Here is a 144,179-nt window from a genome sequence, read left to right on the forward strand (position 1 = left end):
TGCTAGATAGGCATCAAGTTTTCACCCCACTTTAATGCTCTATTCAAAAAATGCAAATGCACGCTATCTCTCTTACATATCAAAACCAGTACCCATCAAAGTACCCAGACTAGCTGACTTTAATCCAGTTAAGACACACCCACAGACTAAACCTCTATTTTAACAAAAATATGTTCCAAAATATATACATTAATATCTTCATGACAATGCACTAGGTCACCCAGATCCCTTTGCACCTCAGAGCTCTGCAATCTCTCACCATTTAGATAATATGCTTCTCTTTTATTCTTCCAGCCAAAATGGACAATTTCGCATTTTCCTACATTAAACTCCATCTGCCAGATCTTTGTCCACTCATTTAATCTATCTATATCTGTTTGCAGCCTCCTTATGTCCTCTTCACAACTTACTTTCCTACCTATCTTTGTGTCATCAGAAAATTTGGCAACCATCCCTTCAATCCCTTCATCCAAGCCATTCATATAAATTATAAATAGTTGAGGTCCCAACACTGATCCCTGTGACTTGCCACTCGTTACATCTTGCCAACCCGAAAAAGACCCATTTATGTCTCCTTTCAGCTTCCTGTTTGCTAGCCAATCTTCTATCCCTGCCACTATGTTACCCCCTATACCATGAGCTTTTATTTTTTGCAATAACCTTTGATGTGACATCTTATCAAATGCCTTCTGGAAATCTAAGTACAGTGCATCCACCGGTTCCCGTTTACCAACAGCACAAGTCACTTCCTCAAAGAACTCCAATAAGTTGGTTAAACATGATTAGTGCTGGGACCTCCAACTGTTTAGAATTTATATAAATGATTTGAATGAAGGGATGGCTGCCAAATTTGCTGATGACACAAAGATAGGTAAGAAAAGAAGTTGTGAAGATGACAAAAGAAGGTGACAAAAAGATATAGATAGGTTAAGTGAGTGGGCAAAGATCTGGCAAATTAGTATAACGTGGGAAAATGTGAAATTGTCCATTTTGGCAGGAAGAATAAAAGAGAAGCATATTATCTAAATGCATTTCAGAGCCTTGCAATCTCTCTCCAGAGGGATCTGGATATCTTGGTGCATAAATCACAAAAGGCTAGTATGCAGGTTGTTACGATCCCCAGCTTGATTGTCACTGAACAAGCCTGATCCCAGGGTGCAACCCAGCTGATAGGATTTGTTTATTTAGATACATGGAGCATAGCTACTGAACAGAGTCACAGGAGTCAGCTGATGAACTTTTAACAAAAGAGTAAAACGTTTATTCAACGACAAAAGATGAACTATATTACAACACTCCTTCACCCACAGCTATCCCCTTACAGATATATACAGATTTGTAAGGATAACACAGGTTACAAAAGCAATCTTATACTCTAATATCCACAATAAGTACACAGTCCATGTACCAATAGGCACCGTGGTTAGATACACCACGCTGAAGGTTACAGACCTTCAGCCGTCTCTTTGGACCTTCTTGCCTCTTGCAAGCTTTCTTGCTTTAAATCTGCTTTCTGCAGCTTTTGTCTCTTTAAATCTGAAGCATGGAGCCGTTCTCTCTGCCCCTCATTCTTAACTTCATTAAAAGGGTCTTTTCCAGGTTCCTGTCCTTCCTTTGACTAGAAGGCGGTCTTGGGACTTTCCCCTGTTCCACTCCCCTGGACTTTTGGGTCTTTTCTTTATCTTGGGACTGGTTATCTGTCCCCTTTGCTCCAGTCTCTCTCTGGCAGCGACTTTCAACCAATTTTAGCTTTAGCTTGGAGCTGGCTATCTGCCCCTTCTAGGCGGCTTCTGTTTGGCAGCTGTCTTCCAAACCAGCTGAACTCCAACAGCTTGCCAAAAGAAAACTGCTGTGTTTCTTCTTGTGTGTGTTGCCTGTGGGAGGGACCTGCCTCTCTGGACCCCTGTTGCTAGGCAACAGCCCAATTCTTCCACTCTTGTATGTTTACCTTAGCTTAAGTCATAAAACTCCCATTAGAAATGCAAGCATCTTTTTAAAATGAAACTAAAACTCAATTTCACCTTTTCTTAATATAACAGATATACAAGTACAAATGAAACTTAAACTTTAAAGCTAAAACTCATTCCTAACATCCTCAAATACAAATATAACTAACTCAAACTATCTCTATTTCCTAACAAGGTACAGCAAGTAATTTGGACGGTTAATAGAATGTTATCATTTATTGTGAGGGGAATTGAATGTATAAAATAGGGAGATAAAAGCAAAATACTATGGATGCTGGAAATCTGAAACAAAAACAGAAAACACTGGAAAAAACTCAGCAGGTCGAACAGCATCTGTGGAGAGAGAAACACAGTTAACGTTTCGAGTCCGTATGACTTCTTCGGAGCTGAAAAGCGAAATCCTTTTAGCTCTGAAGAAGAGTCATACGGACTCTCAACATTAACTGTTTCTCTTTCCACAAAAATAGGGAAGTTATGCTTCAGTTATACAGAGCACTAGTGAGACCGCATCTGGAGTACTGTGTACGGTATTGGTCACCTTATTTAAGGGAAAATGTAAATGTGTTGGAAATAGTTCAGGGAAGGTTTACCAGACTAATACCTGGAATGGGCGGGTCGTCTTATGATGAAACGTTGGACTGGTTAGGCTTGTATCCACTTGAGGTTAGAAGAGTAACAGGCGATTTGATTGAGACATATAAGATCCTGACAGGTTTTGACATGGTGGATGTGGAGAGGGTGTTTCCTGTTGTGGGAGAATCTAGAACTAGGAGTCACTGTTTAAAAATAAGGTGTCGTCCATTTAAAATGGAGATGAGGCGAAATCTTTTCACTCAGAAGGTCGTGAGCCTTTGGAAATCTCTTCTTGAAAAGGTGATGGAAGCAGAGCCTTTGAATATTTAGAATGCAGAGGTGGATAAATCCTTTGTAAGCAAGGGAGTGATAGGTAATCGGGGGTAGGCAGGATGCAGATTTGAGACTTCTATCAGATCAGCCATGATCTTATTAACTGGGGAGCAGGCTCAAAGGGCTGAATGGCCTACTCATGCTCCTTGTTTGTGTGTTTTGTATGAATGTGGCACCTTGTATCACAGAGTACAAATCAATAACTGAGACTTGAGCCAGGATTTTCCGCTCCTGTTTGCAGCAGGCATCATGACGGGCTGGGGGGGATAATTCGGTGGGAGGGACAGAAATTGGTTTCACGCTAGTGTGAAATGACAGGAGTTTCCCATGGTTTCTGCCCTGACAAGTCGCAAATCCCGCTGGATGGCGGCGTGAAATCGATTTGCATCCTGCTAATGGGATGTGAAGTACGGCCCAACCGGAATCATCCCCCCACGCCCAATTTACAGTTACACCGGCAGGAAAACACACCAGCCCAGAACATGCCTGGACAAGTGTAACACGCAAAAGTCGGCACTTACCTTTGGGGCCTTGCTCAGATCACGGACATCCAAGGAGATGATGATGATGCTGGAGGCCTACAGGTACTGGATCCTGGAGGAACATGTGCATCGCATGCTGGATGGATGCTGACGCACGTGACTCCAGTGCAAAGCAGCTCTCGGATGGTGGGAGGTCGCCACGCAGTAGCTTTGATTTCGTTGAGGCTTTGGACCTGGGAGTGCACTCAGTGGGTGGGTGGAGATGGAGGTCAGCTCAGATTGACAACTGAAAGAGAAACCCAGCAGGCAGCATTGAAAATGCTTGGGACAGTGAGATGTGATAAATGACAGCTCCACGTGCTTGGGAGTCTGCTTGCACAAGGATCCGAATGGCTCTGCCCCACCCGCATGCTTCTCCCTCTAGATTCACTCCTGATCCGGCTGCACGGCGGGGGCAATGCAGGGGGAGGACTTGCGAAGCCTGTAAATGAAGCTGAAAGACAACATTACACATTATTCAGTGAAAATGAATATATTTTCAGATTATAAAGTGACAAAATGTGTTCACCATGCAACCACTTGTGATCAGTAGTTCTTTACTTTTCTAGGTCTACCATTTCTTCTTGGTGCTGCCCTGACATTTGCAGCAGGGGTGGAGACAGCCTGTGCAGTGGCTGACCCTGTTGCCTCAGGCCCTGGCTTGCTTTGGCTGTCCTCCTTTGGGCCAGCTGCTCCCTCTGGGGTGACAGGATGAGCTTTAGGGGAATTGGAGGGAGCGGACAGCCTCCTGAGATTCCTGAGTGGATGACCCAGGTGTGTCCAGCTGCCGCTCCTGGAAACATAGAAAATAGGAGCAGGAGTAGGTCATTCAGCCCTTCGAGCCTGCTCTGCCATTCAATGTGAACATGGCTGATCCTCTATCTCAATGCCATACTCCTGCACTCTCCCCATACCCTTTGTCGCCTTTAGCATCCAGAAATCTATTTCCTCCTTAAATATATTTAGTGATTTGGCCTCCACAGCCCTCTGTGGAGGAGAATTCCATAGGTCCACCACACCCTGAGTGAAGAGGTTTCTCCTCATCTCAGTCCTAAATGGTCTACCCCGTAATTTGAGACTGTGACATTGTGTTCTAGACCCCCGCCCCCACCCCAGCCAGAGGAAACATCATCCCTGCATCCAGTCTGTCCATCTGTGTCAGGATTTTATGTTTCAATGAGATCTCCTCTCATTCTTCTAAACTCCAGTGAATACAGGCCTGGCCAGCCCAATTTCTCCACATACAACAATCCTGCCATCCCAGGAATCAGCCTGGTGAACCTTCGTTGCACTCCCTCTATGGCAAGTATATCCTTTCTTGGATAAGGAGACCAAAACTGCATTCAATGCTCCAGGTGTGGTCTCACCAAGGCCCTGTACAGTAAGCTGCAGTAAGATATCCTTGCCCCTGTACTCAAGTCGACTCGCAGCTAAGGCCAACATACCCTTTGGGTGCCCGAGGACCTCAGCCTGACTCCTTGAGGGGAAGGAGCACCTGGAGGGACATTGAGATGCCCCGTTGCTATTGTAGGAACTCGCCCATGGCGACCACGATGGAAAGCAGGTCTGCGCGCACCTGTGTTCTGCCGGACCAGGGTCTCCATGGCGTCTGCCATCCTTCCCATGAAGACCTCCATGCGTGCACATGTGGGCAGCACTTCATCAGAGAGTAGGCAGATGCACTCCTCTGACTCGTGCTACTCTGCTGAAGGCTTCCAACAGCTCTGCGTGATGTTCCCTCTGCTTTCTGCTGACTCCCCATGATGAGCCGAATCCAGAGGCTCATCATTTGACACAGACCTCACAGACCTCTCTGTCCTCGCAGTCCTCTGAGTGCCAGGGAGCTTGGCTGAACCTGCCTTCTGCTGTGGACATGTGCCCGTGTGGTGACCACCAGATTGTGAACCCGAGCCTGCTTTACATCTAGGTCTCACCGAGGTGTGTGTCTGCGCTGGTGGAAGGTGTGGGTAAACACTGTGACAGGTCTTCCAGGCTGCTTATTTCCAGCTCTTCAATGGAGGAAGTGTCCTCTTCGCTGGAGGTAAGGACCTGGATGAAGCTGAGGGACTGACTGGCTGAGGGCGTCGGTCATTTGGCAGAACTCCCTGTGAATCAAAGTAGAGATCATTAGTTTATGGCAGCCGAGTCCAAAACGGGAGAGCACTCACAGTTGCGTTGAGAGATGGTTGATCTGGTGCAGGATCCTCATGTGGGTGTTCGCTGCCGACCTCACCATCGCTGTAGGAATGGTCCATGTCCTCATCAGCCAGCGTGATGGTATGCTCCTCTGAGTGAGTGAGGGGCCTAATATTGGCCACTCCGTCTTTGGACTGGAGCCTCTCAGTCCTGTTGTGAGCCAGCTTCTCCTGCATGGAAACAGAGAGTGTGAGCAGGATGCATGTCACGGCAAATGATAAGGACGCGTGGAATGTTTGTGCGATGAGTGGAGCCATGGTCCGGACGAGGACGTGAACTCCAGAGGATGTGAGCCTGATGGAGATGTCAGCGTGTGTGAGAGAGTTAGTGATGTCCCTTGAGGTGCGAGATCCCTGTGGATGTGTGATGGGTTTGTGAATGTGAGAGTTGAGTGATGAGGTGGTTGACTTACCCTGGCGGAACGGATGAGATCATTCACTCTCTTCCTGCACTGGATGGCTGACCACCTCTGTGCTCCAGTGGCACTGACCCTCAATACCTCCGCTTCCCAGACTGGATTAGTGACTCTGGTGGACTTTCTGTGGCCAGAGCGGGGTTATAGGACATCGCGGTGGGCTTCCATGGCGCCCAAAAGGCGCTCCAGTGAGGCATCACTACATTTGGGAGCTGCAGCCTTCCTTGGTTTCAGGGCCATCTGTCGCCTGGAGCAGTCCTAGCCTGTAGACATGAAGTAGGCTGTGCTCCGGTGTGCTTTTAAATAAGGTGCCCGGAGTGCAGAAGCGCTAAGGTGACGACGTAGCGGGCAAATTCAAGGCCGCCGCAGCGATCCAACGTGTTTCCCGTGCATGCATTATTAATGAGGTTGGACATGCTGAGAGTGGATGATACGGCACAAAAATCTGCCATTGCAGCCGGCGGGAAAAGCTTTGTTTGGAGAGGGATAAATGCAAAATTTATTTACAGTGAATGAACACTCGTACCACCATGTGCATTCAAAATTTCTTAATTTTCCTAAAGGAAAATTCCTAGGTGTGGAAGCAACCTGCTGACTGCTATGCACTGTTGCCTGAGATGACTTTGATGGGTATCATCTGGTGGCCAAAGGTCTGAATCGCCCTGGCTTGCTAAGAATCTTCAGTTCTGGGCCAGGTGCACCCTCCTCAGCCTGATATGCTGGAGTTGATGGGGGGGGTCACAGGCAGAGGGGATTTTGAGTGGCAGAACAACCTTGGAGAGTCCTGGATGGCTGCCCCCAGAGTGTCTGGCTGGCACTTCTCCTCCCTTGGTGTGCCCTAGGGCCGCTTCCTGAGGAGAAAGGACAACTGGAGGGAGTCGAGGTGCCCCATCCCCTCTTGCCTAGCCACTGCTGAAATGCACCCATGGCTAGAGCAATGGGGTGCAGGTCCGAGCGCAAATCCAGCAGAAACTACTGGACCTGGGTCTCCAAAGCGGCCACCTCTCTTCCACGGAGACTTTGATGCACTTGCATGCCAGAGCCACGACATCACACAGAACATGCACGGACTCCTCCATCTTTTGTTCTATTCTGGTGACAGCCTCTAACAACTCTGCCTGATGTTCCCCTGCCTTCTCTGCATCTCCAACATTTCTCTTGGGGTCGATTGTAGAGGCTCGTCATCAGACTCGTGCTCTGCAGGGGCCTGTTCTCCTCAGTCCTCTTGAGCGTCAGACCTCGGCTGTCACTGCCTCCACCTGCTGTGGATGCGTGTCCGTGAGGTGATCACCAGATAATGACCCCGAGGCTACTCTAGAACTAGGACCCACTGGGGTGCATGTATCTGCGCTGGTGGAGGGTGCAGGTGAACGCGGTGATTGGCCTTCATCCGATGGTTCCTCAGCAGCCTCATTGGAGGTGCTCTGGGGGCTGGGGCTTAGGTGCTTGCTCATCGTCTTCATCCGTCTTTCCTTGCTGGTGGCTGGAATAGAGAAAAGAGATAATTAGTGATTGATTAGGTAGGCTCCCACAGTCGTTTACCACATGCAGCTGATGTATACTGCATGATACCTCACAGGCTTGTTCATTAAAGCCGATCTTGAGTTCCGCGCAGGAACAACCTCTGTCCTCACCAGCCAGCGCTGCAGCCTTCTCCTCATGGGACGTGAGTGTCCTCAGCTCTGGGGTCCCCCACTCCGATCTTGGTCCTGTCATGCCGATTATAGGCAAGCTTTTCCAGCATAAAGACAGATGGATTGACTGTGAGCACTGTAGATGAAAGGGCAGTTCACAAGCATGCATGCCTGCTGTGTGTGCTCAGCCCTCTCAGTAAAGGGTTAAGACCCTGTTTGTGCAGGATCTAACATAAGATGGGGATCATAAAGTGGCAGGCAGACATGCAACGGTGATATCCCGTCTGCTGCTGGTGTGTGATGTCCCTGTGGACTCTAATCCTTTAGACCCCCTGATGCCCTTATGAGATTGAGAGTTTGGAGTGAGTAAAAGGTTCACTTACCCTGGCAGAGCACATCAGATCATTCATCCTTTCCTGTACTGCAGGGCGGACCTTTTTTGTTGGGCATTGGCGCTGACCTCCCTGGTGACCTCCTCCCAGGCTGACGTGGTCAAGAGCGTGACCGTCCTGCTCCCGTCTCTCGGAAAGAGAATCTGCCATCCTCCTGTACAGCCTGGAGGAAAATCCCTAGGGATGGTTTGCTGAACCGTGGTGCAAGTAGTTTGTTTCTTTTCGGGGACATTGCTTTACTCGCTGCAACAACACCTGACCTGCAGTAAGTGAATGTATGTGGCATTTAAATATGGCGCCAGGACCTTTGACTCCATGAGGTAATGAAGGGGCAGATGAATCACTGCCTGTCTGCCATGAGATTCGACAAGCTCCTTGCTGATGCATAATTAATGAGCTGAAAAGTGGAAGATCTGGTGCAAAAATCTGCCCTGCTCCCCAGTGGGAATCACACCATCTTTCCTGTCCGCTGCCACACTTTGTCTCCAGAATGGAAAATTCCACCCCACATTTGGAGTACTGTGTACAGTTTTGGTTTCCTTTTTTAAGAAAGGATATAATTGCATTAGAGGCAGTTCAGAATCACAGAATCTCACAGTGCAGAAGAGGCTCTTCGGCCCATCGAGCCTGCACCGACACGTGAGAAACACCTGACCTACCTACCTAACCTCAATTACCAGCACTTGGTCCATAGCCTTGAATGTTTTGACGTGCCAAGTGTCATCCAGGTACTTTTTTAAAGGATGTGAGGCAACCTGCCTCCATCACCCTCCCAGGCAGTGCATTCCAGACCGTCACCACCATCTGGGTAAAAAGGTTTTTCCTCATGTCCCTCTAAACCTCCTGCCCCTCACCTTGAACTTATGTGCCCTTGTGACTGACTCTTCAATTAAGGGGAACAGCTGCTCCCTATCCACCCTGTCCATGCCCCTCATAATCTTTTACACCTCGATCAGGTCGCCCCTAAGTCTTCTCTACTCCAACGAAAACAACCCAAGTCTATCCAACCTCTCTTCATATCTTAAATGTTTCATCCCAGGCAACATCCTGGTGAATCTCCTCTGTACTCCCTCCAGTACCCCCTTCAGAGAAGGTACACCTGACTAATTCCTGGGATGAAGGGGTTGTCTTACGAGGAAAGGTTGGACCTGTATCCATTGGAATTTGGAAGAATAAAAAGGTGATCTTATTGAACTATATAAGATCCTGAAGGGACTTGACAGAGTGGATGCTGAAAGAATGTTTCTCCTTATGGGAGGGACTAGAACTAGGGGACACAGTTTAAAGATAAGATGCCTCCCATTTAAGACAGAAATGAGAATTTTTTTCTGAGGGTCGTGAGCCTGTGGAATTCTCTTCCCCAGAGATCAGTGGAGGCAGGGTCATTCAATATTGTTAAGACTGACTTAGATTCTTGATTTTAGCAATAGAGTAAAAGGGTATAGGGGGTACTTGGGAAAGTAGAGTTGAAACCACAATCAGATCAGCCATGATTTTATCAAATGGCAGAGCAGGCTTGAGGGGCCAAATGGCCTAATACTGCTCCTAAATCATATGCTCGTATGTACCTTGATCGATTTGATGGAGTCCTTCAGCATGTCCCAGTGAGAGTCTTGTGTATTGTAGTGGTCTGCTGTGCACTGCACAACCTGGCGCTGCAGAGAAAAGCATTGAGCAAGAGCTTCATGTGGATTGTGATGCTTCCTTCGGTAATGAGGACATGGAGGAAGCTCCTGACCAGGCAAAGCAAGATGAGGGACCCCAGTGATCACCAGGCAAGGCACAATGAGATATGCACAAAGGGGGCTCTGGAGTTGCTAATACATAGATGTTTCATATGACCCTTACAAGCTGTTGGATCCATACCAGTAAATTCTTACCTTCATGTAGATCTGCTGTTGCTGCCTTCATTTCCATTCCATCAACCAGAACCCAGGTGCACATCATACAGCAGCAAGGGTGAAGTGTTGACTGCATGTGGCTTCAACTCTTGTGACCAGCCCCTTGAGGGAGCTAGGATGATGGTGAAGTCCCATAGGGCAGCAAGAATTGGGAGGAGATGTAGTGCGGCATACATTAATCCTTTATTAAGCAGTACAACAAACAAGAGGTGTAATATTTAGATACTCTTCAGTTAACCCCAAGTGCAGCTAGGTGATCTTCTTAAATTTCTTTTTTTATTCATTCATGGGATGTGGGGTTACTGGCTAGACCAGCATTTATTACCCATCCCTAATTGCCCTCTTTCTTACCGTGCTGCTATGTGGTGCTCCCCCTGTGCTTGCAGCTGAATTGGAGGCAGGATGCTGACCTTGCCTCCCTGTTGCTTGGGATGATTTATCCTTCATCCTCTGGTTGCCTGAGGCCTCTAGGGCCCCAGCATGCTGAGGAACTCCTACAGAGTGTAGGGTCCTTCTCTGTTGTTGTGACAACTTGAGGCACTGGTGTCAATGGCAGATGGGGCTGAGGAGCCACTGGCCACATCAGGAGGGCCGGGAGAGGAGTCCCCAGATGCAGAAGGCAGCTGCTGCTTCTCTCATCCAAGTCATACTTCTACCTCCCTGATGAAATGAAGTGAGAGAACATGGCAGAGACTCTAGGCACCTTGTCACACTCCCTTGCCACTTGCTGCATAGTACTCATGGTCAAGGCAAGCGTAAACAGGTCTGACTGCATCACTGGCATCCACTAAGTGTTATGCTGGTTCATGCTCTCCATGAGGGTTGCCAGACTCCCAATGGAGGAAGCCAGTGCACATTGCCAGAGACATGGCAGCACTCATGGCCTGGATGGACTCCTCCATTGTCTGTGCTTAGGTGTGCATAGCCTTTGGAAACTCTGCTAGATGTTCCCTTGCCTCACTCTGCTGCTGCAGCACTTGTCATGTTGCTGACTCCTCCCTCTTCAGAGGTGGCTGGCTGTTCCCTGGTCTCTCCAGCTCTCTGCTCTTCGGCTTAACCCTGAACTGCGTGAGAGAATAGATAGAATGAAGGGTTATGGGCTTCCCATTGTGTAATTCTAACTACCTCTACTGCGGACCTCCATGTGTCCAGTGGTGGACATATGAACACCATGCTTTGTGTATGCCAAATGCACCCTTGTGCCCCTGTAATTGTCCACTCTCTCTCCTGGGTGGGCACTCCTGTGCTGCAATCAGTAATGGGCGGCTGCTGTGCTGTCCTGCAACTTCTAACGCCTCCTTCATGAAGGTCAGGATGGACAGAAATGATACGACTTTGATAGGTCTGCCTTGGATCGTACGGGCTGTCTTATCCTGCAAGCTCAAAGATTAGCACTGTTAGGCTCCCCATGGAGACGAGCACAATGCCTATGCTGTTGGCAATGTTCCATGATGGGGGGAGGGGGGTGCACATGAATGCCTCCTTGTGGCCACACTTGAGGGATCTTGTGGGCATCAACAGTGACAGAGGAGTGTCACCCACCAAAATGCAGCTATGCCTCTGGCATATGCTGCTGCCTGATTCTTTTACCACTGACTGGGTGGTCACTCCCTCTCCTCCAAACACATCCTCTTTTACTGGCACATGCATGGCCCAAAGAGAAATTAGGTGTGGCGTACTCACTTTGGCAGATCGACTGGTCATTGATGCACTTGTGGCATTGTGTCCAGGTGGTGAAGTCATGGCTGCTGACCTCTTCTGCAATCTCCGCCTGTGCTTGCTTGGTTAGGCAGGCAGATCTCCTCCTCCCATTCCTAGGGGACAAGACTTCCTGCCATGTCCTTGCAGCCTGGAGGTGAGCCTGCAGAGAGGTATTGCTGAACCGTGGGGCCACCCAAGGTCTTCCTTCTGCCATTCTAGCTGTAGGTTTCCTTATGTTTCTCAGCTTTCCAGGTAAGCAGATGGCCCCTGTTAAATGCAGTGCTGGCAGTCCTTTTAATATCTGCCATGTTTCTGCCACCTCGCAAGCTGCTTTTGCACTCAACGGTCAGTGCCAACCCCTCCCCACTGTGAATTGGCTGGCAGTCAGAAGATTGCCTGCGGCTGGCCGATCCCTGTCGAAACAGAAGTGGCACCCCCTTCCACTCCCAACGTAGGGACCTGTGGCCTAGCTGTTAGCATTATAATTGTTTCCAAATATAGAAATTAGCTAGTTGATTCAATTTTTATTTAAAGTTTTGCAATAATTACTTAAGATTTATGTAAAGTTTTAATTTTTAAAATCTTGCCTGCTCTTTTTTTGTGCTTTTCCAGGGAGGGGGTGGCAATATCTTGCAAGTTTCATCATTGCCCATATGCATGAGCCACCAGCTATCCTCCAGCTTTTTTCCTGAATTACATGTTTCATATTTCACTTTGATATCAGGACAGAAACAAAATGCCAAAGTATTACTTATACTTATTTTCACTTGAGCATGCCAACACATTTTTTTTGTGCAACTAAAATTAAATCTAAAATAGATTACAGAAGATATGCCATTTGACTGTGAGGAAGAAGGTCTAGGTCACTTATCCAAGTCCTACCAGATGAATAAGCTATTCTATAGCTTTGGACTGTTGCTGTATTTGGGATGTCATTTGCTATCAGTACTGCTAATATACTTTCTCTGATTCTAGGTCAGTGCGTATGGCATGTTTTATTAGAACTAATATCGTAGCAATGTGGCTGTACCTACCTCACACGGACTGCAGCAGTTCAAGAAAGCAGCTCACCACCACCTTCTCAGGAGCAATTAGGGACCGGCAACAAATGCTGGTCTTGTGATGCTAGCATCCCATGATCGAATAAAAAATAGTTTTCAAATGAGCTAGTAATAAGTGGTGTAAGACAACTTATTTGTCATGTGAAGATATGCTTTGCTATAACTATTGTTCCTGTTTTTAGATATTAAAGACAAAGGTCAGATTTAATGTTGTTAAATGTGACTTGTCTCTAAGAAATATAGAACTGGTCATTGCCTGTTTTGAGTAACATATTTTTCATGAAAAACCTAAGCATTTATATGTTGAACATATTCAGGCTAATTTTGACATCCTATTGGGTCATTGTTTCCAATTGCTACAACAGCCTTTAGTTCAGTTATTACTACTGATACCTCTAACCTTCATAAATATGCACCTTAAAAAGATATACCTATCTTCAAATAGTGTAGCATTGATACTTTGTTTGAGATTTAGTTGCACTGAACAAGCTACAGTACAAACTTTTATTGAATGCCAGTGAAAATGCTGTGTTAACTTTTGCCTGAGATTTTGAATTCACGTTGACAATTTACAATTTTATTCAAAATGACCAGGGACAATCTTTTAAAATTATCATTCATGATATACATGTACCTATACTATTATGAAACATTGGGATCTTTTACATCCACCTAAACCTGATGCAGTTTCATTTCAATGTCTGTCCTGAAGATGACACCTCTATACTCCCATCAAGGACAGCCTAGATTATGTGCCGAAGTCCTTGAAGTAGGGCTTGAAACCTCAACCACATGACTCTAGGGCAAGTGCCCTGGTTCTGTTTTATGTTCTCCGTTTGCTTTTTCCATGTTATTCTTATACCACTCCCCCACACCCCACCCCGTTCTCCCAAAGACATTTGTTTCAGCAAAAATGAAAGTAAAAGACAAGTTGCAGATCTGAAACCGACAGATGGAAACTGAAGAATAGATAGATGATGTAAAGTAGGAGGCTTATATGGCGCATAAACACTGGCATAGGCCAGTTGGGCTTAAATACCTGGTTTGGTGCTGTAAATTCTACATAGTTCTATATAGCCTTGCTCCTGGTGTGTGTTTTTTCTTCTCTGGTCTGTTTTGTTCACTTCCCTCTCTTCATTAATTTAAATATTCTCCTACGGCCCTCTTCTATAGCCTTATTTAACATGACAAGACTTGAAAAGCAGAGCAAGAGGGGAGAGACTGGCGAGAGTTGAAAAGAGGTGCAATAGGGGAAGAGACCAGTGAGAGCTGAAAAGATGCTGGGTCAAGCCTGAGAACCGACCATGTTCTGAAAAGAAAATCAAAGTCTGATGTCACAGGGAAACAGGTAAGTGATTGGTTTGTGAGTATTTTGCTTGGTTTTCTTTGAAAACTCACGTAATTTAGTGATTGTAAGATTTCATTAGCACTAGCCCTAACCCTAAGGCTTGCTAGCAGTAGTAAAGCTTATTGGGAGTAGTCGGGTCTATTAATTATAAATTAATTTTAAAAATAACTAATTAACACATAATAAAGATAGCAGGGCAGGTGGTGAGTTGCGATTGAAGAATATGGGAGCTCCTGGACACCAGTCTAATCCAGGGCAGACACATCTGTGGTAAATGTCAGAGTCATTGAGCTAGAGGTTGAGCTGCAGACACTGCATTGCATCAGGGAGGGAGAACGTTACCTGGACACTTTGTACCAGGCAGCGCTCATGCTCTTTAGGATAGTGTCTTCTGATTTGGTCAGTGTTAAGGAACAGGAGGGTGTGACTGTGAGTGAGGCAGGTATGGGGACCCAAAAAGCAGAAATCGAGGAACCTCAACCCTTGCAATTTCCAAAGGTTCATGGCTCTTGCAGTCTGTATGGATGAAAACAAGAGCTACAAGGCGGATGAGCGAACTGACCATGGCACCGTGGTATAGGAAGCTATTCAAGTCAGGGGAGGCGGAGTTAATAGCAGTAGTAGGGGACATTATGGCCAGAAGGGTTAACACAGTTCTCTACAGATGAGAGCGAGAGTCCAGACAGCCGTGTTGCCTACCAGGTGACAGGATTCAGGATATCTGCTTGGGATTGGAGAGGAACTTGCAATGGGAGGGGGAAGATCCAGCTGTTGTGGTCCATGTGGGCAACAAAGGCATAGATAGGACTGGGAAAGAGTTTCTGCTTGGATATTGTGAGCAGATAGGGGCTAAATTAAGAAGCAGAACCTCAAAGGTAATAATATCCTGGGTTATTACCTGAGCCGTGAGCAAATTGGGGTAGGGTAAATAAGACTAGAGAGATGAATGCTCGGCGCAAAAACTGGTGTGGGAGAAATGGGTTTTGATTCATGATGCACTGGCACCAGTATTGGGGAATGTGGGAGCTGTGCCATTGGAATGGTCTTCACCTGAACCGTGCTGGCATCAGTGTTCTGGCAAGTCGTATAACTAGGGTGATAGAGAGGGCTTTAAGTAAATAGTAGGGGGAATAGATCATACGAGAGGAGATGTAGTAAATTGAAGGGAAGCAACAAGGTAATAGAGCGCGGTGGCGATATGGGTAATGATAACCAGAGTGTGGCAGGAAGGGGCAGAGTACAAACTTAAGAGTGCACGAGCAATATGGCCAGAGATTGCAGAAGTACTAAAAGACAGAGTTAAAGGCTCTGTATCTGAATGCACACAACATTCATAACAACATAACAGATAGAAAATATAAATGAAATGATAGTCATTACAGAGACATGCTGTATCTACATTGTTCCTTGCCAATTACACAGACTGTTCAACCTCCCTTGAAGACTCTTTGCATCCATCCCACATTCCCTCTTGTCAGGGCAACAGCAGCAGGGGATGCAATGACTTTGCTGCATACTCTGTGTAGCCATCATTCTCAGAGGTCAGATCCTGGTGAGCTGCAAGTAATGGATTGCGTGATGCGTGCTCAACCTGAACTCTCAAATGCTGGCCAATGCTTAAGCATCCTCATGTTGGAATATTCAGTGATCATAATGCTGATAATATGAGAGAAGTGGCTCTATAGGAGGGCATTAATGGACTCTAATGTGGGAGCAAATTCCACACCCTTAAATGCTAATAACCATTGAAGCAACTAAGCAGCAAGATGAGAATCCAGGAAACTTCCAACAGTGCAAGTGAACATATATTTACAAGTGCCAAAAGTCTGTACAATAGTTGGAGACCTGTGCCACCTATGTCCCTTCGTTTCCTATTACTAAGCCTATGTGCAGCCCCAATAACCACAACTGAGGTAGAGGCAGCCGGCTGACTGTTATGCTCTATTGATTGTGATGACTTTGGGCATCCTCTGGTGACCCGAGCCCTAGAGGGGCCCCGGCCTGCTAAAGCTTTCCTGGACAGCTGCAGGTGCACCTGCCTTTGCCTGACCTTGGGGCGATGGGGTCACTGGCAGAGGGGTGGTTGAGTGGCAGGGTAACCTTGGAGTGTCTTGGGATGAAGCCCCCAGGGTGATTTTGTGGTGCTCCGCCTCCTCCCTGTGGGTGCCTGATGGTGCCTCCCTGACTCCTTGAGGGGAAAGGGCACCTGGAGGGGGGTTCGAGGTACCCTGTCCCCCTCTCGCCTAGCCACTGCTGGCACTGCGCCCATGGCTAGATCGACGGTGTACAGGTCCAAGCGCATATCCAGCAGCCACTGTGTGTTCTGCTGGATATTGGTCTCCAAGGCAGCCGTCACCCTTTCCATGGAGGCGGCTAAGCAGTCGCATGCCGGAGCCATGACAACAGACAATATTCAGCCTTCAGCCCAGTCTGCTCATGGCCTCTGCCTGATGTTCCCCTGCCAATCTCTGCATCCCTAACATTTCTCATATGGTCGAGCCCAGAGTCTCATCATCTGCATGGGGCTGAGTAGGGGCCTGGTCTCCAGCGGTCCTCCGAATGTCAGAGGCCTCAGCTGTCTCTGTCAGATGTGAATCTGTCTGTGATGTGCTTACCAGATTGTGACCCTGATCATACTTTAGAATGTGTACCCACTGAGGTAACTGTATCTGTGCTATTGGAGTGTGCAGGTGAACAGCGTGATAGTGTATCCCTGAGGATTCTGAATCACCATCCACTCAGGTGGTGACGGAGGCTGAGCTGCAGCTGGGGTTGGACTGCTTTCTTTTCCTCTCCTTTGTTTTCTTGCTGGTACCTGGAGTGAAGAAGAGAAATATTTACTGGATGCTTAAGTAGGCTACCATGTCTCTCTCCCGACGCATCTGACAACTGCAGACTGGTGGCATCCATTGGCTTTCTGAGAGAGTCCTGTCTTGCCTTCGATGCAGGCATGGCCCTGCTCCTTCCCGGCTAGTTATGCGGCCTCCTCCATTTAGGTGGTGAGGACTCAAATTTCCGGCCGCACGCAGCCTTCCTGCTCCCTACTGTTGTGAGCATTTTTGTTCTGCAGACAGAGAAGGATTGAGTGTCATCCAAACGCATGCATGAGCAGTTCAGGAATCCTCCCTAATAATGATTAACAAGTACAATGTCTTGCAACTGATAGAACGTTGACAGCATGAAGTGACCGTCACGTATTCAGTGCACATGTTCCATCTGCTGCTGAGCCCTGCAACCAAAACTCCTGCCTGATACCCCTCTGCACTCACATACGTACATTGCCTGATGCCCTTATGAGTGTCACTTTGCAATGAATAGACAGTGCCACTTACTGAGGGAGCACAGCAGATCGTTCATCCTTTTCCTGCTCTGCAGACCGTATCTGGAGAGGGCCCATGAGTGCTAACCTCCACCAGATCACATGGGAGGGACTTCTGCTGCCACCTCTGGGAAACAGGACACCCTGCCTTTCCTGGACGGCCTGGAGGAGAAACTGCAGGGAGACGTCCTTGAACCATGGTGTCAATGTCTGCTATGTGACATTCTGCTATCTGCAACAGGTCGTCTCTGCTGGAACAACAGCCAGACTGATTGTCCTGGCTTGCAATGAGCGGTTGAAAGCTCAATGGCTGTCTGGGTGCCCATTAAATATGGCGCCAGGACCCTCGACCCAATGAGGTAAGAGCGGGGATGGTAACTTCTGCCCACCGCCACCACAAGATTTTCCGTGCTCCTTGCGCATGTGTATGTAATGAGCTGACCAGCGCGAGATCACAGGGGTCCAGTTGTCCCGCCCCCAAGCGGAAATCACTCTTATTTCCGCCCAAGACCCAATATGTACTCCAGAATGGAAAATTCACAGAATGTAATTATAATGAGAATTTCCCTTTGACTGTCAATTTACAAAGCAACTGAGAAACTTAATAAGTTTGTAATTAATACAGCTGGAGAAAAACAGAACTTAGTTACATTATCATTTTTTGACTAACAACTGTGGAGTAAAGGGTTAACTCTAATGATAGCTACTCAGCATGTGCATAAGGAGCTGTGTCAGGGTGATGTCACTCGCTGAGAGCAGATGAGTATGAAGCACCTTAGAGAGTTGCTCCTTATTGATGCACCTTGTGATCCATGTGTAAAAGTTGAATCTGATTGTACTTTTGTGATGGTGATTTTGAAATGTTTTGGAATGTTCTTCCAGATATTTTAGGAATAAAGTATATTTTTCAAAAAAAAAAACCTTAGGGAGTTGCTCCAGCTATGTCTTAGCCTTTCTTATTCTTTGTAAATAGTTAGCATGTAAATAAATGTATTTTCAACAAAAGTCATTGTCTCAAGCAAGATTTCCTCTTCTAGAGTAAGAAGCTAACGATTCCTACGGTAAAACCACAATTACAGCAGGTGACATCAGTACACTCACAGAGAAACAGTAGGAAACGGTTGGAAAAACCTCATGTGAAACCTGGCACAGTGCAGTTTAGTGGGTGAAAGACTTCAAGACGAACCCAGCAATCACACCACAGATGACAAAATAATGATGGATGCTCTGGCAAGACAAGTGCAGGAAAAGACAACAACAAATCAGGGTGAGAAATGGCTACTACTTTTCCCCTACTAGAATCATTTCAAAATATGGAGGGCCCCAGACAGGCTGAGCAACAGCAAAATTGGTGAAGAAATTTTAACCTGTATCGCAAAACCTCAGGTCTTGCCAAAAAAGCGAACAAAGCTTAAGTTAACACTTTGCTATATGTTGTTGGGAACATAGCAGATGATGTGCTGGCCAGACAAGAGGCGCACGAAGAGACAGCCACCTACGAGGATGTCATTGGAGCCTTTGACTCGTACTTCAGTCTTTGTAAAAATATTGTCATTGAGAGGGTGAAATTTAAATCGGTGCAGTCAAAAACAGGGTGAAGGGATTGACTCATTCATCAATGACTTGTACTGCCTAGGTGAAAATTGAGAGTATGGAACACCTAAAAGCTGACCTGATCAGAGATAGAATAGTCGTTAATTTTTTGGATGACTTCTTACAATCTCGGGAAGATTTAAATTTAAGCAAAGCTGAACAACTGGCCTGACAGACCAAACAGTGGAGGCAGAATAAAACTTTTATCAGAGATATGAGGGAAATTTCCCAAAAGTCATTCAATTTGTGGGTTGTTAAACCAAGAATATCGCAAGGCAGTAACCAGGGCAATGCCCTGAAAAGGTGCCAGCCACCATTTTCCAATGTCCCTGCTGTGATGGGAAGGTCCACAGGTGGGAAGAATGCCGTGCTTGAATTGTGCAGTGCCATGGCTATGGCAAGTTAGGCCACTTTAAAGTGGTGTGCTGTTCCAAGAAATCTGTGTTTATAAGACTGAAAGAGAATTCTGCTAAAGGACCCTCCATTCCAGAAATGCAAGACTTTGACAGCCAAGAAATCATCTTCCTAGAAGAAATAACAGAAAATAAAAACTAGTTTTGGAGTGCTGACATTTATGAATTTGAGCTGGACATGGGAGCTGGTGTCTCATGTTATCTGACGGAGTTTCATGGCTGAATAAATTGACACTGCAACCATCCTCAATTCAACTCCCAAGAACCACAGGACGATATTGTAGATATTTAACTTCTCTTTGGGGACAGACTAGAAGAAGCAGTAACAGGATGCACCAAGAATGACGATAACCACCCGCAAGATGACATTCTAGACCCTAATTTGCTCTTTCAGGAAAGAGTGCAAGAGAATGAAGCTGCAGAGGCAGATGGTCTGTAGGAAGAAGAGGTCCTGGACCTTACTACACCCTTTGATTCCACTGCCAATGATCACGTAGTCTTTTACTCTTTTGAGGAGAATTACCCTTTTGTTGAAAAGGTAAAGAGGTGAATTTGTCTGAGCCCACCGACATGTAACAACAATTGCAAGCAGCCAGCAAAAAGCTATCCAGGAAGGATTAGACACTTAACATTCACCATGGGTGTGATCCAATTTGGAGCTAAGGGGTTATTAATCCGTACAAATGTAAGTTAGCACTTGGATCTCATCAGCAAGCCATGGTAACACTCAAGCTTCTTTTCAGTAAAGAAGCAGCTTGTACAGCTGATGAGTACCTTAGAAAAATTTAAAGTTGAGCTTGAAAATATTAAAATTAAGTACGAGTTGGAGAAATCTAACTGCGTAAAAGAGAAAGCTGAACTAAAACCCCAGCTTTTAGCAGTCACACAGCACTACCAAGCCACAGAGAGGGATTTACAAATTAGGAATGCTGTAACAAAAGGAAGTGAACATATTGCAGTATAGGAGTGTATAAATGCTATACTCCATCTAAGGTAATAGCCACAGAATCAGACGAAAGAGTCGGCTGCAGAGCAACTATCTGAACAAGTTTTGGCACTAGCGGCCTTTCTTATTACTATTGAGACTGTTGTAGTAAAAACACCCGAAGCTGATGTTGAACTTTCAAGCAAGTCTGCAAACCAGAGTACTATGCAGGAACTTCCTGTAGATCCTGGGCCTGAAGTTTATTCCATCGATAGTGCAATCCTACTTTCTGCAGCTGACCCCAAGATCTCATTGTCTGCAGTGGATCAGCCTCACACTGAAGCAAGCATGGAAGAGATACCCCTACCTATAGAAAGAGAAATTTCTACTCTAAGAGTGGTAAGGAAGTCCTTCTTTCCTCATCTCCAACAGTGTCTTCAGGATGTTCTTTTCGTCTACCAGATTCATTCCTTGCTCAGTTATCGATTGCTTCTCTTGTGTTCACAGCAGCTGTAAATGATGCAGCTACAAAGATCTTCATTGGAGCTGAAAGTGCTTTGTTTTGTCAAGCCAGGATATTTACCTTTCATCTTCTTCTGCAATGCACACTGGGGAGAGGGAGAATTTCAGTCCATTGTCTTCCTTTCAAGGAGTTGTGATCGTTGGAGCCCTGGAGGGCTCTCCCTTGAATCAGTTTTTCCTTGATTAGTCTTCACTGCCTTTGCATTCAGGTCATCGTAAGTGTCACAACCCTGGAGCCACCTGTCATGAGAAGCTGCTTTCCCACTCACCAGTGTATTTGTCTTCCAAGGAGCCAGTAAGGGAGTACATACATTCTCCACACCCTGCAACATAGCTGAGAACACTGTTGGGGATTGATGCCTTTGGTGAAAATGACTTGAAGGTGGTGGGGGCGGGGAGGGTGAAGTAGAAATTGGCTGGAAACTGTAAATAATACATGAGCTTAACAGTTTGTGGGAAGAGTGAATTTGGGGGCTGATGTAGATTAAGAGCTTAACTATAATGATAGCTCCTTACGCACATGCTCAGTTGCCATGTCACAGTCATGTCATTCGCTGAGAAAAGATGAATGTGAGGCACCTTAGAGAGTAGTTCCAGCTATGTCTTGGTCTTGCTTAACCTTTGTAAATAGTTAGTATGTAAATTAAATGTGTTTTCAACAAAGACCATTGTCTCCGACAAGATTTCTTCTAGAATAAGAAGCTATCAAATCCTGAGATAAAATCACAATAACAGAAAAATGGAGTCAAAGGTTATCGGGGGTAGGTGGAATTTGGATTTGAGGCCACAATCTGATCAGCCATGATCTTATTGAATGGCAGAGCAGGCTTGAGGGCCCGAATGGCCTACTTTTGCCCCTAATTCACATGTTCGTATTTAGCACCTTTCACATAATATGCACAAGTTCCTTAAGCATTTTATAGCTGAAGAATTACTTTCATGAATTCTTTAGGCAAATGTAGCAGCTGGTTTCATGTAGCAAAATCCCACAAACAGGAAATGAAAGGAATGTCGGCCTACTTTGTTGGTATTGGTTGAGTGGAACTGCTGGCCAGGTCACTGGGGGAATGTGCTGTAGCATCTTTTTGTGTCTATGTAGACAAGAAGCTAAGGCCTAAGTTTAATATATCGACTGAAAGGAAACACCTCTGATAATGTGATCTTCCTTTATAGAACACTGAACTTTCAGCCCAGATTATGTGTTGAAATCCTGGAGTTGGGCTTGAACCCATTTTGTCAAAAGCAGAAGCAAGAATAGCACTGTTGATCCAAAGCAAAGGGGCTTAACCATCTCCTTTGATGTATATATTCCATATATATATTCCATGGAAACTATGCTCTAAGCTTATATTCTTGTTTCTACAATGTTTCGTGAACTTCTGAAATGCTGGCTGAATTTTTCTGGAATCATTTTGTGCAGGTGCTTGACATTTGTGCTCCTGAGTGTGAACCCAGTGGGTGAAGGAGGAAAAAAACTAAAATGAACACATGGACATCAATAGATGAAACACCCAAGGCTTTGAAATTCCTTGAGTCTTGCTTCCATAGAACCATAGAACACTACAGCACAGAAAACAGGCCATTCGGCCCTTCTAGTCTGTGCCGAAATATTATTCTGCTAGTCCCATTGACCTGTACCTAATCCTTAACCCTCCAGACCTCTCCCATCCATGTATCTATCTAATTTATTCTTAAAATTTAAGAGTGAGCCCGCATTTACCACGTCAGATGGTAGCTCGTTCCACACTCTCACCACTCTGAATGAAGAAGTTCGCCCTAATGTTCATTTTAAAAATAGACTGTGGCACTTATTTCAAACCTTTGTTTGTGTAGTCAATTTTTAAAGTGACTCTCAGCAAACTCTCTTAGGATTAAATTGGAATTTTAGTTTATTCACGCATTCAAACCTGGGGAGATGATCACAGTTTCACACACACACACACACACACACACAGACACAGTATACAGCAATGGCATAGGAAAGAGGGGATTTTACAACTATTAATAACTTTACAGTAAAAAAAAACCCACAGAAATGAATATCAGTTCACGTGATTGCCAGAGTCCAGAAAGTCCAAATCCAGAGGATGTTTCCTTACAGAGAAGTTCTGGCTCAGGTAGAATCCTGGCTAAGGGCAGCAGTGCAGAATTTTTTTAAAGATGATGTCAACGCAATGAGATGAGGTTGATGTTCAGAAATTTGGTCTGCTTTTTGCTTTTCAATGTCTGCAGGTTGGTTCCTTGTGAGGTGAGAAATGTAATATTAAGGCTAGCAGCGTGGGTCATGTGATGTTGCCCATTAGTGGGTTAATTGCAGCTTAAAAAGCAGTTTCTGTTCTTCTGGCTAAAATCCATTGGTCACTTTAGGGGCAAGATGGTGTTAGTACCTCTGCATGTATAACGAGTTTCAATGTCTCTCTCTTTGTTATAGTCCCTGCTGTGGGAGCCATATCGTTTGTTAGTCCTCTGGTTTCATGGATTATAATCTGTTCTTAGATTGAGGTGCAAAATTCCACAAGGATGAGGGTGGAACTCCTTTCTCCTTGTAACAAGCTGTTGGAAACTTCTAGAAATTGTGGCCAACCTAGGGAATCATGTGACCCGTAGCAGCCATATTTTGGTTCAGCAAGGTGCATTTTTAAATAAGCAAATAAATATATAAAGTTTGATTTACACGGCTTATGATCTTTTTCATGTCTTAGGGACACATCAGTCTTTCCACCCTCTGGGGAAAAAGGAATTCTATTGCATTTTTTTCATGTGGCCTTGCAAAAGATAAAGTAAAGAGGTATACATTTACTCTCTCATTCACACTTTAAAGTCAAACACACAGCCAGCAGGTACAATGTTACTTGCCTGTTGCATTTTTTGAGGGTTTTTCTTTAAACTTGAGATAGGTCATCAGTGATGGCAATCCCCTTTCCTGTGATGTGGGTAATTTTTAGGTTAAAGGGCTATAAGAGCAGATTCCAACAGAACAACCTGGCATTAGTCACTTTTGAACTTTTCCAGAAATATCAGATGATTATGGCCGGTGTATACTAGGGTCTCTCAGTGCCCATGGTGAACATAGATTTCAAAATGCTGGAGAGCTAGAAGGAGATCCAAGGTTTCTTTCTCGACCACGGAGTACCTTTTCAGGTGTTGATTGAGCTTTATGGAAAAATAGCCTTTTGGATCTCAATCCCGGAATTATGTTCCTGGAGTAGGACAGGTATCACCCCTAGATTGCTGGGGTGGCAGTGGCATAGTGGTATTGTCACTGGGCTAGTATTCTAGAGACGAAGGGTAATGCTCTGGGGACCTGGGTTTAAATCCCACTATGGCAGATGGTGAAATTTGAATTCAATAGAAATCTGGAATTAAAAGTCTGATGATGACCATGAAACCATTGCCAACTGTTGTAAAAATCTATCTAGTTCATTAATGTCCTTTAGGGAAGGAAATCCACTGTCCTTACCTGACCTACATGTGACTCCAGACCCACAGCAATGCGGTTGACTCTTAGTGCCCTGTGAGATAGCCTAGCAAGCCACTCAGTTGTATCAAACCACTACAAAGTCACAAGAAAGGAATGACATCAGACGGACCACCTGGCAGTGACCTAGGCACTGGAAACGACAACGGCAATTGCAGCCCTGTCGACCTTGCAAAGTCCTCCTTGCTAACCTCTGGGGGCTAGTGTCAAATTGTGAGAACTGCCTCACAGGCTATTCAAGCAACAGCCTGAAATAGTCATTCTCACGGAATCATACCTTACAAATAATTCCCCAGACACCACCATCACCATCCCTGGGTATGTCCTGTCCCAGCAAGGTGGCGACACAGTGGTATACAGTCGGGAAGGAGTTGCCCTGGGAGTTCTCAACATCAACTCCAGACCCCTTGAGATCTCCTGACATCAGGTCAAACGTGGGCAAGGAAACTTCCTGCTGATTACCACGTACTGCCCTCCCTCAGCTGATGAATCAGTGCTTCTCCATTTTGAACACCACTTGGAGGAAGCACTGAGCATAGCATGGGTGCAGAATGTACTCTGGGTGGGGGACTTCAAAGTCCATCACCAAGAATGGCTTTAAAGTACCTCTACTGACCGAGTTGGCTGAGTCCTAAATGACCATAGCTGCTAGGCTGGGACTGCGGCAGGTGGTGAGGGAACTAACAAGAGGGAAAAACATACTTGACCTCATCCTCACCAACCTGCCTGCCGTAGATGCATCTGCCCATGACGGTATCGGGAGGAGTGGCCACTGGAGATGAAGTTCCGTCTTCACATTGAGGATACCCTCCATCATGTGTGGTACTACCACTATGCTAAATGGGATAGATTTCGAACAGATCTAGCAACTCAGGACTGGGCATCCACAAAGCGCTGTGGGCCATCAGCAGCACCAGAATTGTATACAGCCACAATCTGTAACCTCATGACCTGGCATATCGTCTACTCTCCCATTACCATCAAGCAAGGGGATCAACCCTGGTTCAATGAAGAGTGCAGGAGGGCATACCAGGAGCAGCACCAGGCATACCTAAAAATGGGGTGTCAACCTGGTGAAGCTATAACACAGGACTACTTGCGTGACAAACAGCATAAGCAGCAAGTGATATACAGAGCTAGGCGATTCCACAATCAATGAATCAGATCTAAACTCTGCAGCCCTGCCACATCCAGTCGTGAATGGTGGTGGACAATTAAATTCACTGGAGGAGGAGGCTCCACAAATATCCCCATCCTCAATGATGGAGGAGCCCAGCACATCAGTGCAAAAGATAAGGCTGAAGCATTAACTACAATCTTCAGCCCAAAGTGCCAAGTGGATGATCCATCTCAGCCTCCTCCAGAGGTCCCCAGCATCACAGATGCCATTCTTCAGCCAACTCGATTCATTCCACGTGATATCAAGCAACAGCTGAAGGTACTGGATACTGCAAAGGCTATGGGTCCTGACAACATTCCGGCAATAGTACTGAAGACTTGTGCTCCAGAACTTGCTGCACCCCTAGCCAAACTGTTTCAGTACATCTACAACGCAGGCCTCTACCCGGCTATGTGGAAAATTGTACAGGTATGTCCTGTACACAAAAAGCAGGACAAATCCAACCTGGCCAATTACCGCCCCATCAGTCTATTCTCCATCATCAGTAAAGTGATAGAGGGGATCATCAACAGTGCTATCAAGCGGCATTTGCTTAGCAATAACCTGCTCACTGACGCCCAGTTCGGATTCTGCCAGGGCCACTCAGCTCCTGATCTCATTACAGCTCTGGTTCAAACATGGACAAAAGAGCTGAACTCCCAAGGTGGGGTGAGAGTGACTGCCCTTGACATCAAGGCAGCTTTTGACAGTGTGTGGCATCAAGGAGCCCTAGCAAAACTGGAGCCAATGGGAATCAGGACGAAAACTCTCCCCTGGTTGGAGCCATACCTAGCACAAAGGAAGATGTTTGTGGTGGTTGGAGGTCAGTCATCTCAGCTCCAGGACATTACTGCAGGAGTTCCTCAGAGTAGTGTCCTCAGCCCAACCATCTTCAGCTGCTTCATCAATGACCTTCCTTCCATCATAAGGTCAGAAGTGGAGATATTTGTTGATGATTGCACAATGTTCAGCACCACTCGCGACTTCTCAGATACTGAAGCAATCCATGTCCAAATGCAGCATTAGCCAGGCTTGGGCTGATAAATGGCAAGTAACATTCACGCCACACAAGTGTCAGGCAATGACCATCTCCAACAAGAGAGAATCCAACCATCACCCCTTGATGTTCAATGGCATTACCATCACTGAATGCCCCACTATCAACATCCTGGTGGATACCATTGAGCAGAACCTGAACTGGACTAGCCATATAAATACTATGGCTACAAGAGCAGGTCAGAGGCTAGGAATCGTGCGATGTGTAACTCACCTCCTGAGTCCCCAAAGACTATCCACCATCTACAAGACATAAGTCAGGAGTGTGACGGAATATCCCCCACTTGCCTGGATGAGTGCAGCTCCAACAACACTCAAGAAGCTTGAAACTGTCCAGGACAAAGCAGCCCACTTGATTGGCACCACATCCACAAACATTCACTCCCTCCACCTCCGATGCACAGTAGCAGCAGCGTGTACCATCTACAAGATGCATTGCAGGAATTCACCAAGGTTCCTTTGACATCACCTTCCAAGCCCACAAACACTACCATCTAGAAGGACAAGGGCAACAGATATATGGGAACACCACGACCTGGAGGTTCCCCTCCAAGTCACTCACCATCCTGACTTGGAAATATATCGCCGTTCCTTCACTGTCGCTGGCTCAATATCCTGGAACTCCCTTCCTAACAGCACTGTGAATGTACCTACACCACATGATTCAAGAAGGCAGCTCACCACCACCTTCTCAAGGCCAATTAGGGATGGGCAATAAATGCTGGCCCAATCAGCGAAGCCCATATCCCATGAATTAATAAAAAAAATTACCAGATGGCTTTCAATTTTGCAAACGTCTCTTGGCACATCTCTGTCCACACCATCTTTGAGTGTTTTTTTTAGTGCATCTGTTAAGGGGGTGGCTAGGATTCTAAAGTTTGCACAAACGTTCTATAGAACCCGCATATTCCTAGAAGGCGCTTGATTTCCCTCTGTTTTTTGGGAAGAGGGAAATTGATTAGGGCATGTACTTTGGCTTCACAGGATGGCATGTTTCCCTGTCCCACTACATGTCCCAGGTAAGCCACCTTGGCCTTTGCTAACTTGCTTTTTTCCAAGTTCACCACCAAGTTTTCCCTTCCCAGGCTCTGGTACACTGACTCCAGGTGGTCTAAGTGATCACTCCAGGTGTAACTGTAAATGATCGAGACATCCAGGTACACTGCACAATTGCTGAGTCCATGTACTACCTGGTTTGTCAACCTCTGAAAGGTTGCTGGGGCATTTTTAAGGCCAGAGGGCATGAACTTACATTGGAATAGGCCATCTGGGGCGACAAGGCTGAGATTTCTCTCACCATGGAGGTCAGGGACTTGCCAATACCCTTTAAAAAGGTCAAGTTTGCTGAGGTCGGCCGAGTGGCCCACCTTGTCTATACAATCTTCAAGGTGTGGGATTGGATAGGAGTCAGCCCTGGTTACTGCATTTACTTTCTGGTAGTCAATGCAAGCCATTTTGATCCATTTGGCTTTGGGACCAGTAGAATGGCAGAGCTTCAACTATTCTGGCTGGGCTCAATTATATCATTATTCAGCATGTATTGGATTTCCTGTCTGGCCTGGGCCAGCTTGTTGGGGCTCAGCCGATAGGGGTTTTGTTTTATTGATGGGGTGTTTCCCATCTCCACTGTGGACTGTAAGGACTGTATGCACTGGTTGGTCCCTACTCCCTCATTCTCCCTCTGCTGTATGGCCAGGTGTGTTAATTGGACATTTAAGTTCTTCAAGACTCCGGTGTTTGGCAGCCTGGTAGCCGGGAGTTCAACTTGGGAACACTCCATCCCTTCTGCTCAGCTGACTTCTCCTGTGTCTTGGATATTCAGCTCCTCCTTGTGGCTTTTCAACTGGGTGAGGCATCTTCCTCTGTTGTCTGTTTGGGAACTTCTCTTGTCCCTATTTAAATCTGGAAAGAAGGTTTCTACAAGAAAGCTCTCAGGAATTTTGTCCAGCTCAGCCACACATAAGGCAATACCCTCAGGTGGGCTAGTTTCTGCCATGAGGATACCTGCCTGCGTTATTGCACTACCTACTAGTTTATCCTTCAGGGGGCTACTCTTGTGGAGCCTTATGAGACCCACAGGCTTTCCTTTTAGCTTCCAGCAATCAGTTTTGGAGTGTCCTATTTTGTTATAGTGGGAGCACACTGTTCTCTGGGTGTTCTCCTTTTGGGATTGTGGAGGACTTCTTGCACCCTCATTTGTACTTTCTTTTCTGGCTGTAGCCACCTTCTTATCCATGTCACCCTTTTTATCTTTCCAGTGTTTATGGGGGTGATTTGGAAAGGTTCTGCCTAAGTTGCCAGGCCTACGGGTAAGGTCGAAGCTCTCCGCTGTGACTGCTGCATCCCGGGCTGTGAGGACTTTCTGCTCCTCCAAGTACATTCTGAGGCTGGAGGAATTTAAATTATTTTTCTATTATTTTCTTTCCCTTTTTTGGCCAGAGCAGACATGATGGGCTGAATGTCCTCTTTCTGTGCTGTAATTTTTCTATGGTTTGAACATCAATTCACGCAATGTATTTTTAAAGAGCAGGCCCACTGGTCAAACACAATTTGTTTCAGCTGTTCGGACTAGGAAGGTCTGCATGGGTTTCTTATGTGCGTTCTGGAATTGTTGGTGATATGCCTCTGGGACTAACTCGTAGGCACTAAGGATGGCAGCCTTGGTCTGTTCATAGCTAGTGGACATGTCAGGGGACAGAATTGAATAGACCTCTTAGGCCTTCCCTGTCAACTGCCCCTGTACCATAAAGGACCACAAATCTGGTGGCCATTTTAGCTGCCCTGCTACTTTCCCAATAGTAGCAAAAAAGGATCCTACATCGCTCTTCAAATTTGGGAATGAACCTAGCCTATTTAAGGGCTTCAGAGCTTGTGTCTAGGGTAGGGACATTTGTACAGTTACCAGGTAGAGAGAGTTTTTCCCTCACAGATCCCGCCTGCCTGATTTCTCTCTCCCTTTGAGCCTCTATCTCCATTTCCAATTTTCGGAGCTGGAATTCTCTTTGCCTTTCTCTCTCTCTTTTCCTTTCTCTCTGCTAAGCTTCTCTTTCTCTCTCCTTTTCTCTCTCCTCAAACTCTAGCCGGATTCTGAGCTTTTCCAGCTCAAATTTGGCTCGGTGTTAGGTTTTAACTCTTCTTCTACCTGTTCTGGTTGATGAGTGGGGTCCAAATGCTTGACCAGCATCTGGAGTAGCTCACTTGATTTCACCTTATTGCACCTTCCTAGTTACAGCTTTCAATTGTTCTGTGCTTAGGGATGCTAGTATTTTGCTGTTTTAGCCTCCTTGTTTACCAATATCTGTGCATCGAAATTTGCCATTTTCCCAGTGTTATGGGAAGGGAATTTGCTGTGCTAGGTTAATTGTGTTTTAAAGATAATTTCCGCCACTGAACTTTCCCTCTTGACTACCAATTGGTTCCTTTAGTATCAGGTTCAGCTCATTTCTTAAACTTCGACTTTGGTCAAATTCTTGATCAGATTCTGTAATGTGTCCAATCCTGGACCTGAGACCCCGGTTTCTGTTATGGACAGGAGAGAGAGGCAAAACTGAACTTCTTTATCCTCTTGCTGTCTGTCCATAAGCAGAGGTTTTTTAGTTGTTTTAAAAATAGGCTGTGCTGCTTATTCCAAAAACCCTTTGTTTGTATCGTCAACTTTTAAAGTGAGTCACAGCAAACTCTCAGGATTAAATCAGAAGCTTAGTTTATTCATATATTCAAACCATAGAACAAAGGAAATGGATATCAGTTCACATGATTGCCAGAGTCCAGAAAATCCAAATCCAGAGGGGTTTCCCTTTTGGAGAAGCTACAGTTCAGGTGGGTTTCTGGCTGAAGGCAGCAGTGCAGAATTCCTTTAAAGATGATGGTGACACAGTGAGTTGAGGTTGATATTCAGAGATTTGGTCTGCTAGGCAGATGATGAACAAAAACTTCCAGGGAAACAGGCTTTGAAGAGGTTCAAACTTGTAGCATGCTGCTTAGTCAGCCTAGAGTCCTTTTTGATATTTGCAGGTTGGATTTAAATCAGCAGACTGCCGTGTGAGGCTAGAAATGTAGTATTAGGAACATAGGAACAGGAGAATGCCATTCAGCTCATTGATCCTTCTCCACCATTCAATATGATCATGGCTGATCGAACACTTGAATGCCTTTTACTCACACTATCCCCATAACTCTTTACGTTATTGCTAATCAGAAATTTATCAATCTCTACCTTAAACATACTCAATGACTGAGCTTCCATGGCCCTCCGGGGTAGAGAATTCCAAAGATTCACAATCATCTGAGTAAAGAACTTGCTTCTCATCTCGGTCCTAAGTTGCTTCCCCCTTATTTTGAAGTTGTGTCCCCTGGTTCTAGACTCCCCAACCACCAGAAACATCTTATCTGCATCTACCTGCCTATTCCTTTAAGTATTTTGTAGGTTTCAGTGAGATCACCTCTCATTCTTCGAAACTAGAGAATACAGGCCCAGTTTCCCCAATCTCTCTTCATAAGACAGTCCCGCCATCCCTGGAACAAGTCTGGTGAACCTTCATTGCATTCCCTCTGTGGCAATAATATCCTTTCTGAGGTAAGGAGACCAAAACTGCACACAGTACGCCAGGTATGGTCTAACCAAGCTTCTATACAATTGAAGTAAGACTTCACGACTCCTGTACTCAAATCCTCTTGCGACAAAGGCTAACATTCCATTAGCCTTCCTAATAGCTTGCTGCACGTGCACATTAGCCTTCAGTGACTTATGGACAAGGACACCCTGGTCCCTTTGTACATCTACACTTTCTAATCTCTTACCATTTAGGAAATACTCCGCACATCTGTTCCTTCTAACAAAGTGGATAACCTCACATTTTTCCACATTATATTCCATCTGCTACGTTCTTGCCCATTCATTTAGTCTGTCCAAATCCTCCTGTAGCCACTTTACATCTTCCTCACAACACACATTCCCGCTTAGCTTTGTATCACCTATGAACTTGGAAATATTACATTTGGTCCCCACATCCAAATCATTGATATATATAGTGAACAGCTGGGGCCCAAGTACTGGTCCTTGCTGTACCCCACTAGTCACAGCCTGCCAATGTGAGAATGACCCGTTTATTCCTACTCTCTGCTTTCTGCCTGTTAGCCAATCTTTAAATCCATGCCAATATATTGCCTCGTATCCCACGTGCTTTTATTTTGCTAATCAGTCTCCTGTAGGGGGACTTTATCAAAAGCCTTCTGAAAATTCAGTGTCCATCAACTCTCTTTCAACAATTTTGTTAGTAACAAGCTTAAAAAACTCCAACAGGTTCCTCAAACATGATTTCCCATTCGCAAATCCATGCTGACTATGCCCAATCAGATCATGATTATCCAAGTATCCATTTATCACATACTTTATAACAGATTCTAGCATTTTCCCTACTGCTGATGTCAGGCTAACAGGTCTGTAGTTCCCTGTTTTCTTTCTCCCTCCCTTCTTAAATAGTGGGATGACATTTACTACCTTCCAATCTTCAAGAACCATTCCACAATCTAGAGAGTTTTGGAAAGTGATCACCAATGCATCCACGATCTCTATATAACCTCTTTCAACACTCTGGGATGCAGAATATCAGGTCCCGGGGACTTACAACTGTCAGTCCCATTAATTTCTCCAATACAACCTTCTTACTTATATTAATTTCCTTCAACTCCTCATTCTCCCTAGTCCCTTGGATCTCTAAATCTGGGAGATTTCCTGTATCTTCTTCAGTGAAAACAGACACAAAGTAATCATTTAGCTTCTCTGCCATGTCTCTACTCCCCATTATGAATTTTCCTGACTCTGCCTGTAATAGACCACATTTGTCTTAGCCAAACACTTCCTTTTTACATACCTATAGAAGCATTTGCAGTCCATTTTTATGTTTTTTGGTTAGATTGCATTCATATTCCATTCTCCCTTTCTTTACCAGTTTCTTGGTCTTCCTTTGCTGTATTATAAAAACCTCCCAATCCTCAGGTTTACTACTACTTCTGGCAACTTTATAAGCCTTTTCTTTTAATCTTATACAATCCTTAACTTCCTTTGTCAGCCATGGTTGATTGGCTTTTTTTGGGTTTTTGCACCTTGAAGGAATGTATAGGTGCTGTAAACTGTGTAATAGCTCTTTGAAAACTATCCATTGTCTATTTACAGTGATACCTTTTAATGTATTTTCCCAATCCACTTCAGCCAATTTGTCCCTCATGCCTTCATAATTTCCTTTATTCAACTTTAACACCCTTGCTTCAGAGTGAACTACCTCACTTTCAAACATAATGTGAAATTCCATCATATTGTGGTCACTATCCCTAAAGGTTCTTTTACAACAAGATTATTAATTAGCCCTTTTCCATTACATAATACTAGATCTAAAATAGCTTTTCCTCTAGTCAGTTCCTCAACATACTGCTCTAGAAGACCACCCATAACATACTCCAGAAACTCGTCTTCCACAGCATTAGTGCTCAATTGGTTTACACAGTCTACATGCAGATTAAAGTCACCCATGATTACTGTATTGCCCATGCTACATGCTTCTCTCATCTCCTGATTAATACCATGCTCCACATTACCTCTTGTACATCTGATGGAATTTAGAATAAAGGAAGAGGCAGAGAGGCAGCAGGGAAGTTGAAAACAATAGCTTTGGAGAGCTACAGCTGGGAAACTAAAAGGTAGCTCAGAAAATAGAATAGAAATGACATTGTGAAATTATGGCCCAGATCTTCCACAAACTGGCAATCATTGGATTGCCACTCCACTTGAACTTTTCCATGCCTTGATGCTGGTCTGGATTTCTTGCTGGGTTTTCTGAGCCCTACTTCTCCAGAGATGCGGAGCGCATTGGATAACTCCATGGCAGCACTGTAGCTTGCTGGGGTGGGGGGCATGGAGACAGGACACAGCCCCTTTTTATGGCACTAGCTGCTGTATGGTAAGTTTAAAGGTCCAGTGTGAGTGTTAGTGAATGGAAGAATGTTCATGAATGGGTGAGTGGATGAATAAGTTAATTGGTAGGGTGGTAGGGTAGGTAGATAGGTGAGGTAAATGGGTAGGATGGCAGGTGGCTGAGGTGGCACGTGGGTCGGGTGGTAGGTGGGTGAGTTGGGAGGTGGATCAGAAGGGGTAGTCAGTTCAGGGCTAGTCAGGTCGGGTCAGGGGACCAATCAGGTGTGGGGGGTATTCAGTTCTGGTCAGGGGATTGGAGGGTAGTCAGGAGGGGATAGATGGGAGAGTCAAGAGGAGAGTCAGGGGGTCAGTATGAGTGGTTGGAGGGTCAGTTCTGTAGTTATCCCAGGAGTTAAACTAGGTTTTTCAATAGTAAATTCAAATTTGTCAAAGGAAGAAGTAGGGCATAAAAGGAAACATTTTGTTCCCTGAAAACCAATACAATATTAGAATGGATGCTAAAATTTATTATGCTCTGTTAACCCTACTTTCTCAGCTGAAAGAAGAAATAAAAGGTATTATACCTCTCAGTATCGCCCATTTTTGCCAGTACTCAAATGAAAATATTAACAATTTTACCATTAGTATTTTAATAGTTGTTTGGTACAGAACTTGAGTATTGTTGAAAAAATAATTTGTGTCGAATCTTTTTGTCTTGCACTCATCAGGACAATTGCAAGAATACCAATGTCAGGGGAAACAACATATTTATACTGTATGAGAAGAGAGTGCTGATTACTTGGCAAGTGGACTCTGATTGGTCAAGGCATTGCCCTGAGGGATGAGCCAGCGAATGGCTATCGCTAATTTTGTTTAGCTGAAACAGGCGTGATGTATGTACATGTTCTTTCTGTCTGCAAAGAACTGAGCCCTGTGTATTAATATATGTAGCTTCCAGTACACTCAAAGGCACCACACTGTGAACCCAACTGACAAACTTAAATTGATTGTCAGCGTAATTTCTAGCACACTGAGGATTATTTAGCAAATGTTATCCAATCATGGAATCACATCTAATGTTGGACACTGTGTTTTGAGTTTTGCGAGCACAGGTTGGTTGGATACATTCTTTACCTTGTCTGTTGTGAACAGTATATATACAGCGTGAAATGATCTGATCAGGGCAGCTATTATCCTGCAGGATGTCTTTGATGAACCCTATTTCAGCATCAAGCTTGCATGATGAACAAATGTCTTGAGTTTTAATTATGAGGTTGTGGATAAGGCCAATCTTATAGCGCGTGGAACTGTAAGAATCCCAACACATGTATTGACCAGCAAAGGCAGGCTTGCGGTAGACCATAGTAGAGAGCCCCTGGCAGATTTATCAACTAGTACATCAAGGAAAGGGAATTCTTTTGACTGCTCCATTTCAAAGGTGAATTTGAGTGCAGGATGGAGACCATTAAGACAGGCAAGGGAATTATTACATGCTGCTACGGAGTTAAATGTAACAAACGTATCATCTACGTATCGGAAATATGCAAGTGATAGGAGGTTAGGTGTCGTTCCATCGAAGGCACGTTTCTAATGGAACCTAACAAAGATGTTTGTGAGAGCTGGGCCTAGAAGAGATCCCACGGCCACACCATCTATTTGGGCATACATGGTGTCATTAAAGCTGAACTCAACTGTGCGAGTTGCTGAGTTCATAAGCTCAATGAAAACTGATTCATGCAATAGTGGCAGCTTTATATCGCCACGATAGAATGCTGCAGCGCAAATATCTATGGCTTCCTTTAGTGAAACATTGGTGAATAGGCTAACAATGTCATTGAGCACATGGATGCAGCATTGCTATTGAAATGCAACTCCTGTATGATCTTTGCAAACGTGAAGGATTCTTCACCGTGTATCTGGAAAACTTGTTTAAAACTGGTTGTAAAAATTCGCCCAACTGTTCGGCCAACTCATGCTGTGTAGAATAAGATAGGGTGTAAAAGGGCATCGCTTTTGTTGTCTTGGGCAGCCCATACATACGCAGATGCAGCGATCCGTGAGGACGAACCATCATCCTGCGGCAGCTCTTTGCTCTTACACAAGTTCAGCAAACGTTTTTTAGCCTACTTTTGAGCAAGACTGTCCAGTCATGCTTAGCAGCATGTCCAATGGATATGAATTTATAGCCGTCATTAAGAATGGCATGCATTTTGTTGATATAGTCACACTTGTTAAGAATGACTATTCCCGTCACTTTGTCAGGTTTATTGATGTGTATGTCTGGGTTGGTCATAAGGCCTTGCAATGTTGTGGGGCATGTGAAAATCAGACAGGCCATTCAGAATCCTAAAATATGCGTGCACTAGATCAGTTAGGTGCATTCTCAAGGATTCAGCATCTTCAGTGGATGCTGGTTGTTGCAGGATAGCTGTGGGTAGAGGAGTTCGAACTCAGCAAATACCTCTTCCTGTTTGATTTAGGATGAAGGTACGCCAAAATTGAAACAAACTCCTCGCTTTCTGAGAGTACATGGTCAGAGAGATTTGCTACATGTTTAGTGATGTTGTTAATTGTGTTGACAAACTGCATCCGCTTAAGTGGGTTTAGGGCGCGAACATGTTTCAAATGGGTCCTGTTTATGGTGCAGTCATCTATTGAAGCAATATAGTGGTGTAAACAGGTCAAATCAAAAAATGAAATAAATTTGCACACTTCAGACCAAGAAAAGCGTAGGGCATGACGTAAATTAGTAACCCTATTACCAATCTGTTCAATCTCACATAAATGCTCACTTGATTGTGGGACAATGTCTCACTTTAGCATTATTGATACGTTTAGAAATGAAAACTGGCACAATCTTGGGTTAAAAGATGCTTGGAGAAATTCGATAGATAACTTACCTGTTCTTAGCTTACATGAAAGTCGAACTATGTTGTTGATATCCCGAATTTTGTCTTTGTCAAACCATTCTCAGGAATACAAATAGTTGTTTGGTCGTACAGACTTGAGTATTGCTGAAAAAGGACATTTTTTTGAAACTTTTCATCTTCCACTCATCAGGACAACCACAAGTATACTAATGTCAAAGAAAGCAACAACTTTGTATTGTATGAAAAGAGATTCTGATTGGTAGAGGTGTTGTTATGGAGAATGCACCAGTTAATGGTGACTGACTGTTTGCAACAGGCAAGGTACAGACCATACCCAACCAACCTGTGCTCACAAAACTCAAAACACAATGTCCAACATTAGATGTGATTTCGTGACTGGACAACATTTGCTAAATAATCCTCAGTGTGCTAAAAATTACACTGACAACCAATTTAAGATTGTCAGTTGGGCTCACATGTGATGCATTTGAGTGCACTGGAAGCTACATATATTAATACATAGGGCTCTGTTCTTTGCAGAAGGAAAGAACATGTACATACATCGTGCCTGTTTCAGCTAAACAAAATTAGCGATAGCCATTCACTAGTTCATTCCTCAGGGTAATGCCTTGACCAATCAGAGTCAAGCTGCCTGGTTTAAATTTCAAACAATTCTTGGCAGTTAACTTTCAGTCAGTTAACTGGTGCATTCTCCATGGCAACACCTTTACTAATCAGAGTCCACTTGCCAACCAATCAACACTCTCTTCTCATACAATATAAAGTTGTTCCTTTTTTCCTACCTGGGACTGGAGCAGAGGCAGTCGGGAGCTGGGAGCAACATAAATAGAGCCCGGGGATTAGAGTGCAGCCTTTCCTACCTGGGACCAGAGCAGAGGAAGTTGGGAGCCGGGAGCATTTCAGCTTCTGAAGAAACTGAGTGGAAAAAGACAACTATGACATCACAGGAAACTAGTAAGTTGAATGGCCGGTAAGTGCTTGGTGTAAGGGACAGTGTGTTAAAAACCAGTTTAGGACACAGCAGTTAAGGCAGATCTATAAATAATAAGAAGTAAAACTTTAAAATAAAATAGCTAAAATAAAATAGTTAAAATATAGTTAAAATAAAATAGTTAAAATAAATACCTAATATACATAGCTGTATAATTAAGAAACACAAGACTTTTAGTTGTATTTGTGGGTGGTACTAGCATTTAATAAATACATCACATTGTAGCATACATAGGAATGATTCTAAATTAATTAAGAAAACAATTGAAATAAATGAGTAAATTAAAACAAATTAGTAAATAAATACTGTAGTAACTGCTTTATATAAAGTTTAAGGTATATCAGTGCAGCTCAGCCATATGGAATGTACATCTAGCAGGATATGGGAATTGTGCAGGCACAAAGTGCCCTCGATGACTACATCTGCATGAAGCGTCACCATCTGCAGAAAGTTGAGCTCCGAATTGCGGAGCTTGAGCAGCAGCTGGAGTCACTATGGCGCATCGGCAAAGCTGAGTATTACGTGGATAGCACATTTAGGGAGGTGGTCACACCGCAGCTAAGTAGTACACAGGAAAAGAGGGAATGGGTGACCGCCAGAGTATTTAAGAGAAACAGGCAGGTAGTGCAGGAATCCCCTTGTCTTCGCTCTCTAACTGCTTTTCCCTTTTAGATGCTGGTGAACAAGATGGTTCCTCAGAGGACTGTAGCAAAAGCCAAGTCCGTGGCACCACAGATGGCTCAGCTACACAGGAGGGGAGGAGGAAGAATGGAAGTGTTACAGTGGCAGGGGATTCCATAGTTCGAGGAGCAGACAGGCGTTTCTGCGGCTGTCGAGGTGACTCCAGGATGGTATGTTGCCTCCCTGGTGCCAGGGTCAAGGATGTCACATAGCGGCTGCAGGACATTCTTTTGGGGAGATCCCACCTTGGGTCCAATGACATAGGTAGCAAAAGGGATGAGGTCCTGAAAGCAGATTTTAGGGAGTTAGGTAGGGAATTTAAAAACCTGAAGAGCAGTAATCTCAGATCGAGCAATTCAACACATGGCTGGAAAAATTGGGGGGGCAGCTTTAGATTTCTGAGACATTGAGATCGGTTCTGCAGCAGATGGGAACTGTACAAGAAGGTCAGGTTGCACCTAAACAGGATGGGGACTATTGTCCTCACAGGGAGGTTTGCTAGTGCTGTTGGGGAGGGTTTAAACTAAGTTAGCAGGGGGGTGGGAGCCAGAGAGGAAATTGAGAGTGCAGGAGAGAAAAACTGGCAGTGGGAAGTGGTGAAGTATCAACTAATAACGAGTATATATCAGAGAGCAACATCAAGGTAGGTAGAATACTTGGAGAGTTTGATAGAATTAGAGTAGGCAATAGTAAATAATTAGATGGGGTCAGAATAAGGGGGAAAGTAAAAAAGCCTAAATCAGGGCTAATGTGCATGTATGTGAATGCACAGAGTGGCTAATAAGATTGGTGAACTGCAGGCACAGGCTGACAAATGGAACTATGATATTATTGCTATAACAGAGACCAAAGAAGTGCAGGACTGGGCATTAAATATTCCTGGGTACAAGAGACAGGAAAGGAACAAAAGAGGTGGGGAAGTGGCAATATTGATTAAATATGGCATTACAGTACTGGAGAGAGAGGATGCTCCATAGGGGTCAAGGATGGAATCTCTCTGGCTAGAGGTAAGGAATGAAAAAGGTGCAACAACATTGATTGGTGTAATATATAGACCGCCAACTAGCGGAAAAGATGTGGAGAAAGAAATTATGGAGAGGGGCAAGAATTATAGAGTAATCATAATGGGGGACTTCAATTATCCAAATATAGACTGGGATAGGAATAGTATAAAGGGACAAGAGGGACGACAGTTCCTGGGATGTGTTCAAGATAATTTTCTGCAGCAGTATGTTTCCGGTCCAACGAGAGGGCAGGCACTTTTGGACCTGGTTCTGGTGAATGAGTTGGCCCGAGTGGATCAAATATCAGTGGGAGATCCTCCAGGGGATAGTAACCATTGTATTATAAGGTTTAGGTTAGTCATGGAAAAGGACAGGGAACAATCCAGAGCAAAGATAATTAACTGGGGGAAAGCCAACTTCGACGTGATGGGAATGAATCTGAGTTGAATGAGTTGGAATCAAATGTTGGCAGAAAAGATGGTGGCTGAACAATGGGCCATCTTCAAAGAAAAAGTATTGCAGCCAATGTTAAGGTCTATTCCCTTGAAGGGGAAGGTAGAATAAATAAATCCAGAGTGACCTGGATGATTCTAAGAACCAAATTGTTAAAAAGTAAAACCTAACCCAAATTGCTTCTAGCAATGTTTTTTATTGGTTATATAACAGTTTTTTTCTTTTGCATGTGGGAGAATAAGTCAGGAAACAAAAATGTAACTACATATTACCCAAAGCCAATGTTCTTGTACAATTCCATAGGTCTTCTACAACTTTTTTGAATCCAGAAAGATTCGACAATCTGCATGTCACCCATCCAACTATTTTCTTTCTATCAACTCAATCTTGATTGCTGGGGTAGCAGAGGAGATACACATAGTCATGCCAATCAAACACAGTTCATGACCATTGTCTGTTGGTAGCCTACCAATTACCAGTTTATTGAATTCAATTTCAAAACTTGGCAGGGTGGGATTTAATTTTATAACTTTTTTGGTGCTGAAGCACTAACATCAGACCACCATGCCCATATTAATCTGAACCATTTTGGTTGTAGATGAAATATAGCTGGTTTAATATTTCTGATTTGAAGGCATGCCTTTCTGGTCCTCCCCTATTCCCTATTATGTTTCGTTGTTTGTCACACCACACCTTTGACTTTTAACAGATCTGAAAAAATGTCATAAATATTGGCATTAACATAACTCCATGAATTGCACCAAAAGATATGACAAGAAATATGATTTTGAAAAATGTCCTGAATATGTAACTTGCTGCACTAGCCAATGCAATGACACCTATTATAGTTGAAAGAGCACCCTGCAAAATAGGATATCCTAGATTATGCAATGCATCAATACATCGGTCATTGGCACTTTCTCTGTCACTTGAAACAAAAGCATATGAAATATGAGCTGTAAAATCTACTGAAAAACCAATGCAAATGACCAGATTAATCATAGATATAGAATCTAAATTGACACTCCAGAAAGTCATGAAACCAGCCACACCCACTAAAACTGATGCAATAGCAAATGTTACCCACAGAGAGCAGATTGGATTAGGTATTAACAATAAGGCAACGATCAGCATTGCACCAGCAGCCATAGCTATATTCTGTATTGTGTTGGATATGATAACAAGATATTGATCAAAATAGATGAATGCAGGATGATACACTTGCAAAGGGATTTTACATTCCTTTGCCAGCTTTCTTAGTTCAATCAGCATGTTTTTCTCAGCAACTGAATTATCGATATTAATGGTCTGAATGAAAAAACGTGAAGCTAAAATCCTTTGGTTACTGTCTGAAAATTTAATGTCTTGTTTAAATAAAGGAACAAATTGAAACAATTTAGATAAATTTCCTATGAATGCATTTTTCTCCTTTATATCCATCCGCATCTGTTTGGAAATGTTAATGTATGTACGAAGCCATGACTCTGACAGCTCGCGATCTACATAAGGGACCTGTTCAAATTTAACCATACAGATTTCAATTTCATCCTGAACGGTGGAATTCCAATATTCCACAGATTCAGTGACAGAAACCATGACTCGTGGTCCATACTTCGTGAAAAAATCACTTTCATCGTCATAGAATTTAATCACATATGAATAATCATTGGCCAGATTTCTGACATCAATTCCTTCTTTGATGTTGTAACAGCCATAAATACTGATGGCCAAATATCCCATATACAGGACCACCACAACTCCCTTGGTCCAACGATTTGTAAGAAATGGACCATAATAATTGTTGATAAAACTAGACATTGGGTGTTCTAGTTCTGTACCAGTTTCCTTATCATAAGCCCCACCTACACAGCACATTGCATAGCATTTAGATTCTCCTGGTTCATGATCACTTTCAACTTTCTTAAATGTCAGCCAATGTCTATTAGCTCTTTCTCTTCTTCCATTCAATGCGAGCACAGCTCCAAAAAATGTAACGTTGAGAACGAAGCACAGCAGAACAATCGTACCTGTGTAAACACAAAATGACTGCACAGATGGAAAAGATGTCAAGCAGCCAATATAAAAGGCTAAAACATCAGTCAGAGTGGTGATTGTAATGGAGGTGGCTGCTTCAGCATATGTGTCCCCCAGGCGGTCTTTAATATGGTCTTCAACATCTGTTTTCTGCCAACTTGAGAGCATAATGAACATATCATCTACACCGATACCTGCAAATTAAAACTGGGAGCTACATCAAATCAATCTTAATTGTATTAAGACTTCACAGCATTAAGTGTGAACTTTTCATAATTAAATAAATGTCAAACACACATAATGCATAATAACCACACAAACACTAGTTGATGTTGCTCAGAGAAAATAAATCTTTCTTCTCCAGCTTTAGACGCCACTAGCTGCACCCTTCTGTTTTTTTCTGCATGGGGTTCTAGTATACTTTTCTTATGTTAGTATCTTACCGTTTGTGGCAGTACATCTTTCTGTATGCAAGTTTTTTCTGACTCTCTCTGTATCTATATTACTGTAAGTCTCTGCTCTTCCTGTCTGCAAATCATTCCATGCAGCTCTATTTCCAGACATAATCACTCCTATTTTGTAACCTTTTTGAAGCAATGAGTACACAGCAATTTGTCAGCCAATACGTTCAGGGTTGCAGGTGGGTGTCAGGTTCCAGAAGAGGGAAATAAAAGCAAAATACTGTGGATGCTGGAAATCTGAAAGAAAAGCAAAAAGTGCTGGAAAAACTCAGCAAGTCTGACAGCATCTGTGGAGGGAAAAATAGAGTTGATGTTTCCAGTCCATATGACTTTTCTTCAGAGCTGAAGAAGGGTCATACTGACTCGAAACGTCAACTCCAGAAGAGGGAAGTTGTCTGAAAACCTATGTGTGCAGATGAAAGATAAACTGCTAGGTTAGGGCTGGAAGTGTTAGCCATAAGTAAACAGAGCCTGGAATATATATAGGGAGGCAGAAGGCCATAGACAGAAGCTGGGAAAGAAAATTGAACCTGCAAGTAGGTTTGATACTAAAATAAGTGATTTAGAGATTCAAAGTCCTTGCTAGATAGGATAGTTTTATGAAGCTAATGCAATTACCCATTGTGAGTTTACAAATTATTTTATGAGCATCGCTGATAGGAATGAAATTGCTGTTCATGAATCAAGCACATTATTCATCTTCTTGATAAGAGTATCAATCGCTTCAATTATCGAGTTACAGGCATATAGACAAACAGAAGCCCCAGCCAAGAATCTGGGGAGACTTTTCTCCCCGGTGGTCGGGAGCGGGCATGGGTGGGCGTGGAGCTGATTACCACCTGCGATCGGCTGCACGCCACCATTTTACGTGGGCAGGCCAATTAAGGCCGACCCAGCATGACGTGCACCTGGTAGCGCTCAGCGCTACCTGTGCGGGCGGGGGAAGGAGGGAGAGTCGGGGCCTGCGCTCTTACGCACATGCGCGCGAAAGAGCGCAGAAATCTCTGAGGCATGGAACTGCCTCAGGGAGATTAAGTTCAGTTTCAAAGTTCAGAATTAAAAAAAGGTAAAAATCATTTACACATGTCCCCTCATATGACAGCATCACATGAGCTGGGACATGTTTATCAAATGCTTGAAAAATATTTATTAATTTAATAAACCCTTTGTGAAACCTCATCCCGCCCGTGGCTGAGGTTTCATGAAAAATGCGAAGGCCGCCTGGGCTCTTCGCCTGCCCGCCCACCTTAAGGTTGAACGGGCAGCCCTGTCAATTGGGTAAATTAGTTAATTAATGGCCTCAACAGGCCTTTGACAGTTTGGAGCATGCAGCTGACTCCGGTGCGCGCCTTCCAAACGGAGAATCGGAATGACGTGCAGTGAGATTGGGACGCATGCCCAACATCACCGCATGTCAATTAACGCGTTGGCGTGTGGGGCCCGCCCCCGCACACTGAACAGAAAATTCAACCCTCTGTGTACTGATGGGTCTCTTGGGAACTTGAAGTTCCATGCAGTTGGCGACAGAAGCTGTTTTGAGGTCTTCTGCCATTTTAAGAAGGTTAAGGGCGACACAGACATCTCTGCTCAAGGGAGCAAAAGATTGATTTTGAATGAGGTACATGACTTTGAATATCTGCTTGTCACCATATAGTGAGTCTAGAACCATACCTATGATCAGAAGTCAGATTTCTTCAGGTCCATAGAGTGGTGTTTCTGTTCATAGTCAGAGGTGTCTCAGTCACTGTTCCTTATCCAAGAGGACCATAACACTGGCTCCCGTGTCCAATTGGTAGTTGGTGAGGTGACCATTTACTAAGGTTGTTATAAACCCAGCTGATGTTGTACTGGACAAATTGGATCCCAGGGTGAAATCTGGCTTGATAGATCCTAACTTTTTTGTTTAGAAAGGTGGAAGGCAGCTACTGTACAGAGTCACAGGAGTCAGCTAATGAACTTTTAACAAAAGAATAAAACATTTATTAAACAAGAAAAGATTAACTATATTATAATACTCCTTCACCCACGCCTATACCTTTACAGATATATACAGATTCGTAAAGATAACACAAGTTACAAAAGCTATCTTATACTCTCATGCTCAAAGTAAGTTCAGTCCATATAAACCAATAGGTGACCTGTGGTCAGGCACACCACACTCTGAAACCAAGTGGCGGATGCCACCCCAAACAGATGCTATGGGTCCCTCATCAATTCCCCCGAGACACTAGTCACATCGCAAGCCAACTGGTCTCACTGAACTCTGTCCTTCACACTCTAGAAGAATGGTTTTAGAATCTTCTCTCAAACAATGCTTTATCTCAGACGCCTTCCACAAGGGTTTTGATATCTCGTTCTGATGTTCCTCTCCCCTGGTAGAGGGTGATGGTCGAAGGTTGTTTTTGCGATTGGAGGCCTGTGATGAGTGGTGTACCGCAGGGATCAGTGATGGGACCGTTGCTGTTTGTCATGTACATTAATGATTTAGATATGAATGTAGGAGGGATGATCAATAAGTTTGCAGATGACAGGAAAATTGGTGGTGTTGTAAACAGTGAGGAGGAAAGCCTTAGATTACAGGATGATATAAATGGGCTGGTAAGATGGGCAGAGCAGTGGCAAATGGAATTTAATCCTGAGAAGTGTGAGGTGATGCATTTTAGGAGGACTAACACAGCAAGGGAATACACAATGAATGGTAGGACCCAGAGGTGAGTGAGACTTCAAGCAGAGAGGTTAAAACAGCAAGATTTCAGGAGAGAGAGATAAACCGGCAAGACAGGAGGGAGCGGTTTAAACAGCGAGACCAGGAGAGTGAAAGGTTAAAACAGTGAGACTTTGGGACAGAGAACTTAAAACAGTGAGACTTCTGACAGAGAGGTAAGTGAGATTTCAGGTGAAAGAGGTTTAAACAGCAAGACAACGGGGGAGAGAGAGGTTAAAAGAGCAAGAATTCAAGAGAGAGGGGTTAAAACAGTGAGACTTCAGGAGAGAGTTTAAAACAGTGAGACTTTGGGAGAGAGAGGTTAAAATAGTGATACTTCGAGAGAGAGAGGTTGAAAGAGCGAGACTTCGGGACAGGGAGGTTAAAACCTCGAGTCTACGGGAGAGAGAGGTGGCCGAGACTTTGGGACAGAGAGGCTCAAACAGCGAGACTTCAGGACAGAGGAGTTAAAACAGTGAGAATTCGGGAGAGAGAGGTTAAAACAGTAAGACTTCAGGAGAGAGAGAGATTAAAACAGCGGGACTTCAGAAGAGAGAGGTTAAAACCTCGAGACTTCGGGAGAGAGAGGTGAGTGACACTTCGGGACAGAGAGCTTAAAACAGCAAGACTTTGGGAGAGAGAGGTTAAAACAGCGAGACCAGGAGAGAGAGAGGTTAAAACAGCGAGACCAGGAGAGAGGTTAAAACAGCCAGACTTTATGAGAGAGAGGTGAGCGGGACTTTGGGAGCGTGAGGTTAATACAGCAAGACTTCGGGACAGACAGTTTAAAATAGCAAGAGGTTAAAACAGCCAGACTTCATGAGAGAGAGGTGAATGGGACTTCGGAGAGGTGAGTGTGATTTAGGGACAGAGAGGTTAAAACAGTAAGACTTTGGGGTGAGGAGAGGTGAAAACAGCGAGACCAGGAGAGGGAGAGGTTAAAACAGCGAGACCAGGAGAGAGGTTAAAACAGCCAGACTTCATGAGAGAGAGGTGAGTGGGACTTCGGGAGAGTGAGGTTAATACAGCAAGACTTCGGGACAGACAGTTTAAAACAGTGTGACCAGGAGAGAGAGAGGGTAAAACAGCGAAACTTTGGGACAGGGAGGCTAAAACAGCGAGACTTCGGGAGAGAGAAGTTAAAACAGTGAGACTTCGGGAGAGAGAGATTAAAACAGCTAGACCAGGAGGGGGAGCGATGAAAACAATGAGACTTCAGGACAGGGAGATTAAAACAGCGAGACTTTGGGACAGAGAGGTTAAAACAGCGATACATCGGGAGATGGAGGTTAAAACAGTGAGATTTTGGGTGAGACAGGTGAGCGAGACTTAGAGAGAGAGACGTTAAAACAGTGAAATATCAGGAGAGAGAGGTTAGAACAGCGAGACTTCAGGAGAGAGAGGTTAAAACAGTAAGGCAAAACTTTGGGACAGAGAGGTTAAAACAGCGAGACTTTGGGACAGAGAGGTTAACACAGCGTGACCAGGAGAGGGAGAGATTAAAACAGCGACACCAGGGGAGAGAGTTTAAAAAGTGAGACTTTGGAACAGAGCGGTTAAAACAGTGAGACTTCGGGAGAGAGAGGTTAAAACAGAGAGACTTTGGGACAGGGAGGTTAAAACTACGAGTCTATGGGAGAGAGAGGTGAGCGAGACTTTGGGACAGAGAGGTTAAAACAGCGAGACGTCACGACAAAGGGGTTAAAACAGTGAGAATTCGGGAGTGAGAGGTTAAAACAGTGAGACTTCGGGAGAGAGAGGTTAAAACAGAGAGACTTCGGGACAGGGAGGTTAAAACTACGAGTCTATGGGAGAGAGAGGTGAGCGAGACTTTGGGACAGAGGTTAAAACAGCGAGACTTCAGGACAGAGGGGTTAAAACAGTGAGAATTCGGGAGAGAGAGGTTAAAACAGACTTCAGGAGAGAGAGAGATTAAAACAACGAGACTTCGGAAGAGAGAGGTTAAAACCTCGAGATTTCGAGAGAGAGAGGTGAGTGACACTTCGGGACAGAGAGCTTAAAACAGCAAGACTTCAGGAGAGAGAGATTAAAACCTTGAGACTTCGGGAGAGAGAGGTGAGTGACACTTTGGGACAGAGAACTTAAAACAGCAAGACTTTGGGAGCGAGAGGTAAGTGAGATTTCAGGTGAAAGAGGTTTAAATAGCAAGACAACGGGGGAGAGAGAGGTTAAAACAGCAAGAGTGCAGGAGAGAGAGTTTAAAACAGCGAGACTTTGGGAGAGAGAAATTAAAAGAGCGAGACTTCGGGACATAGGGGTTAAAACCTCGAGACCTCATGAGGGAGAGGTGAGTGTGATTTAGGGACACAGAGGTTAAAACAGTGAGACTTCAGGAGAGAGAGTCGGCGAGCGAGACTTTGGGACAGAGAGGTTAAAACAGCAAGACTTCAGGAGAGAGGCATTACAACAGTGAGACTTCGGCGGGGAGAGGTGAAAACAGTGAGAACAGGAGAGAGAGGTTAAAACAGCCAGACTTTGGGGCAGTGAGGTTAAAACAGCGAGACTTCATGAGAGGGAGGTGAGCGAGACTTCGGGGGAGAGGTTAAAACAGCGAGAATTCAGGAGAGAGAGGTTAAAATAGTGAGACTTCAGGAGAGAGAGGTTAAAACAGCAAGACTTCGGGATAGACAGTTTAAAACAGTGAGACCAGGAGAGAGGGGGTAAAACAGCGAGACTTTGGGGCAGAGAGGTTAAAACACCAAGACTTCGGGACAGAGAGGTTAAAACCTCAAGACTTCAGGAGGGAGAGGTGAGCGAGACTTCGGGACACAGAGGTTAAAACAGCGAAACTTCAGGACAGAGAAATTAAAAGACTGAATCTTCAGGAGAGGGAGGTTAAAACAGTGGGACTTCAGGAGAGAGAGATTAAAACAGCTAAACCAGGAGGGAGAGAGATTAAAACAGTGAGACTTCAGGACAGAGAGATTAAAACAGCAAGACTTTGGTACAGAGAGGTTAAAACAGCGAGACATTGGGAGAGAGAGGTTAAAACAGTGAGATTTTGGGTGAGACAGGTGAGCGAGACTTCGAGAGAGAGACTTTAAAACAGTAAGATATCGGGAGGGAGAGGTTAAAACAGTGAGGCTTCGGGAGAGAGAGGTTAAAAGAGCGAGACTTCGGGAGAGAGAAGTTAAAACAGCGAGACTTCGGGCCATAGAGGTTAAAAACCTCAAGACTTCGGGAGGGAGAGATGAGCATGACTTTGGGACAGAGAGGTTAAACTTCCTCTGCACCCTCTACAGTGCAATCATACCCTTCCTTTAATGTGGTGACCAGAACTGCACACAGTACTCCAGTTGTGGTCTAACCAGCATTTTATACAGTTTCAGCATAACCTCCCTGCTGTTGTATTCTATGCCTCGGCTAATAAAGGCAATATTCCATAGCCCTTCTTAACCATCTTATCTACCTGCCCTGCTACCTTCAGGGATCTGTGGAGATGCACACCAAGGTCACTCTGATCTTCAGTACTTCCCAGGGTCCTAACATTCATAGTATAATTCCTTGCCTTGTTAGCCCTCCCCAAGTGCATTACCTCACGCTTTTCCGAGTTGAATTCCATTTGCCACTGCTCTGCACTCCTGACCAGTCCATTGATATCCTCCTGTAGTTTATGGCTATCCTCACTATTTACCACCCTACCAATTTTCGTGTCATCCGTGAACTTATCATACCCCCTGTATTTAAGTCTAAATCATTTATGTACACCACAAACAGCAAGGGCCCCAGCACTGAGCCCTGAAGAACCCCACTGGAAACAGACTTCCAGTCACAGAAACATCCCTCTACCATCACCCTCTGCTTCCTGCCTCTCAACCAATTTTGGATCCAACGTGCCACTTTGCCTTGGATCCCATGGGCTCTTACGTCTTGACCAGTCTGCCATGAGGGACCTTATCAAAAACCCTGCTAAAGTCCATGTAGACCACATCAAATGCAATACCTTCATCAACACTCCTGGTTACCTGCTCAAAAAATTTAATCAAATTTGTCAAACGCAACATTCCCTTAACAAATCCATGCTGATTATCCCTGATTAATCCATGGCTCTCCAAGTGCAGATATATTCTGTCCATCAGAATTCTTTCTAGTGACTTTCCCACCACTGAGGTTAGACTGACTGGCCTGTAATTTCCTGGTCTATCCCTTCCTCCCTCTTTTAATAATGGGACAATGTTAGCAGTCCTCCAGTCCTCTGGCACCTCACCAGTGGCCAGAGAGGATTTGAAAATTACTGCCAGGGCCCCTGATATCTCTTCCCTTGTCTCCCTCAACAGCCTGGGATACATCTCAGCAAAGCCTGCGGATTCACTGACTCCAAAATTGGTTGAGAGGCAGGAAGCAGAGGGTGATGGTAGAGGGATGTTTCTGTGACTGGAAGTCTGCTTCCAGTGGGGCTCCACAGGCCTCGGTGCTGAGGCCCTTGCTGTTTGTGGTGTACATAAATGATTTGGACTTAAATGTAGGGGGTATGATCAAGAAGTTTGCGGATGACACGAAAATTGGTAGGGTGGTAAATAGTGAGGAGGATAGCCATAAACTGCAGGAGGATATCAATGGACTGGTCAGGTGGGCAGAGCAGTGGCAAATGGAATTCAGCTCAGAAAAATGTGAGGTAATGCACTTGGGGAGGGCTAACAAGGCAAGGGATTACACTATGAATGTTAGGACTCTGGAAAGTACTGAAGATCAGAGTGACCTTGGTGTGCATATCCACAGATCCCTGAAGGTAGCAGGGCAGGTAGTTAAGGTGGTAAAGAAGGGATATGGGATATTGACTTTATTAGCTGAGGCATAGAATACTACAGCAGGGAGGTTATGCTGAAACTGTATAAAACGTTGGTTAGGTCACAACTGGAGTACTGTGTGCAGTTGTGGTCTCCACATTATAGGAAGGATGTGATTGCACTGGAGAGGGTGCAGAGGAGATTTAACAGAATGCTGCCTGGGCTGCAGGGTCTAAGCTATGGGGAAAGATTGGATAGGCTGGGTTTGTTTTTCTTGAAGCAGCCAAGGTTGAGAGGGGACATGATAGAGGTGTATAAGATTATGTGGAGCATAGATAGGGTGGATAGGAAGGCAATTTTTCCATTAGCAGAAGGGTCAATAACCAGGGGGCATAGATTTACGGGAAGAGGTAGAAGGCTAAGAGGGGACTTGAGGAGAAATTTTTTCACCCAGAGGATGATGGGAGTCTGGAACTCACTGCCTGAAAGGGTGGTTGAGTCAGAAACTCTCGTAACATTTAAGAAGTATTTAGATATTCACTTGCGTTGCTATAGCCTCCAGGGCTATGGGCGAAGTGCTGAAAAATGGGATTAGTGTGGTCAGATCTTTGTTGACTGGCATGGACATGACAGGCCGAATGGCCTCCTTCTGTGCTGTAAATGTCTATGAGTCTATAAGTACATCACCACCATTTTCACACACAAGCCTTCACATATCCATCTGGCCTTATCTCCTCTGGAGACTGCCTCCTCAGCCCTCACCATCTTGAGGCCACTTGCACAGATCATCACATGCCCCCACACACACCCAAGGATACTCTCCTGCAGTACAGCCCTTGTCCTGCAGCCTCTTCCCTTGCCTGATTCCACTTCTCCCCCTTCCCCAAGCAAGCCCTAGCCCTGCAGCCATTGAAAAGCCACTCACATATGTCTGATCTGGTATGTAGAGATCTGCCTGTGAGCCCCCCTAGAAGTGATGTCGTGCTGTCTGTGAAGCCTGGTGCTGATGACTGAGTGCTGACCGAAGCAAGGTAGGCAGACAAACCTTGATGGCCTGAGCGAAGTGCAGCCTGCCAAGTGCATGCCTTATATATGCTGTTGTGAAACACGTCGGCGTGTTTTCCCGCTGATGTGGGTGGACGATCCAATGGGGCGATGATTCCGGTGGGCTGGCCGAATAATGACATGCAGATGTATTACAATGAGGCTCCCGACACCTGATGGTGGGAAACATAGCCCGCCATCGGCAGGCTGAGCAGACGATGGCAAACTGGCTTCACGCAGCTTCGAAACTCATGTCGCCATATTGTCTGCTCATGCCACCGAATATGCCCGATGCCAGCGGACACGGAAAATCTCAGCCTCTGGCTAATTGAATGTCCTTTTCTAGAGTCAGATCTTCCTTGGCCTGTAGGATCTCTGAAAGAGCATTGCCAGCCACTCTGACAACAATTCTGTGCTTTATGAGTTGTGATTTATGGTCACCATAATCCCAGCCTTCAGCCAATCTGTATAATTCATTTATAAAAGAGTAAACTTGTTCTCCAGGCTGTTGGACATGTTTGCTGAATGTCACTCAATCTAAAATTTGGCTGCTTCCTAGGTTAAAATATGTATTGAACAATTTTAGAACTTCATCAAATTTATCTGAGGATTTGTTTGTCTTTCATTGCTACTGGACCTACTGAATAATAAAGTGTATTCACTTGTTCAGCTTCTGTCTTATCTAATTCTGAAGTTATCATGTTTCTCAAGAATCTTTTCTGCTAAAGTTCCCAATTTTGTGTTTGGTCTAGCCCCTGATTCAGTCCAAATTGTGGAAAATAAAAGCTCATGATATTGGGGGTAACATATTGGCATGGGTAAAAGATTGGCTGGCTAACAGGAAGCAGAGGGTAGGCATAAATGGTTCTTTTTCAGGTTGGCAAGATGTAACAAGTGGTGTGCCACAGAGATCAGTGCTAGGATCTCAACTGTTTACAATTTATATAAATGACTTGGATGTAGGGATGGATGGGATGGTTGACAAATTTGCTGATGACACAAAGATAGGTAAGTTGTAAAGAGGACATAAAGAGGCTACAAACAGATATAGATAGGTTAAGTGAGTGGGCAAAGATCTGGCAAATGGAGTATAATGTGGGAAAATGTGAAATTGTCCATTTTGGCAGGAAGAATAAAAGAGAAGCATATTGGCGAGAGATTGCAGCGCTCTGAGATGCAGCGGGATCTGGGTGTCTTAGTGCATGAACTGCAAAAGGCTAGCATGCAGCTACACCAAGTAATTAGGAAAGCTAATAGAATGCCATCATTTATTGCAAAGGGAATTGAATACAAAAGTAGGGAGGTTATGCTTCAGTTATACAGAGCACTAGTGAGACCACATCTGGAGTACTGTGTACAGTGTTGGTCACCTTATTTAAGGAAGGATGTAAATGTGTTGGAAGCAGTTCACAGAGGCGAAATTTTTTCTCTCAGAGGGCTGTGAGTCTTTGGAACTCTCTTCCTGAAAAGGCGGCGGAATTAGAGTCTGAATATTTTTAAGGTAGAGGTGGATAGGCTCTTGGTAAGCAAGGGGGTGATACGTTATCGGAGGTAGGCGGGATGCAGATTTGAGGTTACATTCAGATCAGCCATGATCTTATTAAATAGTAGAGCAGGCTTGAAAAGCCAACTCCTGTTCCTTGTTCATATGTTCATAATTGGTGTGGTAATGTTGATTTCCATGGTTGTTTTGAAGTTCAGGTGAGAACATCTTTAAATGCTGTGCATTCCTGGCTTTGGCTGAGGGTTTTAAGTCTTCCGGTTCATGTTCTTACAACGGGCACGGCCACTGCGTGGTATGGCACCAATTCTGAACCTGGGCTGGCCTCAGTGCTTTCAGAAATCAGCTGCTCTGATTTTTTTTTATAACACTGAAGCTTTTTAAACTAGTCCTGGTTCAAAACCAAATTTTTTTTTTGCTCACCCATACTAGGTCCTTTGACTGCACTCTGTGGGCATTCACAATGGACCTCCACAAGCTCTTGCGGGGTCCTTAGCAGCACAGTGGAGTTTTTTCTCCTGCCTTTCTGCTTCCAGTTCTGCAATGGAGCTTCTTTCAGGCGATCTCCCTCTGTGTCTTTACTTCAGGTACTTTCAGTCAGGTTAGAAGGCTATTCCTTTAATTTTCTTGCATTTGAATTTCTGCTCCCACTTCTCTGAGGTTCTGGATTTTTCCATTCGCTGGCATCATGTTGTATGTTCAGTAGGTCTCACCAGGAGGTTCTGAGTATTGTACGGTTGAATACTAAGTGTTTGTTGGTAACACATAACTATGTACACATATGCAGAGTATAGCCCAATCTATGAACTTACTCCACGCTTCCTTCTATACAGGTGTCTGCTTTTTCTGCTCCTTGGAGTTTAGCTTTTCTTTTTGAACACCCCATCTGCTCTGCTTGAGGACTACCAGCTTGTCATGTCTTTTCCGGAGAAAGTGTTCACTCTGTTCATTCGTGGTACAAACTCAGTCTTTCTTTTTCCTTGTGGTCCACCTTGATCTTTGTGAGAGTTGAAGGTGTCTCTCCCTGTCGTTTGAATGTTCCTCATCAGTGGGCTCACCATGCAGTTTGGCTTTTATTGGGACACTGAGTTCTTCCGTGTGTCTCTGTGCCTCACTGAGGTGTGCTCTGGCGAGTCGATGGTTGTTAGTTCCTTGCTCCAGCATTGACTTGCAGCTTTGCACATTGGGTGGAGGGTGCAGTGTCTGTGCAGTGGTGTTTACAGGTAGTGTGACAGCAACTGTTGGAGCCTGGCGTTGTGGCTCATTTTTCCATTGCTGCTCATTTTCCTCTGTGTCTTCCATTTGAAGTACAATGGTAATTATCTGAAGGTTTGGCTGATCTGACCAAAGAGGAGCTTCTGCCACCTGCTAAGAAATTAGACAAATCGATTCTGCGACGAGTGAAGACAATTCCGAGATTAAATCCCAGTCAAGAGTCTGTTTTGACGTGTTCTGCTGCTTTAAGAAGGTTAAGGACAACATAGGCTTCTCTGCTCAAGAGAGAATAAGATTGGTTTTGGTTGATGTACATGACTTGAAATATCTGCTTGTCGCCATACCTTAGTGGTTCTAGGATCATGCCTATGACCAGAAATCTGATTGACCATAGAGTGGTCTGTCTGTCACTCATAGCCAGAAGTCTCTCAGCCACGGTTCCTTATCCGAGAGGACCATAACACTGGCTCCCTTGCCCAATTTGAAGTTGGTGAGGTGACTGTTTATTGAGATGTCTGCAATTCAAAATGGATCCTTAATGTCACTCAAGAAGCATGGTTGGCATTGCACCTCAATCTCATGGATTGTCTTGGGATCCTCTGCCCTTCTTAGCTTTGTATATCTTTCCAAAGTGACCCAGGTGGTTGCAGTTGAAGCACTGCACTGAGATTGCTGGACATTGCTCTGGCCTGTGAGGTTGTTTGGCTCCACAGCATTGATATGGTCGCCCACCCACTTGTGGTTGGTTTGGGTATTGCCTTCCTTGAACAATTTCCCCTTAAACTTGTCTCACTTCCTCCAAATAAAAGGTGCGGCTATGGGTACCCGCATGGGTCCCAGTTATGCCTGTCTGTTCATGGGGTATGTGGAACATTCCTTGTTCCAGTCCTACTCAGGCCCCCTAAACAACTCTTTTTCGGTACATCGATGACTGCTTCATGTGCTGCTTCATGCACTTGTCTGGACCTGGAAAAATTTATCAATTTTACTTCCAATTTCCACCCCTGTATCACCTTCACATGGTCCATCTCTGACACTTCCCTCCCCTTCCTTGACCTCTCTGCCTCCAGTTCTGGTGATAGACTGTCCACCAATGTTCATTACAAGCCCACCAACTCCCACAGCTACCTCGGCTACAGCTCCTCACATCCTGCTTCCTGTAAGAGCTAAATACTTTTCTCTCATTTCCTTCGCCTCTGTTGCTTCTGTTCCGATGATGCCACCTTCCAAAACGGGGCTTCTAACATGTCTTCCTTCTCCCTTAACTGAGGTTTCCCACCCACTGTGGTTGACAGGACCCTCAGCTGTGTCTGACCCATCTCCCGTGCCACTGCCCTCACATCTTCTCCTCCCTCCCAGAACCATGATAGGGTTCCCCTTGTCCTCACTTTTCATCCTACCAGCCTCCGCATTCAAAGGATCATCCTCCGCTATTTCTGCCAACTCCAGCATGATGCCACCACCAAACACATCTTCCCCTCACGCCCCTGTCAGCATTCCATAGGGACCGTTCCCTCCTAAACACCCAGGTCCACTCCTCCATCAGCTCCAGCACCTGCCCCTTTACCTCTTCCCTCCTCACTGTCCAAGGGCCCAAACACTCCTTTGAGGTGAAGCAGCACTTCACTTGCACCTCCTTCAATTTAGTCTACTGCATCCGCCGCTCCCAATGTGGTCTCCTCTATATCGGGGAGACCAAACACAGACTAGGTGACTGCTTTGCGGAACACCTCCGGTCTGTCCGCAAGCATGACCCAGACCTTCCGGTCGCTTGCCATTTCAACACACCATCCTGCTGTCATGCCCACATGTCCGTCCTTGGCCTGCTGCAATGTTCCAGTGAAGACCAACACAAACTGGAGGAACAACACCTCATCTTCCGATTAGGCACTTTACAGCCTCCTGAACATTGAGTTCAACAACTTCAGACCATGAACTCTCTCCTCCATCCTCACCCCCTTTTTTTAATCCCCTTTTTTCTACATTCATTTTTTATCCATTTTAATTTTAATTTTTATTCATTAATCCATGGTTTTATCCCATTTTCTATCCCCTCTTCTACCCCATTTTCTATCCTTTTTTTCCCCCACAACTACTCCCTCCCCCTACCCCATTCCTTACAGGGTCATTGTTACTTGTTCCATGATGTTCTTTCACACAATGCTACCTTGTTCTGCTATTATCACACTCTGCTTTCTTACCTTTATGCCACTTTAAGCACCTTTTTTTAGCACTAACCACTACCATTAACTCTCCTTTGTCCTTTAGTTCATGACATCTTTGTCAATCCCAGCTCCACCTGCCCCGTCCCCCTTTAACAGTATAAATTTCATCACATTTCCACTTCTCTTCAGCTCTGAACAAGGGTCATACGGACTCGAAACGTTAACTCTGTTTCTCTCTCCACAGATGCTGCTAGACTTGCTGAGTTTTCCCAGCATTTTCTGTTTTTATCTCAATTACTTTTCTCACCCATCTAACTCTCTCTTAATATGACTGATTATTTTCAGGATTGAGTCTATTCCTAATATTTACCACCTTCTGTGTGAAGTAATTATATCTGAATTATCTACTGATCCTGTCCATTCCGAATTTCATCTTATTATCTTACATCGTGATCATTAAGATCACAGTTTCTCAGTGAACAGCAAACTACAGTTACCATTGGTTTAACAGTGGAAAAACATGGTAATGCAAATTTTTACTCTTATGGCACATGTAGAAAAGCATATTACTGTTGGAGTACCATTATTGATTACTATAGCATATCTATGTTTAATTATGCATTTGTTGCTTGTTTTCTTCTAAAACACAATTTAACGGACTGGAAAGCACAATGGGCTGGATTTTACAGTGCGCTCTGGCCTCCATGCCCCAGCTGAGAAGTTGGTGGGGAGCCCGCCCAGGGGTATAAATATGTGAAGAGAAAAAGATTAGCAAAGACAAATGTAAGTCCCTTACAGTCAGAAACGGGGAAAATTTTAATGGGGAACAAAGAACTGACAGAAGAATTGAACACATATTTTGGTTCTGTCTTCATAAAAGAGGACATAAATAATTTCCCAGAAATGCTAGGGAACCAAGTGAGAGGGAGGAATTGAAGAAAATCACTATTAGTAAAAAAAATGGTGCTAGAGAAATTAATGGGGTTAAAGGCTGAAAAATCATAAGGGCCTGATAATCTACACCCCAGACTACTAAAGGAAGTGGCCCTGCATTGGTGGTCATCCTCCAAAATTCTATAGGCTCTGGAGCAGTTCCTACAGATTGGAGGGTGGCAAATGTAACCGCACTATTTAAAAAAGGAGGGAGAGAAAAAAACAGCCCCGCTGTCATTTAATGGTCAACTGGCCATTAAGAGGCTGGAGGCAGGAAATACGCCCCTCATGGAGCTCTTGGCCAATCGAAAGACCAACAGCTCTGTAGTACCAGCAGCGCCAGTTGGGAACAGTGGACACATCTGGGAAAACAGGCAGTCCGCAAAGGAGATCATCAATTAATGGATACCAAGCTAAATGGGGAGAATTTTGCTAAGCTCAGGTTCACAGGCCCTGGTGGAGGGGAGTGGAGGTCAGGTTTGAGAGGCTGGTGGGGGGGTGGGATGTGGTTGGGGGGGTAGAATGCGGAGGGAAGTTTAAAGGGGGGTATGACCATGACCTTTGGAGGGGGTACCTCCGATGGGCATAGGGGACCCGCAAAGGTGGTCCTACCCCCTTGCCTGACACCAGCCCATGTAGCTAAAACTGCTAGGCTACTCACTTGGTGTGGGCATCCCCCTATCTCGGGTAAAATACTGGTGAGGGCAGGATGAGAGCTATTTAAGGCCTCAGTAGGCCCAAGGGCAGGCAGGCTGCCCAGTGCCTCTGCTGCCCCCCTGTGAAATTTCATACAGGTTGGGGATGAGTGGATAGGTGATGGGAAGGACATGTGCTGGATTTTGCGAACCCTGCCCGCCCCACATAAAGCCCAGCCCAATATTTTTGACATGTTTTCTTCACATCTTCCTCATCTTCAGCACCATGTTGTTCTTTCATTGTCATGGGTCAAAATCCTGGAATACCTACAATAAATGCTGGTCTCGCCAGTGACACCCACATCCCATGAACGAATAATAAAAAAAATCTCATATTTATGGCCCCTAGTTCTGGTCTTGCTCACAAGTGTAACCCCCTTCTCCACATCTACTCTGGATTTTCAGAAGGCTTTTGATAAAGTCCCATACAGCAGGTTAGTAAGCAAAATTAGAGCACATGGGATTGGGGGTAATATGGTGGCATGGAATGGACAGAAAACAGAGTAGGAATAAGCGAGTCATTCTCAGGCTGTGACTAATGGGGTACCACAAGGATCAGTGCTGGGGCCACAGTTGTTCACAATCTATATAAATGATTTGGCTGTGGGGACCAAATGTAATAGTTCCAAATTGCATATGACACAAAACTCGGTGGGAATGTAAGTTGTGAGGCAGATATAAAGAAACATCAAGGGGTCTTGGACAGGCTAAGTGAATCAGCAAGAACATCGCATATGGGACGTAATGAGAATAAATGTGAAGTTATCCACTTTGGTAAAAAAAAACAGAAAGGCAGAGAATTTCTTAAATGGTGAGGTGTTGGGAAGTGTTGATGTCCAAAGGGATCTGGGTGTCCTTGCTCATGAGTCACTAAAAGTTAGCATGCAGGTGCAGCAAGCAATTAGGAAGGCAAATGGTATTTTGCCCTTCACCTCAAGGGAATTTGATTAGAAGAGTAAAGATGCCTTGCTGCAATTGTATAGCGCTCTGGTGAGATCGCACCTGGAATATTCTGTACAGTTTTGGTCTTCTTATCAAAGAAAGATATATTTGCCATAGAGGGAGTGCAACAGAGGTTCGCCAGACTAACCCCTGGTACGTCAGGGTTGTTTTACATAGAAACATAGAAACTAGGAGCTGGAGTAGGCCATTCAACCCTTTGAGCCAGCACTGCCATTCAATATGCTCCATGGCTGATCCTCTACCTCAATGCCATATTCCCGCTTTCTCTCCATACCCCTTGATGCCCCTAATATCCAAAACGTTATCAATTTCTTTCTTGAATATACTCAGTGACCCGGTCTCCACAGCCTTCTGTGGTAGAGAATTCCACAGGTTGACCATCTTCTGAGTGAAGAAAGTTTTCCTTATCTCAGTCCTAAATGGCCTGCCCTGTATCCTGAGACTGTGGCCTTTGGTTCTAGACTCCCCAGACAGGGGAAACATCCTTCCTGCATCCAGTCTGTCTAGCCGTGTTAGAATTTTACATGTTTCAATCAGATCCCCTCCCATTCTACTAACTCTAGTGAACACAGGCCCAGTTGAACCAATCTCTCCTCATACGACGGTCCTGACATCCCAGGTATCAGCCTACTGAACCTTCGCTGCAACCCCTCTATGGCAAGTATATCCTTTCTTAGGTAGGGAGACCAAAACTACACGCAATACTCCAGGAGCGGTCTCACCAAGGCCTTGTATAACTGCAATAAGACATCCCTACTTCTGAACTCAAATCCTCTTGCAATGAAGGCCAACATACTATTTGCCTTCCTAATTGCATGCTGCACCTGCCTGTTTAATTTCATTGGCTGGTGTACATGGACACCCAGATCCCTTTGTACATCCACATTTCCCAATATATCACCATTTAAACAATACTCTGCCTTTCTATTTTTCACACCGAAGCATATAACTTCACATTTATCCATGTTATACAGCATCTGCCAAGTGTTTGCCCCCACACACACAACTTGTCTAAATTGCCTTGAAGCCTCCTTGCATCCCCCTCACAACTCACAGTTTTGTGTCGTCAGCAAACTTGGAAATACTGCCTTTGGTTTCCTCATCCAAATCATTTATATATATCGTGAATAGCTGGGGCCCAAGCACTGATCCCTGCGGTACACCACCAGGTACCGCCTGCAACCCAGAAAAAGACCCATTTATTCCCAGTCTCTGTTTCCGGCTTGTCAACCAATTCTCAATCCATGCCAGTATATTACCTCAATCCCATGTGCTTTAATTTTGCCCACTAGCTCCTTATGTGGGACCTTATCAAAAGCCTTCTTGAACTCCAAATACACCACATCCACTGGTTCTCCCTTATCTATTCTACAGTTATATCCTCAAAAAACTGCAGTAGATTAGTTAAGCATTATTTCCCTTTCATAAACCCATGCTGACTTTGTCTAATCCCGTTAATGCTTTCCAAATGTTCTGTTACCATGTCTTTTATAATAGACTCTAGCATTTTCTCCACTACGGATGTTAGGCTAACTGGTCTATAATTCTCTGTTTTTTTCTCTCCCTCCTTTTTTAAATAGTGGGGTTACATTTGCCACCCTCCAATCTGTAGGAACTGCTCCAGAGTCTATAGAATTTTGGAGGATGACCACCAATGCAGGGCCACTTCCTTTAGTAGTCTGGGGTGTAGATTATCAGGCCCTTATGATTTTTCAGCCTTTAACCCCATTAATTTCTCTAGCACCATTTTTTTAACTAATAGTGATTTTCTTCAATTCCTCCCTCTCACTTGGTTCCCTAGCATTTCTGGGAAATTATTTATGTCCTCTTTTATGAAGACAGAACCAAAATATGTGTTCAATTCTTCTGTCAGTTCTTTGTTCCCCATTAAAATTTTCCCCGTTTCTGACTGTAAGGGACCTACATTTGTCTTTGCTAATCTTTTTCTCTTCACATATTTATAGAAGTTTTTACATTCAGTTTTTATGTTCCCTGGAAATTTACTCTCATACTCCACTTTCCCCTTCTTGATCAATCTTTTTGTCCACTTTTGCTGAATTCTAAACTGCTCCCAATCCTCAGGCTTGCTGCTTTTTCTAGCAATTTTATACGTCTCTTCTTTGGATCTAATACTATCCCTAATTTCTTTTGTAATCCATGGTTGAGCTACCTTTCCTGTTTTATTTTTATGCCAGACAGGAATTGTTGTAATTTATGCATACATTCCTTAAATATTAGCCATTGCCTATCCCTTGTCAACCCTTTTAGTAAGATTCCCCAATCCATCATTGCCAACTCACACCTTATATCCTCGTAGTTACATTTATTTAGATTCAGGACCCTAGTTTCGGATTCATCTTCTTCACTCTCCATCTTAATGAACAATTCTATCATTTTATGGTCGCTCTTCCCCAAGGGACACTGCACAACAAGATAGAACTCTCTATGTGTGGCATGTTTTGGGAGTAAGAATTGGGGAGGCAGGCCAGATGTATTTTAGCATTTTTGACAGTTCATCAGGATCCATTCTTATGCTGCTGTTTGTACAGGTTAAGTATCCGGAAAAAAAAGAAAATACAATAAAGAGTAGTAGCATGGATGTCAAAATAGAAGCTCATGATTGAGTGATCTTATTGAATTATTTGAAGAAGTAACAGGAAGAGAAGATAAGGGGTATGCAGTGGATGTACCATATCCAGGTTTTTAAAAGATCTTCAATAAATTGCTACATAGCATACTCATTGCAGGGAATTAGGTGTGAAGCAGCAAAATCGAGAGCAGGTTGGTAACAAAGCAGCAAATAGAGAGTAGGGGTTAAAGGTAGTCACTCAGACTGGCAAAAGGTGAGAAGTAGTGTTCCCCAAACTGATGTCAAGGCCACTGTTGTTCACAATTTACATAAATGATCTGGACTCGGGAATCAGAAGTACTATATCAAAATTTGTGGATGATACAAAATTGAGGGATATGATGAATACTGAGGGAGACTGCGACAAAAAAGCAAGACATAAATCAACTTGCAGAATGTCACGTGATTGGCAATGAATTTCAATATACATGTGTTTGGTGGTGTATTTTAGGAGGAAAAATAAGGAGGCCACATATTCCTTGGGAAATAAGTGTCTGAATTGGATAAAAGAGCAAAGAGATCTAAAGTATGAATCTATAAATCATTAGAATTAGTGACAAAGGTTAATAATGCCAATAAAAAAGCAAACAAAGCACTGTGCTTCACTTCCAGAGGGATGGACTTGAAAAGCTGGTAGGTTATGCTGAACTTGTATAGAACCTTGGGTAGACCGCACTTGGAGTATTGTGCACAGCTCTAGGACCAGATGTTCCTCTTGGGCTCACGAAATGCGAGTCGGGCATTTTTCTGGCTTCCAAAATGCACACCTGACTCATGACTGGGTTTTCGTGTTTTCAAGCAAGGGGTGGGCTTTATGTGCAGTTTTCAAGTTGTGATTGGGTTAACGCTTGTGTTCAGGGATGGAAAAGGTTGGGGGTGGAGGCAGGTTTCTTCCTGTCCTCTACCAAATAAAAGGGGAGCAAACAACGCCAAAATCAAAATTCTGTCTGGAGACAGCCCTGTCACACCAATGAAGGTGATCCGTGTTCTTGCACTTTAAGTACCGTGTAGTTTGATGTTAGCTGAAACATTGTTTCCCTCTGTGAGCTGGCCCATTAATTGCATACGCTTAGTTAAACCAATACATATGGATGTGTTCACTGTTCTAAGCCTATGTTGTCACTCTACCTTTGAGAACCCTGCTGCACCAGTCTTTTGATGCTCATTCCTGAAAGTCTCTGACTTTTTAAGAAACATAATGCAGCAGTTCACACAACTCTACAAGTTGCTACAGCAGCACAGTTCACCCCAACCAACTCAGACCCTCTTACGCCCACAACACCCATCTCAATGCATTCCCCTTTGGAGGACGCAGTAAACTGAGCACTTACAGGCCTATCCTTAGAAGAACCACAAAGCAAGCCATGGATACTCCTTGAACTCCTCAGGCCCTCACTGCATTTGTGACCTGGGACTTGGCTTGCCACCCTTGTCACTTGTAACGCAATGCTTAGGCCACCAAATCTGTGCCAGCCATTTCCTCCCATGCCACACACAGGTCAGCACCTTCCCCTGACCATTTAATTGCATGAAGTTCAAGTCAAGGAAAGGCATGACAACCACACATGCTGAGTCATGTGCCTCCTCTTCCCTTATTTCAGTATGACCGACGCCCAGAGTAGCCAAAAGTCCTGGGAGGGAGCTGCGTCCAGGTTCTCCAGATACTGCTGCTGCAGCTGGAGGCCCACAAGGATGTCTTGTTCCCCAAGGGGCCAGGCTACCTCCCAGTACCACTAAAGCAGCCTGGTTCAAGATAGCTGAGGTGATCAGTGCCTCTGGCCATCATCAGCAAAGCTAGTTCCAGTGCCATAAGCGCTTCAGTGACTTTCTGCGCTACGGTCAGATGTGTGAGATGTTCCTGTTGTGCATGCTGTCCTTGGTGTATGCATCATTGCTGGCCTCGGGACCTCGGGATGCTCAGCAGTGCTGTAGATTCATGTGTCCATGGCCAGGGTGAAGGGTGTAATGTACATGTGAATGCAGACCATTGAGGAAGAGACATTTGAGACATCTCAGAGGCATTTCCAAGTTCCAACCCTGGATGAGCCAACATATCACCCTTTCTCTCTTCTCCTTTCAGAGGGTCCGCAACACCAAGGGGATGTGGGGGTGGGGGGGTGGACCCAAAATCTGAAAGAGATCAAAGCTGTGGAGGAGCGGGCAATGGCCACTGCGTGGATGCCATCATCTGAGCGTGTGGATGTCGGTGAGTTCCCTTTCCCAGGTGTGTATGGCCTGGGCCTGAACTTTTAGGTCGGCAGACGGGCACAATCAGCGGGTCCAGGATCAGCCGGGGAACAGACCGCCAACCGTGATCGGCCCCTGACATGGATTTCACGCTGGCTGGCTTATTAAATGCCAGCCAGCGTTAAGCGTGCACTGAAATGTTCAGCACTGCCGGGGTGGGTGGGGGGGGGGGCGGGAGGAGGGCTGGTGCTGATGTAAGCTGAAAACTTTCAAAACAATTAAATAAAGCTTTAAAAATTAGTAAAAAATGTCCAAGCATCACAATCAGTCACCTGAACATCTATGTGTTAAAAAATCTGTCCATTGAATTTTATTTTTCTGTCATTTAATAACAGAAACCTCATCCCACCCTTGCATGAGGTTTCAAAAATGCAAACTCCGCCTGGCAAATTTGTCCATCTGCCAACTGTAAGGTTGGACGGACCCTGAAAAATCGAGGACAATTGGAGCTTTAACAACTTTAAATGTATTCTTAATTGTTGGTGGACACGCTTCTGAAATTTGTGCGTGCCCGCCGACCGAAATATCGCGTGAGTGCGTGATGATGTTGGGACGCTCGCCCAACGTCATCTCGCACGATTTTGTGTCCAATTGGTTTGGGCGTGCGACCGCACGCCAACATAAAAAGCCTGCCCCGGAGCTGATGGAATAGCACAGGTGGCAGTGAGGGCTGATGGGGGAGGGGAGGGATGGGCCTTCGAGATGGCATCTTCTGCACTAATGGTGATTGGTTACTCCAAGTTGTGAAGGTTTGCAGCCTGGGAGACCATAAGACGTAGGAGCAGAAGTAGGCCATTCGGCCCATTGGGTCTGCTCTGCCATTCAATGAGAATGGCTGATCTGATAATCCTCAACTTCACTTTCCTGCCTTTTCCCCATAGTCCTTGATTCCCTTACTGATTAAAAATCTGTCTATCTCAGCCAGATTTGCTATAGAAAGGCAGCAAAAACATAGTTTAAGCATTACTTTGGAAGGTCAATGAGATTGGGGGTGCTGTACATGACCATCTCATAGCTGTCTTGTGTTTCTCTCACAGATCCCAGTCCACACCCCAGAGAGGAGTCTGACCTTGGTCATGAGGATGAGGCACATGAGTCTCAGGGTGCACCGTCATCACCTTCTGAGGCAGAAGGGACTAGAACAAAGGAACATTCTGGTAGGTTTAAGAGTGGAAATAGAGTGAAGAGTACAGCACCAGTGTGCAGAAAGAGATGTCAGAGGCAGAGATGCCTTTGCACAGTTCATACAGCAAGGGGAGGGCAATCGTTGGGATGCTCTGTGGGGCAGTGAGGCAGACCCTCAGGACTCTCCCTTTGGGACTGAATAATTGGACCCGCAGTAGCAGATATGTGACTATCCAGCTGAGTTCCCTGAGGCATTGTGAGCTCATGCATTCTGAATGGAGGAGTCTGTCTTGGCTATGACTCGGGTTGGGGAGCGTATGATGAGCAGCCATGAGAAAATGGCCAACCACGTGGTGAGCTCCGTGCGGCAGCACGTGCAGTGCATGCAAGAGGTGGGAGAGGAGCAACAGACACTGAACAGAACTACCTTAAGTGTAGCATATTGGGGATGGCAGATGTGGCCTGGCACCACACCCTATCCAACCAACGGGACAGCACACCAATGGCTGAGCATCAGAACAGGGGTTGAACGGATTCATGCGTTTTGAGGGAATCTCACTGTCCTTAGATTCCCTGGCCCCTCAGCCAGATGCACCATCTGCTAGCTGGGCCCAAGCAAATAGGGCTGCTCCTGCAGAGATGCAGGTACTGCAGTTGCAGGGAGGACTCCAACGGGTTCCTACACAACGAGGCCGACTGCCATGATCCCCACACCCATATAGCCAGGGAAGTGTGCAGCCTGCCTTTACCTCTTCCGAGGTAATGAGGGGAGCACTAAGATGTGTCTGAGAGCAGAGGACACCTCGTGGGTTGGAACACTAATTGGATCACTGTGGTGTTTGGATAAGTTGTGTAGAGTAAGATAATAGACATGTGTAAAGAATCACAGAATTGTTACAGTGCAGAAGGAGGCCATTTGACCAATTGGCTGGAATTTTCCCATCCTGCCCACGGTGGATTTTGTGGCGGGCCGGAGTGGAGAATCCAGTGGCAGGCAAAAAGTCGCAAATCTGCCGTCGTAAAACAAGTCGCATTTCTCCGGACGGTGTGTTGATGGTGGGTCGGTTATCCTGCCAACTAGTGGCTTGAACGCATTCATTAGCATGTCATGAATGCTCATTAAAACAGCTGCTTGCCAGATATCTTGCCATGCCTTCCAATCTTCTGTCACGCCAGCAGGAAATTACGTCGGCCTCAAATTCATTTGAAAAAGGGTGGCATGCACAAGTCAGAACTTAGTTTGCTGGTAACTTCGAGGTGAGTGGAACATACCTGCCAGTGCGCTGTGCCCATCTTGTTGCAATGAACACGACCCTCCTGGGACTGTAGGGCTGGACTGTTCCTTCTCTTTGCTTTCATTGTCCCGAGGCACACCACTGTGCTGTGGTACTCATGCAGGCCTCCACTTTCAGAGACTAGCACTTCAACCGGGGGCGGGCTGTGAGGCGTGGGTCAGGTTGACAAACATGACGGGGCAATGGAGAGGGAAGGCGGTGGAATGGCAGTGACAGGGAAGGGCAAACACGATGGGGGCAATGGGGAGGGAAGGCTGTGGAATGGCAGTCAGGCGGAAGGACGAACACGATAGGGGCCTTTCCGGGGTCACCCTCTAACCCCTTGTTGCCGCAGGAATCTGCTTAGAAAGAAAGGAGGAATACCTCCTTGCGATGAAAGCCACTTAAGCCAATGGTTTCATTAGCACTGTTAAAGGGCTATCAGAACTCAGCGGCTACATATCACAGTCACTGCACCTCAAGGATAACACATAGGAATGTAGAATTTGGGAATGCAGGCAGTAGTGAAGGAGGTACAACTGTATCATATATGGCATTCCATCAATGAAGGCCAAAGGGCATCCACTCATTGAACATGAGCAACTGATTGGTCATTAATATGCCATATCAGAGACTGGAGCACAGAGCTAGGTTGAGTCACTAGTCTCATTTAAACTTTAGCATCCCATGCAGGGCTCAAGATGTTACATCCATGATGCCATCTTGGTCACCTCGATGTTGTGCTAGTGTCTCAGGGACAAGGCAGCATCAGCCACCATGCAAGTAGGGCAGGAAAAACTATGGACCCTTACAGTCTCCAAATATGTCATCTTCTGAGCCTCTTGAATCGTTAATGTCTTCAATGTTTCCTTTCAGAGAGATGGCAAAAGCAGATATGGATCCAGGGCTCAATGCTGCCTTTGTCAGGGTCCTAATGCAATGGAGGAGGCGAAGGAGGGAGAGGTGACTCCATGCACAGCTCCAGGAGGAGGAACATGGTCAGGCAGAACCAGAGGATGAACAGGAGGGTCAGGAGGAGAGACCCAGACAATGGGGGTGACTCACCAGATCTATGGTTTATTGTCTAAGAGTCTCCTATTTACAAATGAGTGAGAGGCAATGCCATGCATCTCTGCGCTTGTCCTGAGATCTGGTACATCACATATGCCATATTCTTTGTGAAGACTTGACACCACATGGAGTTGGAGGGTTCCCCCTGCCAGTGGGTTTGAAGGTGACTGTTGCAATCAATTTCTTGGCCTCTGGTTCTTTCCAAGGATCAACAGGCAACCTGTATGGCATCCCTCGGTCCGCAACACATCAATGCATAAAGGAGGTCGCAGATGCCCTTTACAGGAAGGCCCATCATTATGCCAGGTTTGCTTTGGACAAAAATAGCCAGGCTGCGATCTTCACCAGCTTCATCGCCATCTCAGGCTTCCCAAGAGTGCAGGATGCAATCGACTGTATGGGCTCCACGGCAGCAGGCGCTAATGTTTAGAAACCGCAAGTGCTATCATTTCATCAACGTACAACTAGTGTGTGATTACCGGAAGCCCATACTGCATGTTTTTGCACGGTACCCTGGGAGTTGCCATGACTCCTATATCCTGAGTTGCTCCCAGGTGCCTGAGATTTTCGAGGGGAGCAGGGATGGCTGCTTGGGGATAAGGGGTGCCCACTGAAATGCTGGCTGATGACATCAGTGCGTTGCCCTCTGAGTTGTTCCGAGGAGAGGTACAATGTTGCTCATAGCTCCACATGCTTCCTTATAGGCCAGACCATAGGGCTTCTGAAGACGCGTTTCAGATGCTTGGACTGCTCAGGTGGCTCACTCCAATATACTCCCGTCAGGGTTTCCTGCAATATCGCAGTGTGTTGCACCCTTCTCAGTCTGGCTATGCAATGAGGTGACCCCCTGTCAGAGGATGACCTGGAGGAGGATGAGAGGATGAAGATCCGGAAGCCCAAGAATCTGAGGAGGCTGCTGAGGGTCAGTATGAGCACGATCACGCCATGGAGCAAGGAATACGTGGGAGATGTGCCAGTGATACGTTAATTGCTGACAGGTTCTAGGAAGAGTAAAGTCAAGTGAGGGAGTCTGGCCACATCTCTCCTAGCCCTTAATGCCATTTTCTTTCAATTCAGGGGATGTCCACTCACTTGCAACGAGAATGAGTCCCGCATTCACACTTGCCTCATGAATCGCCAGGCCATGATCTTTGCTTTGGTTGGTGGGAACATGTCACTCTGGGAACTGAGAACCCACTTAGGAACAAGAGTGATGCGAAAGAAGACTTGAAGCCTTTGCCACAATCTAATGAAGCAAACACTGCTGTGACTGAGATGTGGACATGCCTAGGGATCTCTTCCTCCCATGCATGTTGTTTCTTCTGCCACTATAACTGAAGAGACACAATTGCTGCTAGAGTATCAAAGTAATGAGCTGCCCTTGCTTAATGGTGTTCTTTGGGGAAGAAGGGTTAGAAATGCTTACATCACATGCTTCCAGTAAAGATTTAAACACATTTCCCTGACGTCACACAAGGGGTGCGGATACTAGTTCAACTGAGGTTGACATCACAGGAATGTGAATCACACAGTGGGACATTATCACTGAGTGGGAGGAAGGCTAAACCTCGAAATAAGAGGATTCCAAAGTACAAAATCACAATGCCCTCAGCTGACAGGAACATTTATATAACCATCAAATGTATTCACATAAGCGCAATTTATTTACATGTCCAGCACACCCGAGACCCAAAGTGATATCAGTTTCTCTTAACTTTTCTAACTCTAGCACTACGCCTGGGCGTAGCCCCGACATCTGCAGCAGAGGTGGAGGCAGCTTGCTAACTGCTACGTCCTGATGTCTTCTCGTGGCCCAAGGCCTGGAGGGCTTTGGCCTGGTAAGGGTCACCTGCTCAGGAGCAGATGCGTCCTCGACAGCCTGAAAAGCTGGAGTGGATGGGGTCACAGGCAGAGGGGGCTGTGAGCGGCTGTACACCCTTGGTGTCCTGAGGGGAGGCCCCAGGGGTGTCTGGCTGACGCTCATCCTTCCTGTGCGTGTCCAAGTGCCCTGCCCTGATTCCTGCAGGACATGGTGCACCTGGAGGGGGGTTAAGATGCCTTGTTCCCCATGTCGCCAACATCCTGATGGTACCCACCAGGGTGTGTGACCATGGAATGCAGGATGTGATGAGCGGTGTGCCACAGGGATCAGTGCTGGGGCCTCAACTTTTTACAATTTATATAAATTACTTGGATGAAGGGACCAAAGGAATGGTGGCTAAATTTGCTGATGACATAAAGAAAGGTAGGAAAGTAAATTGTGAAGAGGATGTAAGGAGGCTACAAAGTGACATAGATGGGTTAAGTGATCTGACAAATGGAGTACAATGTGGGCAAATGTAAAATTGTTCATTTTTGCAGGAAGAATAAAAAGGAAGCCTATTATTTAAATGGTGAGAGATTGCAGAGCTCTAAGATTCAGAGGGATCTAGGTGTCTTGATGCATGAATCACAAAAGATTAGTATGCAGGTACAGCAGGTAATTAGGAAAGCTAATAGAATCTTATCATTTATTGTGAGGGGAATTGAATACAAAAGTAGGGAGGTTATGCTTCAGTTGTACTGGGCAATTGGTGAGAAAACATCTGGAGTATTGTGTACAGTACTAGCCTCCTTATTTAAAGAAAGATGTAAATGCGTTAGAAGCAGTTCAGAGAAGGATTACTAGACTAATATTAGAAATGGGCGGGAAGGTTGGACAGGCTAGGCTTGTATCCACTGGAGTTTAGAAGAGTAAGAGGCGACTTGATTGATACATATAAGATCCTGAGGGGACTTGAGAGTGTGAGTGTGGAAAGAGTATTTCCTCTTGTGGGAGAATCTAAAATTTGGGGTCACTGTTTCAAAATAAGGGGTCGCCCATTTAAGACAGAGATGAGGAGAAATTTTTTCTCTCAGAGGGTTGTGAGTCCTTGGAACTCTCTTCCTCAAACGGCGGTGGAAGCAGAGTCTTTGAATATTTTTAAGGCAGAGCTAGATAGATTCTTGATTAACTCAGGGGTGAAAGGTTATTGGGGGCAGGCAGGAATATGTGGTTGAGGTTACATTCAGATCAGCCATGATCTTATTGAATGGTGGAGCAGGCACGAGGGGCCGAGTGGCCTTGTCCTGCTCCTAATTCGTATATGTAAATGCTGTTACTATCAGAAGGTCTCTGGTCACGATGGTGTCTGGCATGGACACCTCTTAGCATTCATAGTGATGTCACCTCCCTAATTCCTGGGGTCCGTCTTCTTGACCTTCATCTTCACTCCCCCTCTCTGCATGGAATACTTTCTCCTCCTCCTGCTGTTCCTCATCTGAGGAGGGGCTCCTTTCCCTGGCCTCCTCCAGGTCCAGTGCAAACCCCTTCTTAGCACCAAGTTGTGGTACATGCAGCAGACTACAATGAGTTTGGATATTTTGTGAGATGCATACTTTAACGTCCTCCATGAGTGTCGAGGCACCTCATCTTTGGTAGGCCAACGGCCTGTTCCACTAGTGCTCTTGTGTGAAGGTGCCCCACCTTGTACCATCTCCGCAGTTGGGTCTGTGGTTGGCCAGGGGGTGCGAGAAGCCACATTTTCATAGGCTACCCTTATCTCCAAGTATCCATCCATACACCTGAGGGATCGGTTGGAACATTTGTGGCAGCCCAGATTCCCTTAGGATGAACAAATCGTGGCAACTAGCAGTGTAGAGGATACACACATGCAGAAACCACTTGTGGTAGTCACAGAGGAGTTAGACATTTAAAGAGTTGTACCCCTTTCAATTAATGCACCTCTCTAAATTTTGCATGTGTGCCCTTATCACCACGTTCGTGCAGTCGACCACAACCTGCACCTGTGGGAGGCCTGCAGCTGAGGAAAGTTTTGTCACCCTTTATGTCTGTGATGCAGCATCTGTCTCGAATGAGATGAACTGCCTTAACCTAGTAAGAAGGGCATCGGTGACTTGGTGGATGCAACTGTATGCTGCTGACTGTGAAATTCCAGAGGTCGACTGTGGAGCCTTGTACGACTCATTAGTGAGAAAATTGAGGGTCATGGTCACCTTCAAGGTCATTAGGAGTGTATGCCTCTCAGGACCAGTGTAAAAGCATTAGGTGATCTAGGTGAACCTTCGGCCTTGTGATCCCACCAATTAACTTTCGAAAATGGATATTGTGCATTGTGAATAAAAAATTCTGCATTTAAAATTACAGATTTATGTGAAAAAGGAGAATATGATACCGATTATAGATTCTCATTGTACGACACTTTTCACAGGATATATACCAGAAGATATGCACATTTTAATGTATAATATGGTTCACATGATGTAATATTATGAGTTCCTGCAACAGTTACTAGATGATTTTATGTGCACTTTACACATTTAATAATCATTACAATACAGTGGGCTAGATTAAATTGCGTTTGTTGATATTATTTACTGGTTTGCAGTTTTGGAATAGTCATGTAGATGAACAAATTTGCAAAACTGTTGCATAAACAGAATAAGAAATGTAATATGAAATTTTGGGAAAGACTGCAATATAAATGTACGATCCTGAATTTTCAGCTCGGCAGGCGGGTGCTATTGGTGGGCTCAGGATCAGCAGGGAAACAGACCACTGATCGCGATCATCTCCCGACCACGATTTCATGCTGGCTGGCCAATTAACAGACAGCCAGTGCGAAATGCACGCTGAAAAGCTCAGCGCTGCCGGGGTGGGGGCGGGAAGAGGGCAGGCAATGACGTCAATGCGGGCACGGGCCCGCACTGACAGAAAATTCTCCGAAGGCAGGAAGCTGCCTCAGGGAGCTGAAGACCAGAAACAGCAAAAATAAAGATTTCAAAAACAGGAAAAAAGTGTCTTGGTCACCTGAAAATTTACCTTATGAAAATGCTGTCCACAGAAATTTATTTATATTTAACTCGTCACGGAAATCTCATTCTGCCTGTGGATGAGGTTTGTTGAAAAATGCAAAGGCCGCCTGGCCGATTCGCCAGTCCGCCAACCATAAGGTTGGATGGACTACGTAAAATGACAGACAATTGTACTGTTGGCTTAATTGCCCTCTTAATTGTCGGCAGGTACGCTTCTGACTTTTGTGCACGTGTGCCTACCGAAATATCACATGAGCGTCGGATAACGTCGGGACGCTCACTGACGTCATGTCACACGATTTCACGCCCGCCTGATCAATGTAAAATTCAACCCCATGGAAATCTATATGTGTGTCAATATATGTGGATGGATATCAGTTGATTTAGACCTTGTCTCTTCTGAAGCCTGGTTGTTTACTTATGTAGTTTCATGAGTAATTCATTTAATAGTTTTTCCCGCCCCGCCCCAAATGCCTATTGGTTGCACCAGCCCTGATGATTTTAGTAGCTCCTTGGCTGCAAGTCATCTTGCAGAATGATGCAAAACTCAGCCACCACCTCTCGGGACAGACACAGTTTCCTCCTACATTGCCTCTCAGTCATGTTCAGATAAGTTACCCTACTTTTTTATTGATTCATGGGTTGTGGGCATTACTGACTAGGGCAGCATTTATTGCCATCCCTAATTGCCATTGAGAAGGTGCTGGTGAGCTGCAATCTTGAAGTGCTGTAGTCCATGTGGTGCAGGTACACCCACAGTGCTGTTAGCGAGTTCCAGGATTTTGACCCAGTGATAGTGAAGGTTTGGCGATATATTTCCAAGTCAGGATGGTGAGTAGCTTGGAGGGGAAATTGCATGTGGTGGTGTTCCCATGTTTCTGCTGCCCTTGACTTCTAGGTGGTAGCAGACATGGGTTTGGAAGGTGCTGTCTAAGGAGCCTTGGTGAGTCCCTGCGGTGCATCTTGTAGATGATACAACTGCTGATGATTGCACAACTCCTGCCACTATGTGTTGGTGGTGGAGTGAGTGAATGTTGATGGATGGCGTGCCAATCGAGCGGGCTGCTTTGTCCTGGATGGTGTCAAGTTTCGTGAGTGTTGTTGGAGCTGCATCCATGTAAGCAAGTGGAAAGTATTCCATTCACACTCATGACTTGTGCCTTTTAGATGGTGGACAGGCTTTGGGGAGTCAGGAGGTGAGTTACTCGCTGCAGGATTCCTAGCGTCTGACCTGTTCTTGCAGCCACTGTATTTATTTGGCTAGTTCAGTTTCTGGTCAATGGTATTCCCCAGGATGTTGATAGTTGGGGATTCAGCGATGGCAATGCCATTGAATGTCAAGAGGTGATGGTCAGATTCTCTCTTGTTGGAGATGGTCATTGTCTGGCACTTGTGTGGAGCGAATGTTACTTGCTACTTGTCAGCCCAAGCCTGGATATTGTCCAGTTCTTGCTCCATTTGGACATGGACTGCTTCAGTATGTGAGGAATCATGAATGGTGCTGAACATTGTGCAATCATCAGCGAACATCCTCGCTTCTGACCTTATGATGGTCATTGATGAAGCAGCTGAAGATGGTTGGGCCTAGGACACTATTCCGAGGAACTCCTGCAGTAATGTACAGGGACTGAGATGATTGACCTCCAACAACCACAACCATCTTCCTTTGTGCTAGGTTTGACTCCAACCAATGGAGAATTTTCTCCCCATTTCCATTGACTTCAGCTTTGCTAGGGTTCCTTGACGCCACACTCGGTCAAATGCTGCCTTAATGTCAAGGGCAGTCACTCTCACCTCACCCTGGAGTTCAGCTCTTTTGTTCATGTTTGAACCAGGGCTATGAGGTCAAGATCTGAGTGATCCTGGCGGAACCCAAACTGAGCGCCAGTCAACAGGTTATTGGTAAGCAAGTGCTGCTTGATAGCACTGTTGAATGCCCCTTCCGTCACTTTACTGATGATCAAGAAAATACTGATGGGGCACTAATTGGCTGGGTGGATTTGTCCTGCTTTCTGTGTACAGAACATACCTAGACAATTTTCCACATTGCTGGGTAGATTCCTGTACATCTTTTCAGCTGGGTACAACATCATCATTCGGCACCTTCTTCTTGGGGGCACTTGTCGTCCTGGTTTCTCCTGCCCTTGGACCTGTGCATGTGGAGAATGAGGCATTTCAGGCTGCTGCTGCTGTACCTGTGCCTCTATGCACTAAAGTTGACCTGGTGCTGTAGCCATCACAAAATGAAGATTTGGAAGGTGGTACCTGACCATTGGACTCTGAGGCTACAGTGGAGATCTGTGGATGGCAGAACTGCAGCTGTGCTGGGTATGGCCTGTAGAGTCTCCTCCAAGCACTACCCACTCCCAGCCGGAGAATCCCTTGGCTTGTAGGCGGGCTTTGCAGTTTTAAAAGTTGAGAAAAGTGCTATAAGAAAGTTGCTTCAATCAAATTCACTCCAGTTTTCGTGGCCTGGCTGAAGTGGTCACGCCTCAAATGAGGAGTCATGTTATTTAAAGGTTTGTAAAAGACGCAGGAGAGGAAAATGGCATACGTTCGAAAAACCATTTTCCTCTACCTTTTATTATGGTGACCCTGACTTCATCTGGGGTGCACGCATGTTTTGTACACAAGGCTTTTCTGACCCACGAATATGGTATGGGGTCAGGAGGGCACAGGAAAATTGTTTCTCCTACAAAAAAATACAAGCTTTGTGTTTTGCAAGTTGATTTCCATCTCCTTTAGAAGACAAAAATCCTGATCTCCATACTATAATTCCAAATCCGCGACTCCACTACCTAGAAAGGCAAGGACAGCAGATGCATGGGAACACCACCTCCTGCAGGTTCCTCTCCAAGCACACACCATCCTGATTTAGAATTACATTGTCAGTCTTTCGCTGTCACTAGGTCAAAATCCTAGAACTCCCTCCCTAACAACACTGTGGGTGTACCTACACCACATGGACTGTAGCGGTTCAAGGAGGAAGCTCACTACCATCTTCTCAAGGGCAATTAGGGAAGGGCAATAAATGCTGGCCCAGCCAATGATGCCCACTGCTCATGAAAGAATTTATAAAAGGCACTTGAGAAGCTGCCAAAAAAAAAATACAAAGATGATATCAGACATTATAACCATACAGAAATACTGAAAAGTTTGGGGCTGTTTTCTCTGGTAGATAAAAAGAAGCCCCTGAGGGATAACCTGGTGAAAGTCATTAAGGATATGAAGGGGTTTGATGGGGTAGATGCAGAGAAGATGTTGCCATTTCCCTGGGATAAGATGAGCCTATTCTCACAAAAGGCTAGTATGAAGGTACAGCAAGTAATTAGGAAAGCTAATAGAATGTTATTGTTTATTGCGAGGGGAATTGAATATAAAAGTAGGGAGGTTATGCTTCAGTTGTACAGAACACTGGTGAGACCGCATCTGGAGTAGTGTGTACAGTATTGATCTCCTTATTTAAGGAAGAATGTAATTGCATTCGAAGCAGTTCAGAGGTTTACTAAACTCATACCAGGAATGGGCAGGTTGTCTTATGAGGAAAGATTGGAAAGGCTAGGCTTGTATCCGCTGGAGTTTAGAAGCGTAAGAGGCGACTTGATTGAAACACATAAGATCATGAGGGGTCTTGACAGGGTGGATGTGGAGAGGATGTTTCCTCTTGTGGGAGAATCTAGAATTAGGGGTCACTGTTTAAAAATGAGACAGAGAATGGGAGAATTTTTTTCTCTCAGAGGGTAGTGGGTCTTTGGAACTCCCTTCCACAAAAGCCAGTGGAAGCAAAGTCTTTGAGTGTTCTTAAGGGAAAGATAGAAAGATTCTTGATGAACAAGGGGGTGAAAAGTTATCAGGGGTAGGGGTAGCCATGACCTTATTGAATGGCAGAGCAGGCTCGAGGGGCTGAGTGGCCTACTTCTGCTCCTAACTCGTATGTTTTCAAAAGATGAGTAGTTAGCAAATGCAGTATATTCTTCCTCTGCAACGGTGCACCAAGTTCTGCATGAAATAGAAGGAAGGTGCATTATAAGGCAACATTGTAAAACTATGCTAAAAGTTAGCAAGCTTATCTTGATAAACTTGTATAGCCTAGCAACTTCCTTCCTCACATGCTTTCAGGTTTGTACCACAAATGAAACTGTAACTGAACAATGGACTGCCTTTAAAGAAGAGATAGTTTGGGCACAGTCAAGGTATATTCCTATGAAGGGGAAAGCTAAGACAAACAAATTCAGAGCTCCCTGAGTGACAAAAAATAAAGGAACTAAGATGAAGAAAACATGTGCTTATGACAAATATCAGGTGGATAATACAACTGAGAACCAGGCTGAATATAGAAGTTTCAGAGGGGAATTGAAAAATCAAACAAGCAAAGCAAAGAGAGAGTATGATGAGGCTGAAGGTAGGGCTTCAGAAGCCATCTTATGGAGCACAGTATTTGGAACTTCAGCAGCAGATGTGTGAACATCTGGCAGAGTTCCCTGAGGCAAAGCAAGCTCATTCACTGTGTGTACATGAGTGTGATGAGCTCTACCTTCTCTCGGGGCTCTACTGCTCCAAACATGAGGGAATGGCCAATCTCATGGAGAGAAACATGCAACTTCACTAGCAGTGTATGCAAGAACAGCACCAACCTGTGCATGGTCCAGGTTGAGAAGGACTTCTCAAGGTGTATACGTGCAAAATGATAATCATGGTTTCAGCCATGTTGATGGCACTGACTTTCAGTATGTGCTGTTGGCTTTCTCTTTTGTTGGGGATGGCATTTCCCTGAAGAAGTGTGGCTTCCGTGTTAAAGGTTTAATGGGTGGAAGCTGCTCACTGGCAACAGGCTGATGTACTTGGTGACATTTCAAGAGCCTAGGAGGATCTGTTCTGAATTAGCCGGCTTCTGGCAATGACCCCATCCTGTGAAGAATCTGTCATGGAGACATGGGCCTGCCCTCTTCCTTTTCCTCTGTGTCATCTCCATGAACCTGGACAGGGGCCTCCTCCTCCTCTTCATCCTCCTCCTCAGATATCATAACTATAACCTTTCTGGTTGTAGGCCCCTCTGCTGTGCCAAATTGTGGAGCATACAGCACACAACAACTATTCTGGACACTGTTGCAGGGGAATAGTGCTCCTCCAGAACTATCACGGTACCTAAAGTGCATCTTCAATATGTCAAAAGCTGCTTTATTGTGTTGCTAGTCAGCAACTGGCTGTTGCTGCGGTGTCTTTCGGGCTCCATGTGCGGCTGAGGGTCATCAGCCCTCTTTTTAAGGGGTACCTCTTGTCCCCTAGAAGTTAACCACGGACATGTGTCAGTGTCTGAGAAAGCTGAGAATTCCTCAGTTTAAAGGATTTGTGGCAGCTTCCAGGATACTGTGCATGGTCACACACCAGCTGCACATTCAAGGAATTCCTGATTATGAAGGGGTCTGGTTGATGACTTGGTGCCCTTGGGTAATATTGAGAGCAGTCGATAGCCCCTGTATTTGAGGGAAGACTGCTAATTCTGTAAACCCTGGCCTTCTGTATCCGTGACACCACATCCAGGGAAGTTTATGTGTTCTCCCACCCAAGCAAAGAGGTCATCTGTAACTGTCTTGATGCACCTGATTGTGATATGCCGCAGAGATCTGCAACTAACCCTTGGAACGGGCTGGCAGGGTAACAATTTAGAGCCCCTGTGACCTTAAGTGCCACTGGCAGGGCAAACAGATCTGCAGACTATGGTGTCAGATCTGATGGCACCATGACACATATCATGGTAACCAATTTCTGGGTTGATCTGAGCCTTCTTCTGCACTGGTTTACTGCCATACCCAGATATGACTTCCGCAGCTGTTATATCATTACCTCGGGATAAAACTTTGTTGTCCTTGTCCTCCTGCGCTGCCTCCAACTCTTGGCCTTGTCTCCTCCCTGTGGCCTCTGCAAAAAGGTACCTGACCTCTCCAAAGACCTTCCACCTTCCTTACGACATTGTACAAAGTCATGAGTCACATGAGTTGGGTTCAGGAAATGGCAATGATGAAAATCACTTCTGCACTTTTAAATGTGTTGCTGCTTCCATGAAATGCATATGTGCAAAATTTGTCCTGCCCCCATTCCCCCTCCCAACACTCCCCCTGTAAAAATGGTTCATGCTAGATGTTGGGGTGGGACTTCCAGCTTTGGGGCCCTGGCGCCATTTTGGATATAGCATGGACGCCAAAGTCCTGGATAACTAAGGCTGGCCTTTTAAACAGCCCACCTTGACATTCGGCAGCCCCTGTGGCAAGGCTCCTATCTGCTTCCGGGGGTGGTGGGCCCGATTCTATCTCTGCTCCGCCTCCCAGGAGTGAAAGCCGCACCAGACAGGGCACATTTTCCTAAGGTCGGTGTGCCGAGCTGGGAAATTTCCCGACTTGATCTATCTGCCTCAGGAACGAAAATCCGGCCCATAAATAGTAAAAGGATACGAAAGGGAGGGGTGGGGCTGATTAGGATCCAAGAAAGAAGAATGGTGGCAGGGCAATGGTTGAGGTATTACATGAATAGTTTGCATCTCTCTTCACCAGGGAAGATGATGCTGTGCAGATTATGGTGAAATACGGGGTTATTTGGACACTTGAAGGATTTAAAATTCATAAGAAGGAGGTATCCTGTCTGTACTTAAAGTTGATAAGATACCAGGACTGGATGAGATGCATGCAAAGATACCAAGGGGAGTGAGAATGGAAATTGTGAAGGCACTGGCCATAATTTTCCAGTTTTCCTTAGACTTCAGGGTGGTGCCAGAGGACTGTAGAATTGTGAGCGTTACATAACTGTTAAAAAAAAGGGTGTAAAGATAAGCCCAGCAACCACAGGTCAATCAGTTTAACATCGGTGGTGGTGAAGCTTCTTGAAATAATTATTCAGGATAAAATTAATAGTCACTTGGGCAAATGTAGATTAATTAAGAAAAGCCAGCATGGATTTGTTATGGTTAAAACTTGCTGGAGTTTTTTTTGAAGAGGTAACAGAGAGGGTTCACAAGAGTAATGTTGTTGATGTGGTATACATGGATTTCCAGAAGGCATCGGGTAATGTGCCGCACAACAGACTTGTCAGCAAATTTAAAGCTCATGGATAGGAGATAGTAGAGCAACATGGATAACAGGTGAACATGAGCAACCAATAGAAGTAAAATAGCATTATATTACAGAAACTTGGTTGAAACGTGTCCAAGACTGGGACCTGAATATCCAAGGATATTTGACATTTTGGAAGGGCAGGAAGAAAGTAAAAGGAGGTGGGATAGCTTTGTCAATGAAGGATGAGATCAGTACAATAGTGAGAAATGATCTTGATTCAGAAGATCACGACGCAGGGCAGAATCACCCCAGATTTTCACTAAGTACAGTAGTGGGCGGGAGAAAGAACATTTTACCCACCGGTCGCAGTGGCGGGTTTTCAAGCAGTATCGTCCCAATCCCGCCTCATCAATCATGCATTCCAGGGAAACACGCCATTTCGCTAGTGGGTGGCCTCCGATTTGCCTGCCACACCATTACCTCGCTGCTTCCTCACGCCAGGCGCCATATTTGAAGTGCAGCCGCGTGCACACATTTCAGTGCTTCCAGCCCAGGACTGTTGCACGGAAGACATGGCCCTGAAAAGCAAGAAGATTGCAGCCCTCCAATTCAGTGACACATCCCTGGAACACCTTCTGGACGTCATGGATGCCTGCTGTGATGTCCTCCACGCTCGCTCTGGGTGAAGGCCAGCAAGCAAGGTGACAAAAGCAGCATGGGAGGGGGTGGCAGCGGTGGTCAGCGCCAACACCCTGCAAAAGAGGACATCCACCCAGTGCCAAAAATGGATGAATGGTCTCATCCGTTCCAACAGGTTAAGTCACACTTCTCATCACTCTCAACTCACAGACTTAGAAACCCATCACACAACAACAGGGATCTCACACCTCAAGGGACAACACCACTAAATCTCACACACACCCTCATATCTCTATCACACTCATATCCTCTCGAGCTCGCGTCCTCATCTCATCCCTGGTTCCACTCACCACACAAACATTCCATACAGTGTCATGTCTCCTGCTCATATCCTCTCCATCTGTTTTCATGCACGAGAAGCTGGCTGAAAGTAGCAGGGAGAGATCCCAGACCCACATTAGGCCCCTCACACACTTTGAGAAGTGTGCCATCGTGCTGACTGGTGAGGGCATGGACTGTGCCTGCGGCAACAGTGAGGTCGGCGGCGAACACCCACGTGAGGATCCTGCACCACATCATTCTACTCAATGCAAATGTGAATGCTCTCTCTCCTGCTTTTGACTGCTGCCATTCATTATCTCTACCTCGGTTTGGCCAAGCGACCGACACTCTCAACCAGACAGATGCTTAGCTCCATCCATGTTCTCACCTCCAGCCAAGAGGACACCTCTTCCATTGAAGAGCTGGAAATAAGCAACTTGGAAGATCCGTTACAGCGCTTACCCACACCCTCCAACAGCACAGAGACACACACCTTGGTGGGACCTAGGTCTAGGGCAGGCTCGGGTTCACAATCTGGTGGCCACTGCACGGACACGTGTCCACAGCAGGAGGAGGCAGGTTCAGCCAAGCTCCCCGGAACTCAGAGGGCTGCTGGCGAAGAGGCATGTGTGAGGTCTGAGTCATGATGAGCCTCTGGATTCAACCTTCCAACTCATCCTGGAGAGTCAGCAGAAGGCAGGGGAAACATCACGCAGAGCTGTTGGAATCCCTCAACAGAGTGGCATGTGAGTCAGAGGAGTGCATCCGTCTGCTCTCTGATGAAGTGTTGCCCACGTGTGCGTGAATAGAGGTCCCAATGGGAAGGATGGTGGGCGCCATGGTGATCCTGGTTCAGCAGAATGTGGAGATGCATGAAGACCTGCGCTCCACTAAAGTAACCATGGGTGATTTCCTGCAGCGGCAACTCAAGAAGGATGTCCCTCCAGGTGCTCCTTCCCCTCAAGGAGTCAGGCTGAGGCTCTCGGGCACCGAAGGGAGGAGGAAAGGCAGCTGGACAGCCCTGGATCATCTCCTCAGGAATCTCAGAGGTTGTCCTCTCCCTCCAAGTCCCCTTTGCCTGTGACCCCTCAACCTTGCCTTCTGTCACCGCAGAGGGAGCAGCTGGCCCACAGTAGGTCAACTAAAGCAAGCCGGGGCACCCAAGACCTTGGCTCTCCAGAGGACCCATGCTGGAGTCATCAGAGCCAACAATTGCACACCCTTGCTGTGGATGTCAGAGCAGCACCTAGAAGTATTAGGCCTGGAAAAGTTAAGAAATTCTGATAACAATTGATTGCACAGGTGAACACATTTTGTCACTTTATAATCTGAAAAATATATTCTCTTTCACTGAATAATGTGTAATGGTGTCTTGCCGCTTCATTGACAGGCTTCGCGTGTCCTCCCACTGTATCTCCACCCCCCACTAGCAGTTCAGCTGCATGTATGGTTCTGAAGGGAGAAGCGTGCGCGCGCCAGGGTCTTTCGGAGCCTCGTGCAAGCATCTCCTGCACATGCGGATCCATCCTCCATCACACTCATCTCAATGTCCTGGACATTTTCAATGCTGCCTGCTGGGGTTCTCTTTCAGTTGTCAATCTGAGCTGACCTGCATCTCAGCCCACCCACTGATCACACTCCCATGCAGCACCTGCTCCTGCCCAACACACATTTCCTTTCACTCCCCTAATCACCCATGTCCTTTCCCCCATCACTGTCGACCCCCCGGCATCACCTTCAACCTCCCCACTGTCAGCTACCAATCAGAATCCTTCCTCTTTCTAGGATGTACAGGTGAACGTGCATGTTCTCTACCCTCCCGAAAATCCCACCCCCATTGGCCTCTCCGACCTCCTCATCCCCACCCCCAGGGTCTGTGTCTGCCTCCCAGTCCCCACCAACGACCTTCGCTGTCTTTCCTACCTATACCATCGCACCCACACCCTCCCACCCTACTGGCTCACTCTGCCCTCTCTCATTCTCACTATTCCCTCCTACCATGCCCACCCTCATTTCGCTCCCCAGGAGGCAGTCATCAACTCCTTAGACTCCTCCCTTGCACGTTCACCTGGACATCTTCCGCCCTTACTCCTTCCTCCCTTTGGACTTCTTTCTCTCCCTGAACTCTTTCCACTTTTCCTATTCCTTCCTCCCCCTTTACTCCTTCCTACCCTCACTCCTCCCCCTTCACCCTTACTCTTTCTTCCTTCCTTACTCTTTCTTTCCTCCTCACTCTTTCCTCCACCCTTACTCCTTCCCCCCTCCTTACTCCTTCTCCCGTCCTTACTCTTTCCTCCAACCTTACTCCTTCCCCCCTCATTTCTTCATTCACCCTTACTCCTTCTCCGCTCCATACTCCTTCCTCCACCCTTACTCCTCCTACCCTCCTTACTCCTTCCTCCACTTTTACTCCTTCTGCCCTCGGAACTCCTTCCTCTTCAAACTCTTTCCTCCACCCGAAGTCCTTTCCCCCTCTGTATTCTTTCCCGCTCCGAACTCCTTCCTTTACACCTTCCTCCCCCTTACACCTACCTCCCTAGTTTCCATATTCTCCTATTACATCCTCCTTCCCCATACTCCCTCCCCCCTCCCAACCTCATGTCCCAGACACCTTTATTCCCCCCTTCCAACCTCACTCACCCGACACTGTTCTCCCCTCCCAACATCACCCCCCGACACCTTCATTCCCCCCCCTCCCAACTTCACCCCAACACCTTTGTTTGCCTCCTCCCAAGGAGAGATTGCAAAAGATGTCATAAACAAAAGGTCGAAGGTGATAGTGGTGATACTGGCTAAAGGAGGTGCTAATGGTGACATTAAGAGTAGAAAGCAGGATGAGCTGGTGACAGGTGGCCCTTGTGGGGGTGGGGTGGGGGGAGCGGATGGCGTGGGAGCAAAGATCCAAATAGGCTAAAAGGTGGGGATAAAACAATGAATGGAAATAAAATTTAAAAATGAACAGAAATAGGTGTGAAAGAAATATATATATAAAAAATAAATATTTGAAAAAAGGGGATCAAAAAAGGTGTGAGGATGGAGGAGAGAGTTCGTGATCTGAAGTTGTTGAACTCAATGTTAGTCTGGAAGGCTGTAAAGTGCCTAATTGGAAGATGAGGTGCTGTTCCTCCAGTTTGCATCGAGCTTCACTGGAACATTGCAGCAGTCCAAGGATGGACATGGGAGCAGGGTGGTGTGTTGAAATGGCAGCGACAGAAGGTCTGGGTTAGGACCGTTCCCTCCAGGACACTCTGGTCCACTCCTCCATCATCCCCAACAACTCAACCACCTCCCACGGCACCTTCCCATGCAATCACAGAAGGTGCAACACTTGCCCCTTTAACTCCCCCCTCCTCACCGTCCAAGGACCCAAACACTCTTTTCATGTGAAGCAGCGCTTCACTTGCACTTCCTTCAATTTGGTCTACTGCATTCGCTGCTCCCAATGCGGTTTCCTCTACATTGGAGAGACCAAACGCAGACTGGGTGAACACTTTGCAGAACACCTTTGGTCTGTCCACAGACCTTCCTGTCACTTGCCATTTCTACACACCACCCTGCTCCCATGCAACAGTGAAGAAACAGCGATATATTTCCAAGTCAGGATGGTAAGTGGCTTGGAGGGGAACTTGCAGCTGGTGGTGTTCCCATGTGATTGCTGCCTTTGTCCTTCTCGATGCTAGTGGTCATGGGTTTGTAAGGTGCTGTCTAAGGAGGCTTGGTGAATTCCTGCAGTGCATCTTGTAGATGCTACTGTGTGTCGGTGGTGGAGGATGTGGATGAGGGGCCAATCAAGTGGGCTGCTTTGTCATAGATGGTGTCAAGCTTCTTGAGTGTTCCAGGCGAGTGGAGAGTATTCCATCATAATCCTGACTTGTGCCTCATTGATGGTGGACTGGCTTTGGGGAGTCAGGAGGTGAGTTACTCACTGCAGGATTCTTAGCCTCTGACCTGCTCTTGTAGCCACAGTATTTATATGACTAGTCCCATTCAGTTTCTGATGAATGGTAACACCCAGGATATTGATAGTGGGGGATTCAGTGATGGTAATGTCAGTCAATGTCAAGGGGTGATGGTTTGATTCTCCCTTGTTGGAGATGGTCATTGCCTGGCATTGGTGTTGCATGAATGTTACTTGCCATTTCTCAGCACAAACCTGGATATTGTCCAGGTCTTGCTGCATTTGGACCTGGTCTGCTTCAGTATCTGAGGAATCCCAAATAGTGCTGAACACGGTGCAATCATCGGCGAACACCCTCATTTCTGACCTTATGTTGAAAGGAAGATGGTTAGGCCTAGGGCATTATCCTGAGGAACCCCTGCAGTGATGTCCTGTAACTATAAGACCAGAAGATTTAGGAGCAGAAGTAGGCCATTTGGCCCATTGGCTCTGCCATTCAATGAGGTCATGGCTGATCTGATAATCCTCACCTCCACTTTCCTGCCTTTTCCCCAGAAGCCTTGATTCCCTTACTGATTAAAAATGTCTATCTCAGCCTTGAATGTATTTAATGACCCAGCCTCTACAGCCCTCTGCAGTAAAGAATTCACATTGACTACCCTCAGAGAAGAAATTCCTCCTCATCTCTGTTTCAAATGGGCACCCCTTACTCTGAAATTATGCCCTCTGGTCCTATACTGTCCCACAAGGGGAAACAACCTCTCAGTATCTATCCTGTCAAGCCCCCTAAGAATCTTATATGTTTCAATAAAGTCACCTCTCATTCTTCTAAACTCCAATGAATACAGGCCCAACCTACTCAACCTGTCCTCATAAGAAAATCCCTCCATACTTGGGATCAACCTAGTGAACCTTCTCTGGGCTGCCTCCAATGCCAGTATATCTTTCCTTAGATAAGAGGACCAAAACTGTTCACAGTATTCTAGGTGTGGTCTAACTAGTGCCATGTATAGTTTTAGCAAGACTTCCTTATTTTTATACGCCATTCCCTTTGAAATAAAGGCCAACATTCCATTTGCCTTACCTATTATCTGCTGAACTTGTATGCTAGCTTTTTGGGATTCATGCACGAGGACCCCCAAATCCCTCTGTGCTGCAGCTTTCATCAGTCTTTCTCGATTTAAATAATATTCAGCTCCTCTATTCTTCCTGCCAAAGTGCATAACCTCACACTTTCCCACATTATATTCTATCTGCCACGTTTTTGTCCACTCACTTAACCTGTCTATATCCCTCTGTAGACTCTTTGTGTCATCCTCAGCACTTACCTTCCCACCTATTTTTGTGTCATCCACAAACTTGGCTATAGCACATTCATTTCCCTCATCCAAGTCATTAATATATATTGCAAATAATTGTGGCTCCAGCACTGACCCCTGTGACACTCCACTAGTTACAGGTTGCCTGAAAATGCCCCTGTATCCCAACTCTCTGTCTTCTATTAATTAGCCAATCTTCTATCCATGCTAATTTACTGTGGTGGCCTAGGCTAATAGGGAAACCACTTACTGCAACCTTGAAGAACAATACCATCTTGTCTGACCACTGTTGTAGGATGAACCCTGAGACATACCATGTTGTTCTTTCTCAGGCCGAATGTAATCAAAGTTGTGATAACCAAGTGTGTAAGCACTGCATCTGTTGTGGTGGGAATGGAAATTTTCTAAAATATGGATTGGGCAATTAACTTATGCAAATAAGTGGATTGAGTTGTGCAAAATTTACTGATTGGTTGTAAAATGCTTTTAAGCAAGTGTTTGTGTATTCTGCTTTGAGATAGTACAATAGCTCTCGTTGTATTGTTCTCCCTTGTGCACAAATAATAAATGGGGTTTCTACGTACGAAATGATGCCTTGGTGTGATTAATCTCCGACAGTTTCTTGGAGGTTCCACTGAGATGACTAACCTGTAGGGGTGGGTCACGGAGCGCCAGCATTAGGACTTCGCGGTTCAAGGACTCCTCAGTCCACGGCAGCCCCATTTGGGCTTCGTTGACCTGCGATCTGCCTTCGCCTGCCTGTGGCTGACTCTTAGGGTAAGTCATCTATTTAAATATTTAGGAGATTAGTCTGGCCAGTAAGCTCAGGGTGGGGTTGGAGTCCCTGGAGTCTAGATTTAGTGTATTTGGGGTTGGAGTCCCTGGAGTTGGAACAGTGTGTGCGTGTGTGCTCAGGGTCGGTAGCCCTTCGGAGTTGGAATGCTGAGTGTGTGTGTGATTGCGGCTCGGGGTCCAGGACCCCTGGAAGCGTGTGAGTGAACTGATTGGTGAAGGTTCCTTGTAGTCGTAAACTGGGGGTCGGGGACCCACCAAAGACTGGCCTTTTTGTGTGTATTTTTTTTGTGTATATTATTAAATAAAAATGGGTAATATGGCATCAAAGAAACCGCAGGTTCCCCCTTTGAAGGGAACCCCAAATGCTTACATGTATGTCCATTACGGGTCTGAAAGTGTCCAACATGTTTCTGATTGGGTAAAATTGACTCAAGGTAAGGGAGAGAGCTTCCCACCAGACGGAACTTTTAATCGGGATAGAATTGAGCGCTTAGCATCTGTTTTAAAGGAGATAGAGAATTTAGGTAAGAAGAAAGTGGGTTGGCCTGCATACGTCCAGTGGAAGGACGAAATGCAGGGATGGGCTGATGAGTCGAGGAAAAGGAGTCAGGAATGAGAGAAAAAACGCAAGCAAATTGACCAAAAAGAGAAATCCAGGATCCTGGTCACGCAGCAAACCGCGCAGCCCCCAGCCGTCCGATGATGAATTCAGCGAACAGGACTGGCCTGTCTACCAGTCCCCTCCTCCTTATTATGATCCTGAACAGGCTCAACCCCTGGCTGCGGCTGCCCCGCCGCCACACGGGGGCGCGCCAGAACCTGATAGTACTACCGGTGTACAAACCCGATCCCGCTCCCAACGGAGACGGAATTTGGACTCAGCCCTCCTAACCGACCCTTCACCCTCCGGCGCCGCAACGCAAATGCCAATGAGACCATACCCTAACCCTGGGTGGAGGCATATCCCACCCGACGAAATGATGCTATTATTGTTGCAAAACTGTTGTTACGTGAATACATACCTAGATTTGGGATACCAGAGATTTTATCAAGTGATAATGGGCCTCATTTTATCGCTAAAATGATAAAGGAACCATCCAAGTGACTCCGAGTGTGTCTGGCCCATCCAACTCCCCTCTTCCTGTGACCTCAGCAGCTCCTGCTCCACAGGCCGAGGAGGATGCCACTGCTACACAGCAGGACCGTGAAAGCAGGCCAGGGCCCTCCAAGTCTTGGCCCTCCAGAGGGCGCACGCCAAAGTCAGCACAGACAGGGCGTCGCAGTCAGCAGGCTGCCTCCACCTCCGCTGTGGATGCCCAGGGAGCACTAAGGTGTAGTGACAGGGTTAGAGCAGTTAAGGAGAATTAATTCTTTTGAGATGTACATACTGTTAACTATTATCAATAAACTCCCAAGAATGTCTCACTGCCTATGGTTCCTTGTTCTGATGAGCAGTGTTCTTGTCACTCAGACGTGAAACCTTTCTGCACAAGATAAAGGCAGGTGTATCAGTCCAGGACCTCTTCCCTGTGCAGCCTTCAGACCAAAGTGATGGTCCGGCCTCACACTCCCCGAAGACATTACTGATGCCTGCACCTCGCTAGTGCTTGTCAATACTACCAAAATGTATTGAGCATTCTCGCAGAGGGTATTTGCGCTGCCATAGCTAGACTGGAGTCAAACGTCCACAAATGCGATGTGAGGAACTATGGGGTCACCTCACTGCATGTCGTCATTATCCTCCACAAATCTAGCAGCTATGAGGACCTGTCGAGCGCGCCTGCCTTGTCTAGCCAATGCAAGGGCCTCATCCCTGTCATCGTCCCCTCTGAGGGCCTCCTTAGCCTCACCCCCGTCAGTGTCCTCCTCATCGGAGGAGCCATGCAGCTCCTCCATCTCCTCCTCAGCCAGCTCGTCTCCCTGTTGGGGTGCCAAGTTGTAAAGGGCGCAGGAGATGACGATGATGCTTGACACCCTCTGCGGGCTGTATTACAGGGCTCCACCAGACTGGTCTAGACACCGGAACGTCATCTTCAACATCCCGATGGTCTGCTCCACCAAGGTACGAGCTGCTGCATGAGCTTCATTTTACCGTCGCTCTGCTACAGTCTGAGGCTGCCGCACGGGTGTCATCAGCCATGGCCTCTGCGGGTAGCCTTTGTCCCTGAGGAGTCATCCCTACAGCTTCTGTGGGCCCTGGAAGACGTTAGGGATCTGTGACCGACTGAGAATGTAGGCGTCGTGCACACTCCTGCAGGATGCGTTTCTGGTGGTCGCACACCAGCTGCACATTCAGCAAATGGAAGCCCTTGTGGTTGATGTAACCCACTGTGTGTTGCGATGGAGATTTGTGAGCCACATGAGTGCAGTCAATCGCACCCTGCACCTGTGGGAAACCTGAGATCTGGGCGAATCCAATCGCTATTGCATCCTGGCTGCCCTGGTCCCAGGCAAAATGCACAAAGTTGTGTGCCCTCGCAAAGATGGCATCCGTGGCCTCATGGAGGCATTTGTGGGTGGAGGCTTGAGAGATTCCACAGAGATCGCTTGTGGAGCCCTAAAAGGAGCCTGTGCACAGAAATTGAGTGCCATGGTCATTTTCACAGGCACTGGATTCCCTCCATGTCCCTGTGGTGCCAAATCCTGCAATAACGGGCAGATGTGAGCAACCAGTTCTGTTGACATTTGCAGTCTTCGGCGAAAGTGGTGCTCAGTCATCTGCAGGAATGAAAGGCGACTTCTATAGACCCTGGATGTCATTAGGCGCAGGCCTGCAACGGCTCGCTGTGGCTCTTGGGCTGCGGCTCTTGGGCTGTGTGTGCAAGAGCCCCAGCTTCCTCTTCTTCCTGAGGTTGCTGCTCTTGTCTCTGCGCAGCCAGGAGCCTCAGTCGCTCTCTCCTGCCTTCTTTGTGCTCTGTAGGCCATCAGGCATTCAGCTAGTTCACCAGGCTCCATGATCCTTCTGTACTCCTCCTGCAGGATGAAAGAGAGAGATATGTGGTCAGCATGGGTGTGCTAAGAACCTGCCCCGGTTAAGTGTGATGGCCTCTCAACACTTCCCGGAGAGTGCTGGGCACCACTTGGATGGCCAGAGATTAGTGCGCTGCATGGCTGCCTTGTTAGCTTGAACCATAGGGGAGACCTGTTCCAAACTGGGATGCTGACATTGCAAGGGGCTGTGAGCACTTCCAGCAGAGACTGCTACATGGCCAGCTTTAGCGAGGAGATTGTACAATGTATGCGGTCCAACTACTCTGCAGTCTACTAAAGTGCTCATGAGCTTGAAGTCTATACCGGGGTGGGGGAGCTCTGGAGAACTTGGTAGCACTTTGATGCCTCTGTGCTGCTGAGTGGGCAGATAAGCTTAGGAGCCAGACCCCAATCATACCAATGTGGTTGGGCCTGAATTGACTCAGTTGCAGACGAATGGTCACTTTCTACAGGTTTCCCGAATGTGTGGCCACTTCTCTCACCCACCTTACCCTATCCCGAATGCTTGCGCACTATATTCAATGGCAGTACTGCCATTGCCTCCCCCCACCATCAGTCACCCCAATGGCAAGGCTGCACCTGCCACCCCCCACTGCCTCTCACCCTCACAAGTCACTTCAGAGGCAAGGCTGCACCTGCCCCTGCCCCCAGCTCCCCCTCACCTACAAAAGTCACCTCCGAGGCAGGGCGGCACTTACCCTGGCCCCCAGTGCCCCTGAAGCCTGCAGAGCAACAGGTGACCCTGGCAAGCTTTGCAGAACGTTGCTGTGCACTCACCTCCAGTTCACCCAAAGTGCAGGCCGCCAAGTGCACCTCACCTCTGTGCTGTTGTGAAACATGTTGGCATGCTGTCCCGCCAGTGTGGATGGACGAGCCAGCGGGGGTCCAAGAGACTGGTGGGATGGCCTGATAATGATATGATGTATTACAATGAGGTTCCCGATGACCGATGGAGGGAAACACGGCCTGCCGTTGGCAAGCTGAGCAGACCATCGCCACTGTGAAACCAATCACGTCATAATGTCCACTCATGCCGCCTATCATGCCTGTCACCAGCAGGCATGGAAAATCTCCCCTCCACCAAAGTCTACTTCCTTGGGTAATCATACAACTGCCCACCCCCACCCCATCACTCTCACTGATAACCCCCACTCCGACTCCCCCCATGACCCCTCCTGACTCAAGAACCCTCTCAATCCGACTTGACATAGTTTCCTTTCTTTTTCTCCTAAACTCTCTCCCTCATAGCATCCAATTGTTTCAATTTGTATTTAAATAAATGACAGCTTTTTAATGAAGCCAAAATTGTATATAAAAATATACATGCATTGGCACAAAATTCAAAAGATAAATATGAAGTTGTATTTTTACATTAATTCTGATCCTGGTCTCAATTATTTCAAAATATGACCCTTTGCTAGGGCAAACCATATCTTCATATCACAAACTATTTTTATATTACTTACTTCTATTGGATTTGAAAATTAAATGATACTAAAAAAACCCATAGACACTGACCTAGAATCAAAAAGGGTGAATTAGCAGTATTGATAGCAAATGACATCCCACAATGCAGCAACAGTCCAAAGCCAGCTAGAACAGCGAGTCCAGCTGATATGACACCCAGAAAAGAAACCCAGACCTTATTCCTCACGCAGTCAAGCCTGAAAATAAATGACATAAAATCTAAAATAGGTTATAGGTGTTAGTTTGCGCAAACAAAATATGTTGATACATTGAAGTGAAAAAATTACTTTACCTCATACAACTTACAATAGCAAAGGTTATTGTAAGGAAGTAAGTGATTGAAAAAAGTGGAATTATTGTTTTGCTATTTTTTTCAAACTCTTCCTGTCTTGACATGGAAGTGAAATGTGAAACCTGTAATTCAGAAAAAAGTTGGAAAATTCATCAAATAAAAAGGAAAAAAAGCTATTCCTATAACATACTTGTGTCAATGTGATTCTTATTACTAATACTTAATTGCAGTTCAAAATAACTATACCAAAATACTAAAACTAACAATTAATGATGTATTATTGTAACACACCGCCCTTCCATATGCCTTCAGCTATCTGGAACCCACGCTTTGGAAATTTCCATGAAACCCTGAGTGTCTCTACTTTCCTCTCCTCCTTTAAGCTCTCCTTAAAACTTACCTCATTGACCAACATTTGGTAATGCCTTCTAATACTTTCTTTTTGTCTCATCTGCTACTTTTGTCTAATTATGCCTCTGTGAATCACCTTGGCACATTTGTTTATGTTATAGTTAAGTTGGTTGCAGCAGTTGTAACAATACTGGTGCAGAGTACTGTAATTCTGGCTGGTGTCTCTTCTTAGGCATCTTCCCTTAGCAGTGTACTTTCCTCCCCACTTACTTTAAAAGCATCTTAATGGCTTTGACAGATATAACAGTATTACATAGGTCTTAACATCTCTGATATCGGTGTTTTATCAAGTTTATAGTCACCAGTACTGGGGGCAGGAAGGAAGGGTACTGCTGGGACAGACTCCAACTGAACTTAAATGAGACAGAATGCCTCAAGGAAAGGATAAACAGAGCTATGGATAAGACTTTAAACTACTAAGATGAATAGAGGCTGTGGAAATAACATAAGCTTGAAAAAAAGAAATTTGAGATTAAAGGTCACATCAAGTTAAGAAAAAGGGGCAACAAAAAGTCAGGAAACAAATATGGTTTAAGAACATATGAATGGCTTAAAATAAAATGAGCAATTAATAAAAAATTATCTAAATTACCTGTATATTAATATGCACAGCATCTGGAAAAAAGGGGCAACAACTGATAGTGAGGAACCAGATGCAAGGGGCAACAGAAACATGGCAGTTAAGTATTCCGATGAAAACATATTTAGAAAAGATAGGGAAGGAATAAGGGATTGGATGGCTATGCTAATTAGAGAACTTCTTAGGCAGCCCCTTGGGATCGAGATGACTTGCTCCCACTTCTGAGATGGCTGATAAGCCGAAGACATGGTCTTCAGATTCTGCCACATTGGGTGGGGGGGAGGAGAGGGGGAGGGGGGTGGGGGGGGTGGTGGTGGGGGTAGGTGGTCCTTGAAGGGTCAGGTAGATGAATTCTTTGGAGGTTTGAGCGATCTTTCCCAAATGAACTTTCTCTATTTTGGTTGATCACAAGCCAGGGATCCCCATGAGTCAGTGGGATGTTTGACTTCTTCAGGGGTGCTTTGAGGCCATCACTAAATTGTTTCCACTGTCCTCATTGGAGTTTCTTGCCATGACCAAGTTCAGAGCAGAGTAGTTGATTCAGGTGTCTGGCGCCAGGCTTAGGAACGACATGTCCCACGCAGTGGAGCTGGTTTTGAGTGATTAGTGCCATAATGCTAGGTATGCTGGTTTGGGAGAGGACACAGCTCTTGGACTGCCTTTCTTGTCCAGTGACTTTGGAGAATCTTCCGAAGGCACTGTCAAGAAGATATAATGATTTTCATAACGTTATTGGAATTTATTGTAGTGTAATAGTGGGGGGGGTGGGGGTGTGTGTGTGTGTGTGTGTGTGTGCATGTGAGAGTGAGTGTGAGAGAGAGAGAGAGAGAGAGAGAGACTTAATTGAATTAAAGGCAGCTAGTCTGATGTATTAGAAGATAAGCTAGGTTTGAGATGTTAAGTAGGCGAACATAGGGGAAGTTTTAGAATGTAAGGTGTAAAGGGAATACTTGCATTTTTAAATAAACCAGACTAGCTTGAATTCTAAAGAGTGAGGGGGTGAAATGTTTCACCTAACCAGGAGAAGTTAAGAAACAGTGTTTTTATTTTTCCCAAAGATTACTGGTAAAATTGGTACGTTGATGGATTTTTATTATTAGAGAGTTAAAAGTCCAAAGACATAGTGAAACAATGGGAATTTGCATTCAAAGAGGAAAATATGTGTAAAAGAAAAAGCTGTGTGTAAAGGTAGGCATTCTAAGATCTAACACAAAGGTGAAAAGCCTCCAGCATCCAAGTCTCAAGCTGCTGTCTACAAGGAACTGAAATTGAGAAAAACTCACTTTGAATTCGACTGTTCGGCGTATTGTGTTACTTTACCCGGGTCTTTTAAACCTATGTGTCTCACTGTTGCCTTAACGAAGGTGTAACTGGGGCTTAGATTAATTAGGGAATTTTGGAGTTATCATAGATAGTAGTAATTTGTAGATCTATGTATGTGTTTAAAATAATTTCTTCTATTAATAAAAGGTTTAATTCAGTTTTGTAAGAAACCTATAAGACTTGGTGGCCTTCTTTTTACTGAACTCAAAGCCCGCATCTCAAAAATAAGTATAAACTGCAAATAATTGTGGCAGTTGCTTCAAGTTTTCCTCTGGGGTTTGGGCAGCTTGGCATTTACCATCTGCCTGCCACAACATGCACCATTGGTGATACTTCTCCAGATGCCTGCTGTAGGTTGCCCAACTCTCAGAATCATATAGCAACATGGTGATCACTACTGCCCAGTAAACTATAACCTCAGTCTCAGGATTTTTTGCATTTGACAAGGCACTACATTAAAGGTTACTACAAAAATAAGAGCTCTTGGTATAGCGAGTAACATATTAGCATGGATAGAGAATCGGTTAGCTAACAGGAAACAGGGTAGGTATAAATGGGTCATATTTGGGTTGGCAAGATATGATGAGTGGAGGGATCATCAGTGTGGTGGCCTCAACTATTTACAATTTATATCAATGACCTGAATGAAGGGACCAAATGCATGGTTGCTAAATTTGCTGATGATAATGTTAAGACCGGCTGGGACTGTTGAGAAAAAAAAAGACATGGGGCAGAATTTTCCGTTTGTCGGTTGGGCAGGCCTGACCGACCGACTCGGCGGCAGGCGGGGCAGCCGATTGCCGCTGGAGAAATGGGCTGTGCAGCCATTTTCCGCGGGCGAGCCAATTAAGGCCCGTGTTGGTAAGTGACTCCCGTGGAGAACAGGAAAATATTTGCGGGGGCGGGCGGCCTCAGACTGCCGGTTCCAATGGGGAACCGGCAGCCTGTATAAAGAGCGGATTCAAAATTGGCTTAGTTGTAGGAGGCAGAGGGTGATGACAGAAGCATGCTTTGGTGACTGGAAGACAGTGTCCAGTGGCGTACCACAGGGATCTGTGCTCGGTCCCCTATTATTTGTCATTTATATAAACGACATAGATGACTATGTGGGGGGAGTAGGATTAGTAAGTTTGCGGATGACACAAAGATCGGCCGGGTGGTTAACAGTGAGGTTGAGTGTCTTGGGCTACAGGAAGATATAGACGGGATGGTCAAATATGCAGATAAGTGGCAGATGGAATTTAACTCGGAAAAGTGTGAGGTGATACACTTTGGAAGGAGTAATTTGACAAGGAAGTATTCAATGAACGGCATGGCACTAGGAAGTTCTGAGGAACAAAGGGACCTTGGCATGTGTGTCCATAAGATCTCTGAAGGCGGAGGGGCATGTTAGTGGGGTGGTGAAAAAGGCATATGGGACACTTGCCTTTATCAATTGAGGCATAGATTACAAAAGTAGGGAGGTCATGTTAGGGTTGTATAGAACCTTGGTGAGGCCACAGCTGGAGTACTGTGTGCAGTTCTGGTCACCACATTATAGGAAGGATGTGATTGCACTGGAGGGGGTGCAGAAGAGATTCACCAGGATGTTGCCTGGGATGAAACGTTTAAGTTAGGAAGAGAGGTTGGATAGACCTGGGTTGTTTTCGTTGGAGCAGAGAAGACTGAGGGGCGTCCTGATTGAGTGTACAAGATTATGAGGGGCATGGACAAGGAGCAGCTGTTCCCCTTAGTTGAAGGGTCAGTCACAAGGGGGCATAAGTTCAAGGTGAGGGGCAGGAGGTTTAGGGGGGTGGATGTGAGGAAAAACTTTTTTACCCAGAGTGTGGTGACGGTCTGGAATGCACTGCCTGGGAGGGCGGTGGAAGCAGGTTGCCTCACATCCTTTAAAAAGTACCTGGATGAGCACTTGGCCCATAGCCTTGAATGTTATGACGTGCCATGTGCTGGTAAATGGCATTAGGTAGGTAGGTCAGGCGTTTCTCACGTGTCGATGCAGACTTGATGGGCCGAAGGGCCTCTTCTGCACTGTGATTCATCAGGAGAATTGCAAGCTGTTTTTACGCCAGTGGACTTCCGACTTTTTGCCTGCCGCTGGATGCTATGCTGCCGCCCACCATGAAACCAGCTGCAGGCGGGATGGGAAAATTCTCCAAATCAGAGCCAGGGGTAAAGAACACAATTTTTAGGTACTGCTCCATCTTTATGGAAAAAGAACTTTTAAAGCATTTTTCATTAATAATAACTGTTTTACTTCCATGAGAATGCTTGTGTTTGTTTGCCTGCAGTATCATGGTGTAAACAATAGGGCAAACAGCATTTAACCTGACCCAATGACCTGACAGTTATAACATCGTTTGCCTGCTATGTGATGAGCCATTGGTTGCGAATACATGGCTACACACCTGGTTGATGCTTTATTGGAAAATTACCATGAGCTTCAAAAGAGCTAGGTTCCAATCAGTATCTTTCTGAATGTTGTTACGGTATGTTACAATAGACTGAACTTATATTGGCTTCCAATCTATTCCAACTGGACACCAATATAGGTAGATTGGAGAGATACACTCATAAGAAACCTGGACAAACAGCAACAATTGATGGGTGTATTTTTTTTATCACCAGTCCGCGTCAATGTCTATGCATAAGCAATGATTAAAGGAGCGTTTGAAGTAAGAATCTGGCATTAAGTAGCCATGCAGCCTCAGAGAAGAAGAGAGGAGGGGAGGGGAGAAAGCGAGGAGGGGAGGGGAGGGGAGAAAGCGAGGAGGGGAGGGGAGGGAGAAAGCGAGGAGGGGAGGGGAGGGGAGAAAGCGAGGAGGGGAGGGGAGGGGAGAAAGCGAGGAGGGGAGGGGAGGGGAGAAAGCGAGGAGGGGAGGGGAGGGGAGAAAGCGAGGAGGGGAGGGGAGGGGAGAAAGCGAGGAGGGGAGGGGAGGGGAGAAAGCGAGGAGGGGAGGGGAGGGGAGAAAGCGAGGAGGGGAGGGGAGGGGAGAAAGCGAGGAGGGGAGGGGAGGGGAGAAAGCGAGGAGGGGAGGGGAGGGGAGAAAGCGAGGAGGGGAGGGGAGGGGAGAAAGCGAGGAGGGGAGGGGAGGGGAGAAAGCGAGGAGGGGAGGGGAGGGGAGAAAGCGAGGAGGGGAGGGGAGGGGAGAAAGCGAGGAGGGGAGGGGAGGGGAGAAAGCGAGGAGGGGAGGGGAGGGGAGAAAGCGAGGAGGGGAGGGGAGGGGAGAAAGCGAGGAGGGGAGGGGAGGGGAGAAAGCGAGGAGGGGAGGGGAGGGGAGAAAGCGAGGAGGGGAGGGGAGGGGAGAAAGCGAGGAGGGGAGGGGAGGGGAGAAAGCGAGGAGGGGAGGGGAGGGGAGAAAGCGAGGAGGGGAGGGGAGGGGAGAAAGCGAGGAGGGGAGGGGAGGGGAGAAAGCGAGGAGGGGAGGGGAGGGGAGAAAGCGAGGAGGGGAGGGGAGGGGAGAAAGCGAGGAGGGGAGGGGAGGGGAGAAAGCGAGGAGGGGAGGGGAGGGGAGAAAGCGAGGAGGGGAGGGGAGGGGAGAAAGCGAGGAGGGGAGGGGAGGGGAGAAAGCGAGGAGGGGAGGGGAGGGGAGAAAGCGAGGAGGGGAGGGGAGGGGAGAAAGCGAGGAGGGGAGGGGAGGGGAGAAAGCGAGGAGGGGAGGGGAGGGGAGAAAGCGAGGAGGGGAGGGGAGGGGAGAAAGCGAGGAGGGGAGGGGAGGGGAGAAAGCGAGGAGGGGAGGGGAGGGGAGAAAGCGAGGAGGGGAGGGGAGGGGAGAAAGCGAGGAGGGGAGGGGAGGGGAGAAAGCGAGGAGGGGAGGGGAGGGGAGAAAGCGAGGAGGGGAGGGGAGGGGAGAAAGCGAGGAGGGGAGGGGAGGGGAGAAAGCGAGGAGGGGAGGGGAGGGGAGAAAGCGAGGAGGGGAGGGGAGGGGAGAAAGCGAGGAGGGGAGGGGAGGGGAGAAAGCGAGGAGGGGAGGGGAGGGGAGAAAGCGAGGAGGGGAGGGGAGGGGAGGAAAGCGAGGAGGGGAGGGGAGGGGAGAAAGCGAGGAGGGGAGGGGAGGGGAGAAAGCGAGGAGGGGAGGGGAGGGGAGAAAGCGAGGAGGGAAGGGAGGGGAGAAAGCGAGGAGGGGAGGGGAGGGGAGAAAGCGAGGAGGGGAGGGGAGGGAGAAAGCGAGGAGGGGAGGGGAGGGGAGAAAGCGAGGAGGGGAGGGGAGGGGAGAAAGCGAGGAGGGGAGGGGAGGGGAGAAAGCGAGGAGGGGAGGGGAGGGGAGAAAGCGAGGAGGGGAGGGGAGGGGAGAAAGCGAGGAGGGGAGGGGAGGGGAGAAAGCGAGGAGGGGAGGGGAGGGGAGAAAGCGAGGAGGGAGGGGAGGGGAGAAAGCGAGGAGGGGAGGGGAGGGGAGAAAGCGAGGAGGGGAGGGGAGGGGAGAAAGCGAGGAGGGGAGGGGAGGGGAGAAAGCGAGGAGGGGAGGGGAGGGGAGAAAGCGAGGAGGGGAGGGGAGGGGAGAAAGCGAGGAGGGGAGGGGAGAAAAGCGAGGAGGGGAGGGGAGGAGGGGAGAAAGCGAGGAGGGGAGGGGAGGGGAGAAAGCGAGGAGGGGAGGGGAGGGGAGAAAGCGAGGAGGGGAGGGGAGGGGAGAAAGCGAGGAGGGGAGGGGAGGGGAGAAAGCGAGGAGGGGAGGGGAGGGGAGAAAGCGAGGAGGGGAGGGGAGGGGAGAAAGCGAGGAGGGGAGGGGAGGGGAGAAAGCGAGGAGGGGAGGGGAGGGGAGAAAGCGAGGAGGGGAGGGGAGGGGAGAAAGCGAGGAGGGGAGGGGAGGGGAGAAAGCGAGGAGGGGAGGGGAGGGGAGAAAGCGAGGAGGGGAGGGGAGGGGAGGGGAGAAAGAGGGGAGGGGAGGGGAGGGGAGAAAGAGGGGAGGGGAGGGGAGGGGAGAAAGAGAGGAGGGGAGGGGAGGGGAGAAAGAGAGGAGGGGAGGGGAGGGGAGAAAGAGAGGAGGGGAGGGGAGGGGAGAAAGAGAGGAGGGGAGGGGAGGGGAGAAAGAGAGGAGGGGAGGGGAGGGGAGAAAGAGAGGAGGGGAGGGGGAGGGGAGAAAGAGGGGAGGGGAGGGGAGAAAGAGAGGAGGGGAGGGGAGGGGAGAAAGAGAGGAGGGGAGGGGAGAAAGAGAGGAGGGGAGGGGAGGGGAGAAAGAGAGGAGGGGAGGGGAGGGGAGAAAGAGAGGAGGGGAGGGGAGGGGAGAAAGAGAGGAGGGGAGGGGAGGGGAGAAAGAGAGGAGGGGAGGGGAGGGGAGAAAGAAAGAGAGGAGGGGAGGGGAGAAAGAAAGAGAGGAGGGGAGGGGAGAAAGAAAGAGAGGAGGGGAGGGGAGAAAGAAAGAGAGGAGGGGAGGGGAGAAAGAAAGAGAGGAGGGGAGGGGAGAAAGAGGAGAGGGGAGAAAGAGGAGAGAGGAGAGAAAGAAGAGAGAGGAGAGAAAGAAGAGAGAGGAGAGAAAGAAGAGAGAAAGAGAGGAGAAAGAGGAGAAAGAGAAAGGAAGGGAGGCTGCAGGAGAGGCCAGCGGTGGCCACTGTGCCCCCCAATTTTCAGATGCATGCCTTGCTGTCCTCCTGCAAGAGGTGGCTATCCGTTGGCACATTCTGTATCCTGAGGATGGGAGGAGGAGGGCCCCCCATGTCACCAGCCAGGCGTGGGAGGAGGTGGGTGATGCTGTAAGTGCCCATGATGATGTATGCCGCACTGGCTCCCAGTGCAGGAAATGATTCAATGATTTGCTGCGCACTGGACGGGTGAGTACCATGTCTGTCTTGGCCATTTGACCCAGAAGGCAGCCTTAGCCTTTGAGCCCCCCCTACCATGTCTTGCTGTCGTTACTGCATAGGGCATCTGTCGCACGCTGGGTGGGCAAATGTGTACTGACAATGCTTATATCAGCCTTAGTGGTTGATAAGAAGGGTTCTCCCTGCAGCATATGTTGGTGTTTGTGGCATTTGAGTAGTCTGGGGGCAACCTGTAGGCGAGGCCGCACGACTCATACTCAGAACTCCAACACATCTCATATTGATGGTAATAAGATGGTGCAAGGGGTGCCTCAAGGTGTTTTGGGCAATGCCATCTGCTGGCATCGGCACCGCACCTAGTTGCGCCTCTTTGCCATGGGCGCGAAGACCCGTGTGCTATTCAAAGTGATGGACGCCGAATGTGTCCAAGGTGCCCGGTGGGGGAGGGGGTTTGGGACCAGCCGTACTATCATCTGGGGACTGATCACCAGTAGTGTGGACAGCAGCCACTGGAGGCCTCAGATGGGCCACTGTGGTTGGGGTGCAGCGTGCGCGTGCAGAGTACATGAGCGAGCAGCCCCAATAAATCCTCTTCTCTGTTTTGCAGGCAAAAAGTCACCACAATGCCTGGGAGCACCAGAGGACTGGAGGTGGGTGCGCCCTCGTCCAGTGCCTCACACACTTTGAAGAGCAGGCCATGGAGCGGGGCAGGAGCCAGTAGGCCAGGGTGGCGAGGCTGGGGTCCAGCGGCCAGGTATTTGAGGTCCACCGTCCCATCCACTGTCTGCCCACCATCCAAACCGCTGATGGTTGCTGCAATCGTTAATGCTAAAACAATGCTCATTCACAGACTGAGCCATTCTGATGTGTGGGTCATACAGAAGGGACCCTCATCCCTTTGAGGAAACGCGTCTCTACCACTTTCCAAAGTCACCTTATCCCATTTGTGACCACTATCACCATGGTCTAACATGCCATTGGATCGCTGCTGCACAGCCAAAGACTTATTTCATCGTAGGGGGTTTGGGACCTCCAGCACCCTTTCAGCCAGTGCGCCCCACATTACTTTGTCCAAAAGGTCCTCAGCACCTCAGCTGTGAACCTTATGGCACTCAACTTAGATGAGTGCCACCACGTTACTCATCCCTGCGCCAAGGGGAAATGTTGCCTTCTGCCCGCCCGGTCTATGCCCCTCCTTACGGAATGAAGGCCAATAATGTGACCTCTCAATCTCCTGTGATTGACAGCAAATGTCACAACTGTTTGCGATGTTTCCTCAGCCCCGCAACTATCCAGGCCACAATGCACCCAGGTCAGGTACCTCGGCACTCTCCCCACTCCTATGGTTCAGAACATGCCATGTGGCATTCCTGAGGCCCTCTGACCAGCCTGTCTGCATGTGCGTTTAATGGTTGGGGCTCATCTTGACTCTTTTCCACCTCACCAATGTTTTTCTCCTGAGGGTCTTGAAGGGTGAGCGACTTATGAGGCTGGGGGGGAAAGGGGTGAAAGGTAGAACTGAATGTACGCTAACTGATGCACTGTCCTTGTTAATTTCAGCATCGAGGTGTGTGTGTCTGCGCTGGTGCTTGGCTGACTGAAATGATGTGCCGCAAGTTACACCGCAGCCCCCTCTCCATACCTGAGGGCCAACATGTGCAACTTGCGGCACATCATTTCAGTCAGCCAGGCACCAGCGCAGACACACGCACCTCGATGGGGACTTTACCTTCGGCTAGTGTCCTGGGCCACAGTGGAGAGGGCACATCACAATCGCTGGAAGAGATGGTAGGGGCAAAGAGTGCCGATGGCTCCAGCAGCCAGAGGGCTGCAGGGGATGAGGCATATGCTGAGTCCGGCACTGATGACGTGCCTCTGGAGTTGTCCCCAATGAAGCAGCTGAAAGGACAGGCGGCAGGAAGTGTGTTTGCATCTGGCAGGGTTGCATGAGGGAATGCGCCAGTTGCTCTCTGCGACGGAGGAGTCCAGGCAGAGTGCACGTGAAGGTTTGGCCCTCAGGGCAGAGCTTCAGACTTCCTCCAATGAGAGATTGGCGACTCTCATCGAGAGGGGCTTCAATCGAATGGAACATTTTATGACTGGGATACGCTCTGACCTGCAAGCCCGCACGGCAGTACTGGCCACGGGTGGTCATTCCCAATGTGGGAGATGTTGTGGACACCAAGCGTCAGCACTCGGTGCCCATGCATCTGCAGGGAGGTCGAAAGGGACCTCACGTCGGCGCAGCAGCAGCCTGTCGTCGCTGCGAGCTCCTCTCAGGGCGCTCCGGATGAGGGCAGCAGCTCCTCTGCCAGTCAACATTTCTTCCATTGAGGCTGCAACAACTGGGGAGGTGCCAGTTCAGGAACTAGCCACTCCCTCCCAGGCGGGGCCATCACAGGCTCCACGAGCCTGAGGACGCCCGCCAAGGTCATCGAGGCCAATAGGACAGCAGAGTCAGCAGGCTGTCTCTCAAGCCACTCTGAGCGATGGGGGCTCCTAGAAGTAGCACCTGAAAACGTAAGCATAAGGCACCTTAGGCACTCCATAGGTATGTCACTGGTGATTTTGTGTTGGCCTTAGTATAGGGATCCATATTTTTCTTATCGCAAAAAAAGTGCTGTGTGCTTTTCTTTTGGACACAATAAAGTCCACCTTTGTTACCATGACTGAGGATCTTTTGTTTGTGGTGCATTTTTCTTTTTCACATATTTATCATGAGTATTTGAGTGGACATTGATGTTTCTGTACTGAGCCCTTATTTGCAGCTGAACAGGTAGAAGATGTGACACCTAAGTGCCACGTGTGGAAGCGCCAGGCAATGCTGTTCCTGCTGATCCATGTGTGTGGAGCTAGCTGAAGGTTCTTTGGATTAAATTGTCCCAGGTGTCCCTGCCTCCTTGGTGTAAATGCCGGTCGTCGTTGTGGCCCTCATCATCGCCCTGTGCTTCCTCGTCCTCTGAGGCACTGCTGGATTCATCATGTGCAGCCTTAACCAGGGCATCAAGGTCTTCACTGTCAACTGCATCCCCCCTTTCCAGCGCAAGATTGTGCAGAGCGCAGCATAATACCACTATTAGAGAGACGCGATCTGGGGGCAACTGGAGTGCGCCCCCTGAGTGGTCCAGGCAACGGAAGCACATCTTGAGAAGACCGATGGCTCTCTCCACCACAGCCCTTGTGGTGCCCCGGCTCCTATTGTACCGCTGCTCAGCTTCTGTTCTTGGACGGCGGAGTGGCATCATGAGCCACCTTGAGGGGATAGCCCTTGTTACCCAGCAGCCATCCATCCAGCTGAGCTGGAGCACTGAAGAGCCCCGGCACCTGGGAGTGTCTGAGGATGTCGGTGTCTTGGGAGCTGCCTGGGTACCTTGCGCAGACTTGTAAAATCTGCATCCTGTGATCACACACTATCTGCACGTTCATGGAGTGGAATCCCTTCCTGTTGACAAAGGTACCGGTCTCATCCGCTAGCGCCTTGATGGCCACACGTGTGCAGTCTATTGCAGCCTGGACGCGGGGGAAGCCAGCAATGGCCGCGAAGCCTCTGGTGCGCTGTGCCTGACTTGCCTGGTCGCAGCGTAAGTGGATGAAGGTCAAAACCCGTTTGAACAGAGCGTCTGTAACCTACTTGACACAAGTGTGGACAGCTGATTGGGAGACACCGCAAAGATCACCCACCGAGCCCTGCAAGGAGCCAGAGGCACAGAAGTGAAGGGCAACTGCGAGCTTCAGAGCTGCTGGCATGGGGTGTCCACCCACACAGTTAGAGGAGATCTCAGGGCCAATCATCTGACAGATATAGTTGACTGTCTCCCTTGGGAGTGGGAGCCACGTTCGCCACTGCACCTCAGTCATATTGAGGTAGCTGCTTGGCTGCCTGTGCACCCTGGCAGCAGGATAATGGCGTCTTCCCCGGCCCCTAGCATCTTGGACAACCTCTTGGCCCTGCGCCCCTTGTGCCTGGTCTCCCAAAGGTGGCTCCCCTGGAGGCTGATTGTCCAGTCCTAGCCTCCTCCTTATTCTATCCCTCCCTTCCTCCTCAGGGGAGCTGCCTCCAGTGGAGAGGTCAGAACCCATACCCCCAGACTAAGCGGAGGCCTCCGGAAAGCTGCAGGCTCGAGAAAGATTACTGTCTGCAGACTGGTTTCAAAGTACACAAGAAGCTCTTGGAAATCGATGATAACTGCTAACAATCACACAGGCAACTTTTAAACACTTTCAGCAATTAAAACTGTGTGTAAAACATGAACAACCCCTCTGAGTCCACATATCCCAACATTGCATGAGTTTTCTTAAAAAATCTCCTAACCGTTGGGCCCATGCTGCGACCCGAAGTTCGCACAGGCCCCTCAAAATCCTGGACATTTGGCAAGTTAAGGGCCTTAACGAGGCCTTCAATTAACGGCGGGCGAACGCCCCGCTGCTGAGCGCGCCTGCCGACCGAAATATCGTGATGCCGCACGCTTACGTTGGCACGTTCACGCGACATTTTGAGCGCTGACGTGCAGGCTCCGCCACCCAGAAAATTCTGGCCTTGGAGTTTGGTGAAAGGGGGAATTTTAAGTGTTAATTTTGTTCTTAAATGTTGCTCTTAAAATCTAATCTAGTCTGTAATTAGCAATAACTGGAAAGTACTGTGTAAGCAGGCTAAGTTCTTTCTTTCTTGCAATTTAGACAGAGTAAACTCACTCTCAGCTGTAAGAGCGGAGTAGTTAATTAGCTCAATGGGTGAATCCGGTTACTATCACCCCAGTTCAGTTTACTATAAATTCAGGGTTCTTTAGTGGAGCCAGGGCAACAGAGTGCAGCTGAGCTAATTGAATGAGGACTTGGATTTTGGTGCGTGAGGGAGTTTGGTGAAGTGGGGGAAGGTGTTTGTTTCCTTTTTCTATCTTTCTCACCCCATAGAATTGGGTTCTTGCTCTATTACAGGGAAAGGAGCTAGCTGTATGGTGAGTATCTGGTAAGTGGGTAAGTTCTATTCTATCCCTAAGATTTAAAGTAGTACACAAATTGGAGGTAAAGTTAATAAAATAAATAATAATGCAACATAAGTGATTAATATAATTAAGTAATTATCTAAAACACATTAAAGGAAGGCAGGACAGGTGATGTATTAAGATGCAGTATGTGGAAACTCCTGGATAACATTGTGATCCAGGGTAAACATGTTTGCGGCTTGAGGAAATTTGGCTCAGAGTCATTGAGCTGGAGGTTGAGCTGCAGACTCTGTGACACATCAGGTAGGGGGAAAGTTACCTGGATGTTTTATACCAGGAGGCAGTCACACCACTTAGGATAGGGTCTTCTATCAGTGGTCAGGGACAGGAAGGTGTGACTGTGAGTGAGGCTGGTAAGGGGACCCAGAGTGCAGGAGTGTGAGCCTCTGCAATTGTCCAATAGGTTTGAGGTTCTCTCAGCTTGTTGGATGAAAGCAGGGGCTGTAGGGTGGATGTGCAAACTGACCATGGCACCGTGGTACAGGAAACTATTCAAGTTGGGGGGAGCAAAAAAGAACATAGTGGTAGTAGGGAAACAGTGTAGTGAGGGGATTGACAATGTTCTCTGCAGCAAAGAGCAAGAGTCCAGACAGCTATGTTGCCTGCCTGGTGCCAGGGGTTGGCTAACCCGCTCAGGGCTGGAGAGGAACTTGCAGTGGGAGGGGAGGATCCAGTGGTTGTGGTCCATGTAGGTATGAGCAACATAGGCAGGATGAGGAAGGATTCTCTGCAGAGTCAGTTATGAGGAGCTAGGCACCAAATTAAGCAGAACATCAAAGGTAATAATTTCTGGATTATTACTTGAGCCATGTGCAAATTGGCATAGGACAAATAAGATTAGAGAAATGGATGCATGGCTCAAAGACTGGTGTGGGAGAGGTGTGTTCCAGTTTGTGTGGCATTGACGCCAGTACGCTGGAAAGTGTGATCTGTACTGTTGGGACAGTCTATACCTGAACTGTGCTGGGGCTGGTGTCCTCATGAGCTACATAACTAGGGAAATAGAGGATTTTAAACTGAATAGTGGGGGCAAGGGATCAAATTTGGGTAGGTGTGGTAAACCGAAGAGTAGAGACAAGGCAAGAGATAAAGGTATAAATATGGGAAATGATAAGCAGACCATGGCAGGTAGGGACAAAGAGTACAAATCTAAGAGTAAACCAGCAGATAAGGCTAGACACTACAAAAGTAATAAAAGGACATAACTAAAAGCTTTGTATGTAAACACATAGCATTTGAAGCAAGACAGATGAATTGATAATGCAAATAGAAATAAATAAGTATGATCTGATAGCCACTAAAGAGAAATGGCTACAGGATGACAGATTGGGACCTGAATATTGAAGGGTAATGACATTTAGGAAGGACAGGAAGTTAGGAAAAGGTGGTGTGGCTCTGTTAATTAATGATGGTATTAGCACATTAGAGAGGGATGACCTAAGTTCAGGAAATCAGGATGTAGAAGCGGTTTGGATCGAGATGAGAAATGATAAAGGCACAAAGTCACTTGTGGAAGTGGTGTACAGGCCCCCTAATTGTAATTACATGGTAGAAGAGAGTATAGAAGAGGAGATAATGGGAGCTTGTCAGAAAGGTACAGCAATAATCATGGGGATTTTAATCTACATTTAGACTGGAAAAATCAAATGGGCAAAGGTAACATAGATGAGGAGTTCACAGAATCTATTCGGGATAGTTGCTTAGAACACCTTGTTCTGGAGCCAACCTGAGAGCCAGCTACAATAGACCTGGTATTGAGCAACGAGATAGGATTAATTGATAACCTCAGTGAAGGCACCCCTAGGTAGAAGCGACCATAATATGATTGAATTTTACATCCACTTTGAGGGAGAAACTAATGTGTCCAAGACTGTTTTAAACTTCAATATGGGCAATTATGAGGGCATGAAAGCACGAACTGGCAAATGAGGTTATGGGATAAGTCAATACAGGTTCAGTGGCAGACATTTAAAGGGATATCTTAGAATACACAGAATATATACGTTCCATTAAGAAAAATTCCAAGGGGAGGGCCCACCATTCGTGGTTAACTAAAAAAGTTAAAGACTGTATCAAACTTAAAGATAAAACATATAATTACGCAAAGATGGGTGACAGATCAGAAGATTGGAAAGAATATAAAGAACAGCAAATAATGACAAACATTAGTAAGGAGGGAAAAATTAGAGTATGAGAGAAAGCTAGCTAGTAATATAAAGACGCATAGTAAGAGTTTCTATACATATTTAAATAAGAAGAGTTAAAGTGAGTGTTGGTCCTATAGAAAGCATGACTGGGGAACTGATAATGGAAAGTAGGGAGATGGCAAATGAATTAAACAGGTATTTTGCTTTGGTTTTCACTGGAAGTCACAAGTAACATTCTGGAAATAGCCACAAATCAGGAAATGGAAGGGAGGAATTTGGGAAGATTACAATCACCAGGGAAATGGTATTGAGCAAATTGTTGGGACTGCGGGCTGACAAACACCCAGGACCGAATGGACTTCACCCTAAGGTCTTGAAAGAAGTGCCTAGTGAGATAGTTGATGCATTGGTTCTAATTTTTCAAAATTCCCTAGATTTGGGGAAAGTTCCATTAGATTGGAAAATAGCAAATGTAACTCCTTTATTCAAAAAGGGAGACAGGAAGCTATAGGCCAGTTAGCCTAACATCTGTCATAGGGAAAATGCCAGAAGCTATTAATGAAGATGTTAAAGCAGGGTACTTTAGAAAAAGCCAAGGCAATCAGGCAGAGTCAACATGGTTTTGTGAAAGGGAAATCATACTTAACCAATTTATTGGAGTTCTTTGAAGGAGTCACATGTGCTGTGAATAAAAGGGAACCAACCGGTGGATACTGTACTTAGGTTTCCAGAAGGCATTTGATAAAGTGCCACATCAATGGTTATTGTGGAAAATAAACACTCAGGGTGTAGGTGTTAATATATTGGCATGGATATAAGATTGGCTAGCAGGAGGCAGAGAGTTTGCATAAATGGGTCTTCAGTCTGGTTTGCAGGATGTGTGCCACAGGGATTAGTGCTGGTGCCTCAACTTTTTACAATTTACATAAATGATTTGGATGAAGGGACCGAAGGAACGGTTGCTAAATTTGCTGATAACACCAAAATAGGTAGGAAAGTAAATTGTGAAGAGGACATAAGGAGGCTACAGAGTGACACAGATAGGTTAAGTGAGTGGTCAAAGATCTGGCAAATGGAGTATAATGTGGGCAAATGTGAAATTGTTCATTTTGGCAGGAAGAATAGATAATAAGCTTATTATCTGAATGGTGAGAGATTGCAGAGTTCTGAGATTCGGAGGGATCTGGGTGTCCGAGTGCGTGAATCACAAAAGGCTAAAAGTATGCAGGTACAGCAAGTAATTGAGAAAGCTAATAGAATGTTATTCATTTGTGAGGGGAATTGATTACAAAAATATGGAGGTTATGCTTCATTTGTACAGGGCACTGGTGAAACCACATCTGGAGTATCATGTACAGTTTTAGCCTCCTTATTTAAGGAAAGATGTAAATGCATTAGCAGTTCAGAGGTTTACTAGATTAATATCAGAAATGCGTGGGTTGTCTAATGAGGAAACGCTGGACAGGTTAGGCTTGCATCCACTGGAATTTAGAAGGGTAAGAGGTGACTTGATTGAAACCTTGAAGATCCTGCAGGATCTTGACAGGGTGGTTGTGGAGAGGATGTTTCCTCATGTGAGAGAATCTAGAACTACTGGTCACTGTTTAAAAATAAGGGGTCGCTCATTTAAGGGAAAAGAGGATAATTTTGAGGGTAGAGAGTTTTTGGCACTCTCTTCCTCAAAAGGCAGTGGAAACAGTGTCTTTGAATATTGTTAAGGCAGAGCTAGATAGATTCTTGATTAACAAGGGGGTGAAAGGTTATCAGGGATAGGCAGAAATGTGGGGTTAAGGTTACAATTAGATCAGCCATGATCTTGAATGGCAGAGCAAGCTTGAGGGGCTGAGTGGCCTACTCTTGCTCCTAATTTGTAAGGTTGTATGTACATATGTCAGGACTTGCCCTTTCTTTCCTACTCCTTGATTGTAACAGATTTGTTTTGTAAATTATAAGGATGAAGGTATTAATTCAATGTCTGTGTTTAACCATTTAAGTGCTGATTACAAATAAATCAGTGACAGGTTCTCCTGAATTTAATACACACAGGGGTTAGTTTTTATTGAGCTAAAAACCGACCCAGGTAAAGATATTCTAAAGGTAAACCCATGTCCTGACCTTTGCAACTGTTACGATCCCTGCTGTTGTTAATACTGGACAAGTCAGATCCCAGAGTGAAACCCGGCTTTACAGATCCTAACCTTTTTTTTGAAACCGTGGAGGTAAGTTACTGAACTAATGTACAGGAGTCTGCGGATGAACTTTTAATACAAAGAATAAAATATGTATTAAAATGAGAAGTGAACTACATTACACCAGACAAAAAGGTTGGGTAGATCTCAATACAAACAAGATGATGATTCAAATTCATACTTCTTTTGCTCCAGCAATATCTTGACAGACACATTAACCAGTGAAGAGTTACCACTAGCTTGACACAAAGGCTTCTCACTTTGGCACGGATGCAAATGGATTTTTCTTCCAGTGAATTCCTGAGCATTCATTTGATGCTTCTCACCCAATTCATGTCTCTACCTGAGACACCTAAAAACCACTTTCTCCAACTGCAATGCAAACAAATGAGTTCTCTAAACTCAGTCTTCTAGCAGCACATCTGCTAAACTGATCACTTTACTGAGTCTTATAGCTGACTATTCGGTTAACTACTGTCCCAACAGCCTGCCTTTTCTGTGTCTATGTCCCTGGATCACTGTCGTTAGGCAACAGTAAAATTTTTCTACTGCGTATTTTTTCAGAATTATTGAACTTTTAACCCCTTTCAACACATTTCTAACTTCAGAGGTTGTAAGACCTTGTCAAAAATGTGTATATATACAAACAAAACCAAAAGACCTGAAACCTTTTAGTCACAAGTCTATCCAGACTCCCGGGCACCAAGGTTCATTAAAATAACCTAAGTGAAACAAACTAATTTTCCTTTCTCAACATACAAATATATATTGATTAAACTTAAAATTATACATTGTTCATAACAGCAACACAAACATGCAAAACTATAAATAGGAGGTTACTTTTTGACCAAATTAAAATTCAATGCTAAAAGATTTTAAAAAAAAGAGTTCACTGTTTGCGTGCTTTGGTGCATCCAGAGCTGAAGCAGATTTCTCACTGTGGTCTTGAAATTCCAGTGGAGCTGAAGCAAATGTAACCTGCAATTTTTGGAGACATTCAGTTTTTAAAATACAATCCGTCTTTCTCAAAAGTTGATACTTTTTGCACCCAAGGTTCCTTTCGATAGAAATTCCCTATCTCTGAGGTGGCTTCTGAAATATATCAGAGAAAGACTTGAACTAGAGAGGGGTGAGAGTTACTGCTCCATTGGTAAATTTCTTCTTGACTCCTCTTAATAGCTTGGATACTATTTAAAAGGCATTTCAAAATGGTTATTCTGGTCACATGACTTCTCTTCCCATAATTATTTCAGAAGGCAATTGATTAGCTTCTGTCTGGACAGACCATGGCTATTGCTTTATGGCCAAGGTGATTGGTTTCCTTAATGTCCCAGCCATTAAATCCTGAATGATCCATCCTCCATCTTGATGAGGAAGGAAGGACAGCTCTTAGATAGCCATCGTTCTGGTTGACTTTGTCCCCACTTGAAAGGTAGCTTTACAGAAATAAAAATGGTAAGTACAGTTTCAGTTCACCTTTTGAAGTAAATCTTGACATCAACAAGGTGTGAAATTCCATAGGAGGATATCTTGGCATGTCTCAATTGTAATCCACATTGCAACCTTCCAGAAACTGGTCACTTTGTAATACCAGATGTCAGGTGGTGTCTGGCAGCCATCTTAAGTCAGGGTCTTTGCTTGCTTGCTGCTTTTTAAAGCAGTTCAACACATTTCATCAGCCGATGAAATAAAAAATTATTACAAAAGCATGTCACATCATTGTGATAACACGAAAATAGGTAGGAAAGTAGTGTCCTTCCTTTGAGATGCCCAGTCTGCCTCAGATTACCCTGGAAGGGCAAGGTATCTCAAAAGTTTGGACAACAGGTGAAGCTAGCTGTTTCTCGCTGCGTCTCTGCAGTAGCGAGACGACTGGTATTCGCCACTAACAGGATGCTGCCGTCAAGCCAAAAAGACATTCTGCCTATCTCACAAATGAGTAACGTGGTATATGAATTTCAGTCCCAGTGATGATGCTAGGTAATTAGGCCATATGTCCCAAAGACTTGTGGATCATATCAAACAGCATGTCTCAGCCACTGTTTGCAGTGGGCAAGGTACAGATTCTAATCAACCAGCCCATGCTTGCAAAACTCAAAACATTAGATGTGATTCTGCAACTGGACAACATTTGCTAAATAATCCTCAGTGTACTAAGAATTATGTTAACAATTTAAGATTGTCAGTCAGGTTCAGTGTGGTATACTTGTGTGTACTGGAAGCTACATATATTAATACACAGGGCCCTGCTCTTTGCTGACAAAACATTTTCACACATTGCGCCTGTTTCAGCTAAACAAAATAAGTGATAGCCATCCACTGACTCATTCCTCAGGGCAATGCCTTGACCAATCAGGGTCAAGCTGCCTGATTTTAAACTTCAAACAATGCTCGGCAGTTAACTGTAACTCACCATCAATTGGTGCATTCCCCATGGCAACACCTCTACCAAACAGAGTCCACTTGCCAGCCAACCAATCAGTGGTCTCTTCTCATACAGTATAAATTGCTGTTTTCCCCTTATATTGGTATACTTCTTCCGTGATCGGTGGGCACCGTGGATGCTTGGGTGCATCATCACCCCGGGAATGATATTTTGGTTTGATTTGTCAAGTTTCCTTTTACTGTTTGTTTCCTTTTTTGTTTTAGTTACAGTGCCCCACCAGGGTTTGTTGCTGCCTTTGATTATTATTTGATCATTTGTTCTTTTAAAAGAGACTATATTGGTATTCTTGCAAAATGTCCTGATGATTGCAAAACAAAAAGCTTTGACATGTCTTTTTGCAGCAAACAGCAACCATCTTTCTTTTTGTTGGTTAGGACTCCAACCAGTGGAGAGTCCCCCCCGCCCCTCCCCATCGACTCCAGTTTTGCTAGGGCTCATTGATGCCACACTTGGCCAAATGCCGCCTTAAGAAAAGGGCAGTCACTCTCATGTCACCTTTTGAGTGCAGATCTTTGGACCAAGGCTGTAATGAGGTCAGGTGCTGAGTGGCCCTGTCAGAATGCAAACTGAGTGTCAGTGAGCAGGTTACGACTGAGCCATTGCTGCTTGATGGCAAAGTCGACGGTACTTTCCATCACTTTGCTGATGATCGAGAATAGACTGATGGGGTGATAATTGGCCAGGTTGGATTTATCCCGCTTTCTGTGGACAGGACATACCTGGGCGCTTTTCCACATTGCAGCGGCATCTCAAATCAACAGTTTATCTGGGGGTGGGGGTGGCCAGTTCTGGAGTACAAGTCTTCAGTACACAACGTAACATACACAGAAGATGGTAAATGATGAGCTGTTCAACTCCCAGAGGGAAACTTGAATATGCTGTTCTAAGAAACTATCCTAAAAACATTCTATGAATTCCTCATCTAGGCTAACTTTGCCCATCTGATTTTTTCCAGTCTATATGCAGATTAAAATCTCCCATGATTATCGCCATACCTTTCTGACAAGCTCCCATTATTTCTTCCTTTATACCCCATCCTACCATGTAGTTAGTTAGGGTGCCTGAACAACACTCCCACAAGTGAATTCTTGCCTTTATCATTTCTCATCTCCACCAAACCGCTTCTACATCCTGGTTTCTGGAACTTGGGTCATCCCTCTCCACTGTGCATCATTTATTAATGGAGCCATCCCTCCACCTTTTCCTAGCTTCCTGTCCTTCCTAAATGTCATCTACCCTTCTTGAGTACCAATATGCTCTGTTGCCAGTGGTAGCTTCTATCTCCCTGCTTAAATCCCTGGATGAGACTTAGAATTTAAACAGTACTTGCAGTTAAATGTTAAATACAAACAATATTAGATTTTTAGGAAGATATTTAAGTTTACCTCCGCTCACCAAACTCTCTCATTCCGCTGAGGTCTCACTCCAGTTACAGATTGTGGTTGTATTCAATTCTGCTGCTGGTGGCCCACAGTGCCTCATGGATGCCCAGTATTAAGTTGAGATCTGTTCAAAATCTGTCCCATTTAGCACGGTGGTAGTACTAAACAACACAATGGAGGGCTTGTCAATGTGAAGAAAGGACTTTGTCTCCACAAGGACTGTGCAGTGGTTACTCTTCCCAATACTGTCATGGACAGATGGATCTGCAACAAGTAGATTGGCGAGGATGAGATTAAGTTGGTTTTTCCCACTTATTGGTTCCCTCATCACCTGCCAAAGACCCAGTCTAGCAGCTATGTCCTTTAAGACTCAGCCAGTAGTGGTGCTGCCAAGCCAGAATACCTTCTGTGTCTTTGCCATCCTCAATGTTTCCTCCAAGTGGCGTTCAACATGGAGTACTGATTCATCAGCTGAGAGGGAACGGTAACCAGCAGGTTTCCATGTCCATGTGTGACCTGATGCCATGAGACTTCATGGGATCCAGAGTCAATGTTGAGGAGTCCCAGGGCAACTCCCTCCTGACTGTATACCACAGTGCCGCCACCTTTGTTGGGTCGGCCTGTCGGTGGGACAGGACATATCCAGGGATGATGATGTCTGGGCCATTGTCTGTAAAGGTCAGTAAAGGTATGATTCCATGAATATGGTTATGTCAGGCTGTTGCTTGACCAGTCTGTGGATGAGCTTTCCCAAGTTTGCACAAGCCCCCACATGTTAATAAGGAGGATTTTGCAGGGTTGACAGGGCTGGATATGCCATTGTCATTTCTAGTGCCTAGGTCAATACCGGGTGTGCCGTCCAGTTTCATTCCTTTTAGACTTTGTAGCAGCTTGATACAACTGAGTGGCTGGCTAGGCCATTTCAAAAGCATTTAAGAGTCAGCCACATTGCTGGGTGTCTAGAGTTGCATGTAGGCCAGTCTAGTGAAGGACAGCAAATTTCCTTCCCTAAAAAGGACATTAGTGAACCAGATGGGTTTTTACGACATTTGACAATTGTTTTGTGTTCACCATTAGACTAGCTTTTTTTAAATGCTAGATTTATTTATTGTATTTAAATTCCACCAGCTGCCATGGCTGGGTTTGAACCTGTGTCCCCAGAGCATTAGCCTGCACCTCTGGATTACTAGTCCAGTGACATTACCACTATAACACCACCTCCACAAGAATACAAAAATAGGCATAAAGATGCTGCCAGACCTGCTGAGTTTTTCCAGGTATTTTTGGTTTTTGTTTTGGATTTCCAGCATCCGCAGTTTTTTGCCTCTATACAAAAATAGATATGTTTTGCTTCAATTTTACAGTGTTGGTGAGATCATATTTAGAGTTGTGTACAGTTTTGGTCTCTTTAAGTAAAGATATAAATGCGTTAGAAGCAGTTCAGAGAGCATTCACTTGACTGATACCTGGGATGGTGGGGGTTATCTTATGATGAGAAGTTGGACAGACTGGGCCTATATCTGTTGGAGTTTAGAAGATGGAGATGGGATCTTTTTGAAACATATAAGATCCTGAGGAGACTTGACAGGGTGGATGTTGAAAGGATGTTTCCCCTTTTGGGAGAGACTAGAACCAGTGGGCACAGTTTTAAAAATAAGGAGGCTCCCATTTAAGACAGATGAGAAGAAATTTTTTCTCGCAGAGGGTTGTGAATTCCTGGAACACTTCCCCGGACAGCGGTGGAGGCAGGGTAATTGAATATTTTTAAGGCAGAGGTAGAAAGATTCTTGACTAACAAGGGAGTCAAAGGTCATCGGGGGTAGATGGACTGTGTAGTTGAGGCTATAATCAGATCAGCCATCATCTTATTGAATGGCAGAGCAGGCTCAAGGGGCCAAATGGCCAATTTCTGCTCCTAATTCATATGTTTGTATGTATCCACATTCGTATTTATTCTTGAGATCCTTAACTAGAAATAACACATTCACAGTAGGAAAAAAAAGGGCATACTAACGTTAAGATAACAGAATCCACATTGACTGACATAAAGGAATTGATTATGCTCAAAAGGGATATTCTATACACCACCTGAAAGCTGAAAGAAGCAATTTGTATGCATAAAATGAAATGAGAAAAAGACAGGACAGACACCATGGGAGATTTCAACAACCCCGAGAGACAACCAAGAATTTGTAGGGAAAGGTGAAAAGGGAATGATGGAGCTTTTACAATACGGCACTCCCTTCTATTATATCGTATATAATTGCGCAAAGAAGGGCAATAGGTCAGAAGACTGGACAGAATATAAAGAATGACAAAAGGATTAATAAGGAGGGAAAAATTAGAGTATAAGAGAAAGATAGCTAGAAATATAAAAACAAAGTAAGAGTTTCTGTAGATATTTAAATAAGGTTAACAAAGTGAACGTTTGTCCTATAGAAAATGAGTCTGGGGAATTAATAATAGAAAATAAGGTGATGGCAGGTGAATTAACACGTATTTTGCATTGGTCTTCACTGCAGAGGATCTATGCAATATCCCAGAAATAGCTGTAAATCAGGAAATGGGAGGGAGGAACTCAAAAAAATTATAATCACCAGGGAAGTAGTATTGAGCAAATTATTGAAGATGCAGGCTGACAAGTTCCAAGGTGCTGATGGACTTCATCCAAGGGTCTTAAAAAAAGTGGCTAGTGAGATAGTTGATTCTTTTTGTTTTAATTTTTCAAAATTCCCTAGATTTGGGGTAGGTTCCATCAGATTGGAAAATAGCGAATGTAACTCCTTTATTCAAAAAAAGGAGGGAGACAGAACAGGCTAGTTAGCTGAATGTTTGTCATAAGGAAAATGTTATAAACTATAATTAAAGATGTTATTTCAGGGTCCTCAGAAAAATTCAAGGTAATCAGTCGGAGTGGTTTTGTGAAAGGGAAATTATGTTTAACCAATTTAATGGAGTTCTTTGAAGAAGTAACATGAGCTGTAGATGAAGGGGAACTGATGGATGTGCTGTACTTCGATTTCCAGAAGGCATTCGATAAAATGCCACATCAAAGGTTATTGCAGAAAATAAATGCTCACGGTGTGGGAGGTAACATATTGTCACAGGAGACAAAAAGTAGGCATAAATGGATCATTTTCCAGTTGGCAAGATGTGACGAATGGCGTGCCACAGGAATTAGTGCTGCAGTCTCAACTTTTCACAATTTATATAAATGACTTGGACGATAGGTCTAAAAGTATGCTGATGACACAAAGATAGTTAGGAAAGTAAGTTGTGATGAGGACGTAAAGAGGCTACAAAGGGACATAGATAGGTTAAATGAGTGGCCAAAGATCTGGCAAATGGAGAATAATGTGAGGAATTGTGAAGTTGTCCAGATCTGGGTGTCCTGCATGTCATCTCTTACTTTCCTTCACTCCAGTAGATACAAGCCTAATCTGTCCAGTCCTACCTCATCAGACAACCCGCCCATTCCTGGTATGAGTCTAGTAAACTTTCTCTGAAATGCTTCCAACGCATTTACATCCTTCCTTAAATAAGGAGACCAATACTGCACACACTACTCCAGATATGGTCTCAACAATGCCCTGTGTAACTGAAGCATAACCTCCCTACTTTTGCATTCAAATCTGCTCATACTAAAGGATAACATTAGATTTCCTAATTAGTTACTGTACCTGCATACTAACATTCTGCAATTCACCACATGATAAAAACAGAAAATGCTGGAAAAACTCAGCAAGTCTGGCAGTATCTCTGGTGAGAGAAACAGTTAACGTTTTGAATCCATATGACTCTTCACAGCTGAAGAGAGGTAGGTGGGTTTTATATTGTTGAAGAGAGGGTGGAGCAAAATAGGTCAGGGATAGGTGGGAGCTCAGATTTGACAAGGGTATCATGGTCACAAGACAAAAGGAGTTGTAATGATAGTGTTAAAGGCTAAGGAAGGTGCTAATAGTGGCACAAAGGTCAGATAGCAGAATGTGTTCATAGCAGAACAAGGGTCAGCGCTCTCTGAAAGCAAAACGTAAGAACAAAGTTACAGACTGGCCTTTTGGGGGTTGGGAAAAAATATCAAAATGGAGGACAGAGTTCATGGTCTGGTTATTTAACTCAATGCTAAATCCAGAAGGCTGTAAAGTGCTTAATTGGAAGATGAGGTGCCGTTCCTCCGGTTTGTGTTGGGCTTCACTGGAACTTTGCAGCAGGCAGAAATGTGGGCATGAGAGCAAGATGGTGAACTGAAATGGCAAGCGGCAGAAAGGTCGGGAACATGCTTGTGGACTAGGCGAAGGTATTCCGCAAAGCAGTCACCCAGTCTCTGTTTAGTCTCTCCAAGGTAGAGGAGACTGTATTGTGAGCAGCAAATGCAGTAGCCTAAATTGAATGAAATGCAAATGAATCGCTGCTTCACCTGGAAGGAGTGTTTGGGCCTAGGATGGCGAGAAGGGAGGAGGTAAAGGGGCAGGGGTTGTACCTCCTGTTTTTCCCAAATTGTGCTAAATACACCAGCGTTAAGACCATGCAAAGGCCTACCTTCAGGTGGTTTGAATACTGTTACATTTTAGTTATGTGAAGTGTACCGAAAGCCAGTTTATTTAGTTTTAAGAACTAAGAAATAGGAGTAGACCATTTGGCTCCTCAAGCCTGCTCTGCCATTCAATACAATCATAGACAATCTTCTACCTCAATTCCACTTTCCTGCTTGATCCCTGCATCTCTAAATGGGAAGTTGAGAGGAAGTGAGACACCATATGGAATGCTTTCCTTTATTGGGCGAGTATTGAATACAAAAGCAGGGATATAATGATGGAACTGTATAAAACGCTGGTTAGGCCACAGCTGGAATTTTGTGTACAGTTCTGGTCACATTACAGGAAGGACATAATTGCTCTGGAGAGCGTGCAGAGTAGATTTACAAGAATGCTGCCAGGGCTTAAATTGCAGCTATGAGGAGAGATTGGATAGGCTGGTGTTGTTTTCCATAGAACAGAGGCGGCTAAGGGGTGACCTAATTGAGGTGTATAAAATTATGAGGGGCCTAGATAGGGTAGACAGGAAAGACTTGTTTTCCCTAGCTGAGGGGTCAATTACCAGGGAGCATAGATTTAAGGTGACTGGTAGAAGGATTAGAGGGGACATGAAGAAAAACTTTTTCACCCAGCAGATAGGCAGTGAATTCCAGACACCCACTAAGTTGGCGGTTGAGGCTGAAACTCTCAACTCATTTAAAAAGGTACCAGGATCTGCATCAGAAATGCTGTAACCTGCAAGGCTATGGACCATGTGCTGGAAAGTGGGATTAAACCGAGCAGCTAGTTTCTTTTTCCTCTTTTTTGGCCAGTGCAGACATGATGGGCTAAATGGTCTCTTTCTGCACCATAACTTTCCTATGGTTCTATCCCTCGATTCCCAGATTCCGTTTGAATTTACTCAAATGATGGAACATCCACAATCCTTTGGGGTAGACCATTCCAAAGATTTACAACTCTCTAAGTGAAAAAAATTAATCTCAGTACTAACTGATCAGCTCCCTATTCTGAGACTATTTTCTAAATTCCACAGTCAGGGGAAATAACCTCTGTCTACCCTGTCAAGCCACTTCAGAATCTTGTATGTTTCAATTAGATAACCTATCATTCTTCCAAACTCTAAAGAGTACAAGCCCAATTTGCTCAGCCACCCATCATGGGACAACCCTCTCATCCTAGGAGCCAATCTTGTGAACTCACAATGGCAAGTATGTCCTCCTGAGAAATGGAGATCAAAACTGTGCACAGTACTTCACAAAGCCCTGTACAATTGCAGTAACACTTCCTTATTCTTGTACTCTAATCCCCTTGCAATAAAAGCCAAAATACTATTTACCACCTTCTTTACTTGTATCTGACACTAAGGGCTGAATTTGTGCTCCTGAGTCAAAAAATTCTTGACTCTGCAAACTTGAATCAGGGAAAAGTGCCCAAATGGTTGAGTTTTCTTTTTGGAGGGGTGATGGGTGCTAATTAGAGTCAGGCCTACTGCCCCAGGATAAATGTGGAGGTAGATATAGGGGCCGCCAAGTGTCCCAGTTATAATGATAGCAACAAAACAAAAAGCAGCCCTCTAGCCCTCACCTCTCTCATGCTCCCATGCCCAATCTATGTCAATTCATACGACATTATGCTCCCCACTCAACCCCCCCATTGCCTCTCATGCCACCATGGCAACTTAATACCAAATAATGCCAACCCATGCCCCCCATTCACCATCCTTTGCCCTCACATCCTCTATACCAACTCACCCAGTATCCACCATGGGCCTACCTCAGTAGATATGTTGAGATAAAATAAAGTTCTAAATATCTATTACAGGCTTCACTATATGTTTAAAAAAACTAATTGATAAAAGCCCATTCAATAAATTTAAATCCCTTCAAGTACTTAATTCCATATAAAACAAACATTTGTATTCACAGCCCCACATCAAAAAGATAGCTAATTACTTTGTAACCATTTGCAGCTGTCAATCAAACTGTGAATTTAAAGGCCCCCAATGTGATAATGATAGGTTACGGAATCAGTCAAGCAAATAATACTCTAATGAAAGCATTCAGGCTTATGTCAACAAACGTCTAGTGAAATTGCAAACAATTTTTTTTTTAAACTGCAGGGTGGCATTTTTCAAAATTTAAAGTGGAGATTAAAATGACTTGGCAGCTTGACAGTTACACAGAGCTTAACCACTTTATGTGCATTCATGTCTATTGTTAACAAGCTCAAAGGGGTAGCTAACCTCTCCAAAGAACTCCAGTAGGTTCACATCTTTTCTTTAAATGCCTAAAATCCCATGAGTCACGCTTCTGAAATTTCAATGACCAAAATTGCTTCTGCTCAAGAAAGCTGAAGTTTTGAATGTGCTGCTGCCTCCGTGAACTGCGGATGTGTGAAATACCTCCCATCCCAGTATCCCCCTCAACGAAAATGGTGGACCATGGGTTCAGGACTTCTGGCTCCAGTGCCATTTTAGCCAAGGCACAGAGCCCTTCTGACTTAATGAAAATTCAGGCCCAATTTGAGTTCCTTGTACAAGTACACTCAAATATCTTTGAACAACAACATTTAAGTTTCACACCTTTAACAAAAATTCTGCTTTTCTATGCTTACTATCAAAGTGAATAACCTCACACTTCCCCAGATTATACTCCATGTGCCACCCTGTCGACCACACCTTAACCTTTATCTCTTTGCTGCCTCTTTGTGTCCTCGTCCGCTTACATTCGCATCCGACTTCTAGATCCTAAGGTTATCCCCATTCTTCGGTTACAATCTTTTTGACCATTCCCTAATTTGAGGCTATACAAAACCAAAATATTGTTAGAAATGTATTTAAACTTTATGTAGGTGAAATGGGGGAGAGCGGAAAAAAACCCAAAACGGAACGTCTGCGATAGAATGGAAGATGGGAGACATTAAATGACAGAAGAACTGGCTGGGACGAGCCAAAGAGTAGTAATGGGACAAACAAAGATGGGCCCAAATGTGCCAATGGCAGAATAATGAACAGTTGTTGACTAACAGCAAAAAACAGAAAAGCAAGATTAAGGCGATCACATAATTTATAGTTTCTCTACCTACATTTTGTATACTGTTTTGTCCATTTCTTTGCAGAGTTTAAGAAAGCAAAAAATGAACAGGAATACTTTAAATTGGTAAACACATTAAATAGATAAACCGTAAAAATGTAGCTGTTTGGGACATTCAGAGAGAACGGAATGTAATATTGTTTTAAAATTTACCTTAATCCACTTCAAAGTTGAAGAGTTCTTCGGAAATTCTTGGATATACGTAGCAATGAATTGCTTAGAAAGTACTTCATCTTGTTCCGTGCCTTCTCTTAAATAATAAGTAAGCTTCATAGAACGCGCCTCTTTAACACGACCTGAAACTAACGTCACTCCTCCCAAAGTCGTAGCAATAAAACTTCCATTAAATGTAGGATAAGTAAACGCAGTGCTCTCTACTAGATTAGGATCGTGATTTATAAATTCTAAAATGGGATCTGGAAAGCATGAATTGCCTATTTTTGCACAAAGGTTTGAGTAGTTATACTGAACGTTATTGTGATAAACCTTTAAATCGTTGACCATTTTATCAAGTGATAAAATTTCTTCGAATGCTCTTTTGGTAAGGATGTTACCATCCTTTGAAACAGCAATGAAAGAAACATACATCCCCTCCGTGGAAAGTCTTGCCGGCGTGAAATGCGAATAATCGGTTGAAAAATGTTGCTGAATAAACGCTCTTTCTATTTTTGCTTGACCGTTAGAAGGAGTAAATTGCTCTTCCAAATCATTTGCTTCCAATTTCTTAACATTCATGAACCCTGACCCCAGTCCTGCAGAAACGATGACAGGAACGATCAAGAAAAACCACGGGTACTGACCCACGCAAATTCCAAATTTCTTGAAAGCCTTGATGAGAAGTTTCTCAATGCAATCTGTTCGAAAACGAGCCATTCCAAGATTGAGATTCGCCCAAACACCAGCCCTGGGATTTAGAGAGATCGCTCAATTACAAAAGCAGCTGCTTTATAATAAATATATTATTTTATATAATATAAAATATTATACTATTTTATAATAGTGCCCAACCTACACCTGGAAAACTACCGATGTCGATCCACCATCTTGTAACTGCTCTTTCGTTCATAAAATGCTTTATTGGTCCCAGTTTAACGGTTCCGATATCACGAGGATTGCGGACTCATCATTGGTCAGAAATACGGGAGGGGAAGATGGGAAAGGGGCTGGTGGTGGTGCCCGGGCGCGAGTTGGGGCCACGAGCAGCGGCGGTTTGTCCCCAGTCAATGGGTGAGGAGGATACGGGGCTTTGCCTTTTAGCCAAGAGGATGGTGAGAATGTGCTCTTGGTGTACAGTCTTGGGGAGTGATGTTGAATATTGGAGCAAACGGACTTTGTTTTAAACTTGACTTTTGTTTTATGCACTTTTTTTTTCGTTCCAGGAATGTGACGTGAGAAAAAACTTATCCACACAGCGAGTGGTGCTGGCCTGGAATGCACTGCCTGGAAGTGTGGTGGAGGCAGGTTCAATCGAGGTACACGAGAGCATTAGATGATTATTTGAATAGAAACAATGTGCAGGGGTACGGGGAAAAGGTAGGGTATTGGCACTAGGTCATGATGCTCATTCGGAGAGTCGGTGCAGACACCACAGGCTGAATGGACTCCTATGCCATTAAAATTCTGTGATTCTGATTCTGCGAGCCTAGATCAATATTTGTTGTCCATCCCTAATTGCCCTCGAAAAATGTGGTGCGCCCCTTTATTGAATCACTGCAATCCATGTGGTGTAGGTACACCCACAGTACTGTTAAAGGAATTCCAGCTTTTTAACCCAGTGACAGTGAAGGACTGGTGATATGTTAGAGTCAGGATGGTGTGTGGTTTGGAGCAAAACTTGCAGATGGGGATTTCCCACGTGTCTGCTGCCCTTGTCCTTCTGGGGTAGGGGTAGTGGTAGTGAGTTTGTAAGGTGCTGTTGAAGGAGCCTTGGTGAGTTACTGCAGTGCATCTTGTATATGGTACACACTGCTGCTACTGTGTCAGTGGTGGAGTTAGTGCATGCTTAAAGTGGCAGATGAGGAGGCGATCAAGCAGGCTGCTTTGCCCTGGATGGTGTTCAGCTTCTTGAATGGTATTAGAACTGCACTCATCCAGATTAATCTATCACACTTCTTACCTGTGCCTTGTGGATGTTGGACATGTTTTGAGGAATGAAGAGGTGAGTTACTTGCTGCAGAATTCCCAGCCTCTGACCTGCTTTTGTAGCCACAGTATTTATATGACTGGATCAGTTCAGCTTGTGATCAATGTTACCCCCAGAAAGTTGATTGTGGCGAATTCAGCAGCAGTAAAGCCGTTGAATGTTGTCATGAGTTAGAATCTCTCTTGTAGGAGATGACACTTTGTGATGTGAATGTTACTTGTCACCTAGCCTTAAATTATCTGGGCATTGCTGTATGTAAGCATGGGCTGCTTTATTATCTGAGGAGTTGCAAATGGAACAGAATACTGTATAATCATCAGTGAGGATCCACACTCAGACCTTATGATGGAGGGAAATTCATTGATGAAGCAACTGAAGATGTTTGAGAGTGGGTCACTTCCCTGAGCATCTCCCGCAGTGATGTCCTAGGCTGATATGATTGCTCTTCACTGACCACGACCATCTTTCTTTGTGTTAAGTATGACTAGAACCAGTGTAGAGCTTTTCCCCTGATTCTCATTGACTTCAACAAAAACAAAATGCTGGAAAAACTCAGCAGGTCTAGCAACATCTGTGGAGAAAAAAATAGTTAACGCTTTGAGTCCTTATGACTCTTCAGAGCTGCAACACCGCATTCACAAAAACATAGACTGGTGTGATGAGTTCAGTAATGCATCTCCAAACTCAAGACAGGTGAGGAAATATACACGAGTTGGGATGAGAGAAAATCAATTAAGAGCGTTGCTTAAAACTTTCATCTGAAGAAGAGTCATAGGACTCGAAACATTAACTCTGTGTTATTTTCTCCACAGATGCTGCTAAACCTGCTGAGTTTTTCCAGCATTTTCTGTTCTTGTTTTAGATTTCCAGCACCTACTTTTATCTCATTGGCTTCAGTTTTACTAGAACTGATTGATGCCACACTTGGTAAAATGCTGCCCTCATGTCAATGACTTTTACTCGCCTCTAGAATTTTCTAGACTTTGGACCAAGGCTGTAATGAGGGAATTGAGTGACCCTAACGGAACCCTAACTGGGAATCGTTGAGTGGGTTATTGCTCACTAAGTGTGGCTTGATAGCACCGTCAGTGATATTTTCAATCACTTTTTGATAACGATCTAGAGTTCACTGAGTGGTAATTGACGGGATTAGATTTGTGCTGCTTTTTGGGAACAGGACATATCTGGGCAATTTTCTGCATTGTTGAGTAAATGCCAATGTTATAACTGTGCTGGAATGCAGCTAATTCTCGAACACAAGTCTTCAGCACTGGGGGTATGCAGTGGCATAGTGGTATTGTCACTGGACTGGTAATCCAGAGACCCAGGATAATGCTCTGGGAACCCGGGTTCAAATCAGTTTGGCTAGGAACACAGCTAATTCTCATCATCCCACCACGGCAGGTAGTGGAATCTGAATTCAATTAATATCTGGAATTAAAAGTCTGTTGTCGATTGCCATAAAAACCCATCTGGTTCATTAATGTCCTTCAGGGAAGGAAATCTGCTGTCCTTGTCTGGTCTGGCCTACATGTGACTCCAGACACACAGCAATGTGGTTGACTCTTAAAAATGCCCTCTGAACAGGGCAGTTAGGGATGGGCAACAAATGCTGGCCTAGCCAGCGGTGCCCACATCCCACGAACGAATAAAAAAAAAACTTATAGCCAGAATGTTGTCTGGACCTGCTGTGTGTTCAGCTGCTTCCTGAAATCATGTTGAGCGAATTGAATTGGCTGAAGACTGCACAGGAGGGGGCCAAGATGGATCATTCACTCAACACTTTTTCACACAGTGAGTGAATCTGGAATGCACTGCCTGGAAGTGTGGTGGAGGCAGGTTCAACCGAGGCATTCAAGAGGGAATTGGATGAATATTTAAAAGAAACAATGTGCAAGGGTATGGGGAAAAGGCAGAAGAATGACACTAAGTCATAATGCACATTTGGAGAGCTGGTGCAGACATGATGGACCGAATTTCCTCCTGCGCCATAACAGTTCTGTGCATTTATATGAAGATGGAGCTGCCTAGTTGAGACGTTTTCCGACTCAAGCTTCTCAACTCAAAGGCAAAATTCCGGCCACAAAATTAAGGCAGCTATAATGAAACAAAATCAGAAATTGCTTGAAGTACTCAGCAGGTCATGCAACATCTCTGGACAGACAAACAGCGTTAACATTTCAGGTTGATGATCTTTCATCAGAACCACTTGACTATGATGAACCTTTATATAACACTGTTTCAGCCTCGACTGGAGTATTGTGTTTAGGAAGGATGCAAAGACTTTTTAGAAAGGGTGCACAAACGATTTACGAGAACGGTTGCAGGGATAAGGGGTATGAGATACGTGGCTAGATTGAAAAAGCTGGGGTTGTTCTCCTTGTAAAAGAGAAGGTTGAGAGGAGATTTGCCAGAATTGTTTAAAAGCATGAGGGGTCTGACCACAGTAGATAGGGCGAAATGGTTTCTATTGGCAGAAGGATCAAGAACCAGATGATACAGATTTAACGTGTTGGCAAAAGAACCAATGACAACATGCAGAAAAACTTTTTTATGCAGCGGGTGATTATGATCTGCATGGTCTGTAAGGGTGGTGGAGACAGATTCAATCATGACTTTTGAAAGATAATTTAATAAGTGCATGAAAAGAAAATTTGCAGGGCCAGGAGAAAGGGCGGGGGAGTTGAAGTAGCTAACCTGCTCTTGCCGAGTCTGCCACTGGCTTGATGGGCCAAATGGCTGCCTTCTGTGCTGCAACCATTTAGTGATTCTATGTATGGCATTGGGATTCTCATTCAGGGACCCGATCAGGTTTCAGGAAAGGAGTAATTGCAATATAATGACTTAGCTGTTTCTATTGCCTTACTTTGAATATGCTGATAAATACATTCTATGTGTATTTTTCATCTTGTTTTAATTTATATTTTCAAATGTAGTGAATAGGTAGCAATAATAGGTAGCAATAGGGTATGATGTAATAGCATGCATCAAGATGTTCACAAACGAGTGAACTAATGTTGCATTTGTTGTATGCTGCAATAGTGATTACGTTATGATGTACTGTTATGTGTTAATAAGATTGATAATGTTTCCAAACAGGCTTTGTGCCACTTTTAAGATACTGAGTAACCCTTTCTTGCCATTTTCAATGTGCTGGTACAAAAGCAATCATGCATTATGATTGCTAGCTCAGATTTAAGATCACTTGAGTATTTCCACTTTATATTAGATTTGTATATAAATTTATATTTCTATTTGAATATAGAGTTATTTTTAGTCTTAAAATTTTACTCTGAATTGAAATCGGGGTTTAAAAGTTACCTTTACATTATACTGTTAACCTACCTAACCATCATGTTGGCAAGTTCATCCAACATGAATGTTTCTAATTCCTTTATCACCCAGATTGCCTGTGATATATAGGCCTAGGTTTTGCAGTGGTAATGATGTTGAACTATTAGGGTTTTTGGCATTCATCCACTGAAATTAACAGCAACTTCTGGAGGGAATGTTTCTGTCATGAAGAGCCATAGAGGCCTACAGCACAGAAAAAGGCCCTTTGGCCCATTGAGTCTGCACCAGTCAAACAAGTACCTGAACTATCCTAATCCCATTTTACAGCACAATGCATTGCACTCATCTACACACCTGGTCACCTCTTCGAAAAATTCAATCAAATTAGTCAGACATGACCTTCCCTTAACAAAACCATGCTGACTGTCTTAGATTAATCCCTGCCTCTCCAAGTGTAGATTAATCCTGTCCCTCAGAATTGCTTCCAATAATTTCCCCATCACTGAGGTTAGACTGACTGGCCTGTAGTTGCCTGGTTTATCTATTCTTCCCTTCTTGAATAGCGGTACCACATTGGCTGTGCTCCAGTCCTCTGGCACCTCTCTTGTGGCCAGAGAGGTATTGAAAATTACTGCCAGCGCCCCTGCTATCTCCTCCCTTGTCTCACTCAACAGCCTAGGATACATTTCATCTGGGCCTGGAGATTAATCTACTTTTAAGCCTGCCAGACCATTTAGAACCTCCACCCTTTCTATGCTAATTTCTTTAATTATATCACTGTCCTTCTGCCTGATTTCCACAAAGTATTCATTTAGAACCATACCTACGTCTTCTAGCTCCACACACACATTACCACTATGGTCCTCAATGGGCCCGGCTCTTTCCCTAGATATCACTCTTAATGTACTTGTAAAATAACTTTGGATTTTCCTTTATTTTACCTGCCAATGTATTTCCATGCCCCCTTTTTGCTCTCCTAATTTCTTTTTTAAGTTTCCCCCCTACACATTCCATACTCCTCTAGGGTTTCTGCTGTTTTGAGCCCTCGGTATCTGCCATAAGCCTCCCCTTTTCTCTCTATCCAATCCCATATGTCCTTTGACATCCAGGGTTCCCTGAATTTGTTGGTCCCACCATTTATCTTTACTAGAATATGTTGGCCCTGTACTCTTCCTATTTCCTTCTTGAATGAGTCCCACTGCTCTGATGCAGATTTACCTAAAAGTAGCTGCTCCCAGTCCACTCTGGCCAAATCACATCTGATCTTAAAAGCTCTCCTGGATGCTTTTAAGAATTCTGCTCCCTGTAGACCTATCACACAATGACTAACCCAGTTAATGTTGGGGAAGTTGAAATCCCCCACTATTACTCCCCTATTATTTTTATACTTCTCTGAAATTTGCCTACATACCTTTTCTTTTTCTCTCTGACTGTTTGGGGGGCCTATAGTACAATCCCAGCAATGTGATTGCTCCTTTTTTGTTAAGTTTTACCCATATGGCTTCATTTGAGGAGCCTTCTAAGATGTCAGATTGATGAAGCTATTAATGTATATAATATTTTGGAAAATATTTTTCTTTTAAAATAGAGGTTTAGTCTGTGGGTGTCTTAATTGGATTAAAGCCAGCTAGTGTGGGTGCTTTGATATGTACTAGCTCTGAGATGTAAACTGAAAGGTAGAGTGCATTTAATTTTTTGAATCGAGCATTCAAGAAGTGGGCTGAAGACTTGACGCCTTTCTAGCAGCTACCAAGCAATATGTTTATATTACTAATAAAATTTGGCACAATGAATGGGGTTTCATTGCTAAAAGGTAAAGTTCAAAGAGTCTGGTGAGACGAGAGTTTGAATTCAATCAGCGGTGGTAGGTATAACTTCAGTAGTTTTCTGGTGTGCAGAGCAGAGGCAATGTGAGATCAAAAGGCAGCTGCATGCCTCCAACTGGCTCCACAGTGAAAAGAACCTCATTTTGAACTCATAAGGTGAAAATGCTTTGCCTGGTGTTTAAGTTGATGGGTTGCTGTTGCTTAATGGAGATTAGTTTGGGAATTTGTTAAAAGGAGAGCAAAGAGGGGATATGAGAAAGCTCTGGCTGGTAAAAGTAGGGAAAATCCCAAGATATTCTACAGTGGGAAGAGGATAACCAGGGAAAGAGTAGGGCCCATAAGGGACCAAGGGGGCAATCTATGGGTGGAGCCAGAGGACATCGCTAGAGTGTTGAATGAATACTTCACGTTCGTCTTCACCCAAAAGAATGAGGATGAAGGTATCTAACTCGGGGAGAGAGACTGCGAGGTTCTTAAGCAAATTGATATAGGGAGTGACAAGGTATCGGAGGTGTTGGCAGGCTTAAAAGTGGACAGATCTCCAGGTCCGGATGATTTGTGTCCAGACTGCTGAAGGTGGCAAGGGAGGAGATCGCAGGGGCTCTGACCCAAATTTTTAATTCCTCTTTGGCCACGGGTGAGGTGCCAGAGGACTGGAGAACAGCTAATGTGGTTCCGCTATTTAAGAAGGGTTGTAGAGATAAGCCAGGGAGCTACAAGCCAGTGAGTCTCATGTCAGTGGTAGGGAAACTATTGGAGAAATTTCTGAAGGAGAGTATCTATCTCCACTTGGAGAGGCGAGGTTTGATCAGGGATAGTCAGCATGGCTTTGTCAGAGGGAGGTCATGCCTAACAAATTTGACTGAATTTTTTGAGGAGGTGACCAGGTGTGTGGATGAGGGTAGTGCAGTTGATGTAGTTTACATGGATTTCAGCAAAGCCTTTGAGAAGGTCCCACATGGGAGACTTATAAAGAAGGCAAAGGCACATGGGATACAGGGTAATTTGATAAGGTGGATTCAAAATTGGCTTAGTTGTAGGAGGCAGAGGGTGATGACCGAAGGATGCTTTAGTGACTGGAAGCCAGCGTCCAGTGACGTACCACAGGGATCTGTGCTCGGTCCCCTATTATTTGTCATTTATATAAACGACAAAGAAGACTATGTGGGGGGTAGGATTAGTAAGTTTGCGGATGACACAAAGATTGGCCGGGTGGTTAACAATGAGGTTGAGTGTCTTGGACTACAGGAAGATATAGACGGGATGGTCAAATGGGCAGATAAGTGTCAGATGGAATTTAACCCTGAAAAGTGTGAGGTGATACACTTTAGAAGGAGTAATTTGACAAGGAAGTATTCAATGAACGGCATGGCACTAGGAAGTTCTGAGGAACAAAGGGACCTTGGCGTGTGTGTCCATAGATCTCTGAAGGCGGAGGGGCATGTTAGTGGGATGGTGAAAAAGGCATATGGGACACTTGCCTTTATTAATTGAGGCATAGATTACAAAAGTAGGGAGGTCATGTTGGAGTTGTATAGAGCCTTGGTGAGTCCACAGCTGGAGTACTGTGTGCAGTTCTGGTCGCCACATTATAGGAAGGATGTGATTGCACTGGAGAGGGTGCAGAGGAGATCCACCAGGATGTTTCCTGGGATGAAACATTTAAGTTAGAAGAGAGGTTGGATAGACTTGGGTTGTTTTCGTTGGAGCAGAGAAGACTGAGGGGCGATCTGATCGAGGTTTACAAGATTATGAGGGGCATGCACATGGTGGATAGGGAGCAGCTGTTCCCCTTAGTTGAAGGGTCAGTCACAAGGGGGCATAAGTTCAAGGTGAGGGGCAGGAGGTTTAGGGGGGATGGGAGGAAAAACTGTTTTACCCAGAGTGTGGTGACGGTCTGGAATGCACTGCCTGGGAGGGTGGTGGAGGTGGGTTGCCCCACATCCTTTTAAACGCACCTGGATGAGCACTTGGCACATCATAACATTCAAGGCTATGGGCCAAGTGCTGGTAAATGGGATTAGGTAGGTAGGTCAGGTGTTTCTCACGTCGGTGCAGACTCAGTGGGCCGAAGGGCCTCTTCTGCACTGTGATTCTGATAGTAGTAATTTGTAGCCATTTATATATATATTTTTAACCTGTGTAAATTAATAAAATGTTTCAATTAGTTCAATGGTCTGATTCCTGAATTTAGAGTCATATCGCAAACATAACACTTAAACTATAATTTTATGACAGTTGTTTAAAGTTTCCCTCTGGGATTTTTAAATAACTCTGCTTTACCAACTGCATCGGTCATAACAGTTTCAGATATCGAGGGAAGATGGGATCTGTACAAGCTGGACGGTCAACACCTGAACAGGACAGGGATAAATGTCCTTGCAGGGAGATTTGCTGGTGTTGTTGTGGAGGGTTTAAACTAGATTGGCAGTGGGATGGGAACCTGAGGGCAGATTCAGAAAGGAGAGATTCAGAGCAGGGTGTGGGTGACAAAATTAGCGAGGGAGTCTGAAAGGCTAAAGATGCAAAAATATAAAACTAAAGGCTTTGTATTTGAATTTTTGTAGCATTTGTAATGAATTGGATGAATATTCAGCACAAATAAAAATAAATATGTATGGTCTGATAGCCATCACAGAGACTTGGCTGCAAGGTGATCAAGGCTGGGACCTGAATATTGACGTGTACTGACATTTCGGAAGGAAGGAAGCAAGGAAAGAGTAGTGGGGTAGCTTTGATAATTACATATGGCATTAGTACAATAGTGAGAGATGACTTAAGTTCTAAAGATCAAGGTGTCGAATCAGTTTGGGTAGGGATAAGAAATATCAAAGGTAAGAAGTCATGTGTGGGTGTAGTTTATAGACCTCCATACTAACTGCACTGTAGGACGGGATATCCAGAAAGAAATATTGGGGGCTTATAAGAAATGTACAGCAATAATTATGGATGATATTAATCTACTTATAGATTAGACAAATCAGATTGGCAGAGGTAGCCTGGAAGATGAGTTCATAGTGTTTTTGGGACAATTTCTTAGAGCAGCACATTTTAGAGAGAGCAGGCTACTCTAGATCTGGTAATGTGCAATGAGACAGGATTAATTAATGACCTAATAGTAAGGAATCCTAAAAGTAACAAAGACCAAGTTAGTGTTTTGTTATATGCTGTCGGGAGCATCATGGACGACATGCTTGCCGGATGGGATGAACGAAGATACAGCCTCCTACGAGGATGTCATCGGAGCCTTTGATTCATACTTCACTCTCTCTAAAAATAATATTAAAGAGGGCAAAATTTAATTGATGCAGTCAAAAACAGGGTGAAGGGGTCGACTCATTCATATGTTGTACCACCTAGTTGACAATCGAGAGTACGGAACATTGAGAGATGACTTGATCATAGATAGAATAGTTGTAAGTGTTTAGGATGAAAACCTCTGACTTTTTACAATCTCAGGAAGCTGTGCAACTGGCCAGGCAGGCCGAAGAGTGGAGGCAGAATAAGGTCTTTGTAAGAAATGTGAGGAATTCCTGCAGGAACTGCCCAAAGAAGTTGTTCAGTTTGTGGGTTGTAAAACCGAAAGGGCAGCAACCAAGGAAACCCCCTGAAATGGTGCCAACCACCATTTTCCATTGTTTCTGCTGTGGCATGAACAATGCCTCGCCTGAATTGTGCAGTGCCATGGGCAGGTTGGCCATTTTAAAGTGGTCTGCCGTTCCAGGAAATCTGTGTTCACAAGACAGAAGGAGAAATCTATTAAAGGAGCCATCATTCAAGAAATCCAAGAACTTGACGGCCAGTAAAATTGCCTTCCTAGGAGAAATAAAGGAAAATAAAAGCCAGCATTGAAGTGCTGACATTTGAAGTAAATCGGAATTCAAACAGGATACAGGAGCTGGAGTCTCAGTTTTATCTTAGAGTTTCATGGGTAAACAAGATAACTCTGCAATAGTATAAAAGCAAAATACTGCGGATGCTGGAAATCTGAAAGAAAAACAAAAATAGCTGGGAAAAACTCAGCAGGTCTGACAGCATCTGCGGAGAGGAACACAGTTAACGTTTCGAGTCCGTATGACTCTGCAACTGTCCTCTATTCAACTCCAGGGTCCAGGTGAGATGAAGCTTAATGTTAAAGGTCAGCTTGACACAACACTAAAATACAAAGATAGGAAAATTTCTGCAACATTATATGTTATTCAGAATTAAGAATGCTATTTGCTGAGCAGAAAAGCCTGCATAGCTCTGAACCTGCTCATGATTTCCCCACACACTTCAAAGGCTCAGGTAAATATTGCATGCAATTCTGGTCGCCACATTACCAGAAGGATATGGAGGCGTTGGAGAGGGTGCAGAGGAGGATGCTGCCTGGCCTGGAGGTTATTAGCTATGAGGAGAGGTTGGAGAAACTCGGATTATTCTCACTAGAGCGACGGAGATTGAGGGGCGACTTGATAGAAGTTTACAAAATTATGAGTGGCATGGACAGAGTAGATAGTCAGAAGCTTTTTCCCAGGGTGGAAGAGTCAATTACTAGGGGACATAGATTTAAGGTGAGAGGAGAAAACTTTAGAGGAGATGTGCGGGACAAGTTTTTTATGCAGAGGGTAGTAAGTGTCTGGAATTTGCTGCCAGAGGAGGTGGTGGAAGCAGGTACGATAGTGGTGTTTAAGAGGCAGCTTGACAAATACATGAATAGGATGGGAATAGAGGGATACGGACCCCGGAAGTGCAAAATGTTTTAGTTTGACGGGCAATATGATTGGTGCAGGCTTGGAGGGCCGAAGGGCTTGTTCCTGTGCTGTACTTTTCTTTGTTCTTAAACTGAAGGCTGTATATCTCAAGACAGATGCTAAACCCATTTATCTATTTATACCAAGGAAGGTCCCACATCCACTTCTGAAAGGAGTCAGGAATGAGATAGAGGTGATGCTTCAACAAGGGCCATTTCATTAGTCATTTAAACCAACCAGGTGTGCTCTGGTCTGGCACCAGTCCCAAAAACTAACGGCTCCATTTGAGTCTACTTCAACTTGACACAACTCAACAAAGTGGTGGAAAGAGAAATCCATCCAATGGCATTGGTAGATGAGAACTTGGCCAAAATTGCAAAAAATACAATCTTCAACAGCGATTTTGGCAGCTACCACAGGATCAGGAGTCAAAGTTCCTAACCACTCTCATTACGCCCTTTGGAAGGTACTATTTTAACTGTTTGCTGTTTGACATCATGTCAGCCCCTGAAATTTTCCAATGGACGTTGTCCAACATACCAGAGGGCATTGAAGGCACCATATGCCACATATATAACGTTTTGATCCATGGCTCAAAGAGGCTCAAAGAAGAACATGACAAGTGGGTCAGAGAAGTTTTACTAATGCTGCAAGAGGCTGACTTGACACTTCATGACAAATGTGAGTTTTCTAGACCAATGATAAAGTTCCTGGGTCATATTATATAAGCAAGTAGAATCACCACAGACCCACTGAAAACAAAAGCAATAAAGAATTCCTGCCGCCTAGAAATATAACAGCACTGGGTATGGTCAACCAATCAGTTAAATTCTTACCTCACCTAGCCCAGAAAAATGAACCCCTCAGACATCTTTTACGACAGGACCTGGCTTGGTGCTGAACTGAGCATCAGCCGCAATCATCTGAATAAATCAAAATGATGCTAACATCCCCAAAAGGTCCTAGCCCACGATTATTGCAGTGGATGTTTCTGCAACAGGCCTCGGAGCAGTGCTACTCCAGGTCCAAAGTGATGCCAAAAGAAGACCTGTTTAGTATGCATCCAGGTCATTAACCGAGACTGAACAGTGCTTTGCTATTAAAGAAAAAGAAGCCCTCACAACTTGGGCACATGAAAAATTCCCTGATAACGTCTGGGCCTACAGTTTAAGACTGAAACCGACCATAAGCCACTTGTAACCTTGGTGAACACAAAACGAAATTGCGACCCAGGCAGGCTCCAGTGATTCAAATTATGATATGACACTGCTATGGAGTACATACAGGGTAAATATTAGATTACGGCTGATATTTTCTCAAGGCTACCTGCCAGTTACCCAGTACAGGGAGATAAAACCATCATTGAAGAAGTTAAAACCTTTACGACCCTGACTATCCAATACTTGCTGGCAACAGACCAGAAGATGCAACAATGTTGAGAGGCTTCACCTCCCACTTATCTATATTGAAATACATTTACTATTTACTTGTCTATTCTACAAGCCTATTGATGTCCTTTTACTTCAGTCATTGCCGTCAACAACAGCAAAAACTTGAATTTTTATAGTGCTTTTAACACAGTAACATCCCAAGGTGCTTCACAGGAGTGTCAACAAGATAGTGCACGAAGGGCGGAATTTAATACCCTCCCAGTAGAGAGTTTGGTAGTGGAGGGCATTTAATTGGGCAGGGGAGCACAGGGTGGTGAACCTGCCGCTTTTCCCCCTCTGCCCCGATTAAGTCCGAAGTGGGAACTTGAGGCTCGTGGACAGCGGGTAGCAGCAGGTGGGGACTCAACATGTGGGAAGCCTGAAAAGCAAGCCCTGGTTGAGGTTGCTTGCCTGTTCTTGGGGTGGGGAACAGTTGCTCATTCAAAGGCAATCAGTGCCATCAAGGGACCCAGCAATGGGAAAGGGGAGATCTATTGAGAGCTAACCCCCTGCCCTTGTTGCCAACACTCCCCCACCATGGCCCCCCCCCCCAAAACCTTCCTCGTGACCCTCATCCTGCCATCACTCTCCTGTGCCTGGATCCCTCAGTGATCCAAGCCCTTGGTTGGTGTAGTACCAACACCAACTCACCAACTGCCACCTCCCTGGTGATGCTACTGAGTAATGAAGAGCTGCTGGTCTTTGATTGGATGGTAGCTCTTGGCCGTGGGCCTACCACCCCCTGGGTCCTTGATCTCAGGGAAGGCTTGCTGTTACCAGTTAAATGCCTGATTGGCACTTAATTCGGTGGGCCTCCCTGAAAAGAGGTAACGTGGGGATTGTGCTGGCTCCTCCGCCAGGGGATGAGATGCCTACATTAAATTCCACCCAAGATGTCAGTTTGCAGGGAATGGCAAGGCAAAAAGAGTGCCCCTTTCTTGCAGTTCCTCTTCCTTTGGCTCAAACCTTGTCACAGGCATGGATGTGAGGGGAAAGCCTATTAATTTTTGCTGTTTGTTCTTAAATTGTTGGGTACTTTTTAATATAAATATTTCTCTTATAGTTGGTATTGTTACTGCTGTACTTATATCTTGGTTTAAAGTCATTTATAACTATCTGAAATTCTTTTCATTGACATCAACCTTAGCTGGAATTTACTTGACCCTTTGGGAATGAGGTGGGGCTGCCGGAGTAGAGTTGTAAAATTGGAGTGGAATATTTTGGACTTGAAGTCCAACGTCTTCATGCCATTTCCATATTTTCCCAACAGTGGCTGACATAGCAGGAGAACTCCATATGTGGATGCAGCAGGAAGGTGATTAAGGCAAGGAATCGGCCAATTGAGAGCAATTGCTTTTGGGGCAAGATTGATTTCATGCGTGTGACCATCAAGGCTCCCACAGACCAACCAGCGGCCTTCATCAACAGGAAGGATTTCCAATCACTCAAGGCACTACTATCCGGTGACCACTGGAGAAGGATCCTTTAGATGTGTGCACGTTTCTTGGGAAGTAGCCATGATGCCCATATACTTCAGCAATCCTTGGTGTTGCATTCTGGCTCTCTCCATGCCTTCAGGATACTAGTAGACAAGGCAACTCACGGCGGACATGACTACTTACACCTGTGAGGAATCCATGCATGGTTGCAGAGGAAAGGTGCACGCAGAACCCGAGCAACCATCGAGCAGACCATAGGGTATCTGAAGATGTCTTTTAGGTGTGGTAGGTCAGTAGAGATACAGTGGCAGACATTTAAGGAGATATTCAATGACATTCGGTAAAGATACATTCCAGTGAGAGAGAGAGAGAGAGAAAATCTAGGAGAAGGCGGTATCATTCATGGCTAACTAAGGAAGTTAAATGTAGTATCAAATTGAAAGAAAATGCATAAAATTTCGTGATGATTAGTGGCAGGGCAGAAGGTTGTATGGAATATTAAAAGTGGCAAGGAATGACTTAAGAAAATGAGGGAGAAATTAGAGTTTGAGTGAAAGCTAGCTAGAAATATAAAAACAGATTGTAAGAATTTCAACAAGCATTTAAAAAGGAAAAGAGTAACTAAAGGGAGTGTTGGTCTTTTAGAGAGAGAGAGTATCTGGGGAATTAATGGAAAATAAGGAAATGGTGGATAAATTCAACAGATATTTTCTGTCTTCACTCTAGAAGACACAAAGAATAACATCTTAGAGATACTTGTAAATCAAGATCTGAAAGGGTGGGGGACTTAAAACAATTACAGTCACCATGGAAAGGATAGTGGAAAAACTATTAGATCCAAAGGTTGACAAGTTCCCAGGACCTGATTGACTTCATCCTAGGATCTTAAAAGAAGTGCCTGCTGAGATAGTAGATGCATTGATTGGTTGTAATTTTCCAAAATTCCCTCGATTCTGGAAAGGTCCCATCGAATTGGAAATTAGTGAATGTAACTCCTCTATTCAAGAAAGGAGGGAGACAGAAAACGGGAAACTACAGGCCAGTTAGCCTAACATCTGTCATAGGGAAAATGCTGGAATCTATTATTAAGGAGGTTATAGCAAGACATTAGAAAATTTTAATGTAGTCAAGCAGTCAACATGGCTTTGTGAAAGGGAAATCGTGTTTGACTCGTCTATTAGAGTTCTTTGAGGAAGTAACAAGCATCATGGTAAAGGGGAACCTTTAAATATGGTGTATTTGGATTTCCAAAAGGCATTTCATACTGGTTACTACACAAAATAAGAACTCATGGTGTAAGCGGTTGCATATTAGTATGGATTAGTTAGCTGACGGGAAATAGAGAGTAGGGATAAATGGACCATTTTTGGGTTGGCAAGATGTAACCAGCGGAGTGTCACAGGGCTCAAGGACTCAGTGCTGGGATCTCAACTATTTACAATCTATATCAATGACTTTGATGAAGGGACCGAATGTATGGATTGTTAAATTTGCTGATGACACAAAGATAAATGGGAGAGCATATTGTGAAGAGGACATAAGGAATCTGCAAAGGGATATAGATAGGTTAAGTGAGTGGGTAAAAATATGGCAGATGAAGTATAATATGGGAAAATGTGAACTTGTTGACTTTGGCAGGAAGAATAGAAAAGCAGCATATTATGTAGTGAAATTGCAGAACCTTGCAGTACAGAGGGATCTGGGTGTTCTGGTGCAGGAATCACAAAAAGTTAGTATGCAGACACAGCAAGTGGTTAGGAAGGCAAATAGAATGTTGCATTGATTCTTGCAAGGGGAATGGAATAGGGAAGTTTTGCTACAGTTGTACAGGTTGGTGAGACATGGGTGGAATTTTCTGCTCCAGCCACTGGTGGGAATCATGCTGGGTGGAGGGGCACTAAATTTGGCATAATGGAAAAAGTTCCTTTTGCCTGCGGGAAATTAGTTCAGAAATTTTTCTCCCGACTTTAGCGGGTTAAAGACCTTGCTGCTGGTCTATGTCGGGAACCACATTTGCATTCATTTTCATCTCATGAATGTTCACTAAAAGGCCAATAAACTGGAATTCCGTTCCCCCTCCAAATTAAGTGCCCTGCCAGCAAATAATTACAGTTGTCTGTTTCCCACCTAAGTGGCGTGCACCTGGCGAGCTTCACTTCATCAATGACTTTGAGATATGTAGATGCTGCTTTCGCCTACATTTGAGTGTTGTTGTGAGATTTTCGTGTACTTTTATCAGAAGTGGTCCCAAGGCTGGGCATGGGAGGCAATACCAGTGGGGAGGGGGAAGAAGGAGGCAGGACAAGGTAGTGGAACATGGAAGGAAGGGGTGAGACAGAGGCGGGACTAGGGGGAGGTCAAGGAACGGAGTGGAGTAGTGAAAGATTGTCCTGGGGCAAGAGTTATAAGACTGCCCAAGGAGGAGACAGAGACTGTCCTGGGGCTGAGGCCATGCTGTCAGGGGAATATTGAAGAGACTGTCCAGGGCTGACCCCTAGGGAGTGATAGGAGGAAGGCGAATTAGTAAGTGGTGGCGTTGAAGGGGGCTGGGCAGGACTTGTTGGGTAATAGGGGGAGATTGGAAGCTGGTCTCCCAAACGAAGGCTAGCAGCATCATTTTCCAGCTCACCTTCCAATGACACAGATCAAAAATGAAGCTAAGAAAAAACAGTCGGGGAGGGGACTCAGGACCTGTGGGAGGAGTTCAGCACAGAAAATCTGGGCCCTATAAATGTCTTGCTCAAATCATGGAGAGCATGGCTAAGCTGGGTGCTGGACTCGAGGGCCTCATGCACAATGAATGAGCTTGGCTCCTTTACTAATGATGCGTATTTAGGCAAGAATCCATTAGGTGCTGCGGTGCATATGGCCTTAATTGGCATCTGATCTTTACGGAGGTATGTCATATTGGATACGGGGTCCAAGAATTGATGGCCACATCTGTTGCATAGAGGCAGCAGGGCCCTACAGGTCTCCATGTTCCCATTGCGTTGGTCAGGGCATTGAAGGCACCAAGCTTGCAGTCAGTACGTAACCGCAAGGACTAGGTGTCCATAGTAGTTAAGGCCACTGGAGGACAGCCAACACAAGGCTGACAGTGGCTCCTTGGACTTGGGTCTTTTGACCCTAATGAAGATGCTTGTTGTTGGGGAAAGATTAGCCACCTGTCATCATCCAGGATGATGTCATCCTGCAGGTGGTGGCCTTGGTATGCGATGTGCAGGCTAAGGGAAAGTCAAGGGCTGGAGAACGCATAGCTGCCTTGAACATGGGGCAAGACAATTCAATGAGAACTAGCATCAATTGCTCAATTGTATCCATTCACAGAAACAAGGAGGGGTGGAGAATGAAGGCTGCAGGCAATGCTGCCTTTTTGATGGCTTTTATTAAAATGAGGAGAAGAAGGGTGTGTGGCCGATTGGCACAGCTCAGGGAAAGCTGTCGCCATGAGGAATAAGAGCCAGTGGGGCCCCAGGAAGACCAAGATGCTGATGGGGGGCAAATGCACAAAGACATTTGGTGTGAAAAAAGGCCTACAGAAGACGCACCTCATACGTGGAGATGAGCAAAAGACAGTGTCGCAGACACCTTTGTTTGTCTAGGGACACGGAAGCTCATATTTGCCACATTCTCTGTGAGGAACTCATGCCGTAAAGACTAGGAGGGCATCCATTGCTGATCTCTCTGAACGTTACTGCCGCACTGAACCTTTTTGCCTGCAGATCCTTCCAGGGTCCCAATGGGGACTTTTGTGGAATTTCAAAATCAGCGGCACACAAATGCATAAGGGAGGTGACCAATGCACTTTCCAGTAAAGCTCACCATTACGTACAGTTCTGCATGGATGAAGCAAGCCAGGCTGCCAGAGCTGTGGGATTTGCTGCGATTTTAGGATTTCCGCAAGTTTGGGATGCTAACCTCTGCACACTTGTGGCCTTGAGAGCTCCCTGGCAGCAGCCTGAGAGATTTATTAATAGAAAAGGATTTTACACTCTGAACGTCCAGCTAATTTGTGACCACAGAAAACAGATCATGCATTTTTGTGCTAGGTACCCAGGGAACAAATACGACTCGTACATTTCGAGTCATTCACAGATGCAAGAGATATTTGAGGCAGCTTAACACTTTGAGGGTTGACTCCTCAGTGATAAGGGATACCCCCTAAAGACATGGTTAATGACACCCGTTTGTCATCCACAGAGTGCATTTGAGGAGCGATGCAATGCTGTGCTTTCAGCCACAAGGTCCTTAATAGAGCAGACTATTGGCCTCTTAAAGATGCGTTTCCAATGTTTGGACCGATCAGTACTCATCACAGAGCACAGAGAGTGTCCCGTCGCATTCTGAGATCCACACTCAGTGCCATGCGCCGCCATATGAACACACTCGACCTCTCCCTCCAGCAGCACTGCCACACTCTTTTTCAAAGCTGCGCGTGCCCCCAGTTTCATTTTATTCTTCGTCTCATCCGACGCCTTAACAAGAAACTTTTTCTCTTTCTCTCAAGTGCTAAGGAACGCAAGCTCCAACAACTCATCGACACCAACACCCATCTAGGACCCTCCACCCCTGCCTGTCCCTCCGTCCCCACCCCATCTTCCAATCCCAGCCCCGGCCGTATATTCACTATACCCCCTGACCTTCCCCTCTCCGACGCTGAACGTTCAGTGCTCAGCAAAGGACTTAGTTTCATACCCTTACGCCCTCATCTCAATGAATTTCAGACTCGGCACGATGCTGAACTCTTCTTCCGCCACCTTTGTCTCCGTGCTCACTTCTTTGGGCAGGAGTCCTCTCCCCGTTCAACAGATCGTTTTACCCACCTCCAATATTCTCCCTCCACCTGGACCCCTCCCTTTGGATCCTTACCTTCTCTTGATCTTTTCATTGAGAACTGTCGGCGTGACATTAGTCATCTCAATTTCTCTGCTGCTCTCACCCATTCTAACCTGTTTCTCTCTGAACTTACTGCACTCCGTTCCCTCAGGTCCAACCCTAACATTGTCATCAAACCCGCTGACAAGGGTGGTGCTGTTGTTGTCTGGCGCATTGACCTCTACCTCGCGGAGGCTGAGCGTCAACTCGCAGACACTTCCTCCTACCTCTTCCTGGACCATGACCCCACCACTGAACATCAAGCCATTGTTTCCAGGACTGTCACTGACCTCATCTCCTCTGAAGATCTTCCTCCCACAGCCTCCAACCTGATAGTCGCCCAACCTCGGACGGCCCGCTTCTACCTCCTACCTAAAATCCACAAACAGGACTGTCCCGGCAGACCGATCGTGTCAGCCTGTTCCTGCCCCACGGATCTCATTTCTCATTATCTTGACTCCCTTCTCTCTCCCCTTGCCCAGTCCCTTCCCACCTACATCCGTGATTCCTCTGACACCTTACGTCACATCAACAATTTCCAGTTCCCTGGCCCCAACCGCCTCCTCTTCACCATGGACGTCCAGTCACTCTACACCTCCATCCCCCACCAGGATGGTCTGAGGGCCCTTAGCTTCTTCCTCGAAGAGAGGCCCGAACAATCCCCATCCACCACTACTCTCCTCCGTCTGGCTGAACTTGTTCACACACTGAACAATTTCTCCCTTAACTCCTCTCACTTCCTCCAAATAAAAGGTGTGGCTATGGGTACCCGCATGAGCCCCAGCTATGCCTGTCTCTTTACGGGGTATGTGGAACATTCCTTGTTCCAGTCCTACTCCGGCCCCCTCCCACAACTCTTTCTCCGGTACATCGATGATTACTTCGGTGCTGCTTCATGCTCTCGTCGGGACCTGGAAAAATTTATTAATTTTGCTTCCAATCTCCACCCCTCCATCATTTTCACATGGTCCATCTCTGACACTTCCCTTCCCTTCCTTGACCTCTCTGTCTCAATTTCTGATGATAGACTGTCCACCAATATCCATTACAAGCCTACCGACTCCCACAGCTACCTCGACTACAGCTCCTCAAACCCCGCTTCCTGTAAAGACTCCATCCCATTCTCTCAGTTCCTTCGCCTCCGTCGCATCTGTTTTGATGATGCTACCTTCAAAAACAGTTCCTCTGACATGTCCTCCTTCCACCCACGGTCATTGACAGGGCCCTCAACCGTGTCCGGCCCATCTCCCGCGCGTCCGGCCCATCTCCCGCGCATCCGCCCTCACGCCTTCTCCTCCCTCCCAGAAACATGATAGGGTCCCCCTTGTCCTCACTTATCACCCCACCAGCCTCCGCATTCAAAGGATCATCCTCCGCCATTTCCGCCAACTCCAGCATGATGCCACCACCAAATACATCTTCCCTTCACCCCCCCGGCGGCATTCCGTAGGGATCGTTCCCTCCGGGACAGCCTGGTCCACTCCTCCATCACCCCCTACTCCTCAACCCCCACCTACGGCACCTCCCCATGCATACACAAAAGATGCAACACCTGCCCCTTCACTTCCTCTCTCCTCACCGTCCAAGGGCCCAAACACTCCTTTCAAGTGAAGCAGCATTTCACTTGCATTTCCCCCAACTTAGTCTACTGCATTCGTTGCTCCCAATGCGGTCTCTTCTACATTGGAGAGACCAAACGCAAACTGGGCGACCGCTTTGCAGAACCCCTGCGGTCTGTCCGCAAGAAAGACCCAAACCTCCCTGTCGCTTGCCATTTTAACACTCCACCCTGCTCTCTTGCCCACATGTCTGTCCTTGGCTTGCTGCATTGTTCCAATGAAGCTGAACGCAAACTGGAGGAACAGCACCTCATCTTCCGACTAGGCACTTTACAGCCTTCCAGACTGAATATTGAATTCAACAACTTTAGATCTTGAACTCCCTCCTCCATCCCCACCCCCTTTCCGTTTCTTCCCCCTCCCTTTTGTTTTTTCCAATAATTTATATAGATTTTTCTTTTCCCACCTATTTCCATTATTTTTAAATTTATACCTTTTATGCCCTGTTAGTCTTATTTCACCCCACGCCCACTAGAGCTGTACCTTGTGTGTTCGGCCATCCATTCTTAATTAGCACTTTCTCTTAGATAATATCACCACCTTCAACACCTCTTTGATCCTTTTGTCTGTGACATCTTTTGATTATCTGCTCCTATCACTGATTGCTTGTCCCTACAACCACCCCTCCCCCCCCCCTCAACTTCTCTCCCCCCACCTTAAACCAGCTTATATTTCACCCCTCTCCTAATTTTACTCAGTTCTGTTGAAGGGTCATGAGGACTTGAAACGTTAACTTTATCCTTCTCCGCCGATGCTGCCAGACCTGCTGAGTTTTTCCAGGTAATTCTGTTTTTGTTTTGGATTTCCAGCATCCGCAGTTTTTTGTTTTTATTTTCATAACAGAGAGTGTCCCGTTTACTGCACCCTGCATAGCCTAGTGCTGTAAAATGGGGGATGTGTTGCCAGAGGACGAGGAGGACGTTGAAGGACATGATTCTGAAGAGGGCGAGGATTCAGACGAGCCACGTGAGGACCTGGAAGACATGCCCATGACAACCTCATAGCTACAAGATTCCAGGAGGAATAAGGTGCAGACAAGTTGTAATGAGTGCAGTTCTCTTCATGCTTCTATACAGGGGAGACAGCAAAACCTTCATTGTCTTCTTCCACATATCACGAAAGGCCATCAATCTCTCAATGATCTCTGAGGAAGCATAAGTCATCTTCAATCTTAACGATGGTCTCATCCTTGGAAGGCACAGTAATCTAGGGATGATGTGGCCATGTTGGAACAGGATAAACATTCCACTAGTGCACCTCCTTAAGCAGCTACAAATAGTGCAGTCCTTTCAATCATGGCGTCAACAAGTCAGTGGCCATGGCGTCCTTAGCTTAGCAAGGCATCTCTAAGAGAAAAAACATTTGTCAATGGTTAGCACTTGAATGTTTCAAGATGGAGCTATATTCAGACAGTACCACCTCTCCAAATTCCAGCTCTTGTGTATGTTTGATGAGAGGCTGTATCTTGATACTGAACACCAAGATGCCATTGGACATCAGGATGCAGTGATCTGTTATACAAAAGCATGGACTGAGAGTTATGTTAGCTTTGTCCTCACATAGTGGTTCAGTGTGAATCATCATTTGATTATTGACAAACACTCATCCTGCATTTGTCAGAGGCCTGACAGGTTTGTCCTGCATTGCCTTGGCATCTGGGAAAGATGTGGTCCAGTCAGATTTGAGATAGCAGTCAATCATAACTTATTCCCTTCATAGACACTACTGAGCACTCGGGAGATGTGCATAGCTTTCATGCCATTACAGTCCTACATTGTCCGTCTCACAAAGGACAATCTTTTCTATGAACTCTAAGGCAATGAGTTCCACATTGATTAATGATCTATTACTCCACAGGGTGATTCTGTGAAGCAACGCTAGGCAGCCATTCAGGAGCAAAGTAAGAGCCTCAGAGGTAAGTAGATGGCTTCACCAGGATGAGCACACACTTCTGACATCACAATCATTCCCATCTAGCAGACGTTTCAAATGTCACCAAGTGGAACATACTTCCCTGAAGGTATCATGCATGGAAAGAGTGGGAACTAATAATGGAATAACGCTCAGCTATATAAGTGGAGACGAAATAACACTGCATGGAGGTATGAGAGGGGATGGTGCTCTAAAGTGAATAATAATTTTCGAGAACATCACAGTCATAACATAAAGGCCATTGCAAAGTGCACTTGGTTGAAAAGACTCCAATGTTGGTCGTGACAAGCGCTTATAACATCCACAAACTCCAGACTTCAGTGTGACAACATCAGGATAATCACTAACCTTGATGAGCAATTCTCTGGAGGCCACACAATGTCTGCCTGTGATGCAAGGATTACAAGTGTACTGACCAACCATCATTTTAATTTGGTAAGTGCTTTTGTTCATGTCACAGATGTGGAACTAAAGATGAATCATTGTGATGAAATGGAGTGAGATTTAATGGAACTGAGGTACAAGATGGAAGATAATTGGCAGAGAGGGGGGTCACTTTTAGCCTTGAATGAAGCAGAACCTCAAAGGTCATAATCTCTGGATTATTACTTGAGTCATGTGCAAATTGGCAGAGGACAAATCAGATTAGGGAGATGAGTGCATTGCTCAAAGACTGGTATGGGAGAAGTGGGTTCGTGGGTCACTGGCACTGATATTGGGGAAAGTCGGATTTGTACTGTTGGGATGGTCTACACCTGAACCGTGTTGGGACCAGTGTTCTTGCAGACCTTATAACTAGGGAAGTAGAGAGGGTTTGAAACTAAGTAGCGGGGGCAAGGGATCAAATTTGGGCAGATGTGGTAAATCAAAGAGTGGAGACAAGGCAAAAGAACATAACATAAGAAATTGGTCTACTCCTGTCCTTTTGAGCCACTGGAGCCTGCTCTGCCATTACATAAGGTCATGGCTGATCATCTTGTGTTTCGATTTCCACATTCCCAAAAGAAAAAGGTATTATTATGGGAAATGAAGAACAGACCGTGACAGAAAGGGATAAAGAGTACAAGTCTGACAGTAAATCTACAGATGAAACTCGAGTTCTAGAAGGGGCAGGCAATCAGTGCAGAAATCCCCTGTGGCTGTCCCCCTCTCTAACAGGTATACCATTTTGGATACTGTTGGGGGGATGGCCTATCAGGGGAAAACAACAGCAGTAGCCAGAGCCGTGGCACCACGGCTGGCTCTGTTGTTCAGCTGCCGGGGTACTAGGGTCCAGGATGTCTCTGATCGGGTATGGGACATTCTGAATGGGGAGGGAGAACAGCTAGAGGTTGTGGTACACATTGGTACTAACGACATAGGCAGGAAGAGTGACGAGGTCCTGCAGCGGGAGTTAGGCAGAAAGTTAAAAAATAGGACCTCTAGGCTTGTAATCTCAGGATTACTCCCTGTGCCACATGCCAGTGAGGCTAGAAATAGGAAGATAGTGCAGCTAAACATGTGGCTGAACAGATGGTGTAGGAGGGAGGGTTTCCGATATCTGGGTCATTGGGATCTCTTCCGGGGCAGGTGGGAGCTGTACATGAAAGGAAGGGTTGCATCTAAACTGGAGGGGCACCGATATCCCGGCTGCGAGGTTTGCTAGTGTCACTCGGGAGGGTTTAAACTAGTATGGCGGGGGGGTGGGAACCAGAGCATAGATCAGCAGGTGAAATAAATGACTGGGAACTAGTGAATATGGCCAGTAGGACTAAGAGGAAGATCAGGCAGGGAGAAATTACTGAACACAGTGGGACTGGGGGTCTGAAATGCATTTGTTTCAGTGCGAGAAGTATAACAGGCAAGGCAGATGAGCTTAGAGCTTGGATTAGTACTTGGGACTATGATATTGCTATTACAGAGACTTGGTTGAAGGATGGACAGGATTGGCAGATAAACCAGGATTTAGATGTTTCAGGCAGGATAGAGAGGGATGTAGTAGAGGTGGGGGAGTTGCACTGTTGGTTAAGGAGAATATCACAGCTGTACGACAGGAGGACACCTCGGAGGGCTTACGCAGCGAGGTAATATGGGTAGAGCTCCAGAATAGGAAGGGTGCAGTCACAACGTTGGGGGTTTACTATAGGCCTCCCAACTGCCGGCGGGAGATTGAGGAACA

General features: G+C 45.5%; 1 protein-coding gene across 1 annotated transcript; it reads right to left on the minus strand.

The window, feature by feature from the left end:
• Positions 1-39,984: 39,984 nt before the first annotated feature.
• LOC144673006 (patched domain-containing protein 3-like) lies at positions 39,985-119,603 on the minus strand. Its single transcript, XM_078535005.1, has 4 exons — positions 118,884-119,603; positions 89,869-89,990; positions 89,628-89,773; positions 39,985-41,665 (listed from the first exon to the last, which is right to left on the minus strand). Exons 1-4 carry the CDS (start codon positions 119,601-119,603, stop codon positions 40,140-40,142), a joined length of 2,514 nt encoding a protein of 837 aa, XP_078391131.1. The 3' UTR covers positions 39,985-40,139.
• Positions 119,604-144,179: the final 24,576 nt, after the last annotated feature.

This window comes from Cetorhinus maximus, unplaced genomic scaffold (assembly GCF_964194155.1).
Source record: "Cetorhinus maximus unplaced genomic scaffold, sCetMax3.hap1.1 HAP1_SCAFFOLD_196, whole genome shotgun sequence".
In the NCBI taxonomy this organism is placed as follows: Eukaryota; Metazoa; Chordata; class Chondrichthyes; order Lamniformes; family Cetorhinidae; genus Cetorhinus; species Cetorhinus maximus.

Bases quoted from the DNA above. Each gene is read 5' to 3' on its own strand.
- LOC144673006 (XM_078535005.1), bottom strand. From the start codon at position 119,603: ATGGCTCGTTTTCGAACAGATTGCATTGAGAAACTTCTCATCAAGGCT. The intron at 89,774-89,868 runs GTAAAGTAATTT...ATTTATTTTCAG, and splicing joins GCTATTGTAAGTTGTATGAG to GCTTGACTGCGTGAGGAATA. The intron at 41,666-89,627 runs GTCAGTGTCTAT...TTTAATTTGCAG, and splicing joins TTCACCCTTTTTGATTCTAG to GTATCGGTGTAGATGATATG.